The sequence below is a fragment of the Eumetopias jubatus genome, unplaced genomic scaffold, assembly GCF_037043125.1.
Source record: "Eumetopias jubatus isolate StellerSeaLion01/CBP00866 unplaced genomic scaffold, mEumJub1_p1.0 scaffold_5, whole genome shotgun sequence".
NCBI lineage: Eukaryota > Metazoa > Chordata > Mammalia > Carnivora > Otariidae > Eumetopias > Eumetopias jubatus.
This window is the reverse complement of record NW_028274811.1, coordinates 128,580,105-128,724,283: the sequence shown is the minus strand read 5'-3', so window position 1 is coordinate 128,724,283 and position 144,179 is coordinate 128,580,105. Positions and strand designations below refer to the sequence as shown.

Here is a 144,179-nt window from a genome sequence, read left to right as displayed (position 1 = left end):
TTTTTAAAGATTTGCATGTCTTCCCCTTCTAGTACTAGTGAGGTTGAATTTTTTACCATGTTGGTTAGCCAGTTAATTTTCTCTTATAAAGAATCTTCCATCAAAGGGGGGGAAAATGTCAGAACCAAGTGTATTAGCATATGCAGCATGAATTGGCTCCAGAAAGGAGGCTGCACAGAGATGGACAGCTCTGCACCAGTGAGAGGAGTCTGAGATGTCCTCTCTTGTCCCAGCAAACTACTAGGAGGTTCCACAGGCTCTCTGCTGTGAGGCTCCCAATGTCCACAAACAGCTAACCCTCCCTCCTTGGAGAGCAGTCATTCTACTCATCAGGATGAGCTTCCAAACACAAAGTCAACGGCCTTTCCAACTACAGGACGACTTTATTATTGAAGGAATAATAAAGGCTAGGCCTTCGTTAGGGTGAGGAAACCCTCAGAGGGACAACAGCAGGCCAGCAATGTCTTCCTGGGGCAGCATCAGTTCACAGGCCTGTGTGACACACGCCCATAGGGTAATGGACCTTCTGATACCTTGACAGGGAGGCAGGATGGCAGAAAAAAGGCTTTTCAGGAGAGGGAAGACAGGTACTGGAATAGCCAGCTCTGACCTGGGGAGAAGATGAAGTAGACGCTCAGTTTCCTATTATCCAAACTGACTGGAGTGCCCGCTAAGCACTGGAGGAAGGGCTTTCATTACTTTACTCATTCTGGTTCCTATTTCTTGATGCCTCTTAAAACCAGGAACTAGGGGCGCCTGGGTGGCTCAGTCGGCTAAGTGACTGCCTTCAGCTCAGGTCATGATCCTGGGGTCTTGCGATCGAGCCCCGGGTCCAGCTCCCTGCTCGGCGGAGAGCCTGCTTCTCCCTCTCCACCGCCCCCCAACCCCCCCCACCGCCTGCCACTCTGCCTACTTGTGCTCTCTGTCAAATAAATAAATAAAATTAAAAAAAAAAAAAAAAACCAAACCAAAAAAACCAGGCACTATACTTGGTACTGAGGATATAATGATGAAAAAAAAAAAAGGGTCCTTGATTCTCCAGAGTTGACAGGTTGCAGAAACAAACATTTCCAAATGGTGACACAGATAAAAATAAACTCACAATCATAGGAAGTGCTGTGAGGAGAGGCATGAGCACAAAGAAAGCTCTCACTGAGACCTGACCTAGTCTTGGGCAGGCTCCCTACTAAAGTAACACCTGAGCTAAGATCTGACAAGTAAGATGGAAACAACTACCCTTGTGCTGCTAAAAAGCAAAAGGAGCATCCCAGACAGGAGACCACACAGGCAAGGCCTATGGTAGGGGGTCAGTATGGTCAGAGGAAGGTAGAGGGGGGAGTCAGGCAGGAGTCAAACCATGAAAGGCCTTGTAGATACAGAGAATGGATGCTGGGGGACCAGAGTGGGTGGTGGAGACCATGTAGGCAGCACCACAGTGGTCCAGGTGAGAAACAAAGCACAACTTGCCCTGTATCTTCTCCACAGGGCAGAAAAGGGTAGGGGATTGTATGTACGGCTAGGGCCGTCCCAGGGATATGTGTTTGCGCTGAGTGCTCCCAGAACTAAAATCTTGCCAAAGCCCCATTTTCCCTGCTAACCACTAATTAAAAGCTTCCTTCCCATGGGCACCTGGGTAAAGCTGAGTCAGTTGGGCATCTGATTCTTAGTTTCAGCTCGGGTCATGATCCAATGGGTCCTGGGATCGAGCCCCACTTCAGGCTCCACACTCAGTGGAGTGTCTGCTCAAAGATTCTCTCCCCCTCACAGACTCACTCACACTTGTGCTCTCTCTGAAATAAATAAACCTTTAAAACCTTCCTCCCCACCTGCCTTTTCTACCAGGTATATTTTTGATGCTGACAACTAAATAAATACCAATGAATTTAATCAGTATGTGACAGGATTTTTTAAAAACAATTCTCGGGGGTGCCCGGGTGGCTCAGATGTTAAGCATCTGCCTTCGGCTCAGGTCATGGTCCCAGTGGACCTGGGATCGAGCCCCGCGTCGGGCTCCCTGCTCCGCGGGAAGCCTGCTTCTCCCTCTCCCCACTCCCCCTGCTTGTGTTCCCTCTCTCGCTGTGTCTCTCTCTAATAAATAAAATTTTTTAAAAAATAAAAACAATTATCGGAATGGGGACGCCTTCTATCAGCGTCAACATATTACAAACTATCACCTCCTAGGTGCAGGGGTTTCTAACCTCTTTCTGAGCAAGAGCTAGCTTTCCGTTTTCAAGCCCTGTGACTGGAAAGAGCGGGGAGGAGGAGAAGGGCAGGAATGGGGCCGTGACATTTGCTCTGCAGGTCCCTCCCCACTGTCATTCCGGGTTGTGCTGTCAGGAGAGCTAAGTTTATAAATGTTTGAGATTGGGGAGGCCTGGGTGGCTCCGTTGGTTAAGCACCTGCCTTTGGTTCAGGTCATGATCCCAGGGTCCTGGGATCAAGCCCTACATCGGGATCAAGCCCTGCATTGGGCTTCTTGCTCAATGGGGAGTCTGCTTCTCCCTCTCCCTCTGCCTGCCGCTCCCCCTGGCTTGTGCTCTGTCAAATAAATAAATAAAATCTCTTTTAAAAAGAAATATCGGTTAAGCATCTGCCTTCGGCTCAGGTCATGATCCCAGGGTCCTGGGATCGAGCCCCGTATCAGGCTCCCTGCTCAGCGGGGAGCCTGCTTCTCCCTCTCCCTCTGCCTGCCTCTCTGCCTACTTGTGCTCTCTGTATCTCTCTGCCAAATAAATACATTAAAAAAACTTAAAAAAAAAAAAAGAAATACAAATTTTATGAAATTGCTAGCAGGATATTGAAGAGTATGTTCCAAAATGAGAAGATTCAAGCTTCTAAAAAAGAATTATGCAGGGGTGCCTGGGTAGCGCAGTCAGTTAAGCATCCAACTCTTGGTTTTGGCTCAGGTCATGATCTCAGGGTTGTGAGATCAAGCCTTGCGTCAGGCTCAGCGCTCTGTGGGGAGTCTGCTTGAGATTCTCCCTTTCCCTCTGCTTCTCCTGCTTGTGCACGTGCGCACTCTCTCTCAAATAAATCTTTTTTAAAAAAGTATTATGCAGAGTCAGCCTTTAAAAATGTAGGTCAGGGGCGCCTGGGTGGCTCAGATGGTTAAGCATCTGCCTTTGGCTCAGGTCATGATCCCAGAGTCCTAGAATCAAGATCAAGCCCCACATCCGGCTCCCTGCTTGGCGAGGAACCTGCTTCTCCCTCTCCCTCTACTGTTCCCCCTGCTTGTGCTCTCTCACTCTCTGTCAAATAAATACATATTTTTTTAAATAAAATAAAAATAAAAAAATGTAGGTCAGATCACATCATGCCTCTGCCTTTTCCTCACTGCACGATAAATGCTGAAAGCCTCCTCCCCTTCACCATCCAAACACCTCCCTCTGCCCCGACCTCACCCCCTACTACTCTGTCCCTTGATGGCTCCTCACCAGCCCCTGGGCTCCTTGCTGTTCCCTCACAGAAGCCAGACAACACTCCACCTCAGGGTCTTTGCCTCTACCGTCCCCTGTGCCCGACCAACCCTCCCCACCAACACTTCCAGCACTCCCTAGCCCCTGTGATCTATTTTTCTCCATAGCACTTACTACCTTTTAATACTCTCTGATCACTCATTTATTCTATCATTGTTTTCCTCCCACTAGTGTGAAAGTTCCAGGACGGCAGGAATTTTTAGGCTCTTTGTTTACTGCTGTATCTCTAGTAGCCAGGACACTTCCTGGTGCACAGTGGCCACTCAAAGATTTTTTTTAAAGATTTACCCATTTATTTGAGAGAGAGAAAGAGTGTGCACACAGGGGGAAGGAGAGAGAGGGAGGGAGAGAGAGAAGCAGGCTCCCCACTGAGCAGAGACTGATGCGGGGCTCAATCCCACAACCCCAAGACCATGACCTGAGCCAAAACCAAGAGTCGCACGCCTAACCAACTGTGCCACCCAGGTGCCCTGCCAAAGATTTTTATTGAATAAATGAAGTGCTAAGTAAAAGGAAAGCAAATATACAATATAAATTCAAAAATGCCTCTAATAGTTTTACACTTAGACTCTACATACAATGGGAAAAAAAAGACACAAATTCACTTTTGAATGTTTTAAGGGACATCTTAAGGGTTTCTTAAGCACAGTACCAACATGGAAAACGTGGACCCCTCCTACGCTGCTGATGGGAGTGTAAATGGTACAGCCACTGGGGAAAACAGTCTGGCAGTTCCTCAGACAGTTAAACAGAGTTATCATATGACCCAGCAATTCTATCCTAGGAATACATACACACACACACACACACACACACACACACACACACACACCTAGGCATACACACACACACACACACACAGAGAACTGGAAACCTAAAACCTTGTAAACAAATGTTCATAGCAGCATTATTCATGATAGCCTATCAACTGATGAATGGATAAATAAAATGTGGTCTATCCATACCATGGAATATTATTCAGCAATAAAAAAGAATGGAATGCTGCTACATGCTACAACATGGATGAGCCTTGACAACATTATGCTAAGTGAAGAAGCCAAGCATAAAGACCACTTATTATCAGATTCCATTTATATGAAATCTTGAGACTAAGCAAACTATGGAGACAGAAAGTAGATTAGAGGTTGCCTAAGGCTGGGGGTGCTGAGGGCACATGGGGAGCAACTACTAAGCGGGGTATGAGGTTTCTTCTGAGGCTGATGAAAACATTCTAAAATTGACTGTGGTGATGGTTGCACAACCCTGTGAATAGATTTCAAAATACTGTGTACCTCAAATGTGTGAATTGTATGGCATGTGAATTCAATCTCAATAAAGCCATTAAAAAAAAAAAAAGCAGAGCACTGAATGCTTACCTTTCACCAACTTTATAGCCTTCATTGACACTCACTGCTTTGTACTTGACATTGCCTTTGGTCCGTTCCAATTCCCAACACCAGTCCTTAAGTGTGTCAAACATTACCGTATGGTTCTTGGGATCGGTGGCTAACAAAACAAATTTAAAAAGAAAGTCTTGTCATGAAGTACAGGTATTTTAATGACGTGAAAGTGGATCCGTAAGCCCCAATTTTGTTCATTAAGCCCATTTTTATCCAAGCACAGCAAGTTCACTGCTTAATCCTAACCTTGTTCCTTTTTTTTTGTCATTAACTCAAAATTATGATGAAGGGTCTGTCTTTTTATACTGGAGGAAAGGAGGTGTTCTTGTTCCACTCCTTGCAAAAGTAATTTATAGCTCCATTTTCAGTCATCTGACCATGAGATAATTTATATAACATGAAAGATCCTGTGAAACACTAGAAGACAGGCTTGGCACAAATGCTACAAATAATAAAATATTTTTAGCCCTACCAATATGTGCATAAGATGGCAAACTCATTTGAATAGCATGTCAGATCCCTGAATGTAAATCCTCCTTCAATTTGCAGATGCATTCATTGCCAACAAGAGGATTTTCCAGTGTGACATAGTTACTAACGGCCATCACCAGATCAGACAGCTGTGGTGAGGGTCAGGGCTTGCTAGTCAGGGACTGCACCATGGTCATGGAGACTTCTGTCCCTCACCCTGCATTAGGGGGAAATGTCCAGGAGCACTACGCTTGCAGCCCAGATGTGTCCTTGGTCCTCTCCTAAGCCACAAACCACTGGGTGACATGCACCAAAACAGTCTCAGCTATTTACACATATCAGTTCAAGCCCTTGTGCATTTCAAAAAAGAAACCCAAGCATTCTGGGGAAAACAGTGTTTGATAAAACTCCCCCATGCTATTTTATTAAAATAAAACCAGATCGTAGTACAAACGATAATAAGAATAATGACAAAAACAGTGGTTAAGCTTATATAGCACTTAGTATGTGCCAGGTACTGTTCTGAGCATACTATGTTTTATTAACTCCATCTTCACAATCCTACAGGGTAGGTAATATTAATTCCTCCATTTTACAGATGTGGCAGAGAAAGATCAAGAAACTTGCCTAAGGTCACAGAGCTAGGCAATGGCAGAACTGGAATCCAAGCCCAAGCAGCTGTAAAGGATTTCCATAAAGTAATAAACACCAAAAAAATTTCCCCATGGACACAAATAATAGTAAGATTCCTATTCAGAGTAGATAATTCTTTTAGCAACACAGATAAGTCCTTCCCTAAAATGCCACGTCACAGTATTCAGGACCTTTCAGCCAAAGCATATTTTGTGAATTATTAAGCCAGAAACTAACTGAAGATGTTCAGGCTGCAAAGCACCCACCTCTACAAACCCCTACTAAACGCAAAAGTTAACTGTTCAATTAGCATCCATCAGTTATAACATTTACTTCTCAAAAAATGGGGGTTGGAAAGAGGATTAAAAAAAAAAGATGGAAAATAGAATAGAAGATGCCACATTATCCTGGGCCTTGTGACACACACACAAAACAAAACAAAACAAAACACCACTAGGTGAAGAAACGGCGAGAGTCAATCAACGTAAGGGTTGGAACACAGATCAACATAGTCTTGGGGAGCCAAGAAACTATCCTATACTGAGTCTGGACCAAGAGTCAGGATATAAGGAAGAGACAGAATTCTTAAAAATAGAGTATGATTTTTCAAATGTAAACCCAGTAGATGTTTATATAAATTACAGTAATTCATAAATCAGTCATATTTTGTGTAGCTCATATTGCACCAAGCTGTTGTAAGCCAGTTACTCAGCACTTGAACGTGTAGCTACAGTGAAAGGATCTGTCATTCTAAGATGAACTTACTGAATTAAGGAACTAATTTTATGTTCAGTCTAACGCTAGAGCTAAGCATTATCTTAAGTTAGTGTAATTCTCTGAAATAATCCACCCTGAATAATACAGTTATACTTTCAATTAACCCTCACTTAATTGACTGTACCACACGTGCTATGGATTTAACAATTTATAATCTTAACAACACTTCAACCAAGGCTTTAACACTGCTGTTTTTATAATGAGAAAACACCTGCCCCCAAAATTTAGTGTCATCCCCAGGATCACACCGCTACTGAGCAGCTAGGCAAGGACTTGAACTCAAGTGGGACAGACTCCAAAACTCACAGCTTTTCTACTAAGTCACCATAGTCCCCAAAATGCAACCTGCTCTCTCAGATATCTACATCTCTGCACATGCTGATCCCGGCTGCCTAAAATACTCCTCTGTGCCCACCAGACACCCCCACATCCTCCACTATCGGCTCCAGCACAGCCTGTGCCCTGTGACAGCCTCCCCGCACCACCCGCAGTGTGACCAGCCCCTCCACCAAAGGACACAGCTCTCAGCTGTCTCTGCTTAGACTTGATGCTCATAAAGGACAGGGATTTAGTCCTACCCACTTCCATCCCCAAGTCCTGACCCACAGCAAGCGTTCAAAAATGTTGAACAAATGAGCAGTTCAACTCTACACTCCAGAAGGCCCCATGTATGCTGTTAAACTAACATGCCACTTCCCTAACGAAAAGCACATAGCACACAGGGTCACTCAACATCAACCTGATGTTAAGATTGACCGGCAGAGTGAGGAAACAGACCGAGGAGAGAGATGGAGAGAAGAAGACAGACATCTGTGGAAACACTGTACAATGCTAGCCATTATTAATAGCGAATTCAAATGACCAATGTTTCTTAGTTAAAAAACTGCTCCCTTTTTCAGTGAACTGAATGGAAGACATTTAGAATTTAAGTTATGTAAGCATATTTGCTTTCTGATGTGCTCTCTTATGTACAACTGTTGTTCCATTTCCCCAGAGGATGTTCTGGTTGTTTAAAGGCTTTCTAGAATGCAAGACATTCTCTAAAGTATTATGAAATGAAATCAAATACATTAAGGTGGAAAAAAAAAACCAAACAGGATTATTTTAAACTTGTCTGAATTTTCTCTACAGTCTCACATTCCCCGTTATAATACATTGATTTTATCTTTCGTAAGAAACAACCAAACCAATAATACCTCACAAAAAAAGCAAATAAAACTAAAAGATAAGTTAAAGCAATAAAGATCACAGGAAAAAAAAAATAGAAACTTTTTTTTTTAATGTTTTATTTATTTATTTGAGGGAGAGAGAGCGAGAGAGCAGGAACACAAGCAGGGGGAGCGGGGGTAGAGAGAAGCAGGCTTCCCGTTGAGCAGGGAGCCTGATGTGGGACCCAATCCCAGAACCCTGGGATCATGACCTGAGCCAAAGGCAGATGCTTAACAACTGAGCCACCCAGGCGCACCGAAACTTTTTTTTTTTAAGAAACGTGAATGACTTACCCAAGCAAGAGGCAATCAATTGCTAGGAAAGAGGAAAAAGAAACTCATGGATGGGTTTTTGCTTGCTAGTTTCAGGTAGGAATTTAAAGGGTCTGCCTACCTGCAAATTAGAACCTAGAAGACACTCACCTGTATTGTTTTGTGCAGCAGCTGCATAGGAAAACAGAAATAATCTTTTAAGCAGTTTCGGAGCCTGGGTATGATGAATTATGCCACTGACAATCTAGGAAAGAACCAAACAATGGGTATAGTCATACTTTTGGCAGATAAACACTTAGCTGTCTAGGTTTCCAGCATGCTAATAGGCTCCTATGGGCATCACGTAAACTCTGAGGTCTCTATGATATTACCTTTTGGAATAATGCCAAGTAAATAGAATGTTAACAGTTTTGTCAGGTCTACTAAGAGCTTTGAATTTCTAGGGAAAACTTTAAAGATTTTATTTATTTATTTATGTTTGTTTGTTTATTTGAGAGAGAGAGAGAGAGAAAAGGGAAAGGAGCGGAGAGGGAGGGGAAAGAATCCCAAACAGACTCTGTGCCAAGCACAGAGCCCAAGGCAGGGCTCGATCCCATGACCCTGAGACCATGACCTGAAACCAAGAGTTGGATGCCCAACTGACTGAGCACCCTGGCACCCCTGAATTTCTAGGGAAATTAAAAAAAAAATTTTTTTTTAATTTATCCATTCATTTGAGAGAGTGAGAGCACATGCGTGTGGGGTGGGGTAGGGAAAGGGAGAGAGAGTCTTAATCAGACTCAGTGTGGAGCCCAGTGTGGGGCTCGATTTCACAACCCTGAGATCATGACTTGAGCCAAAGTCAAGAGTCAGGTGCCCAACCACCCTGGCGCCCGATTTCTAGATAAATTTTTAAAACATAGTCTCATTTATCAAAAACAAGGTGCTACAAAAACTTAAGTGCCATGTTCAGATACTCTAAAAATCTGACACATCAGAGACATAGGGCTAATATCAGACAATAACCAAGACACTTAGCTATTCTGATCCACTTGTGGACTTTAAGACCTTCTCCTAGAAGATTAGAAAAAGAAATCAATCCATTGTGCTTTTTGTCTGAAGTTTCCAAACAAAAGTATGTTTGGACAGATAGCTAAAACCATCATTCAAAATGAAGTTTCTGGCTTCTCAGGTACTTTCCCTATATACACCACTCTTTTCCTGCTCAGAATAGATACCGGAGTCATGTTCATTATTCTAACTGAACTACCACACTCCCTGAAAGAAAACCAAGGAGTTACCCGTAACTGTGTATAACTCAACTGTAGCCAGAACGACAGGTGAGCCAGCCCCTCTCCACATTTCCCCTGATGGATTTACCAGGACAGTGGCAAGTTTGAGACCTTCAATACTTTAGTAACAGAGTCGCAGAAGTTACAGTGACAACTATAATCAGTTCTTCCAGTTACATATTTCTATTTGCTGCAGCAACCAGATTAAGTTTCCTTGGTGTCCAAAATCACAGGCCTCATTTGGTAACTCGGCTTTGCCCGTCTGCCCCATGTACCTCTTCCTCCTCCCACATACTTCTACAACTTCCCAGATATGAACTCCTCTGTTCCAGGACTTGGGGGTCTCTACTACTACTTTTTGGAAAGACTGTCAGAGGTGGGAGAAGAAGCTTGCCTCCTGCCCCTGGTTTATCACCTCCCACTCTTTCGAGGCTCCAGGAATAAAACAATCACGAACTCTAGGATTAAAGGTAGCATGTGCCAACATAATACGCAGGCATGCTTCACCAAATTCTCTCTCAATTCTAATCAAAGCATGTGATTATAAGCCAATTTCAACTTTATGGAGTGAAATGCACCCCCTCCACCTTCATGCAATATAAGCAAAAAGAGTTAGTGGTGATACATGATGGGAAAGAAAACCTACAAATACATGCAACTAGTTACCCTTTTGACTTCCTCTTCTTTTGTGTACCTCAGACCAAAGTGGAACACTCGCAGGTCTTTGCAGTGGATGATGAGTTTCTCAGGGTATTTCTTCAGTTGTCCAAAGAGAGGTTTCTTTTTCTCATCAAACACTACACATTGATGATGAAATCAAGAAGGGAAATCATGTTATAAGGCAAAAAGTTAATGCTGAGGAAACAGGTAGACTATTCACACCTCTCAAAAGTGAGAGGAAAGGTGCTGTCTTCGAAGTAACTGTCAGCAGGGGCCCCGGCTCTCTGACAATGGGCAGCGTTCTTCATTCCTCTGGACAAGCTCAAAATGGACTGACTCCAGAAGCTAAGATTACAAAAGATGGAAGGGGGTCACTAGGGATATGCTGTCAAGACAGTTGAGACCTGGCTTTATGGCCAGGGGCACCTCCTGACACTTCCCTCCCTGCCCCGGAATTTGAACCGCACAGCACCTACCGGTGTTGGGATCATCTTAAATGGCTACTGAATGATTTCTGAAAAAGCCCTTACTGCCAAAATATAGAACTGAAGCACAGAGAGGCTTGACCCTTAGCAGAAAAGACTCAGAGTACAGTGCAACAAACCTTTATCAGATTAGTCTTTAGAGTAAAACCTACACACCTCACACGGACAGTCACAAGTATGATCTAGCATATAATGGCACTGCAGAGTATTAGAAGAGGTTCCAAATTCAAGTGCAAGCTCCTCCAGCTAAGTGGCCCTGAATAAGCCACTTTACATCTCAATTTTCTAATCCATAAAACTGATTTAAACAAATATGTAAAGAAATTTTAGTAAACTGTGAAGGACCACAGAAATATTATCATTATCAACCATACTTCCAAAGGCTGGCAACACCCCAGAGGAAAAGATACTTACCTCCATAAATCTGATCAACACAGTGGAGTGTGATGTCATTTTCTCCTATAACCTTATTCTTAAATTGGGTTTCCTAAAAGATTCAAAAGGAAACAACTGTGACTCCTTTCTGTGCCCTATTAAACATTTACAGACAGAGCAAATCACCATTTTCCAATTGCACATTAGGAAAAACAGAGAGGGGGTGGGTGGAAGAAATGGGTGAAGGTGGTCAAAAGGGGCAAACTTCCAGTTATGATAAACAAATCATGGGATGTAACATAGAGCCTGGTGATTATAGTTAATACAACTGTATTATATATTTGAAAGTTGCTAAGAAAGATCTTCTCATAAGGAAAACAAATTTGTAACTATATAAGGTAAGAGATGTTAACTAAACTTATTCTAATAATCATTATGCAATAGACATGTATCAAATCATTACGTTATATTCCGTAAAATAATAGGATGTTATATGTTAATTATATCTCAATAAAACGGTGGAGAAAATTGAGTGTATACTCTAAAAAACAAACAGGGAAATGGAGCCGGCCACATTCTCTAGGAAAGGGATGATGAAGTGTGCGAGGAAAGCTGGTAAGCACTTTTTTTTTCCAAACCCAAGCACGACATGCCATTCCTGGGCTGCTCCCAGGCAAACTGGCCATGCCACAATCACTTGGAGAGGTTAGGATTTCTCTACACAAATGCAAACTGGTGAGTGACAGCTACAGGAAGGCACGTTTAGGAAGAAAACACTGTGAGTGCTGTCTGTATTCGGACGGGACAAGGAGCCAAGCCACTAGAGCAGACAGCAGAGCAGGAGACCACACTCCAAGGCAGCAGGGGCGGGCTGGGACCACTGAGTTTGCATCAACATACAGCACGTCCCCCGAGGACGTGGGCTGTCCTCTCCCTCACTCCACTTGCCTATTCTCCGTAAGCAGGGACGAGTCTTAAGAGGACACTGCGACTGGGGCACAGTAAACCCAAATTCAAGTGCTGCATTCAGCATCAGTTTCATTACCGAGCTCAATTCCTGAATTTGAGGGACAGCTCAGTATACAGAAAACATGGGGAACTAGTATATTTGGGGAGATGTGATTCCAGTGAGTGATATGTACTGTTCTAAAATACAGGAGAAATTAAGAACAAGTTGAAGGTGTCAACCTACAAAGTCAGATGCAAGCCAGCGTGACTTGACGCACTGGAGGGAAATTTAGAATGGTCCCACCACTGAAAAGAGATCCCAGAGGACAGAGAGCAATCTAGTGGTGAAGACTTCTGTCCTTTGTGTTTAATGTGTATTGGCAGGTAGGGGGCAGGGGTAGAGTCACTGAGGAGCTGGGAAAAAAGACAACAGGGCCACAAATGCACTGCTCCCCTCAAACTCCGCCAAATGCAGCTCATACATACATCATTATCCAGTGCCGATTCGTCATCACCCAAGAAAGCAATCTTAAAGTCTGTGCAGACAAGTTTCCCATAGATCCCACGCTGACAGGAATCTTCCTGGACATACTTCAGCACTGTGCTGGCTTCACAAAGCAGCTGTTCACCTGATCAAAACCAAAACAAGTCCTCCTGAGAGTCTTCAGGGAACATACAATATGCGACAGTAAAAGCTTCCCCAGCTCTCGTCATGGAAAAGACAAACGCACAACACGCTACAGCTCTTCAGAACCTACACTTTCAGCACAGCAGGGGCTGCAAACCTGAGGCACGAAGATGAAGCAGAGTGGGGACTGCTGGTAAGTGAAACCAAAATGGCTCAGATACACCTTCACATGGGGCACTTCCCCATCTTCTCGCTGTGAATGAGCAAAGTGTCCAATATGTGGAAATGATCTCAGCTACTTGCAAGCACAGACCTCAGTGTTCCTATTACTTGGGCCCAAGCAGGCGTTCCCCAGAAGTGATACCCTACATGGAATTAGCAAGGCTCTAGAACACAGAGCTCAGGCCCGCTTTGTGGGGAGAGTGGGCCATCATCTCACTCTGGACCTGAGAGAAAGCGGGGTGCCTCCCCAGCCACAGGGCTGGCAGGCAGCTTCCTCAGACACAGAGGTGCAGCATGACCACATGCATTCTGGCTCCACAGACAAGGATGGGAGGAAAAGGGAGGTCAGAGGTTTGTGGGAAAAAAAATGGTTTCCTCTCTTTCTTAGTTGAGGGTGTTTCCTCTCAGTGTGTCACCTTTCCTGCTCCATCTGCAGGCGCCCAGCCTGCTCGAGCAGCTGTATTTCCTGGAGATAGAAAGGACTTTACAGTCAAGATTAGGATTTTGGGATAGGTAAGCGTTCACTGCTCCCTAGAAACAGAGAAGCTTATGAGGGCTAGACGTCTGGGTGAGAGCAGAAAAAGGAGAAGGATATGGAAGATATAAAAAACCAAGTGCAAATATTTTGTAACAAAAAAGAAAAGGAATATTCTTCTCTTTCAATAGACAATCGTCTCCCCTTAGAATCTCCCTCTGGATATTTTCTTCAGTGTCTCTGAATGTACTTTTTGGCTCATAATTCACTTGGTCTAACTTTCAACATGAAAATAGAGTTTCAGACACTAAGACTATCAAGTGATGCATATTATGGTATATTTTTCCATCTCCCAAGGGGTTAATTACTAAGGAAATACAGGAAGATGGCTCAGTCACTAGGTCAGCCTCTAGAGGGACCACCGAGCTCGAAGAAAACAATGAATCGGGGCCTTGTTAGGGTTTAAAATAGTTCAGAAAAAATGCCTCAACTAGTTCAAGGTGGAAGATACGTGAACAAGGTTTCCTGAGCTTTCAACTCTTAGCGTGAAACACTTTTAACAGTGTCTCCCCAAGACCAGGCAAGCCGGGTTCAGGCAGTGGCCGTGCGCTGGCGACTAGACACCGGCACACAGCAGCTAATACAACATCCCGTGCGGCTCTGCAAGCCCAGCGTGCTGCACCATTGCTATCAGCTTGCATGTGCAGAGAGGGTCTCAAATCATGGGAAGTGGGAGCTGGAAAAAAATCAAGGTCTAGTCTGGGAAATAGAGGCGGCTCATCAAGAAGAGACCTCAGGTAATCCAGAGGATGAGAGAATGTGCTAACACTACACTAAAAATCAAAGTTCCAGGATCTATGACCCAAGGAAAGGAAGGACAATGTGGTATGTGGATTAAGATTTCGGCCATTATTAGTAAAAAACAAAACAAAACAAAACAAAACAAACAAACACACACCTCTGAAACTTAGAAATATTTTTAAGTTTTAGGATCCCAGTATTTACCAAATAAGGTGGATCAGTCAGAAACTTGTGCATATTCATATCCTCTCAATAAACATTAGTACCAGAATGAGGCCTCCATTGCTTTGGGGAAATATACCCAAAAATCTTATGAAAAAAAGCTATTGGGATTAGAAAAAAGAAAATGTTAGAAGAAGAACCGAATGCACAGCCCCCAGGACAGCCCCACCCGTGGAAGGGGATACAACCACCCCGTAGTTTCTGTCTCTGAATTCAGGAATGATTAAAGCTTAACTTCAGATATAGAGTCTCTCTTCCATCTCAAAATTATCCAACCAATTCAGACTCTCAGTGATGACCTCAGAGCAAAGCCGTGGCAACCCCAGGGTTAGTAAACCCCGACCTGTCTGGTCCTTACGCTCAGATGCATACGCAGAGACCACAGGTGAGGCCAGCCACCAACACCTGCCTGGGGAGGCAGAGACAGCTGTGCTAGTCCAGGGCAGTTGGTCCAGGGCAGCTAGACCTCAGCAGCATGAAGAGCGTGTGGAACGTAAGGCTCTGTGGGGGACCAGGACTTTCCTGAGTGGAGACCAGAATACTGGATGTATCCATGTATGGTGACCCAAAAAAGGCCTAATTTGCTTGTGAAGGAGGTGAATTTCCCAGGCTTATTTTCATCAGCTTGGGTGGAGGGGAAAACAAGAAAAATTCTTGGCAGATGCTGTAATATTCAGACCTAGGTATGTAGTGATTGAACTAAAGACCTTGATATTTTTGTCCAACTCATCCCTATTATATGCTCTCTGGGTGAAAACAAAGGAGTTTATATATAGCAGTACCAGGGATGACATAATTTATCACTGGCTTTGAGTTGCACATAAGGTCTGAAGCTAAACATGACCGTTACCTGGCAACAAGTGAAGAGTTACTTCCTTCTCTGTTACTTCTTTCTCATTTGTGTGAATTTCCTAAAAGAAAAGAACAAATGGTAATATTTTTCTTTGTTTAAAGGCTCAAAATGAATAACACAAAGTCATGCTTTCAGAATACACACTAAAACATCATATACTGTCAGGAGTTTTTTATTTGACAAGCTACTTTTTAAAAATGTATTTTTAACTAAAGACAGAAAATTCCAGCAAATTACTTCAGTGTACTAAATATCTAGAATCGACAACTATTACTTGCCCCCAGTGGAGTGGCAGGAATGGGCACACCCTATCTAAAAGAACAAATGTCACACAGAAAGTAAGGCAGCTCCAACAGAGTCAGAAAGAGAATGGGAGACATTCCACAGCATGACTCCCCTCTTCCTCCAGTGAGAACAAAGGATCAAAAACAAAAGATGATTATGTGTTCTTGAAAGAAAATGGACATATGTCAAGGGCTTGAAGAACAGGAAAATAGGAATGTGTCAAGTCAATACTGATCCATCTACTCTGTAGCATACCGAGTCGCGGTAAAGACAGATGGGAAAACATTCCAAATTACCTAAAACCCCAAGGCAGTGCAATGGGACACAATCACTTCTAATAAGGAATCAAGGCCAGGTTCTTTGTCACTGTTTCTCAATGAAAAGATCTTCAAATGCCTTCATGTTGGGTTCACTGTTTTTTGGGTATTTAAAGATAATTAGCAATCCTTAATGAATTAGTGGAACCCGGGAAAGGTCATAAATGGGTGTTAACATAACAAAAAGAGAGGCCCGGTGGGCCTCCTAAGGCAATCTATCATACCATCTATTAAGCAGTCTTGCCAAAATATCTATCCTCAATCAGCGTGGGTTTCTATATCAATCTACCAATGTATAAGAAACACTGGGACAGAGAAACATGTTAAATGACACCACGGGGATGCAGCCAGTCAAATCTTCACTGTGGAAAATTCTACACGACACAACCAGCTTTGTTAACAGATAGAATCAGAATTTGTTTTGTTTCGTTCTTTGGCATGAGGCTCTACGTGGTAGGAGTTTCCTGAAGTTGTGAATTCAGACTGAAATACTGAATACTGAAATCTTGAAGCTGAAGAAGAAAATCATAGCTGTTTCAGAAAACCCATTTTTTAAAAAAGATTTTTATTTCAGATAGAGTGAGCACAAGGAGGGGGAGGGGCAGAGGGACAAGCAGACTCCCCACTGAGTATGGAGGAACCCAAAGCAGGGGGCTCAATCCCAGGACCCTGAGATCATGACCAGAGTCAAAGTCAGGCACTTAACTGACTGAGCCACCCAGGCGCCCCTCAGAGAACCCATTTTGACCATGGTGTATTTTAGAGATGGTTACAGTTTACATCCCAAAAGATGCTGAAAATCCAGTGGTTCTGAAGAGGCAGTGCTTCTTAGACTTGGAGAGTGTCACATCATCTGGGGATCTTGTCATCTCTGCAGGTACTCACGCCTCACCACAAGAGTAAGGAAATCAGAGTGCTGGGGATCCAGCTGGGCCCTTGGTTTTGCAAAAAGCTCCCCCAGATGATTCTGATGCATTGCCCTATGTTGTGCATCTTGCATATAGAAATGCTATGAGTGTTTTGGTAATTTAGAAATTCTCTTGGAGCTTTCACTGTCTGCCATTGGCATAGAACTAAATTAAAGCACAATTATTTTTGACAGGTCTGCCATCTTTCTCCAAGGAGATAGCAAAACTATTCATTAAATTCAATCAGTTGTTAGAAAACTAGTGATCATCTTGACTAGTGCTTGGAATTCAGTTCAAACACTGCAGCCAGCTTGGAGAGGACTAGCCCTACTATTATGTGTGCAGAAGTAGCATCTTCTAATGATAATTTATACCGCTTAAAACTACATCAGTTCTTGAAATGGTTAGTGGAATTCTTTCTTTACATTCTATAAACAAAATAATCAAGAGACACCTTTTAGGATTCTGTCCTACCCAAAACTCCCTTTCCCCAGTCAACTGTTCTCTGCTCCCCCAAGTTCCTGGAGTGAACCACCACTTCACCATCAAATGCGTGGGAAAAGGACAGTGGTCCCTGAAGAGCTTATCGTTTTATGTCTCAAATTAATTTGGCTGAAGATCTAAAAGAAGTTAACCAAGCTGGCTACTTAAACTACAACTTTGTAAATTTGGTCACCACAAGTATGGTAAAGCAGAAAAAGCTGTTCTGCAGAGAACAAGAACCATGAAAAGGTAATGTGGAGACAAAAGCCCCCTCTTCCAGACAAATGACCATGGCTGGGACTCTCACGGTTTCCGAGGCTTTACTGAGGCCCAGCCACACCTTTGGCCCACAGTTCTGTGAATCACACCTGCATCCTTACAATAAATCCTCTTGTTCACCTACATTAGTTACAGTGGTTTCTGACTGTCACCAAGGGAATTACTGACTTAGGTCAATTGCATTAACAATACAGAAATCATAAACGACTAGAATCACATATTGCAACATGTCAATGTACAATATATCCAGGCCTTAGGATTAGGACCCATGTCATAGCTGCCACCTCACAGGTAAGACTGGCAGCAAAGAGTCAAAATGCCAGAACTAGCATCTACTGCCTCAGTGTGTGGGTTTTTAGATGGAGTGAGGATGTATGAAGCCTCCAAACCATAAAGCCTCGTACGAGTTTGCCATCATTCAGCCGATTAGCCTTGTCATTTCTAAACTAAGTCATATATGTATTTGCATATACATATACATTTATACACACACATAAATTGTAAGCAGAGGATGCTAGGCTTCTAAAGGTAACTGAGGTTTATTCATAGGAAGAAAGAAGAGATTTATAAGACACAAAGGTAATTTAAATGAATCCTACCAAGTTCTAGGTAAACAGGAGTCTGCAGTCCAGGGGGAGAAGAGACAACACAACACTCTTGGACAACCATAATACAACACGACGGACGATGAATAAAGGTATTGATGTGGGGCTCCAGGAGCACACAAGAGGGGGCCTAAGTCCCCAAAAGAGGGAGGAGAGGGGAGACTGTTCAAACAAGTGCTTCTTGTGCTTCTCCAACTGCCCTCAGTGCTTCTAGGCAAGTGGCTCCTAAGGAACGTGCAGGAGTTCAAGGGACGGTCAAGCAGAGAGAGGAGGTGCAAAGACACAGAAGCAAGTAATTCTGCAAGAGGTGAGAAAGATGGCAGGGTGAGTGGTGGGATTCAGCCATTTTAAGGAGTTTGGGCTTTAGTCCAAGGGTAGTGGGGAGCCCATGTAGGATTTTAAACAGGGCAGTGAATTAAGCACATAGCATTTACTATCTCTGAAGCAGGTCTTTCAGGAAAAAGCACAGGACTAAACCAGGAACTCTTTGTAGGGTTCTAGCCTACAAAGATATCAGAGGGATCTCAGGCAAGTGTCCTGGCCTCAGTGTACCCATCTAAAAGAATGGAATTAAGAGCCATACTACCTGCCTTGCGAGATAATGCGCAAGAGACCTGTGCAAGGTCAAAATCGTGACAGTGATGGGAGCCTGAGCATGTGTGTCCAGAAAGGAGGCAGGGTCCTTGATGGCTTTCCCTCACTGGAAACAGAAAGGAAAGCCTCCCCCACAGACCCACTCTCTCCATTCCAGAACACTGTCACAACAAGCAACTGAATTCTCAGAGGGATGAATATCAATCTACTGGAACATTTCCTGAAAGAAAAAGGGAAAAGGCTGGAGATCTTTTCCCACTCACCATCTTCTTTTTTTTTTTTTTTTTAAGATTTTATTTATTTATTTGACACACAGAGAGAGATAGCGAGAGAGAGAGAGAGAGAGGGAGAGAGCACAAGCAGGGGGAGCGGCATGCAGAGGGAGAAGCAGGCTTCCTGCATGAGCAGGGAGCCCAATGTGGGGCTTGATCCCAGGACCCTGGGATCATGACCTGAGCTGAAGGCAGCGGTTTAACCAACTGAGCCACCCAGGCACCCCCCACTCACCATCTTCTTTGTCAAATGCCCCAAAAGCTTAGTACACATTTTTCATTTTAAACATACTGACTCCTCTTCTTCCCTAGAATAATGTTAAATACATTTGGATGGTGGCAACAAATTGCTGACCAATAACTGATCTGAGAGAGAAAAGGGAAAACACACAAAGCAGCTAGCTAAGTCACTGAGAAGCCACGTATTTTATGAAGCGTGTGGGAATTTCAACATTGGAGAGGGATGACAGAAACACCACCGAGATTCCTCATGGGGCTCAACCTCCTAAGTTTCTGCTGCTACCCCTCAGACTGCCCTCAGTGCTCAGACTGCTAAAGTAGAGATCAGAATAACACAGTAAGATTACACTGCTGCTGAAAAGCCAGCATCCAAGAAAAATCATCAAATGCATGTGAGCCCCTGCCTCAAATGCCACTAAAGAATTATAACAAGACTTTATTCATCCACAACACAGGTAGTACAGCAACCTCATCTACTTTGAACGCTGTCGAAAATCACGAAGACTTGGGGCGCCTGGGTGGCTCAGTCTTTAAGCATCTGCCTTCGGCTCAGGTCATGATCCCAGGGTCCTGGGATCGAGCCCCTCATGGGGCTCCCTGCTCCGCGGGAAGCCTGCTTCTTCCTCTCCTGCTCCCCCTGCTTGTGTTCCCTCTCTCGCTGTGTCTCTGTCAAATAATAAAATCTTAAAAAAAAAAAAAAATCACAAAGACAAAAGGATTTCTGAGCAGTAAACACAGATGTGTCCAAGTTTGTGCACGGCAATCAAAGCCCTCCACAATCTGTCAGGCTCAGCTTTCACTTCAACTGCATGCTTTCACTATAATCATAATAACCAACTAACATTTACCAAGCTGTTATTATGTGCCAAGTAACGGCTCGTCGTTAGTATCTCATTAATCTGCACAACTACTCTAGCACTGGTATTACCTCCATTTTAAAGATGAAGAAACTGAGGTTTAAAGTGGTTCGGGAACTTTCCTTTTATAGGAAATAAGTCACTAACCCAGGGTACAGCCCAAGCCCTGACGAGCTCCAGAACTCAAATTCTTTGCTGCTAAGTATTAGTTCTAACAAACATGGTCTCTGGTTTCCTACTACAAAAGGGAAAATGGTTGTGATAGCCACTGCGTGTAGTAGGAAACCACTCTCCTATTACAAAACTGATTAGGACAAATTAAGAAAATTCCCTTAGGAGAACTGTACTTCACTATACAAGGATTTGCCACATCTAGGACAAAAGCATGTGAAAGCTAAAGTCAGCTAACACTCCTGAGAATCTGCTGAGAGGCTGAAAAGAAGCCTGGTTTTCATTCCACTAGTTCTCAAAAAGTAAATTCTCTAGTTTCTTACCAAGTTCACGTTTAAGGTGCTCATCTTCTCAAAAGTGTGACAGACCTAAGGCACCTCGGAAAGGCAGAAAATGGGCCCTGCCAGAAAGCTGTTGACTTTAAAAAGAATGGGGAGTGTGGAGGGTGATCCTACAATGAAGCTCTCATAGGCCAGAATGCTTACAAGTATCAAAATGCTTCACATCAACCCTTCACTGTTTACGAGGGCTCTGAGTCAAAAACTGAAGTTATTCTCAGTTTAATCTCACCCAGCCAGAAGGGCAAATTCCAAGAGCCAACGTCCCTAAAGGTTCCAAAACACAATCTCTTTCAACCACATTTGGCACCAAAGTGCTAAAAAGACACACCACAGACATTTTATTTCCTGAAAGTCGCCCTACTGCTCTCAAATGGACATTTAATACACTTGTTTTCTCCACTAAAACAGAAAATCTGAGAGGGGAAATGTATTTGCATCCACATACTCGGTGGGAATCTATGTGCATCTTAGGATGAAATCTACCTTTTTTTACAGCAGAAAGCTCTATTTTTAATACAGCATAATACTAATAAATTTTGTTTTCCCCCTTGTTTCTCCAAACTTCTCTCAGTGCATATGCTAACATCAGAAAAAATACAGATTTGGGGCAACAGTTCAAATCCAGCTCTGCTCTACAGACATGACCTTGGGCATGTCATTTCACCTGACTGAGCTTTTACTTGCTCCTATGTAAATGGAAACAATACTACCTAATATGAGGCTTGAAGAAAAATATATGCAAATGCCTGGCACACATGTTCAGTAAATGGGAGTTATCACTGTTGGCTGGAACAGTATCTGTGCTTCTTGATTTCCTTCATTCTCTCATCCTTTCCTCCGAGTAAACAAAGAATTCAAATATACTACGTAGTTACAATTATTCAAAATTGTCACACAAGTAAGAAAAATTTCTACTTCTCTCTCAGTCCCGTTTCCCACATTAAACTAAACTGAATCTACTCTCAGTTCTTTTCTGTGGATCAGAACTCCTGAAGTTAGCGACACCCAAGTTGGCCCTAATTCTGTAAGACAGAGTACACAGGAATATCTGAAGCAAAGGAAAAAGAAACGTCCTTTTTCTATTAAAAGGATTTGTGTTCTAGAAGCCCAAATGACTTAGATACGGTCATTTTGTGTCTTACCTTCTGCAACACAAAGTACTTTGAACCCATTATAAGACCAAGAGAGTAAACTAATGGCTTCCTTAAGAGAACACCACATCTGAGGAAGGGACTGCTCGGGCATGCTGTACAAAAAGTAAACCTTTCTCGATAGCTGATCCTATTGAAAGTAAACTACTGAAAGCTGGTAACAAATTGAGAATAAAAACCTATATAAGCACTTAAGCAGTAGAATTTAAGGAGCCACACTATAGGCAAACATCACTAATATCTAACCCTTCTCTGGTTAATACTTCAAAATAATTATAAATTATATACTACCCAATTCTTACAAAAAACTCAGAAAAAAGTAAGTACCATGATCACTACCATCAAATACTCATTCCCAAAACAGACAACAGTCCTAAGAAGAGAAATAGCCTAAGGGACTCCAATGAATCAGTGTATACAAAGAGAATCATTAACAAACCAAAAAACCAAAAGACCCTCCCAGGGCGCCTGGCTGGCTCAGTCAGAAGAGCATGCGACTTTTGATCTCAGGGTCATGGGTTCTAACCCCAAACTGGGTGTAAAGATTACTAAAAAAGAAAAAAATAAACTTAAAAACCCTCCCCTCAAAAAAACTTAATTTTTTCTTTTAATTTGGGAAGCTATCTATTTGGGTGGTGGGGAGGAATCAGGAAAGACAGAATGGAGTCTCATTAGCTATGTCCTATTGTTCCTTCACTCCTGTATTTTACAATAGCTTTTTTTTTTTAAGATTTTAGTTATTTGAGAGAAAGAGAGTGCACAAGCCGGGGGGGGGGGGGTGGTGGGAGGGTAGAGGGAAAGGGAGAAGCAGACTCCCCACTGAGCAGGGAGTCCGGACATGGGGCTTGATCCCAGGACCCCGGGATCATGACCTGAGCTAAAGGCAGATGTTTTTTTTAAGATTTTATTTATTTATTTGAGAGAGAGAGAAAGAGAGCACAAGCAGGGGGAGTTGGCAGAGGGAGAGGGAGAAACTGGCTCCCCACTGAGCAGGGAGCCTGACATGGGGCTCAATCCCAGGACCCTGGGATCATGACCTGAGCTGAAGGCAGACGCATAACCGACTGAACCACCCAAGCGCCCCCACAATAGCTTTTTGAACTACACAAAGAACTGACAAACATGGAGATAACATCTCAATGTGTCTGAGAAAGAGAAAAGATTTATAACATCCATTGCTTGTTGATTCTGGGAGAATGAACACAGTCAAATGGAGGAGAGGGGAAGCAGTTACCAACAAGGGTACAGGAGCACCCACGTCTGGATGTGCGGAGTCTGAACATGGATTTTTTTTTTTAAGATTTTATTTATTAGCGAGAGAGGAACAACATGAGGGGAGAGGGTCAGAGGGAGAAGCAGGCTCCCCGCCGAGCAGGGAGCCTGATGCGGGACTCGATCCCAGGACCCCGGGATCATGACCCGGGCCGAAGGCAGTCGCTCAACCACTGAGCCGCCCAGGCGCCCCGAACACGGATCTTAAAGTGGGTTACGGGACAGGATGAAATTCCCACAGGTACACCCTACTCCTGGCCATGCTGCAGCCCGAGTGTGTATAAGCTGCTGTCTTCATGGGAAAATTTATTGGATGAGTGATTAAAGGCTATCCGACTTGATCTTTACAACTGGATAAGTAAATACAATCTCTTCCCTATCAACACTACAAATTACTAAACCATGACTCAGGAGTCACTTGTGGACTGCAGAAATCACAAATGTCCACTCTGTAAATGTCAACGAGGGTACTTACAAGGACCAGCCCCTATTGAGGTTGAGAGGTGAATAACGATAAATATATTCTTTTGGCGAGCGAGGGACAGAGGGAGCAGAAGAGAGAGAGAATCTTAGGCAGGCTCCATGCGCAGGGCCCAATCTCAACCCTGAGATCATGACCTGAGACCGAAATCAAAAGCTTAGCTGACTGAGCCACCCAGGCAGGCACCAGTGATAAATTATTTCTTGAGTTGTATGTGTCAGGCATTGTTTAAAGGGTTTGATACTTATTAACTCATTTAATCCTTATAGCACACCTTTGAAGTGGGGTTATTATACCCACTGTTATCTCAATTTTGCAGATGAAGACACCCAGCTAGTACGTGTGGAGGTGAAAGTCAAACCCGGTAGCTGGCTTGGTCTGTCCTTAGAGGATGCCATACTGCCTCTTACATGGAACAGAGGAAAAACAGGACAAAATGGCCAGTCAATGTATCTGCTAGACCCACCTGAAACCAAGTCAAACCAAGAATCATAGAAAGTTCCCAGGGAAAACCTAAAAGGGTGTTGTAGACAGACAAGAGGAGGCTGAAGGGAAAAAAAACAAAAACCAAGAAACACCTGCTCCACAGGGGTAATGGCTGGCTGCACGGGGAAGAACTCGGGCTTCTTCAACACCAGCTGAGTTACCTTTTGTGACTTACTCCACTGGGTCCACTGAGGCAGAAGTCTCGGATTTGTCACCCCAACAAACCCTCGAGGGTTCAATGGGAATCTTCTGATTCACGACACTCCAGGCAAGGCTCCAACCACAATGAATATTGCTATGTACTGCCTGGACAACTCTGCGCTTCCCTTCAAGAGCATGTAGTCTAGAGGCCACCTAACAGTCTCCCTTGTCTCCCTTTACACCTCCTTCTCCGTCAGCCTCAATATCCAATCTACCACCAAACCACATCAGTATCACCTGTTCAGTGTTTCTAGAATCCATATTCCTCTCTTATCTCCACCACCAGCATCACCTCATTCAAGCTACCATTCTCCACCCGAAAGCAGCAGTGATCCTTTCAGCACACAGTTTGTTTGCATTATTGGCAGGATGAAGACGGTGCTTTGATGTGGCCTATGAGGCCCTGTGCAGCCTGGCCCTTACCTACTTGTCCACTCTGGTTTCTACCATTCTCTTCCTCAGTCTGCATGTTGGCCACACTGGCCTCCTTTCAGCCTCCCATACCTGCCAGGCTCCTTCCCATCCTGAGGTGTTTCCACAGGATGCTCCTTCTACAGAATGCTCCTCTCCTTCTTTGCCCTGCGAATTTTAAGTATCCTTCAGGTCTCAGAACGAGGGCCATTTCTGCTCCCGGGTTCTCACAGCCCCATGTATCTCTCTCCCTTCTAGCCCTTGTCATAGCTGCAATTTCACATTTGTTTATGTAATTATTTAAGTCTATCTCCCCGCCGATCTCAACTCTTTAAGGGCACATCTGTGCCTGTTTTTTTGCTCACCATATATCCCCAGAATCCAATACAGACCTTGCACATGGTACGTGTTCAAAAGATTTCCTTGACTAATTTAATTAGTAATGACTAAGTAGTGAGAGGTTTTAAAACCACTTGAGCAGGGACCAGAGAAACATATGGCTTAAGAGACAATATCCATCTAGGCTTGGGCCATTACTATGGATGGCATCACCAAATGCTCTAATCATATGGTAAAGTACTGGGGAAAGAGTGCATTCCATTCAAGACTGTCATGCATGTGGTATTAATCCAGAGAGACCAGAACCCATGAAGCCTGTCCAGTAAGAACTGCAGGAACGCAACAGCCGCGGACGGGGCTGGCGTCATCCCAGGACTCTAGAGCTGATTCAGCTCGCGTTTAGTGACAGCTGCCCACTGGTTTCGGAGAGGGGCCTGAACTTCCTCTTCACCCTGTACTCCTTCAGGCCCCTCTCCTTCAACCCAGCTGCCTGACCAGCCAGTGGTGCCAATCTTACTTCCAGAGCAATGAAACATGGGATAAAAGTCCTTACTGACCCCAATTAACGATCTTGGGTCAATGTGTAGGGAAAAAAAAGGTAGAAAAGTATGGTTCTTTAATAATCACACAAAACTGGTTCTCCTAGTTACACTGACCGACTTTTCCTGAACTCCGCAAGATTCCTGAGAACCAACTCCTTTGAAAATGATGCGAATTTTCAACAAATGTGGCAGTTAAAAACGGACAAATGCTTTGTGCAGCACCTCTTGCTACTCTGTCCAAGTGTGGACATGTTGTGCCATGATGGCACAGAGGAGCGCACAGACGGCCACCAGCACTCTCCGTGGTCCACATTTCCAAAACTAGGGTATCCCAGTGGCCTGGATTCAGTTAGAACAGTGTCCGAACGGAAATGGAGAACAGCTTGGCCACACCGCTAGGACGGGAGCTGGGGTTTTTGTCGTTGTTAATTCCTTATTTCATCATTTACCCCAATGCCTTTTTATTTGCTTTAATTTTAAGAGGATAAGGGCATGAATAACAAGTCTTCCAGTTTCCGCACGTTCCACCCTGCAGATCAAAAGGAGCTGCATCTGTTCCTGTTCCCACTGCAAATATCAACCATCCCCAGGACCGGCAGCTGCCCCTCCCCCGACGTTATCTACCCTCCTCCCCACTCCCCCCCCAACCCCGGCCCCGGCCAAGCCAGAAGCGCGCTCCTATGCAGGGGCAATTTATGCCAGACAAGATTGAGAACCGCCACCCATTCTTCAACAAGCTTATGGCCCTGAGGAGACACCAGGAGATACCAGAAGCCGTATCACACAGCTGGCCTGGCATTAACAAGGTGTCACTGTGATCTCTTCTCAGAACTAGATTTCTGAGGAGTGGCCCAAAGCACAGGGCTCCAGTGAGCATGAGGAGCGACACCCTTGAGTCCACGCTCAAGCTGTGTCTGGTTACTCAGAGTGGCAAGGTGAGCCATCTCATATACATACCAATCCATTTCAACAAACAGCTCCCCAACATCCTAAACACCAAATGCTGAGGATAAAAAGATAAATAAGAATTGACTTCTGCCCTAACTTCAGACAAATGAAAAGTAATAACTGGAATACTGGGCGAACAGTGCAATAAATTCCAGAAGCTGACAAAATAAAGACTGCGTCATCTCATGTAATCCTCACAACTCTGTTAACAGCTATCAGTGTTCTCATTTTACAGATGAGGAAAACAAGGCTGACCAAGGTTAAGTGAAGTGGGACTTGAGCCTCAGTCTGCCTGACCAGACTTGTATTCTTCACCACAATACAACCTGCCTCTGCCTGCTGACCACATCCATCTCCAGGACTCTGCCTCCCGCCCTTTCACATACTCTTTCACTGACCGAACTATCACTTCTCATGCTGTATTCCAGGACCACGAATCCAGGAGAGAACACACCGCCTTTGCCTTCCCGGAGCACACAGGAGTCGATCACAGTCCAAGCTGTAAGGAAGACGTGTGCGAGGTGCTGCGTTTGGAGAAGGACAGGCCACAGGCCTGAAGGGAACCCAGCAGGAACATCTAACAACATTCAGACAGGGTCAGAGAAGACTGCTACCCTCAGGAAGTGTCATTTATACTGAAACCTGGAAATTAGCAGAAATGAGTTCCAGGCCAAACAACCACTCTCTGGCGGCTTTTCCACAAGTCTCCTCTTCGGGCAGGGTCCTCGTCCCTCCTCACGAGACCTGTGTTCCCTGGTCGAGCTCTCCCACTCATGGCACGTCCAGCAATATAGAGGATGATCCCCAAATGGCTTGTCACTCCAGATCTCTATTCAGAGCTCCAGGCCTGGACACCCAAACAGCCTCCTGGCCACCTGCATTGGAATGTTCCTAACATCCTCCAAATTCACATTTCAAAATCAGCTCATCAATCCCCTGTTCCCCCACCAAACCTGTTCACCCTCCTCTGGGCTCTGACTTGATGGTCAGCCCCATCAGCAGACACCCAAGAGTCATTCTTCTTTTTTTTTTTTTAAGTTTTTATTTAAATTCCAGTTAGTTAACATGCAGTGTAATATTAGTTTCAGGTGTACAATACAGTGATTCAACACTTCCATACAACACCTAGTGTTCATCACAAGTGCCCTCCTTAATCCCCAATCACCCATTTCACCCGCCCACCTCCCTTTACCCAGGAGTCATTCTTAACTTACTCCCTGCCCCTCACAACCTGTCTGCTCAGCTTTATGAACAGCTCCAGAATCCGTCCACATCTGTCCATCCCCATTACCACTCTTACTTTTGGCCACCATCACCTCTCACCTTGCACACTGCCGTGACCACAGCCACACCGCCACCATCTAGCCCCCAATGCAGCCACTGGGCCCATCAATCCACTGTCCACACAGTTCAAGACCTCTGTGAAGCTCTGATCAACCCTCCCTCCTGTATCCAACAATCTTTTACCTTGCCTCCTCCCCAACCAGCGACAAACTGGGGGCTGAGGCCATACCTGTATGTATTTTTTTATTTTTATTTTTGTATTTAAATTCAATTAACATATAGTGTATTATTAGTTTCAGAGGTAGAATTCAGTGATTCATCAGTTGCATAACACCCAGTGCTCATTACATCACGTGCCCTCCTTAACGCCCATCACCCAGCTACCCCATCCCCTCAACCCACCTCACCTCCAGCAACCCTCAGTTTCCTATGATTAAGAGTCTCTTACGTTTTATCCCCCTCTCTGATCTGTCTTGTCTCATTTTTCCCTCCCTTCCCCTATGCTCCTCTGTTTTGTATTTTTTAGCTTCAAATAGTAAACTGTCAATAAAAGTCTACTGAAAGAATGCATACACAAAAACATAGAAAGAGACAAATAATTCTTGATACTGGTAATATTCCTAAGCATAGTTCTTGACAGATTTTTAAAAAACAGCTCTATTAAAAATTACTACCTAAGTACATGATTAGTGCCAAGTATTACTAAACTCTTATCACACATCTCACCAGCTTTGTGAAACACATTCTAGACCCATCAGTGGGGCAGGTGCATGTTCAAAGCCAGACTTTAAATCTGAAGCCCTGTCACTGAAGATAGAGACTCGAAGCTACATGAATCTACCCACAGTCCAGTTCTAGGGAGCTAGAAATCAAGACAGAATTTGTCTCCTGGAGCTGATTCTCAGGGCTCTTGGTTCCCTGGTCCTGGCCAGAGGGCTTCACTCCCTTTGGAGCCAGGCTGACGAGCAGGCTCATTCCCCTCTGAAAGCATGACCAGGTAACAGCTTTCCTGCTAACCACAGCTCGACTCCACTAACTATACACTGTCTTTGGCGTACAAACAACAATTACTCTGACAAGAAAACAGAAGCCAGGGAAGCAGACATTCAGTAAGAGGCGACCTGACAATCTCTGTCTGGACTCAAAGTAACAGACCATAGACTGAGCTGTTCCGGTATCTGGTCTTTGAGGACTCTGCTACTTACTCATCATGCAAATCAGTTCTCAGCCTTAATAAGTATTAATTGCATATGGCTAGTTGGGAACTCTCAAAAACATTTCAGACTAAGCATCTATTATCCATGGGGCGCCTGGGTGGCTCAGTCGGTTAAGTGTCTACCTTTGGCTTAGGTCATGATCCCAAGGTCCTGGAATCAAGCCTCACGTGGGACTCCCTGCTCAGCAGGGAGTCTGCTTCTCCCCCTGCTTGTGCTCTCTCATTTGTACTCTCTCTCTCAAATAAATAAAATCTTAAAAAAAAAAAAGCGCATCTATTATCCACAAAAATATAGGACTAACTTAAACACATAAATATATAATTTGCTGGAGATTTTCATACGTCCACTTTCATATGTCCTATGTAATTTATCTTGACAATGATCCTGTAAAGTATTCTCATCCCCACTTTACAGATAAGGCCAATGAAGCTCCAAGAGGTTAAATCATGTGCCTGGGCTCATATAGCTAAACATGCGATGAAGCCAGAACTTTTTCTCAGGAGTTCCAACACCTGAGAAAGTTTATGACAAAAGTTTAGTACTTTTGGTTTTTACTTTGTTTTTGTAAACGTTGTACTAAGACATAATTCAGGGGCACCTGGCTGGCTTAGTCAGGTAAAGCACTGGACTCCTGATCTCGGGTTGTGAGCTGAAGCCCCATGTTGGGCATAGAGCTTACTTAAAAACAAACAAACAAACAAACAAAAAACAGACAAATTCATACACCCTACAGGTCACCTATTTAAAGTGCACAATTCAGGGGCGCCTGGGTGGCTCAGTCGTTAAGCATCTACCTTCGGCTCAGGTCATGATCCCAGAGTCCTGGGATCGAGTCCCACATCGGGCTCCCTGCTCAGTGGGAAGTCTGCTTCTCCCTCTCCCACTCCCCCTGCTTGTATTCCCTCTCCCTGTCTCTGTCAAATAAATAAAATCTTTAAAAAAAGAAAGTGCACAATTCAATGGTGTTTAGTATATTGAGAGTTATACAACTATCACCACAATCAATTTTAGAATATTTTCATCATACCTAAAAGAAACATGGTACCCATTAGCAGGGTACCCGTTAGCATTCTCCCTGACACCAACCCTCCGATCCCACTCCTAGCCCTAGGTAACTACCAATCTTAAACTTTTTTCCTATTACAAAATAATACCATCAAGTATCCTTTCAACTGTAACACGTGTTCAGGACAGGGAAACAGGAAACAACCTCTAACAGTGCATCACCCTAACAGCTAAGGAATACTTACTCATGTGCCCATTCTAAATCCTTCCTTTTACATTTGGACTGTTTTCCCTTATCTCAGATTTTTTTAAAAAAGATTTTATTTATTTGACAGAGAAACAGCGAGAGAGGGAACACAAGCAGGGGGAGTGGGAGAGGGAAAAGCAAGCTTTCCGAGGAGCAGGGAGCCCGATGCGGGGCTCGATCCCAGGACCCTGGGATCATGACCTGAGCCGAAGGCAGACACTGAACGACTGAGCCACCCAGGCGCCCCGATTTTTTTTTTTAAAGGAAGAAAGTAACTGCTCACTAAGACTCAAATTGAATCCCTCACTCTGGTTTGACAGCTCATCATTTGTTGAATGGCAGTGAAAGTATTACTCATTCATGCTTCTTGACAAGAATCACTTTAACAGGGGCGCCTGGGTGGCTCAGTTGGTTGAGCGACTGCCTTCAGCTCGGGTCATGATCCTGGAGTCCCGGGATCGAGTCCCACATCGGGCTCCCTGCTCGGCGGGGAGTCTGCTTCTCCCTCTGACCCTCTTCCCTCTCATGCTCTCTATCTCTCATTCTCTCTAATAAATAAATAAAATCTTTAAAAAAAAAAAAGAATCACTTTAACAGATGACTATTGGGCATAAAGACCAACAGAGTCAGCAACCACACTAAAGGCCTACCACAGCTCTCCACCTCAGCCATCCAAATCACTCTCCAGAAGAAATAAAAAAGAGCCTCAGAATAATGCACCTACCAGCAAGCTTCTGAGGCCCCCTCCTGGGATGGCCACAATTCTCTCTGAATCCACCCTGACCTCCACTAGGCCACACTCAGCAGCACTACAGCCCTGCCCTCACGGAGCTTACAGTTCTGTTGGAGAAAGAAGACCCGTAGATGTGGAGCAATTATACATCAGTAGAGAATAGATGCTCAACTGTAGCAACCAAGAACCCAGAGCTATGGACAGTCCGTACGATGTACAAAAAGAGAGGGAGAATGCCAGTTAGGCAAGACCAGAGAGCACAGAGAGGCTAACATTGCTCCGGCCTTCTGAAGTGCTTCCTGGCCAGGTTCTTTTCCCACTAAACTCCTCTGCTCACTTTTCTTTCTCGACTTGGGTTTCCTCCATGACTTCATTTGTAACAGCAGTTCTCAACAGGGGATGAGGGAAGAGATCATAGTCACCAGAAAAAATGCAGATTCCTACAGCAGGTGCCCCCCCAGGCCCCTGCATCCTTCTCTGCCCCCTAAGACATATCTGAATCTCTAAAGCAGGACTTGGGACAGTATTTTTTAAAAAGTTCCTCAAAGAAACAGTGTTTAAAAAGAAAAGAATTTCCTTGTGCAAATTAGGGTTTTTTTTGTTTGTTTTTTTAAGATTTTATTTCTTTATTTGACAGAGAGAGAGCGAGAGAGGGAACACAAGCAGGGGGAGTGGGAGAGGGAGAAGCAGGCTTCCCGCCGAGCAGGGAGCCCGATGCGGGGCTCGATCCCAGGACCCTGGGATCATGACCTGAGCCGAAGGCAGATGCTTAACGACTGAGCCACCCAGGCGCCCCAGGTTGTTGTCGTTTTTTTTTAAAGATTTATTTATTTGAGGGGTGCCTGGGTGGCTCAGTTGGTTAAGCCTCTGCCTTCAGCTCAAGTCATGATCTTGGGGTCCTGGGATCAAGCCCCGCATCAGGCTCCCTGCTTGTTGGGGAGCCCTGCTTCTCCCTCTGCCTGCCACTCCCCGTGCTCTGTCAAATAAATAAAATCTTAAAAAAAAAGACAACAATCTTAGGAGCTAGATACTACTATTATTCTCTTAAAGCATCTGGATTGTTTGTTTGTTTTTAAAGATTTTATTCATTTATTTGACAGAGAGCACAAGAAGGCAGAGCTATTAAGCAGAGTCCCTCTGCTCTGCCTTCTTGTGCTCTCTGTCAAATAAATGAATAAAATCTTTTTATTCAAGGAGGGAGGGGGAGAGGGGGAGAGGGAAAGAGGGAGGGGGAGGGACAGGGAGAGGGAGACATTATTTTTATAGTTTATATTTAGTTTATATTTATAGTTTATATTTTTATAGTATAAAATACTAATATTTTTATATTTTATAAAATACTATTATTTTTATTGCCATTTCATAGATGAGGAAACCGAGGCTCAGAGAAGTTAAATACCCAGACCAAATCCATGCGGCAAGTATCCGAGCTCTAATTCCAAAGTCATGCTCTTAACAAGCACATTACATTGCAAGAGGGCAGCACTGGAATGTGTACGAGTGCTAGAGAGGCAGGTGGCAATTACAGGGCTGGCCGAATCTCATCATTTTCAGCGAACTGATGGGACTAACAGCAGCTGCAAAAACACATGGTGTTGCCTTCTGTGCACCACCCCCACCCCCCCACTGCTATATAAATACTAGGTCAGCTGAATAGCTGGCGAAGAGCTAAAAACTTCGGAGCAGGAGCTTCTCTGTGGCCTTGGAGCAGCAGGAACCAGGGGCAAATGAGAAGGCGCCTGCAGCCTCGCAAAGGGCCAGACTGACTTAATGGTAAAGCAGCAACCACAGAAAGCAGAAAACAATCCTGCACATCCTAGCAGCACCCCTTGGATTCTACTTTTCAGGACTTAGCTTCCTTGCACCGCCCCCCCCCCACCAACGCCTTATATAAGGTATGAAACAGATGCTCCGACCACCTGGTCCCAACATGCCCATGCGCCTTTTGAGCTGTCTCTGTTGCCTGCCCACTACATCATCCCCCGCCTCCCCACACTAGCACCCACTCTTAACACGGCCCTTTCCAAGTCCTAAACAGCCTTCAAATGAGGCCAGATGCTGCCGTGGGCCCTCCGTGCACTCCGCCTTCCTAACCAGGCAGCACCCATCTGCCGACGTGCTCTCTAACAGGATGTGAGCCTCCTGCATGCACAGACTGTTTTTTCACATTCCTAATTCTAATGCAGAGCAAATGGTAGGTCCACGATCAAGAATTCTCCCAATTCAAGTTACTATTAATAATAACAGCATCCAGCAGTTGTTGGGGACCCACTATGTGTCAGGTTCTGAGCTGGGCAGACAGGGTTATTTCTTCTCAAGTGCAAAATAAGCCTGCAGGGAACATGGTCATCCAATGTTACAGCTGAGGAAAATAACTCTATGAGAGGTAAAATCACCCTGGAAGTAGATCTCTAGAGATTAAAGCAAAACAGGAATTCAATTTTATGTCTAAAGAAAAGGTAGGAACGCAGTGAGATTTTTCATTCCAAAACTGGGCTCACTCCCTTTAAGGTATTCTCAGGAATTTTAGAACTCTCTTAACAAGAAAAGCAAAAAGCCCAGCAGCTCAGGACCAACGTCTGAAATTGGGGGTGGCAATCCATCATTGGGAAAGGTAGACTGGGGTGCCTGGCTGGCTCAGTTGGTAGAGCATGCGACTCTTGAGCTGTGGGGTGTGAGTTGGAGCCCTACGTTGGGTGTAGAGATTACTTAAAAATAAAATTCTAAAAAAAGGGGGTGGGGAGGTAGACTTCAAAATATTTCACAACCGTGGCTAGGGCTTCCATACACAAGTCCTGCTCTTCTTGTGGCTGAAGCCCCTCCCTTCCCCAAAAGCAAACAACTGAGGGCTAAGATGCCACCTCCAAAAGGCTGCCCCCCAAGTCATGTCTACAGGGAAAGATGAAGGACAGGGGCACAGGAGGGAAAAGTTATGATATTATTTTAGGAAAAGTATTTACATATGAAATTGAAACAGCATGGTCTTGCAAGTGCCTTTGAAATAAACAGTTATTACTCCCAGAAGTAATTTGGTTTTACTTACTCATATCTTAAGTCAATCACTGAACAGATATGATAAAATGGACAAAATCTGGCCTATGATAGAGTCATTAGAAATGAGGGACGATGGGGGCACCTAACGGGTTCAGTCAACAGAACATGCAACTCTTGATCTCAGGGTTGTGTGTTGAAGCCCCATGTTGGGGGCAGAGGTTACTTAAAAGAAAAAAAAAAAAAAAGGAAATGAGGGAAGAGGGAAAAGGGGTCCACAGAATGAAACTAGCAAAAGGTCAAAGGCCAAATGTTAACAATGAAAAAAGTCAACTAGTAAGTGTTCTCATTAGGTAGGAATTTTAAATATAATCTTATCATTCTCAAATGTATAAAGGAACAAAGAAAAAAGGAAAAGAAACTTTTAGAGATACTGAAAAATACTCTAAGAAAGAGTTGCCACACAGTGAGCTTTCCTGGCAGGGTACCATGGCAACAACCACAACAACCAAATACTCCACTTTTGTTAATACCTTAGCTGGGAAAGATTTCTGTATTCTAAGATTAATGATTAAGCATTTTCTGAAACCATCCAAGTGGCCCTGACCCACAACTGCTGGATAATAACAACAGTAGCCCACATCTACTGAAGCCTAACCATGTGCCAAGGACTTTGCTGAGGATCTGCATAATCACATTTAATATGCATACATGTTCACATCTACCTATCAGATATAACTATTCTCATTTTCCAGGAAGAAATACAACCAAGGCTTAAAGGACTGGCCTCACTCACAGCCATAACCGGCGGTTGTTTGCTCTCTCTAGAGCTGTGCCGCTGGAGGCACGCAGAGGGGACTAAGGGAAGGAGGCGGCCCTGTGGTCCTTCCAGCTCTTGAGCAGCTTCACTCCACTCCAGAGTCCCTGTCCATTTTTACCTCCCCCCTTCATCCTCCCAAAGCAATAGAAGATTAGAGGTTATAAGAATTATTCCAGTTCGGGGCGCCTGGGTGGCTCAGTCGTTAAGCGTCTGCCTTCGGCTCAGGTCATGGTCCCAGTGGACCTGGGATCGAGCCCCACGTCGGGCTCCCTGCTCCGCGGGAAGTCTGCTTCTCCCTCTCCCACTCCCCCTGCTTGTGTTCCCTCTCTGTTTCTCTCTCTGTCAAATAAATAAAATCTTAAAAAAAAAAAAGAATTATTCCAGTTCAATCCTACCTCCCAACCTATCTCAAGAGCTTTATTTTAAATGATTCATTAAACTGCAAACCCACTGTTCTTGCTGACTCCCAAAAACACATCAGAAGTCACAAGTGTAACTTATGAGACACTAAGCGTGGTTTCCTGGGGAAAAACAACTCAGACTGCATGCTCTACTGGGACAGGTCGGCAGTACTACCTTCAAATACATCTTTACACATATTATGCTTGCAACCATATGAGATACAGACACAGACAAAGCAAGAACATCCTAAACAATGGACCTAACTGCTTAGGTTGAGGTAGCATAATTGACGGTAATTTTATTTTTCTAACTTCTGATGTTTGTAACTTTGCTATGTCGTCTTTAATACTGTCTTTTTTTTTTTTTAAGATTTTATTATTTGACAGAGAGAGACACAGTGAGAGAGGGAACACAAGCAGGGGGAGTGGGAGAGGGAGGAGGAGGCTTCCCGCCGAGCAGGGAGCCCGATGTGGGGCTCGATCCCAGGACCCTGGGATCATGACCTGGGATCATGACCTGAGCCGAAGGCAGACACTTAACGACTGAGCCACCCAGGCGCCCCTAATATTGTCTTTATCATAAAAATAAGTATACATCTTTTAAGGTGATTAAAAAGAAGCTTTGGGGGCACCTGGGTGGCACAGCCAGGTGGGTGTGCAACTCTTGGTTTCTGCTTGGGTTGTGATCTCGGGGTTGTGGGATCCAGCCCCGCATCGGGGTCCATACTCAGCAGGGAGTCTGCCTGGGTTTCTCTCTCCCTCTGCTCCTCCCTGCCTACGCAGGCACCCGCACACGCGCGCGCTCTGTCTCTAAAATAAATAAATGTTAAAAAAAAAAAAAAAAAAGCTTTGGTTGGGGTACCTGGGTGGCTCAGTTGGTTAAGCAACCGACTGGATGTGGCTCAGGTCGTGATCTCAGGGTCGTGAGATCAAGCCGCATCAGGCATGGAGCCTGCTTGGGATTCTCTCTCCCTCTGCCCCCCCGCCCCAAATAAAGAAAATTAAAAATAAAAATTTTTTTAAAAAGCTTTAGCCTCTGAAAATCCAATTCTCACTAAAGAACACTATTATACAGTGTGGAAGTATTCCAAGAACATCAAACATCCTGTTGAAGACGTTCAGAGAAAAATCTAGAACTTTAAATTTCTAAGTATGGATTATCCTCAGCCTAAGATTTTGATGGCAGCCCTGGTTTTCACATCAGAGAGGGAAGTAGGGTGCATAAGAGCATCGGGTTCTAAGACAGAGGGTGTTGTATGGCAGCTGTTTGATCAGGCTGCAGGAAGTGTCTCGATATTGCCTCATGACATCTTCTGATGCTCCATCTGCAGAAGTTTGAGTGGTATTGGAGAGGATCCAGGGAGATGCCACAGGAAGCACATGCAGGAGAGAAAAAGCGGAAGCTTTGGAGAGATCATCAGGCTAAAGCCACAGCTAAGAAAGTGATCATTTTAGGAAGAACTTTTGATGTCCTTTCATCACTGTCAATGACCTCTAAGCTCCAGGAGAAAATTCTGCCATCAAAAAATTAGTTTGGAATGGAAAAAAGTTAGAGGCTTTAAAAAAGAAAAGTGATGGATCTAGAGTCTGCCTTTAAAGGTATTTTTTATTGCTAGGACTGAGCAAGGATGTCTGTTTTAGGATAAGCCAATGTCTTCTAGTCATGGATCCATCTAAGTCATCAAAGTTAGTAATCCAACAAAGGAGTGTTCCACCAAAAAATAATCTCAATCATTTCATCTGCTTTGTAGCCCCAACATCTAGAATAGTGCCTTGTACTAGCAGGTGCTAAGTAAGTATCTGCTGAATGAATTACCTGTATCTCCAAGGGGCCCCCGTATCCGCTCACAGTCACCTGGTAGAGAAGCTAACAAAAGCCAAGAAGGAAACTGCTACTAGAGACCACGAATGAGAAAGCACTTTAGTGCGTGAACATCAGTCATGACTACATGCATGTTTCACTAACAACATTACCTGCATTCATAAATGTAAGGACGGAAGAACAGCCCTGGAGTGAGACTGCCCAAGTTTAAATCCTGGCACCACCTCTTGTTGGCTGTGACCCTGAGCAAGGTACTAACTTCACTGGGTCTCTCCACATCTAAACACACAAAAGGAAGTAATAGTATCCACTGCATACGATAGTTGAAAGGATGAAATGAGATAAGTACAGTTCCTGGGACACAGAAGTAATAATTACTAATAAATACTAGTAATTATTCACTGTATTATTTTGATATATACCCCAGCTTTTATCTCTTGGGAAAACAGAAGATCATAGATCAGTTCACTTCTCTCCATGAAAAGACAGGGCCTTAAATCAAGATTAGGCAATCAAATGCATTCCTTTCCCTGAGGGATAAATGAAAAGAAAAAATTGGCTCTTTAAATCTGGATTTTTTTTTTACCCTTCCTCAATCTTCGTTTCTTTTCTTGCTTTTTCTTCCCACATCTACATAAAAACCTTTCCTAAGCTCCTGTGGACCTAGCTTAGCCACAGGCACTGCTATCTCCAGGAGACAGTTCTTATCTCTGGACTGCAATACTTCTGTGGCGCTGGTTAGGACATTTAACCTTGCAGGGCCTCGTTTCCATATCTGTATTACAGAGGAAGAGTACAGTGGTGGAGTAGATTATCTTTAAATTCTCTCCCAAATCTAAAAATCTACAAACAGGGGGCGCCTGCCTGGCTCAGTTGGTAGAGCATGCAACTCTTGATCTCGAGCTTAAGCCCCATGTTGGGTACACCCAACATTTATTATAAATAAACTTAAAAAAAAAAAATCACGGAGCACCTGGGTGGCTCAGCCGGTTAAGCGCCTAACTCTTGATTTCAGCTTGGGTCGTGACCTCAGGGTCATGAGATCAAGCCGTGGGTCGGGCTCCACACTGCGGTGTGCGGTCCTCTTGAGATTCTCTCTCCCTCTGCCCATCCCCCACCCTCTCTCACGCGTGCTCTCTTTCTCAAAATAAATCCTTAAAAAAAAAAAGTCACACTTTCTTTGATTTTTTGTGCTACCTAACATCTCCCCGTCACAGTGTTTCTGTTGTGGAAAATGGGTCTAATTTAAAATGACATCACAGGTTAACAACAGACATGGAAAGCCATTTACAATATAGATTTCTGGTGAAAAAGCAGATTACAAATAATATGATCAGCAATATTAAACCCATTTTAGAAAAAACATAGGCATACACCTACACACATATCTGGCAGGGTACACTCTGAGTTGCTTATAATTTTTCTTTAAAAAATTCTCTGCGAGGCGCCTGGGTGGCTCAGTCAGTTAAGTGGTTGCCTTCGGCTCAGGTCATGATCCCAGGGTCCTGGGATCAAGCCCCGTGTCGGGCTCCCTGCTCGGCGGGGAGCCTGCTTCTCCCTCTCCCTCTCCCTGCCTCTCTGCCTACCTGTGCTCTTTATCTCTCTGTCAAATAAACAAAATATTTAAAAAAATAAAATAAAATAAAAAATTCTTTGCAAATCTATATTTTCTCATTTTTCTATAATGAACACTTACAGCTTCTGAAATAATAACTCAATCAGGTGTTTTACTTAGCAAGAAAAATGGATCTGGCTTCCAAACTATAACCAAATGCCTCCTTGAAGGGAAGCTAGGCACCCAGCGGTTCCCTTGCACAGAGGCACAAGGTCCTTTGCATTGTTTGTCTGGGACTAACCTGGGGTGGTGACGCTGAGATGTTTCTAGGTACCAGCCATCTGGTACCACCAAGAATGACCCAGCTCTCTCCCTCCCATTCACCTCAATTTCCAGAGCCACTGGCTTCCCCCTTACAAGCTCCACTGATTTGTAACCCTCTGGGCAGAGTTCACAAAACATGACCAAAGGTCCTAAACTACGGTTCAGGATTTTAACATTCACATTCAATGACAGAATCAACGACAGATGTCAATCCTCTCTAATCACAAGAAAAAAATAAGCCATCATATTTAAAAGCATCATCTTCAACTACTTTAGCCAGTAAAGCGCTACTGTTTTTAACACAAAGTGCTGACTCTTGACAGACTCTGGCATACTGAAGAAAGCCACTGTTGAGTCTTCCAAGATCTGATCAGCCGACAACAGCTTCATCACCAGGTACAGGTATCACCACATCATAAGGCGTGAGGATTGTTCTGGCAGCTCAGTGACCTACCAGCAGAAAGGTGCCTGGGAAACCTGTGATTTCCCAGCTAACAAAAGCAAAGCACATAAAGAGAAATGAGAGGAAGACATACACCAAATGCAGTAAAGATGAAAGCAATATAAAGGAAAGGAGCAGAAACAGAATGGCAGTCCAGAAAAGTATTCTGAGGGACTTCTCCTCCTGAGTGAGCCAAGAGGTTACCAGACACAGTATTCTCAGAGGTATATAAGCTACACCTCAAAGCTGCTCACATCAATTTCCAATAATATGAGATCTAGCAAAAGCTATGCGTTGAAAAACAAATTGCTTTCTCACCGGCTCAAAGCCTTATCTTTTAAAAACTGTAAGCAATTTAGGTCAGAGCCCTTCCCTCCGTTCAAAATATTTTGAGACAGATTACAACAAAGAAACATAGTGTCTACACAGCACTATTTCACTGCAAGAAAACAAAACTGCCAACTATAAGGATCTGAAAAATGTGACCATTTTGGGACTGAACCACTCCCCTTCCCTAATTATCCCTCAAAGGAAATATATCAGGCACTGTGGGCAAAGAGAGAAAACATGTCTAATTACAACATGTGCGCTTGGTGGATGAAAAATCTGAACATTCTTGAACTGTGGCCACATTTCAGAAGATTTTCCATTTGTAGTTTAATCTCACTGAAGAGGAAAGGTTAAAGATCAGTTGTGTTTCAGCAAGGACTCAAAAAGACACAAAGAGAAACCGACATTACTTACCCACGATACAAGGGAAGCCTGTTGAAAATTCAAGATGACCCTGACTCCTTATCAAGGATCTAAGGAGGAAGTGGTTTTTATTTTCAAATTAGGACTAAAAATAAGCCCCATTTCAAGAGTACTCTCCACTAGAGAAAACACAAATTTGAAGATGCGTATATAAAGGCTTCAGGCGTCAGGTGGTGGTACAGAAGCGGTCCCTGATCAAGACCTCTCATCCCACAGCCCACCTGGCCTTTGCTTTGCAGGGGTGGGAAAGACAGCTGAAGACAATGAGTTTGATAGTGCTCCTGCACATTGCTGCTTAAAGTACCGGGAAGAGGGGCAGGAAAAACCTTCAGGAATCCAAAATAAGAATGCATTTCATTAAGTATCTGGGTTGGGAATTATTGCTCAAGAAGTCCTCAGGATGGCCTACAAGCTATGACCTCTCTAACCTGGTTTCCTCTGACTCTCCCCCTCACCTCCTAGGCTTCTTCAGGGCTGACTTCCCTGATGCGCCTCCAACACTCCAGACTTCCCTCTACCAGCACTACTCTTCCCTCAGACCCCAAACACCCTTCAGGTCTGCTCAAATGCCACTGTGGCAAGGAGGAAAATGGTGCCCTTCCTTTTCCCCTGATACTTATCACCTTCTAATATAACCATGTAATTTACTTATATTTATTTTACTTATTGCTCACTCCATTCTCCCTCAAATATGCGCCAGGGGAGCAGGGATCTTTGTTTTGTTCACCATGTATATATCCCAAGAGTTCAGAACAGTGTAGGAGCTCAAAAAAATATTTTATGAATGAATGAACTTGACAGTAAAACTCCAGGGGGAAGGCAAGAGGGGGTGAAATGAAAGGGGGAAGAAATGACAGGGGAACTCTCACGGGAGAGAGCTGCACTGCTTGCTGATGGGAGGCGGGAGGCGGTGCACGGTATCCCGCCCCCGGCATCAAACAGCAGGCGAGCTCAGAAGACTCCACTGAGAAATGCCAGGGGCAGGGCAGACCCACCCAGGCGGCGGGCTCTGGGCAGCTCCCCACGGGGGCCCCGAGCGCGCAGCCCTTCCCCTCCCGCGGTGCCCAGGACCCCAGCTCCACGCCAAGGTAGTCAGGGGCGGCCCGGGCCGCAGCACCTTCCCGGCTCGGGCCCCTTCACCTAGTCGCCGGCGACCGGGCCCGGCGCTCGGGCACCTGCCTGCCCTCGCCGGAGGTCCCCACCTCAGCCCGCGCGAGATCCCAGCGCGCCCCCGAGGGCCTCACCCCGCCCGGCTCCCCTCCCGCACACGCACAGGAAGCGCCCGCGGCCCTCCCGGCAGCGGGAAGGGGGCTCCCGGCGCCCCTCGCCCCGGCAGCTCCAGCCCGACGCCCCGCCCGCGCGGCGCCCCCTCACCTCAGGGCGCACGTACGACACGAAGGAGGGCTTGGGCGCCTTGGTGCCGCCGCCACCGCCGACTACCCCTTTCCCCAGCATACCGCCGCCCTAGGAAGCAGCGACGCGCGGGAGCAGAGGCGTCCGCTCGGGATCGGCAGCGGCGGCGGCCACCAGCACTGGCGGCTGGGGCTCCGCCCATCCCCGGGGCCGCGGCGGCCGCGGCGACGCCCGCATCCGGCTCCGCCGCTGACACCGCTCGCCCCACCCACTCCGCGCGCGGGCCCTGGGAGTCGGGAGCCCGCGGCCGAGACCACGCCCCCTCCGCTCGCGGCAGGCGGGTCCGACGGGCGGGATTCCCCTCCGGAGATAGGCTCCACTCCGGCAAAGCTCGCCTCATCCGTCCTCTGATTGGGCAGATGGCGCTGCCGGCCTAACCCCACGCCAAGCTACTTCTTGAATGAACCTGGAGAGATGTTTCCCCTGACCAATCCAAAGAGCGTTCTTTCCGGACTCCCCGGCGATTGGATAGCAAGAATGTCGGTGTCGTCCAACGATCCTACGGTCACTAAGTTGTGAGCACTGGTGCATTGCGGTGGTTCTCTTCCCCTTGCTGTTTTGGTGTAAAACTTTCCAAAAGTGTGGTTGTATCGAAATCCTCCGTCTGAGTTCCAGATTGACGTCCAGGTTTGTTACTTTTAAAATGTAGGCAAAGATGAGACAAATCATTGTTAACAGGCACTTAGGAATAGGTTTGAATGACCTTTAAAAGGCCTATCGACCTCATTTTTCCACTTTTTTTTTTTGTTTCTTTGTGTTAGAATAGTAAAAGCCCTTATGAGACTTATTTTATCCACTTTCCTAGGTTACCGATAAAATCCTCATTTTTAGTGAAAATTGCAAAGGAAATTCATTTTAATTTCACATTGGCTGCCAGGCATTGTGTTAGACACAAGTGAATAAGACAGGACCCCGCTCTCAAGAAAGTGAGTCTAGTGTAAAAAAACGAATAAATATTTGCAGTTGATTTTTTTGGTGTCAGGCACCAATGTTTTTTACCTTCTTCATCTCCATGACCATCCCTCCCCAAAGCCAAATAAACACAAAATCGAAGTGAAAATGAACGTGCTTACTTTTGCAAACATAGTTTCAGGACAAGTCCTGTAGCCGCATTTCCAGTTAGACGGCCCTCATCAAGCCTCTCAGTAATGGCAGCCCTGGAGCCACAGTTAAGTAGCATTATCCTGGTTTTCAGGTGAGACAATAGATGCAAGTAATTTGGGGGGGGTCTCACAACTATTCACTGACAGAGCTGGGATTCCAAGCTAGGTTTGTCTGATTCCAAAGCCCCAGTTCTTAACTTGTGATTATGCAAATTAGGAGAGAGCACAATTGAAAGCCATAAATTCTGTTTGAGAAGGCCAAGTCAGGCTTCATAAATAAAGACACTCCTTAGGGAGGTGTTGAGGAATGAAGTTATTTGTTCAGACTAAAATATCCGTTTCTTTTACAGCAGTTTTTACTTTCAAAGTGAAGTGACCGGGCAAATTTTTACTTTCTTACTTTTCAGAGGACTTTGAATTTCCATGGTCTTCCACCATAGTATGTTAGCTGGGGTACTTATGGCCAGGGTTGGCTTCTTGAACATGCAACTAGTGCAGTCATGCAGGGCGGGCACTTAGAAGTGTTTGGGGTTTAATGCTCAGCAGTTGCAACCTTGAAATTCTTAATCATTTTATCTTGAATTTATGTTTTTTAAGTGAAGTTTCATGGGCCGATGGAACAAGCCCAGGGGTCTTGAAGCCTTATTTCCTACACAGTCCCACCTCCCATCCACTCTCCACTTCTTCCCTGGTGCTCACTCCCCTAGCACCTTGCCCTGCCCCCAGCCAATACCATGACTGCTGCCCACCTCTGCTGGGGCAGCAAGCTCATTGCTAGGAAGGAGTGAGAAGGGAATCCCGCATTCCACCATCGCCATCCACCTCTCACCCCCATGGGTGCCTGGACACCGACTGGGAGATGATTAGGGTCAGACACAGCCCCCACCCCACCACTTCCTGTGTTTCTGGGTGAGGTAAACAACCATCCTTGCTCGAGACCGGAAGGACCATGGCATGGCTACTGGTGGGAACCTCTTGCCCATCCCCATGCAGATACCAAATGTGGCCAGGCACAGCAGTTCTAACCCCTTGGGGATCGCCCATACACTGTGGGTGGGAATGGTAGTTGACTTCCCTGCCCCTGGCCAGGACCCCACATTTCCATTTTGCACTGATCTCTGCAAATTATGTAGCTGGCCCTGCCTATGCCCTTTGTTATCTCTGTGTCTTTGAGCAAGGTACTCTGTCTCTCAGTGCCTCTGTTTCTATGTAGGATGATGGCAACGGCAGTGATAATTATCTCCCGGTGGTTGGGGATTGTTCTGAAACCCAAAGATGATCCAGGTGATGCCCAGTAAGCAACAAGAACTAAATCGGTAACAGCTGTCTTGGTACAATCCTACCAAGCGGGACATAATTTAGCCTTCCCCGCCTCGCCCTGCACCGTAGAAAGAGAAGCAAAGTGACTTCTCCCAATAACCAGCTGTGGGACTTTGACCAAAAATTTTTGGTTTTTGCTTGTTTGTTCTTGTTTTTAATTTCTAGTCCAATCCTGGGACTAGAAATAACAGCTTTCATTTTTAATCGACTGCACCGGATTTCCCTGTCTTCCAGCCATCCTGCATTATAGTTACTTTATCCTGCTCTTCAACATCATTTATGGTCAAATCGGTCCGCAGTGTGATAATTCTGGACACTTGACACAACCACTGCATTCATACACCCTCAGGAAACTATAGCCAGCAAGCGAGGAAAGATTTTAGAGAGTGAAAGGCTGGCTGCTTCCAGGAGCAGTTTAGACTCAATGATGAAAACCCACACTTTTTGTTTTTTTTAAGTAGGATCTACGCCCAGTGTGGGGTTCGAACTCATGACCCTGAAATCAAGAGTCACGTGCTCCACTGACTGAGCCAGCCAGGTGCCTCATAAAAATAATACTTAAAGAAGCAGTAAGGGAATGAGGACAGAGAATAAACTAACATCTGTTTCCATCTTGCTCTTAAGGTTTTCCAGCTATCAGCATATTTTTACTTAATCTTTAGGGTGTGGGTCAGATCTCCTTGGGAGAGCCTCTCCCAACTGATTGAAAAATTCCTGTCAGGCTGAGGTCAAATAATTCTCCATCTATTAATAAACGCAGATGGAAGTCCTTAGACCTTGAAATATTTTAATTTACACACAGTAGTTTAAAGTCAGTCTTTTCGGGCGCCTGGGTGGCTCAGTTGGTTAAGCGACTGCCTTCGGCTCAGGTCATGATCCTGGAGTCCCGGGATGGAGTCCCGCATCGGGCTCCCTGCTCAGCGGGGAGTCTGCTTCTCCCTCTGACCCTCCCCCCTCTCACCCTCCCCCCTCTCACGTGCGCTCTCTCTCATTCTCTCTCTCAAATAAATAAATAAAATCTTTAAAAAAAAATAAAATAAAATAAAGTCAGTCTTTTCTCCTAATGCTGCCCTAAGCTTTCTTGGAGAATTATAAATAGGAACAAATCTTAGCTCACATAGAAACAAGGGCCAGGGGGCGCCTGGGTGGCTCAGTCGTAAAGCGTCTGCCTTTGGCTCAGGTCATGATCCCAGGGTCCTGGGATCGAGCTCCACATCAGGCTTTCTGCTCGGCGGGAAGCCTGCTTCTCCCTCTCCCACTCCCCCTGCTTGTGTTCCCTCTCTCTCTGTCAAATAAATAAATAAAATCTTAAAAAAAAAAAAAAAGAAACAAGGGCCAGACCAAAGGCAGAGCTTCCCCCAGACAAGTGAAACCTACAGCATACTCCAAAATAGGGGAAAATGTTTTCCTCTGGTGGAGGGTCAAGCCTAGCAGCATTCGCATTTCTCCTCCTTGGAGTCACTTGAAGCAGCCTATCTGTGGGTGTTAATTCATCTTTATCTGGTGTGGGCGCATAGTAGGAACTCAATCAGTATTTGCACCTAAGTGAGTGAAATGTTATCAGATGAAAAGCAGCCTAGGCAGCAATTGATTATTAGGTGGGGGAAGCAAGAGTTCAAATATATATCTTATGTCTTCTGTTGTATTACATATATATAATTTTCAAGGACTAAGATGCACATGTTATTTAATGGCCACTTGCCCACTTCAATTTTAGCAAATGGTCTGGATCCAAAGATTTACCCTCTTCTTTCACTGCAAATAGAAAATTCCTTAGCCTCTTGCTGCAGCCAGGGCTCTTTCAACCTTCCTCTGAGGATGGTGAGTAATAGATCTGAGGCATTTGGATCGTTCTCAATCTTGTAGCGCTACAATATGAGGGCCTGCTGGGGAGACTCAAATTGTAAACAAAGATGTTCTGGTAATTTCCCCCCCCAAAACATGCAAGTTAAGATGATCACGTGGTGGGGGGCTTGATGAGCCTACTCTATGATCTGTATTCTCATCAAAACGCAAGTTAATGGCCTGATTGGTTTTTTCATTAAGTAAAGATTTACTCACGGCTCACTTTGATTTGTGTCCCAGCCTCTCCCAATAAGACTCAGTCTTGATCTCAAGGTCATGGGATCCCACTCCTAGCATTGGGGTCCAAGCACCTGGCTCCAACAATTAATAGGTGTGTGACTTTTAATTAAGCATTTATCTTCTTAGGTCTCAATTTTTTCACCAATATAATGAGGGTCATGGAGGAGCCTGGCTGGCTCAGTCAGGAGAGCATGCGACTCTTGATCTTGGGGTCATGAATTGAGCCCCCACACTGGGTCAGAGATTACTAAATAAACTTGAGGGTTATGAGGATTATAAAGGCATCTACCTCATAGGATTGCTGTAAGGATTAAATAAGTTAATGAATATACAGTGTTTAGAGTGTTGTTACATAAGGTGTGAGAACCATAGGATATTCAGTGATCAAAGCAAGGGGCAGAACAGTAGGCAGAGTAGGCTACCATTAGTATAAAAAAGTAGAAATAAAGACTGCATATACCGGGGCGCCCGGGTGGCTCAGTCGTTAAGTGGCTGCCCTCGGCTCAGGTCATGATCCCAGGGTCCTGGGATCGAGCTCCGCATCGGGCTCCTTGCTCAGCGGGGAGCCTGCTTCTCCCTCTCCCTCTGCCTGCTGCTCCCCCTGCTTGTGCGTGTGCTCTCTCTCTCTGTCTGTGTCAAATAAATAAAAATCTTAAAAAAACAAAGAAAACTAAAAAAAAAAAGACTGCATATACCTAGGTCCTTATATTTGCATGGAACACCTTTGGATAGATATAAAGGGGACTATGACATTAACTGCTTTCAGAGGGGGAACTTGATGTTTGGAAGAAAGATTGAAAGAAGAGTTTTCACTGCATACTCTTTTTTTAAAAATATTTATTTATTTATTTATTTATTTATTTATTTATTTATTTATTTTAGAGAGACAGCATGAGCAGGGGGAGGAGCATAGGGAGAGGGGGAATCCTCAAGCATACTCCACGTAAGCGTGGAGCCCAACGTGGGGCTCAATTCCAAGACCCTGAGATCATGACCTGAGCCGAAATCAAGAGATGGCCCTTAACCAACTGAGCCACCCAGTCACCCCTCACTGTATTTTCTTTTATACCTCTGGATTTTAAACCATCAGAATTATTACCTAGCTCAACAACAAATTAATTTAAAATTGCACACAAACTCACATACAGAATTATCTCCTATAGTTTTTTTAAATTGGGGTGAAAGTCCCATGACACAAAATTCGCCATTTTAAAGTGAACAATTAAAATACACTTAATTTATTTTATTTTTTATTTTTTATTTTTATAAGATTTTATTTATTTATTTGAGAGAGAGAGAATGAGAGACAGAGAGCACAAGAGGGAAGAGGGTCAGAGGGAGAAGCAGACTCCCCGCCGAGCAGGGAGCCTGATGTGGGACTCGATCCAGGGACTCCAGGATCATGACCTGAGCCGAAGGCAGTCGCTTAACCAACTGAGCCACCCAGGTGCCCTAAAATACATTTAATTTAAAAGCAAGAGCCTTTTACAAGACATTGTCATTTTCTGTGTCTGCCTGTCTTGGCATTAGTTCCCAAATCCATCCATCAAGGCCTACCCCCAATGTCACCACCCCTGTGACATCTTCCTTGGAGACTGTTGGAGCCAGTCTAGAGCTCTTCTGAATCCCTAAGCATCCAGTATCTGTATACTGCATTGGCCCATAAGCTGGAATCACTGCAAAAGGGCCTCCTCACCTTTGTCTTCTCTCCTAGAGCTAACCTGGGAGCTTCTCCCAGTCAGAGGAGGCCCTCCTGCACATCTTGGCATTTCCTACAATGCTATCCTTGGTGCTTTGAACAGAGTATCAGATTGATGGAAAGCCTTCAGAACCTGCCTGAACCCTGGAGGCCTCTGGGACAAGGAAACTGTGCCCTCTACAGGACTATCTAGGAAGTGCTAAGCAAGGAAGGCATCGGTCTCCCCCACTGTCCAAAAGTTCCTGTTACACCACTCCACTTTAAGAAAGACCCCCATTAGTACCTGTTTTTGCTAATGAAAGAAAAAAGAAATCTGAAGACGATTTTTGCTTTTAACAAAATGGTAATTGCTTCTTTGCTTATGCCATTTCGGCTTAGAATAGGCTTCACAGGAATGCTTTACTTTCCGACAGCTGGGGAAACTTGTATTCACAGCACAGGCGGGGGTGGTCCCTCAGCTCCGGCATGGGATCAAGGAAAATGAAAAAGGAGGAGGAGGCTGGGCCCATTCCCTCTCTGTCCTCCTTCACCAGGCCTCCTGTGGGCACACTGGGTCCACAAGCAGACAGCACGCAGTGGAAAGTATGCTTGCGTCAGGGGCTGGGCCACCCCTAGAGGCTGTAGCTACTGCCACACGCGGAGAGAAATTCAGTTTGAGGAGTGGGGGTGGGGGTGTCACCAGGCCCAGAGAAGTAAAAGGCCTTGCCTGAGATCGCACTGATCCGTGCCACCCTGCCACTTAACTTCTGTAACACAGTCTTCTTCCTGAACATGAATTCTAAGCCAGAGGGGTCTAACACAGGCAACTTAATCTGGTTATTTCTAAGCTTTATCTTTGTCACTTCAAGTCTTCTAAGTCAGTCACAGTCCATTTCAGAGCTCCCTTCTGTGTCTTCCCCCACTCTCTGGGCTGCATTAAAGGACGCACAGAGCCCCATCGGGGCCTGGCATGGGACAGGGTGGGTTGACCCATCTCCCTGACTCAGGCCCATTGCATGTCCTGTGTGTTCCCGGGCAGGGAAGGTGCCTGGTTCCGAGGGTGCAGACTTGGGCCTGCAGTCACTCGGTCCTGCCCCCCCTCCCCCGTTGTAGCTGGCTGATGTGGCGATTCCTTAGAGAGGCAGCTCAGTCCTCCGCCCTGGGGTGGTTTGTGCCCTACCTGTGAACGGGTGTGCCCATTTCCTCTGTGAGGCAGCCTCCCGGCAGCACCTTGGCTGTCTTTCCTAATTACGTTCTGGGTCTCCCTTGGGAGCCACCGAATACTCTGGATCATTTGCAAACCCCTTGGGAGACACAGAAGAGTCAAGGGGCTTTTGCATGGTCTCTAGCGCCTGGAAAGTCCACACCACAATTTCAACTCCTGTGTGCCTGGAGGCAGTGGAGGGGGGATTGTGGGCAGGGCCACTCCGAAAGTCCCCTATGGGGGTACCAGACTCAGGCCAGCCCTTCCCTTCTCTCGGTTTCCCTGAGTGAGGGGGTAACTCTGGGGCAGGGGAAGTGCAGGGACACTACCTGCTTCTCACTCTACCTGCTTCTCACTCTGCCCTTTCCCCAGCTCAGCGCCCTGGGCAGGGGGCGTGTGTGTGTGTGTGTGTGTGTGTGTGTGTGTGTGTGTGTGTCTGGAGTAGCCAGAAAAAACCTGTTATTTTGTTTGGCTCTCCATTTCAAATTTCTCTTGACTCATTCCAGGATGATAGAAGTCAAGATCTGACATCTGATTCACAGATGATCTTCAGGAAAGGGGAATGAAAAAAACTCATTGATATCTCAAATTATTAAGAGTGACACGACTTCTTGCTTTATATGTTGTCCAACTCTGTGGAGGCTGTGTATCACAAAATGAAAATAAGGTAGTATTCCTCCTGGAATTTTAACTGAGATCAGAGCCTTACGTTTAGATCTTAGAATTTCTGGTACTCCAGAGCTGGTTGGGAAAAATCGAGGGACCCGATATCCAGGCTGTTTATGCTCTAATTTGAAGGAAGATGACACTGAGAGAATCTTCTCTTCCTTCCCAGTTTTGTTCAGGGCTGCATCTGGTTTGAAAATCTGGAAGAAGGGTGGGAGGGCAGCACCTCTTCTCCACAGAGGAGGGCCACTGGTGTTTGGAGCCGAATCATCTTAGAGGGAAGAAGAAAGCTGTTGCTGTCATAGGGGCCAGGAGAACCTTCTCAAATTAAAACAGGCTGCGCATGCCGCCCTGCTGGGATAGTTGATCTTTGTTGAAAGTGCAGTCAAGACTGTTTTGAGCTTGGCTGACCCCTTCCCGCTCCCTGGAAACCTGAAAGGCTTATTGTTCAGGTAGTTGTAAAAGAACACAGAGGTTGCGAAAGGCCCGCTCTTTTATGTCTGAAGAAGTTATCTGTCCCAAGGTGAAAATGTAATCAAAAGTTTTTCTTAAAAATCCCTTTTGTCCAAAGGCAAGGATTGGAAATGACTGAGCTGCTAAGAAACATCTCAGTATTTTTACAGAGTCACTTTTCTGCTTGAGCTCTATTAATGGTTAGCCATGCCCCCCCACCCCCCCACCCCCGCCCAGAACACTGGAGTCTATTCACCATTCATTCACCTGGTCTCTGGAACAGATTCTGAGGGCAGCCAAGTAAAGCACCAAGCAAGGCAATCTCAGGCTTTGCAAACATCTTACGCAGGTTTAAGGAATCTGAAAAGAAGTTTTGTGGCTCCACTGAAACGGGGGGGGGGGAGCAGAAGGAGGGAGGGGAGTCAGTTCATTCTCCCCCTTCAGGTGAGACAACATCAACTGAAGAGAAAATACTAAGAGGAACTTAATCTGAAACCACGCAACATTAGAGAAGCAACTGATTCATTCTTTCCCCTTTTCATTTTCCTTTTTTCCTTTTTTTCTTTTTTAAGTAATCTCTACACCCAACATGGGGCTCGAGCTCACAACCCTGAGATCAAGAGTCGCTGGCGCCACCGCCTGAGCCAGCCAGGCGGCCCTGGATTTGTTTTTAGAAAGAAGTTTCTCTGCTTTACTTTTCTCCTGGTCTCCTCGTGTGCCAGGGCAGCACCGTCCCCATCCCCGAAGGAAAGGCTCTGTCCCTCGTGGTGGAAAAAGGAGCCTCCCACACCGGCCCGTGAGGATGACCTCAGAGAGAGCAGGACCGGCACCATGGGGAGAAGCCAGAGCCAGGGCTTTGCCCTGCGTTCACACTGCTGGTTCCAGGACAGGCAGTGGTGGGAGATTAGGCTGGAAGGGCAGGCTGGAGCTACAGTTTAGAGGCCCCTGAATGTCAGGCTAAGGATTTTGCGATTTATCCTTAGGTATGTGGAAGTATGGAAGACTTTTCACACCATTTTTTTCTTTTTAAGGAATTATTATGGGGGTGCCTGGGCGGCCCAGTCGGTTAAGCGTCTCATCTGCCTCCGGCGCGGGTCATGATCCCAGGGTCTGGGAATGAGCCTCGCGTCCATCAGGCTCCCTGCTCGACGGGGATCCTGCTCCTCCCTCTGCCTGCTCTGCCCACTGCTCCCCCTGCTTGTGCGTGCGCTCTCTCTCTCTGACAGGTAAATAGAATCCTAAAAAAAGAGAGAGAATTGTCCACTCACGTACATTGCTCATTTACACTTTCAAACAAAGAAATTTATCTTATAATTTATTACCAAAGTTTTCCATGTTCATTGTCAAGTCATCTGCATCTGTTGAAGTCATTGAGGATCTCATAACATGGAGATAAGCAATGCTAATAGTTTGGAGTTAGAACTTCTGTATGTGTGTGTACATATGTAGATGTATGTACTGCAAAAGTGGACTCTTACACAGATACTGGTTTTACATAGATGATTTGTGAACATCCCAGCATACCAGCAAATACCTAGCTAAATCATTCTATGTAATGATCCACTACGTGGATGTTCCATTTGTTCAGTTCCTGACCATTTAGGTAATATAATAAAAATCTTTATGTCTGTGTCCAGTTCTTTTCTTAGTGGAATCAGCCCAGTTATTTGTCTCTAAATTTTATTCCGGGATACAGGAATTTTATATTTTTGTAGTAAAATTCATATGTTGATTGATTTTCATATATTGAACCAGATACTCCCAAGATAAACTCCCCTTCGTTGTGGTATATTATTCTTTTTGAAAAAATATTTATTTATTAGAGAGAGAGAGAGAGAGAGAGCGCGCGCGCGCGCACACAAGTGGGGGAGGGGCAGAGGGAGAAGCAGACTTACCACTGAGCAGGGAGCCAGATGCGGGGCTCCATCCCAGGACCCTGGGATCATGACCCGAGTGGAAGGCAGATGCTTAACCCACTGAGCCACCCAGATGCCCTCTTTTTTTTTTTTAAGATTTTTTATTTTTATTTTTTGAGAGATGAGAGAGAGAGAGAGAGAGAGTGTGTGTGCCCGTGCACACATGAGCAGGGGGAGGGGCAGAGAGAGTGGGAAAAGCAGGTTCCCTGCTGAGCAAGGAGCCCCATGTGGGGCTGGATCCAAGGACCCTGGGGTCATGACCTGAGCTGAAGACAGACACGCTAAACCCACTGAACCAACCAGGCGCCCCGTGGTATATCATTCTTACTTTTTTTTTTTTTTAAGTAGGCTCCACGCCCAGCATGGAGCCCAGCATGGGGCTTGAACTCACGACCCTGAGATCAAGACCCGAGCTGAGGTCAAGAGCAAGGTGTTTAACCGACTGAGCCACCCAGGAGTCCCTACATTATTCTTTATATATATTGCTGGATATGATTTGATAAATCTCTCAAGGGTACTTCACTTTAACTTCATCAGGTACATTGGTCTGAGCTTTGTTTTTCTTTCTTTTTTAAAAAAATAAGTTCTGTATCCAATGTGGGTCTTGAACTCATGACCCTGAGATCAAGAGTCATACATCTACCAACTGAGCCAGACAGCCTGAGTTTTCTTTGAGCTGTTTTTATTTGGTTTTGATATCATGGTAATGTTGGCCTCATAAAATAAGTTGAGGTTGAGCCCCAGAAAAAAATTATGAAGTTATTCATAAATAACTTTATGAAGCCACTTACCCTAGCTCCTCCAACTCCCCAGTCTGGCCAGTGTGTTCCAGTTACTCAGGACTCCCCTTTTCAATCCTCTGGCCAGAAATCTGGGGCTTTAGTTACTACTACCTACTACACACTTCTATGGTTGTACTCACGTCTATGGCTAAGCAGTGAGTTTACCTCTGGAAGGTGGAAATACGGCAAATTGTTGACTTTGATGATACTTCAGTTCTTGTCTTCTCCAGTCTTCCTGGCACTAATTATGTTTTAGAGTCCCCAAACTGCTGTTCTGTGTATTTTATCCAGACTTTATATTCAGAGGGAGAGACAGGGCAGAGGGTGCTTACTTCATTTTACTGGGACCTTGGACTCATAAATTTGGTTTCAACTAATAATTTAGTTGTAGCTGCCTTCCCACTTTACCATATACTAAGCCCTCTCCTTTTCATCTTTTTTTGTTGTATACTAAATTTCAGGAAAAAAAAATTTAAGAACTCATACAATTAAGAATTTTACCATCTACAAAATCTTTTTTCCCTTTGAGCCCATCTTTGTTTCTCTTCAACTCCCACAGCCTTCTATCTCTTTAAGTCCAACCAAAGAACAGACAGGAAGACAGGCTGCTCCAATGTTACTATGAGATTTTCGGTCTCTGCTTTAAAATGAAGGGTTCCTTTATGGCTGTAGTTTGCTTAAATTTCAGGTCTCCTTCCTGACATTTCTCTTGAAACAATCAATGAAGGAAGTGCATTGAGTATTTATGACGGTCCTTTAGATTTTATTTTGTAAAGTAATCTCTATACCCAGCATGGGGCTCAAACTCACAACCCTGAGATCAAGAGTCGCATGCTCCAACTGAGTCATCCAGACGTCCCTATGACTGTCCTTTATATTAAGTGTGGGGGACATCAAGTATCCTAGTGTATGAGAGAAACATATGATTATGGAATTGAAGAATTTTGGAGAGTCCATAGGTAAAATGGCTGGGGTCTCTGATGTCATAAAATCAAATGCACACTGGCCAGCCTGGTAGGTAAAACAGGGAATGGTAGAGGCTGTGATAAACTTTCCAGAAAACATTTTGTCTTAAATTTATCCTCTGGAAGGAATGGCTATTAATCTCAGCTTTAGCTAGTTTTTTTTTTTTTCCAGCTGTACATAATTGTTAGCACGCAAGAATACATGCCCCCTGTCATCAGATCTTCCAGTTTTTCAAGAGAAGTCAAGTTGGGGGGCGCCTGGGTGGCTCAGTTGTTAAGCATCTGCCTTCGGCTCAGGTCATGATCCCGGGGTCCTGGGATCGAGCCCCGCATCGGGCTCCCTGCTCAGCGGGAAGCCTGCTTCTCCCTCTCCCACTCCCCCTGCTTGTGTTCCCTCTCTCGCTGTGTCTCTCCGTCAAATAAATAAATAAAATCCTAAAAAAAAAAAAAAAATAGAGAAGTCAAGCTGGGATTTTCTGTGAAATCTTTAATACTGGTTGTTTTTAACAATGTTTGGGCCACATAAGACACAGCTATATCCTGGATCTGGTACCTAAGATATGACTTCTGGCTCAGGTAAAGGTTGAAATGCAGAGCAAAGAAGATGGAATTCCCTCTTTTTCTAGAATTATTATTTAACCATTGACCTTTGAAAAAGATGTAGCTTTGTAAGTTCCTTAGAATGAAGAGGGGAAAGTGGGCCTTTGGAGTAGACCAAAATTGGGTTACTTAAAAATTATTTGTACACCATGCCATAAGGATTAAAATTCTACAGAAAGAGGCTTGGCTGCAGGACACATCAATGGGAGGTTAGGGTTAGGGTTAATTGCTCGGCTTTGAAGTTAACATAACTCTCTAAGTATGTAGCTTTCTGATGATCCGACCCAATTCAAGAGATTATATCATTCGAATGATCCTTTATTACAGAAAGGACAAGTTACTTAAGCTCAAACCCTAGTTTGCTCATGTGTAATACTGAACATCTAGCAATGTTGTGAGAATGAAATAATATATACTGTTCAGCACAGTGATGTGGAGTTGCTTGAAGGTATTTTGAGTAGCAGTGACATAAACAGATGTGTTAGGAGGAATAATCTGGGGGTTGTTGGCTGAGAGACTGGAGGCAGAAAGAAAAAAAAGCAAGATTGGAGTTTAGATAAAGGCAGGATTTGGAGATAATTTTAACAAAGGGAATATCTAGAACTTGGAAGATGGATGAGATCATCAAAAGCATTAAAATGCTAATGACAGAACCATGGGTGCTACCTAGAAGCAGCACACAGAAGGAATGTTCGGAGAGGCAGGAGGGAAAAAAAATAACCAAAAACACAACAACCCAGGAATTTCAGTGCCATGGAAAACAAGGGAAACGTTAACACATTATATAGCAAAACCAGCATCCATTTTGTCAAAATCTTCTTTATGCCTGCATTTTGGCTGCCATGAAATAATGATCAACTTTGAAGCAACTGGCTATGTGACTTCTATTCAAATGACCTTTACCAGGTACATGGACTAACAATGTAAAGGCATAACTCTTTTTATTGTGCTTTGCTTTACTGCCCTTCACAGATGCTGCATTTTTTTGAAATTTATGGTTTGTGGCAACTCTGCACCAAGCAGGTCTGTCAGTATCGTTTTCCTGACAGCACTTGCTCACTCGGTATCTCTAAATCACACTTTGGTAATTCACAAAATATTTCACACTAGCTCATTATTATAATTATTATGGCAATCTGTCATCAGTGATTATGACTCTGAAAGCTCAGATAATGGTTAGCATTTTTTAGCTTTAAAAAATTTTAAGTTTTAAAATTTATTTTTAAAGACTTATTTTTTAAAGGTATGTACATTGTTTTTAAAAAAGACATAGTGGTGGGGTGCCTGGATGGCTAAGTCGGTTAGGTGTCTGCCTTCGGCTCAGGTCATGATCCCGGGGTCCCGGGATCCAGCCCCAGGATCAAGCCCTGCATCGGGCCCCCTGCTCAGTGGAGAGCCTGACTCTCCCCCTGCCCCCGCACCCTGTTTGTGCTCTCTCTCTCAAATAAATAAAATCTTAAAAAAAAAAAAACTAATGGTATTGTACACCTAATAGATGAACGTAACTTTTTATATATGGGGAAACCACTTTATTGTGACATTTGCCGTACTATGGTGGTCTGGAACTGAAATTCCAAATACCGCCGAGGTATGCCTGGTAATCACACCTTCAACTTGGAAAAGATCTGATTATTTTATATACTTCCATACCTAATGCCAGGACCTTTAACCAAAATCTTAAACAGGTGGTTATAATTTTGAACATGAGCAACAACTTTACAAATGACCTCTATTTTACTGTTGCAGTTAACATTTTCAAAAAAGCTATTTCTTTAGGGCGCCTGGGTGGCTCAGTCGGTTAAGCGACTGCCTTCGGCTCAGGTCATGATCCTGGAGTCCCGGGATCGAGTCCCGCATCGAGCTCTCTTCTCCCTCTGACTCTCTTCCGTCTCGTGCTCTCTATCTCTCATTCTCTCAAATAAATAAATAAAATCTTTAAAAAAAAAAAAGCTATTTCTTTGATTTTTTTTTCTATAGTCTCTCCTGCTCTGTGGTTCCAGTTACACAGCTTTGTTTCAAATTTACTACCTCAAAGTATCACTTAAAATAAGAATGCCCAGATGGGAACCTGGCTGGCTCAGTCAGTAGAACATGACTCTTGATCTCAGGGTTGAGTTCAAGCCCCACAAAGGGCATAAGGCTTATTAAAAAAAAAAAAAAAAAAAGAGGCCAGAACTGAACACTATGGCTCTAGATATGGACCAATGCCAAGGATATGTAGCTGTCATTTTAGGTATCATATGAAGGACAGAGGTAGCTCCCTCTGGGTTAAGTTTCAATGCCTGCTCACTAAAACTAGTTGTGATTGGTAATGTAGGTTTGAACTTCCCCCCAAACCCCTACCCTATGCACTAACATTTTTAAACATTTTTCATTTCTAAATTATCTGAATACCCAATGTGGGACTCAAACTCAAAACCCTGAGATTAAGAGTCACAGGCCAGGTGCCCCAGGTCTTTTTATCTACACTATAAAGCACACTAAATTGCACTGAAATGCAGCACACTCATTTTGAACAGCTCATAGCAAAGCTCGAGGTAAATTACAACACCCTGGAATTCTTCTCATCAGGAACCTGTCATACTGCATTATGCTGTATTTCTTTAACATAGGGCTCCACTGATCCAAGCCCTAGGTATGTGCTGTTTTCCCTATTTCTGAACTCATTTTAAGAGTGATTAAGCTAATGGAGATCAACTTGTCTTTTCATAGTTTGATTCAACAGATTATAAAGAAGCATTCACATTGTTACTTAACTGATTAAATAGTCCTTTCCAAGCATAAGACCCTATTTTTCTAATACCAGGTATTGGAACTATATTAAGAGAAGGTGAATATAGTAGCTTTGTATTTAATGTACCAGTTTAGGTATTTCTCAAAAATATTATTCAAGCTTTAAGTTGGTTACTGATTTCTTTTTTTAAATAATTTTTTGTTATGTTAATCACCATACATTAGTTTTTGATGTAGTGTTCCATGATTGTTTGTGCATAGCACCCAGTGCTCCACGCAAAATGTGCCCTCTTTAATACCCATCACCAGGCTAACCCATCCCCCCACCCCCCTCCCCTCTAGAACGCTGTTTGTTTTTCAGAGTCCATTGTCTCTCATGGTTGGTTGATTTCTACTTTCACATTTTATTTTACAGCTACTATTATCACACTAAACAAGATAAAGGAAGACTAAAATTACCTAGACTACAGTTAATCAGTAAAATTGCTTAGGGGATGGGGATATTGATTTGCTAAATATCCCAATTAACTTATGCTATACATATTGTGTGGCTGCTAATAAAATACCTTCAATACTAGATTTAAAATATAGCCTGGCTGGCTAAGCCAGTAGAGAATGAGACTTTTGATCTCAGGGTCATGAGTTCAAGCCCCAGGCTGGGGATAGAGCTTACTTAAGAAATATATACACAAATAATCGTTTTTGGACTTATAGAGTACATGATGGTCACTGCTATAAAGCATGTTTATTTAAACATGTTCAATGTACCACTTGCAACAGAACCACCTATACTTAAAAAAAATCTAATTTGGAATGTTTCTACAGTGCTTGTTAAAACTGCAATTTCCCAAGGCACCTGGGTGGCTCGGTTAAGTGTCTGACTCTTGGTCTTGGCTCCGGCAAAATCTCAGGGTCATGGTTTCAAGCCCCAAGTCGAGCTCCATGCTCAGCAGAGTCTGCTAGAGATTCTCTCTCCCTCTGTCCCCCTCCCCCGCTCACCCTCTAATAACTTCTAAAAAAAAAAAAATACAATTTCCCTATGTGTACTGATATGCAACAATCTCCAGGACTCCAAGATACTAAATGAAAGGCAGGTACAGAATATACACAGTATGCAGCCATTTGTAAAAGAGCAAAAGGGTGCACATATTCATGCCATGTGCACAGGCCATGTGTGGAAGGGTATACAATGGATTAATACTGACCCCCTCTGGGAAGGGGTGACGTAAGAGGCAGAAGACATTTTATGCCATGTACTTTACACCTTTTAAATTTTAAACATGTATGAACCATCCAAACAACATTCTTAGGCTTATTCTGGCCCTCCTCAAGTTTTGGAATTAGGGCTTAAAAATCTTAATTTTTATAATGTTCCCCAGACAACTTTCAAGGAACAAATTTGAGACCAATGCTATGAACATTATCTTTCTAGGATACTATAAAACTTGCCCTTTATTGGGAAAATCTTCAAAAATTAGATAGCTCTGTCAAATTCAGTATAAAAAGTAGTGGATCCATTAAAGCAACTGTTTATAACTTCAATTCATACACTGACAGCATAATAGCATGACCATGCAAGACAAAAAATTTTTTTAAGGAAAAAATTATTTAAAATACTGACTTTAAAAAACCAGAGATCTTTTGCTGTGCTGTTCATGCAATTCTGCATTTTTAATTCTAACTTATCCAAAGAAACAGAAGAAAAAATAGTGGTGAAGAAAAAGAAAATTCTAGTTTGGAGTGCATTGTGTAATTGGGGGTAAGAGGAATCAATTTATTTGGGGGTTATCATTGAATTATCCTAACATAAGAACAGGAAAAGTCAGCCTGAGATGCAGAGAATAACTGATAATTAGTTGCCAAAACAACTGGTTCAAGAATGTATTAGCAGGACGATGCCCAGAACTTTTTTTTTTTAAAGGTTTTATTTTTGAGAGAGGGAGGGAGAGCTCACGAGCGTGCGAGCACACAAGCAGGGGGAGGGGCAAAGGGAGAAGCAGACTCTCCGCTGAGCAGGGAGTCCGACCCAGGGCTCAATCCCAGGACCCTGGGATCAAGACCTGAGCCAAAGGCAGATGCTTAACTGACTGAGCCACCCAGGCACCCTCTCCCCAATACTTCTTTTAACTAGAGTTTATAGTTTTCTTTAAAAATTGTCAAAGCAGGGGCTCCTTGGTGGCGCAGTCGGTTAAGCGTCTGACTTTTGATTTGGCTCAGGCTGTGATCTCAGGATTGTGGGATTGAGCCCTAAATCAGGCTCCACACTGAGTGCCGCCTGTTGGAGATTCTCTCCCTCTCCCTCAGCCCCTTCCCCCTGGCTTGCTCTCTAAAATAATCTTTTAAAAAGATGTCAAAGCAGAAGATACTAATGAATCCAAGTTATTTCATTTTTTTTAAAGATTTTATTTATTGAGATACAGAGAGACAGAGAGAGAAAGAGAGACAGAGAGAGAGGCAGGCTCCCCACAGAGCAGGAAGCCCGATGTGGGACTTGATCCCAGGGCCCCGGGATCATGACCTGAGCCAAAGGCAGACGCTTAACCGACTGAGCCACCCAGGCACCCCAAGTTATTTCATTCAAGATGGTTAACATGGGTCTATCCATAACAATGAAAATAATTAAGTCATGCAAAAAATTGGTACTGAGACAATTATTTTCATAAAAAATTTAAATGGCACCAACTGTTTATCTGGATGAAGACACCCAAAACAAATGCAAAATTTTGAAACAGACTGAAATCATGTTTAGAACATAATTCTAAGATGAAGGGAGCAGCCTGGAAAAGTGCTGAGCATGAATTTTGAAACCTGACTCAATTTTAATCCTGTCACATAAGTTGATTTGTGATCTTGTTAGTTAGCCACTCCGGGCTTCAATTTTCTCATCTGAAAAATAAGAAATATAGCAATGTCACTTATTGTTTAAGATGGGAAAACATGAAATGACCTAGCATGTCATTGGTGTATAATGTTAAGTTCTTGCCTTCTCTTAAGATAACAGTGAGGAACCAAATTCGAAAATTTTACTGGGTAAAACTCACTATTCAAAAGAGTAAAATGAGACCCAGAAACATTTAAAAAAACAAACAACGGGGAGTAGGGGTGAAAAAGGCTTGTCCGTGTTACAGAGATAGTATGTGACAAGCTTGGGAGAAATGCCCAAGTTTCCTTTTCTAGTTCTCCAGTGGTTGTCTCCTATAGTTTCCTGGTCTTCTAAGGGTCCAGGGAAAGATTCAAATTCCAGAAAGACACTGAGCCAATATACTATTTTGAATTATAAATTTTTCTGGAAATTATGTGCTCAGGCAACAAGTAGTTGTCAGGAATAACGAGATATATGTACCCAATAAAACCTGAATGTGGTTTTACTTAAGCATAAGTCATTTAAAAGCAAAAGTAGTTTATGAGTCAACTCTAACATATAATACATTTAAAGTCATTATGTGAATTTAAGTTTTTATTTGTGTATTTCACTGTAGTGCTGTGACAACAAAATGACATCTGTGTACCAGAGCATACATACATCAACAGTAAGATGTAACTTCTCATTACACCACTGCTAGAATATTTAGCTTTTTGTAGAACACATAAGCATGTAAGATGGCCACACCAAATAATTTTCTGTTTTTTTTTTCCTTAGATAACCTTAATTTTTTATCAGTAATACTTTATCAACCTCACTGTTAAGAGAACTGTAAATTATCTGGGTGATGGGGTATGAGGGCAGCGGGGAGGAATCATTCAACTGTGTTATACTGTAACAGTTTGCTAGAGTAATCTCACACACACCAATAAGGAACTGTCATCATAATTAAGGGCTAGTTACTGTTGTTAGTTGCACAATGATAAAGTTCTTTTGAAAATATTGGTTAGCCCACTTATATATGAAAAATGCCCTTTCCACTTATGCAGAAGAAAAAAATATTCAGAAAGTTATTTTTTGGCCTTGCTATGTCAAAAAGTCAACTGTACAAAGGTCTACGTGTCAAACCTAAAATTATAATTTTAAAAGTCTATTAAAAACAAAAATGTCATGCATTTTTATTATCAATTATGCAGAGGCTTTAAAACTGTTGCAAGACCATATAGTATATATTAGCTTTTATACTGCTAATGCACAACTAACAGCAAACTTGATTAGATTAACAGAAATCTGTCTTAATTACACCTTTATATATCACACTAGAGACAAATGCCACAAGATCTGCAGAAACATTCAGTTCTGAGCACTTAAATGGCAGGATAACTTTTTGTGTTGTAATCCATCACATACAGAATAACAAAACAAAAGGAAAAAATTCTGCAGTTTCACGTTACAAAAAAACGTACTGCTGTAAAATATTAAGAAGGGGTAAAGGATATCATCTATTAACACAAAGTAACAACTAGTGTCAAAGAGCAACAAAACTCCTAAATAAAAATATCAAAATACACATAGCAACTGAAGCACAAATACTGCATTAAATACAGTAAAGATTTAATAAGACTAGTTAATAAAAGACACAAAAATAGGGGGAGCTAGGGCAACCAGTAAATAAAACCAAAATAATGGGGAAAACATCTGAAGCATTGTTTTTCCCCTAGTTGGAGCACAATTTTTTTTTTTGGGTGTCTTTCCATTCATATAATACCTAACACTGTACATTAAGATATTAATGTCACAGAAAAACTTGGTTCTTCCATGAAATTCTTTAAATTCTTGATAAATTTTTCAAAGTAGACATTATTATGAATGAAAAACAACCAACAAATGGGCACCTGTTGTTTTTAACACTGCAGATTTACAGGAACTTTTTAAAAGTTATCATAATCTTTTTTGTCTTTTTTCCCCTCAGCTTCAAATCCATCAACTCCATCGCTATCCCTTCTTCGTTTCCTGTTGTTGTGGATGTTAAAACGTTGGCTCATTTGGGGTAATGGATCCATGCCTAAAACTTTGTGTATCTGGCGGAATGCAAGGAGTCTCAATGCAAACTGCAACAAAAAGAGCCGGAATTCAAAGTTAATTTTAAGAACCAAAATATTAATTATTAACTAGGCTTATATCTCCATATATCAATATAAAAAGTATATATTTAAATAAACACCTTGAATAATATTAAGTTTCACAACCAAAATACTCCATATGTTCTAGTGTTTTTATTTTCAGGTTTTCCTGTACGCATGCTGTTTTGCTTTTTAAAAAATAAATTAAGAGGCACCTGGGTGGCTCAGTCAGTTAAGGGTCTGACTCGTGGTTTCGGCTCAGGTCATGATCTCAGGGTCATGACATCAAGTCCCAAGTCAGGCTCCGTGCTGGGCATGGAGCCTGCTTAAGATTCTCTCTCCCCTTTTCCCTCTCTGTCCAGTTCATATGCACTTGCATTCTCTCTCTCTCAAAAAAGAAATAGATCTTTAAAAAAAATTCAATATTATGTTCATTTTTAAAAAAATCTTGAAATTGAAACAATACGTAGCAAAAGGAATGTAAATCTCACTGAGTAAATCCCTCTTTGGTATCTACTCGTATTTTCCCATTTTTTTCTGTGGATGCCCATGTGTATAGGCTGCACATATACATACACGCACACACACTTCCCCAGGTTTACAAAAAAGGGTCACATTTCTTCAACTTGTTACTTCATGAACCAAAATCAAAATTTTCACTACATGGTTATATATGCGCAGAAATGTGTTAGGCATCACCGTCACAAGATTTCATAAGACATAATCTATTCCTCGTATTTCTGGGACTATATACCTCTTAAATTAATTCAATTGAGATGTAGTCAATTTTCACTATATGGTTATAACCTTCAATGTAAATGTTTAGGATTATTTTTTTTGAGATTAACATATCCTAAGAGTCACCCTTTTAAAGTGTACAATTCAGTGTTTTTTAATATACTTACAAAGTTAAAGTTGTTCAACCATAACCACTCTAATTTCAGAACATTTTCACACACCTCCACCCCCACAACCCCCATGACCCAATGTTAGTCATTCTTCAACCCCTCCACCCTTAGGTCATGATAAACACTAATCTACTTTTCTATTTCTACAAGATTTACACACTGTGGATATTTCATATAACATATGGCTTTCTGTGTCTGGCTTCTTTCTCTTAAAGTGGCTGCTATTGAGACTGTTTTTTAAAAAAAGATTTTATTTATTTGAGAGAGAGAAATAGAGCACAAGGCGGGGTGGAGATGGAGAAGCAGGGAGCCTGATGCAGGGCTCAATCCTAGGGCCCGGGGATCATGATCTGAGCTGAAGGCAGAGAGTTAACCGACTGAGCCACTCAGGTGCCCCTATTTTTTTCTTTTTTTGAGAGAGCGCAAGTGTGTGTGCCGGGGAGGGGGGGGTGGTGAGGAAGAGAGCGAATCTTAAGCAGGCTCCATGCCCATTGTGGAGCCCAACATGGGGCTCAATCTCACGACCCTGAGAGGAAATCAAGAGTTGGACACTTAAGCAACTGAGGCACCTGGGTGCCCCGAGACTATTTTTTAATGCCTAATTATTTTCTTCAGCTGAGATTTAGTTTGTTACAATTATCTCTGTGAGAATTTACTATTCTAGAACTTTCCTTGATGACATGATTCCAATTCCTTCGAACTCTGCCTCATATATTGGCTTTTGAAATCCTCATTCTCCAAATCATCTGTGTTAAGGACTTGATATAGCATTCTATTTAGTCTGTAATTCCAGATTTTCACCAGTACTGGGTGCTTCTCTACTTCATTTAAGCTATAAGGCTGTTAACTTTCTGAAGTGAGAACTAGGAATATTTACCATAATAGAATACTAATTCTTTATTTTGAGATTTAGAAAAGATAAACAGAATAATTCTTTCTTCTGTATTCATGGAAAATATCCAAAGATATCTGGTATATAATAATGAATACTAATACATTTCTACCCCAGGGATATTGCTGCTAATCATCAGCGTATTTGAATACTAGGAGTTTCTAAATGAAGGAATACTCCAGTAAGTAAAACTAAGCATCTGAGGCTAGAGTGAGCATCCTATAACCTCTTGTTCTGCATGTGACTTGTTATGTATTTCTAACATTTAATAAGAGAGAATTCTGCCACATAATTGGCAATTATTTGGCAGCAAACAAAATTTGAGGGTTTATACTGGAATAATTCTCAAAGACAACTTGGAATTTTAAAATAAGATCAAAGAAGACTTGAGGTTTACTTTACAATTCCTTTAGAGGAGGGAGGGTTAACACCTATGGGAAGGGATCTGAATAAATGACCAAGGCTGTATCTGGCAGAAGCAACTTGAAAAGATCACTAAAGAGTAAGACTACAGAAATACACAAAAATAAAGATAAGCATTATGGGGGGAAAAAAAGAGAGGAATAGATCTAGATAGAGACAAAGGAAGGAAGAAAATTATTAACATGGGTGCTACAGGTCACCAAGAAATAAAAAGATCAACGTGGGTACAATTCATAGAGCTTATTCAGATTTTACCAGTTATATATGCACTCCTCTGTCTTTAGCTTTAATGTAATTTTGTCATATGTGTAGCCTTGCATAGCCACATCACAATCAAGATATTAAACTATACCATCACCATAAGACTCCCTGTATAGCCACCATTAACAATCCATCCCTAACTCCTAGGAACCACTACTGTTCTCCATCTCTGTTATTTCATGAATATTAGATAAATGGAATAACGCAGTTAACTCCTTCACTTTCTTCTTCTTTGGTGAGAGAGCACAAGCAGGGGAAAGGCAGGCAGAGGGAGAAGCAGGCTCCCCGTTGAGCAAGGAGCTGGATGCGGAACTCGATCCCAGGACTTTGGGATCATGACCTGAGCCGAAGGCAGCCGCTTAACCAGCTGAGCCACCCAGGCATCCCATAACTCCTTCACTTTTTTAAAAAAAATTTTTATTAACTCCTTCACTTTTAACAAGGACATTTGTCACTACCACCTAAAGCCAGACCACTTTCATCAAAATGACGTTAAAAAAAAAAAATGCCTTTCAAATGTGAATTCTATTAGTTTTTGAATGCCCTGCTCCTAATCCTAAATCTCCTTTCCCTTAAAATTTATAAATAATTCCTCCTTTAAGCACCAAGGAAGAAAGCAAGCCACTTAGGGTAACTATCTTCATCCCCCCAAAATAAACCCAAAGAAATACAAACAAAACATGTCCAATACACATTAATTAGTAATCACATAAGTTATCCCTTAATATACTTATGACATAACAATTTAATCTTGACATCTTACAATTCCAAATTATAGTTGCCAGAAGAGATAACAAATCAAGAACTTAAGTCCAATAACTTAATGTCTTAGAGTGAATTATTACTTTCATTGCTAGTTGCCTTTTCTCCCCTTAGTACATTTTTGGAATAAAAAAAGAGCTATAGTAGTTTTAGACTGTTTTTTTTTTTTCATTAGGTTCACATTTCTTTTCCATAAATCTTTTTCCAATAAAATTATTAACTGATTATGATGATAATGCTAACATTTATTAAAATCCTTCCATATACCAGATACTGTTAATACAGTTAAACACATTAACTCATTTAATCCTCCCAATAATCCTGCTTGAAACAGGATACTACTTTTATCCTTGTTTTATAGAGGAGAGCACAGCTGGTATTCAAATCCAGGGAGTCTTGACTCTAAAGTCCACTTTTTCCCCCTTAAAGATTTTATTTATTTGAGAGGGAGAACGCACACGCAAGCTCTCACGGGGGGAGGGGGGACACAGAGGGAGAGAAACTCAAGCAGACTCCCCCGCGGAGTACAGAGCCTGACACAGGGCTGGATCCCACAGCCCATGAGGTCATGACCTGTGCTGAAATCACTAGTCTGACACTTAACTGACTGAGCCACCCAGGTGCCCTGAACCCACACTTTTAATTAACTACATTAGACAGCCTTTCCAGTGGCAGGAGAGACTAAATTATAACAATAATTACCATAAATCACACAGCATATCACTTCTTCTTCTTTTTTTTTTTTAAAGATTTTATTTATTTGACTGAGAGAGACAGCGAGAGAGGGAACACAAGCAGGTGGAGTGGGAGAGGGAGAAGCAGGCTTCCCGCGGAGCAGGGAGCCCGATGCAGGGCTCGATCCCAGGACTCTGGGATGATGACCTGAGCCGAAGGCAGACACTTAACAACTGAGCCACCCAGGCGCCCCAGCATATCACTTCTTACAACCAGAGTACATAAACAGTTTCCATACATCATGACATGTAACTTAATACCCAGATTTAAGAAGGCACTGAAAATACAGCTGTATTTTTATATAATACACTTACTTAAGACATACACATTACAGTTAAAGTAATACAATTTAAGATTATATTAGTGAAATCTAGTTTAACTTATATCCCCTCCAAGGGCTTGCTTACTAAAGAAGAACAGAAATAAATACTATGCAGTGACTTCTTTTAAAGGACAATTCTAAAAAACCAAAACTTGAAGGGTAGTGACCCAACAACAAAGCTCTGGGATTAGGAACACACTGGTACCTGTGCACTGGATGTGATGTCTTCACGCTGTTGGTCAGTCATTGTTGCCAAGGTATCAAATGGATCCTTCTCACAAGGATCCAGAAGTCCAGGACTACCTATAAGCAATCAATATATGGAGAAAAAGGCATTAGCATTATCCATTTGTAAAAGAAAGAGTTCTTATTTAATTATCAAACAAACATTAAGAACAAAGCAAAACCTACCTTTAAGAATAATCCCTGAAGAAATGCACTCAAAAACTCTTCTCAGTGCATCTCCAGGGCTCTGAGGACTAGAAGCACTACTGATTGCTTTCTCTACTAGTAACTCCATAGCCTAAAAGTAAAAACATAAAAAATGTGTTTAACAGCTTATAGACCAAAAGAATCACTCATTTTCAAATACCAGAATGACAAATTACTCATGAAGTGGTCATTAAAAATTTTTAAAGACCAAAAATGTTACACAGAACAGATTATGAAATCAGAATATGAATCACATATAAAAACAATCAAAATGAAATAAAACAATGAAAACAAAACTCATGAGACAATATATAACTTACATTTTAAAAAGATATTGTAATTTATGTTTAATGAAGAAAAATGTAAAATAGATTAGTAAGGTTTTTTGATTTTTAGTTTTAATTATTGCCGGTTTTTCCTATTAAAATGACAGTCCCTAAAATTTTTACCCCAAATATTTTATGTATTTATTTGAGAGAGAGCATGCACGAGTGGGGAGAGGGAAAAGCAGACTCCCTGCTGAGCGGGAGCCCAACTCAGGGCTTGATCCCAGGAACCAGGGATCATGACCTGAGCCAAAGGCAGACACCCAACTAACTGAGCCACCCAGGCACCTCAGTCCTTAAAATTCTTTACATATTTAGGGCTCACATGTTTATTCTTTAAACCCACAGTTAGAGGTGCCTGGATGGCTCAGTGGGTTAAGCATCTGCCTTTGGCTCAGGGCATGATCTCAGGGTCCTAGGACTAAGCCCAGCATCGCATAGGGCTCTCTGCTCAGCGGGGAGTCTGCTTATCCCTTTCACTCTCCCTCTGTGTTCTCTCAAAAATACCCCTACAGTTAGAGCAGGTCAATATCCCAAGTAAAGAAGACTTCTTTCTTTACAAACAACGTATATTATCTAAATTTTCACTTAATGCACAAATGAACTTCTATTACCCCTAAGGAAAATATAAATTATGCTTTCACTGCAAATTACATTAGAGAGACTCAAAATCTAAACCAATCAATAGAAGACAAAAGTAAAAGTATACACTTGGAAAGCAGACATACAGGAAGTGTTCTGAACAGTCTATTAGAAAAATTTGCTTTCATTTAGACTTTAAAACTTGAGATATAATTCACATAAGAACCATTCTTTTAAAGTGTACAATTCAGTGGTTTTTAGTGTACTTACAAAGTTGTTCAACCATAATCACTATCTAATTCCAGAGTATTTTCACCACCCCCAAAGAAAACTCCACACCCCTAGCAATCATTCCCCATCCTCCCTTTCCTCCAACCCCTGGCAACTACTAAACCACTTTCTATCTCTACAGATTTGCCTACTCTGGGCATTTTTTACAAATGGAACTATATAAAACGTGCCTTTTTGCATTTGGCTTCCTTCATTCAGCATAATGTTTAAGGTTCACCCATGTCATAGCCTTTACTGAAATTTTAAATATAACATTCAAAGAAACTGAATAGATCGGAACTACAATAAAGTCCTTAAAAGATAATGAAGCTGAAAATACCTTAGTGAGAACCCACTTTTGGTTGTGTGCATAAGAAGCTTATGAATGTAATCTGAGGTAAAAACCATATCCACCTATTCACCCCAAGGTCATCTCGCAGATCTTTTAAATAGGAATAACTCTAAATTAAAGTTTGGACATGTGGAGACTGCATTTCCAAACAAATTAGGAATAAATTATGAGAGAGATGGAAATTTAAAGAGACAGTATACATTAACAGCTACAAAAATGATAGCTGAGCAGCATGAGATTGAAAACAAAAATGAAAGGGCGCCTGGGTGGCTTAGTTGGTTAAGCGACTGCCTTCAGCTCAGGTCATGATCCTGGAGTCCCTGGATCGAGTCCCTGGATCGAGTCCCGTATCGGGCTCCCTGCTGAGCAGGGAGTCTGCTTCTCCCTCTGACCCTCCCCCCTCTCATGTGGCCTCTCTTTCAAATGAATGAATAAATATTAAAAAAAAAAAACAAAAATGAAAAAATGTACATCACAATGAAAAAAATTAAGGTAGTTCAGTTTATTCAGTAGAAGAATGCAGGGAGATGTTCAAGACTTTTATTTAAAAAAGGATTTTCATTTAAAAATTTTTAGTATTTTAAGGAATCAGCTTCAGTTACTCAGATAATTCAATTAATGTATAATGAATATCTCTCTTTTTAGACAAACCAACTATTATTTTAAGATGTCTAACAGACTGTGAAATCCTTAAGGGTAAGATCAACGTCATTTATTTTGAGCTCCTGTGCCTAGTGTAATGGCCAACATATAGAAAATACTTAATATGCTTAGGAAACAAAATACTTTTGAAAATACTACTACTCATAAGAGAAATTAAGGGTAATAATTATCAAAATTATTGATGCTATGCTTAAAATACAAAGCTGAGTCATAAAATATGCAACTTTCATAAATATAGTTGACCCTTGAATAAGGGGTTTGATCTGTATGGATCTACTTACATGTGGATTTTTTTCAATAAATATATCAGAAAATTTTTTGGACATCTGTGAGAGTTTGAAAAGACAGATGAACCACATAGCCTTGAAATATCAAAAGAATTTAAGAAAAAGATAAAACTATAAGAATACAGGATATAGGGGTGCCTGGGTGGCTCAGTTAGTTAAGCATCCAAAACTTGATTTCGGTTCAGGTCATGATCTCAGGGTTGTGAAATCGAGCCCATGCTGGGCTCTGCACTAGGTGTGGAGCCTGCTTAAGATTCTCTCTCCCTCTGCCCAACCCTCCCTACTCTTAGGAAAAAAAAAAAAAAAGAATACAGGATTTAATACATATAACATACAAAGTGTATTAACTGACTGTGTTATTGGTAAGGCTTCCAGTAAAGAGCAGGCTATTAGTAGTTAAAATTTTGGGGAGTCAAAAGTTATACACGAATTCTGAACTGTGTGGGAATTGGTGTCTCTAACCCCTTCATTGTTCAAGGGTCAATTGTAACTCAAACTTTTAGTACTTTTAGAGAATGCTAAGAGAAAATTAAGTATTAAATAATCAGCTATAATCATCTTGTATGTCAAGATACAGGATGTGTTCCAAGTAATTCAAAGCTTTAACAAAATCTGCTTACTAACTGATCTTAAGAAATGAGAACTTATTTTTTTTTTAAAAGATTTTATTTGACAGAGCAATAGAGTACAAGCAGGGGGAGCAGCAGAAGGAGAGGGAGAAGCAGGCTCCCTCCTGAGTCACCCACGTGCTCTAAAAAATGAGAATTTATGATTTATACTTGCATATAAAGGTAGAAACTAAAAACCAAGAAAGAAAGAAATTTATGGAAAACCAAAGTCAGTGTATCAACACCCACAATAAAACTAAGTTCACTATCTGCCTTCTAAGATCATTTGCTATGAAGTGAGCAATTTAAAAATACTGATTTTCTACAGAACATAGTTGTTTGCCAAGCAGATGTCTGTAAGTTAGGATAGCAACAAAAGTAGAATGCACGTGGTTTATAAGCTCTGAAGTGTATGCAAAGTAAAAGAACAACATCAAAGATGAACACAATCGAAATCAGAGAAACAATTTTAGACTGTACTATAAAGGATCTTGGTAGCTTAAGTTATTTAGAGAGAAAAGCTCTCTATATTATTTGAAATCTAGGATTGTAATATTTGCTTTAAAAACCACTCATGGGTCCCCCGGTGTGAAATTCCAGATTTCCCTGGGTCTTCTGGTAGGAGCCACAATCAACTGTGCTGATAACATGGGAACCAAAAATCTGTGTATCCCCTATGAAGGGGACCAAGGGATGACTGAACAGACTTTCTGCCGCTAGTGTAGGTAAGACGGTGATGGCTACAGTGAAGAAAGACAAACCAGAGCTCAGAAAGAAGGTACATGGGGCAGTGGTAATTCAATAATGAAGGTCATACAGGAGAAAAGATGGTGTATATCTCTATTTGAAGATAATGCAGGGGTCTTAGTAAACAATAAAGGCAAAATGAAAGGTTCTGCTGTCACAGGACCCGCTGCAAAAGGGTGTGCAGACTTGTGGCCCAGGATTTCATTCAGTGCTGGCAGGATTGCATGATTCTTTGGTGCATTTGTTAAAAAAAAAAAAAAAAAAATTACTTGTGCCCTCCCTACCCCACCACTCATGAAGCCTGTTTTTCCTTCTCACCTCTAGTAGTAGTAAAAATGCTTACTATGTGGCAAGCAACATGTTAAGCACTTTAAATGCATGATTTCATTTAATTCTCATAACTGGATGCTATTATACCCTAATTTTAAAGATTGGGGGGGTGGGGGCAACAACTTAAACAGTTTGTCCAAGGTTATACAGCTAGAACGTAAAAATTAGGCTGGGATTTGAACCCAGGTCTGATTTAAAATCTATTTTTATTTTTTAAAAAAACACAACTGTATTTCAATAAATATCCCTTATTGATGGGTGATCCAGACTGATAACTAGTTACCTTGCATATTAGTTTTTTTTTTTAAGATTTTACTTTTTTTTTTAAAGATTTTATTTATTTATTCGAGAGAAGAGAGAATGAGAGAGAGCACAAGAGGGGAGAGGGTCAGAGGGAGAAGCAGACTCCCCGCCGAGCAGGGAGCCCGATGAGGGACTCGATCCCGGGACTCCAGGACCATGACCTGAGCCGAAGGCAGTCGCCCAACCAACTGAGCCACCCAGGCGCCCCTAAGATTTTATTTTTAAGTAATCTCTATACCCAACGTGCGGCTCAAACTCACTACTTGAGATCAAGAGTCGCATGCTCCATTGACTGAGTCAGCCAGGCGCCCCACTGACTAAAAATACACCTTAAGAGATTGTGGTAACAAAAATACTTTCATTTGGTGGCAGTGTAAACAGGTAAAACCTTTTTTATCATACAACTGACAAATTCAAAAATTTACAATAGGGTTATTATACTTAATGAAAGCACAAAAAGGGGCACCTGGGTGGCTCAGTCAGTTAAGCATCTGCCTTTGGCTAGGGTCATGATCCCAGGGTCCTGTGACTGAGCCCTGCGTCAGGCTCCTGGCTCAACGGGGAGTCTGCTTCTCCTTCTCCCTCTGCCCCTCCCCCCACTCCTGGCTCACTCGCAGGCCCTCTTTCTCCAATGAATAAATAAATAAATAAACAAATGAATAAACAAATAAATAAATCTTTAAAAAATGAATGCACAAAAGATATCTAACACTAGAAAGTTTGGTTAAATAATAAAAAATAATAGTAATTATCCCCTTCATTATAGCTAATACTGAGCGCTTACTATATATTAAGCATTAACCAATTTAAATCATCACAATCACCTTTTGAGGATAGATATGACTATTATTCCTATTTTACAGATGAAGATGTTTATATTAATCAAATAGGGATTTTAGGAATACCATTACAATAAGCAACTGTACACACAAAAACCATTTCTACATTCCAGCTGATATAGGTTAATATTGATACATGCATGACAGACTTCCATTCCTAAGTCCATGTGTAGGATGTTCTATTTTTATATTATATTTATGCATAGCACCTTATTTCATACTCAAAACTTCTTGGTAAAAACTGTCACGTCTTGTGGAAAAAAGATTTTTACAGCTTTTGGTGATTCAGGAGTGCATGAACTTTTAAGTAGATGTTTTTTGTTGGGGGTAACTAAGTGTTGCACATATATTATTTTTAAGCTTAAGTGAATGAGAGGATACACTTCAAATATAATTTGTGGATTCTTTTGCAAGCTAAGACAATGGTTAGTTCTTTGCCCTGAACGTCAGTGTCCTATCATTTAAAAACTTCACTGGTTCTTTTTTTTTTTTTAAAGATTTTATTTTATTTATTTGAGAGAGAGAGAGTGAGAGAGAGCACAAGACGGGGTAGGGTCAGAGGGAGAAGCAGGCTCTCCGCCAAGCAGGGAGCCCGATGTGGGACTTGATCCCAGCACTCCAGGATCATGACCTGGGCCGAAGGCAGTCGCTTAACCAACTGAGCCGCCACCCAAGTGCCCTGAAACTTCACTGGTTCTAAAAGTAACGGACAGGGGGCACCTGGCTGGCTCAGTCAATAGAGCATGAGACTCTTGATCTCAGGAGTCTTGAGTTCGAGCCCCATGCTGGGTAAAGAGATTACTACCAAAAAAGAGAAAAAAAAAGTGACAGGAACTCTGTTACTACAAGCTACCATCATTAAAATCTAAATTACTTATATTCTTAAAAACAAAAACAAAAAAATGAAATATGTAGAAAGAGATACTGAATTACATATTTCAACAGCTATTTGTGCACAAAGTAGAATTATGGCAGTTCTCTCAGCCTCCTCTTTGAGAACTGTCCTTTTATATTTGACAGATCATTCTTTTTTAAAAAAGCAAGGTAAAATTCATGTAATATAAAATTAAGTACTTTAAAGTGAATAATTCAGTGGCATTTAGTACATTCACTATGCTGTACAACGACCACCTCTTATCTAATTGAAAATATTGACATAATTCCAGAATAAAACCCCTTAACCCATTAAGTAGTTTCTTCCATTCCCTCTTTTCCTCAAGTCTCTGGCAACCCACCAATTAGCATTCTGTCTGTATGAATTTATTATGGATATTTCACACAAATGCAATCATATAATGTGACCTTTGTGTTTGGCTTCCTTCACTTAATGTAATGTTTTGGAGGTTCGGCCATGTTGTTACAGATCATTCTTTTTTGTGAAATATTCCTTACCCTACTCTATACTGTTCAGAAATAAAACATATAATAAACATCAAAAAATTAAGTATATACCCTTTATAAATTATAGCAGGTATACCATTCCAAAGGAGGTTTAGATACTATGTAGCAATTCTGATGTTAGACCAATTTGACAAGAACTCTACCTGTATTTTCTTTACTTCATTACCATGGGTTCAGGACAAAAGAACTAATTTGAGGGCAGAGTGCCATTTTCAGTACTCACTGCAGTGGTGAAGGAAAGCCTAAAAGTAGGCACCATTACTTATTTACTCAAAGTAAATAATGTGAATGCTAAATAAAACTGAAAATAATAAAGATCATAAGAATTTCACATTTCTTTTATGAAAATCAAGAAACTTTACTCTTAGGCGGCTGGATGGCTCAGTTGGTTATGCATCTGCCTTTGGTTCAGGTCATGATCCTGGAGTTCCGGGATCCTGCCCTGCATCAGGCTTCCTGCTCAGTGGGGAGTCTGCTTCTCTCTCCCCCCCACCCCCTGCTCATTCTCTCACATAAATAAATAAGTAAATAAAATCCTTAAAACACAAATGTTATCTCTGCATAAGGTGATAGTATAAAGCCTAATTTCATGATTTCTTGCCCCAACACATAATTAATAATAGTTACAACACACCCAAGCAAAAATTTAACAGTTTCAACCAAAAACAGAGGAAAAGGTCAGTGAAAGAATCTTCCCAAGGAATTGAGTGCCTTAGGCAACTCTCTCCATGGAGCTCCTAACTTGGTTCTCTAGAGGGAAGATGGGGGTAGGGCTGGCAGTTGAGTGAAAAAAATCCAAAAAATTTCATCAATTACTTCCCAACTAAGAGAGGTAGATAGAACAAGTCATACTGAAGGCAGCGGCAGAAAAAGAAATTTTCCTAAATGTAAAAACCCCTTCTACCATCCCCCTCCAGAGAAAGGAAAAGAATAGAATTCACTATCCTGAAGACTCTTGCAGAAGGGAAGAAGAGAAGAACAAAAGAATCCTAATTATCCATATCTAAATATGTCTAAACAGACATTTGGCTAATATGTAGGTAAAAGAAAAGTAAAAAAGATCTGCCAAAGAAGGAAGTGGTAGGGAAAATGTATTACCAAGGATGGCTGTGAATTCTCAACAGAAGTGTCCCAAAGTGGTTTCCCATATTCAAAACACTCTGTTGGCTCAGGGAAATGGAAGTTGTTCCTAAAAGGGGATGGTGAACGGGGGGGAGGGGGGGGAAGCGAGAGAGAGCAGATTCTACATAGGCAAAGGCTCTAGATGCCCACCCTGGGTTTGAAAACCAAAGTGTGAAGGTGTGCCAATGGGATCTACCTCACAGAGTAGCATAGCACATTCAATCAATACATAATGGAGAGCACTGCTTATGTCTGCAACAAGGCTTGATGCAGCAAATCCATACATCTTTTGTTTAATCCTCAAAGCAGAGCTCACAGGGGAAGAAAAAGGAGAGCTATTTTAAAAAAGCATGGATGGGGCACCTGGGTGGCTCAGTCGTTAACCATCTGCCTTCAGCTCAGGTCATGATCCCAGGGTCCTGGGATTGAGCCCTGCGTCGGGCTCCCTGCTCAGTGGGAAGCCTGCTTCTCCCTCTCCCACTCCCCGTTTGTGTTCCCTGTGTTCCCTCTCTCGCTGTGTCTCTGTCAAATAAATAAAATCTTAAAAAAAAAAAAAGTAAAAAATAAAAAAATAAGCATTGGACAGGTTCAAAGACAATTCTTGTTTGAATGTCAGAGCACACAAAAAGATGATTTTGTAATGGAACTGACAACTAGTAAGATGAAAAAACAAAAAGAAACCAGGGAAGATATCTATTTGGGTGGAACATACCATGAAAAATAGAGATGAAAAATCAATTCTCTATGGACTTTGAGTGATAATGATGTGTGATCTATGTTCACTGCTTGTAACAAATGTACCTTTCTAGGGAGGAATGTTGATGGAGAGGATGTGCATGTGTGAGAGTAGAAGATCCAAAAACTGCTCTAAAAAAAAAATAATGTCTATTTAAAAAATAAATTAAAAAACATGCTCTGGAAGGATCTTAGTTTAAGCTAATAAAGGTATAATCAATCCGCTAATATTCTGAGTTATAAGAGAACTTGATGAGCAAAATACCAATAAATTAAAAACTCAAAGTTGAGATGAAAAGGAAGATTACAGCTAACAAAGCATACTGAAATATAAAAACATTATTGGGGAATAAATGAATTATAAATAGCAAAGAAGACTAGGACATAGCTGAAAATCAAGTTACTACCAAAGAGATAATCACAGGAGACACAAGAGGAAAGAAGACAAGATTTCAAACAATTACAGTGGCGCCATGGTGGCGCAGTCCATTAAGTGGCCAACTCTTGGTTTTTGCTTAGGTCGTGATATCAGGGTTGTGAGATAAAGATTCTCTTTCCCTCTCCCCCATGCACATACTCTCTCTCTAATAAATAAATCTTAAAAAAAAAAAATAAAACAGTAACGAAGATAAAAGATATGCATGACAAAAGGAATCCAACATAAGGATAATGGTGTCCCGGGCGCCTGGGTGGCTCAGTTGGTTAAGCGACTGCCTTCGGCTCAGGTCATGATCCTGGAGTCCCAGGATCGAGTCCCACATCGGGCTCCCTGCTCAGTAGGGAGTCTGCTTCTCCCTCTGAATCTATCCCTTCTCATGTGCTCTCTCTCCCTAAAATAAATAAAAATCTTTAAAAAAAAAAAAAGGATAATGGTGTCCCTAAAATACAGAATCCTATTAATCAGACATAATGGAAGATTGTTTTCTCCCCTAACTGAAAGAAAAATCAAATCTGCAGGACAAAGGACAACGATTTCAATAAAATGCTGATATTAAACAACAGATTCCAAGACATATTTGGTTAAAGTTAACGATATACAAAGATAAAGATTCTTTCAACGGCCTGTAAAAAAAAGCCAGGGCCAAAAAACTAGGCGAAACTTAGACTTACCAATACACAACGCTGGAAGATAGTAAAGTGAAACTAAAAATGGAGAGGGGGAAAAACTGTGACCTAACAATGTATTTCTCATTAAAGTAATGGCAATTGGCAGAGCTTCTCAAACATGACAGAATTTCAAAACACCTTTTGATAAAAATTATGATGATAAAATACAATCAGGAAATGAAAAGGAAAAGCCCCAGTACAAGACCAGTGGTTTGCACTGAACCATTTAAATATAGAACATTAAACAGAGAATATGAATACAAAGGTAAATGTAGTTATTTTTAACACTTTTAAGGTTTAAAAAGCATTAAGTGTGTAAATGGCTGTTTTCTAAGTGCAATCAGCAAATATTAAGAAACAGGTTTAAATATATTTTTTAAAAAATGGAACAAACGAAAGAATTACATAACAAGAAACCCAAAGGACTGGGGAAGGGGAGGAAATATAAGTAAAAATTTTCTCAGCTTTTATGGGTGAGAGTTGACAGATACTATATAAAACTGTTGATAGATGAATGAGAACATCATATAAAACTAGAAGGGCAACAACTAACTGTCACAAGGAAAAAACATTCACACACAAACAAGGAAAGAATAAGAATTATGATAAAGCACAGAAGAAAACAAAGGAAACAAATAAACTCATACCAGGCAAATGCTCATGACAAGAAAGCCAGAGTTTCAATATTAATCAATGAACAAGGCTTATTAACTCATGACAGAAAGTGTTAAACAAGGGATCCTTTATAATGGCAAAGGTTCAAATTCACAATGATGATGTAACTGTATTAAGTGTTTACATCCAAAATTATCACTGCAACAAAATAAAGCACAAACTATAGGAAATAGAACAGAAATGAAAACATAACAGAAATAACAGATTTAAATTTACTTTTATCAATCCATGGATGGATGAAGTAGACAAAAAATATGTAAGGAAAAAATACAGAAGAAATGAACAAAATGATAAAGCTGAACTAAGAGGTGTATGTGAGAACACCTCTTTAAAGGTGACCACAGGAAAAAAAAAAGTGCCCATAGATCATAAAAACGGTACATATTAGACTACAAAGAGAAACTTTAAATTCCAAAAATTGTAAACAGAATACATTTATCAGATTATAATGCTATAAAAACTAGAAATTATTTACAGAAACAAATGCAACCCGTTTTTAATCACACAATTTAAAAATTCCCTCAAGGGGGCACCTGGGTGGCTCAGTCAGTTAAGCGTCTGATTTAGGATTTTAGCTCAGGTCATGATGTCAGGCTCATGGGATAGAGCCCTGCACTGGGCTCTGTGCTCAGCAGGGAGTCTCCTTCTGATTCTCTCTCTCCCACCATCACTCCCCCCGTGCGCATGCACTCTCTCTCCAAAATAAACAAATAAATCCTACAAAAAACAGAAAACAAACCAAGAGTGTACTTGTCTTGATGAGCACTGGGGGATGTACGGAATTGTTAAATCACTATATTGTACGCCTGAAACTAATATTACACTGCGTGTTAATAACTGTACTGGAAATAAAGAGTGAATGAAACAAGTATCCAACTCAAGAAGTTTGTTAGAGAACAATAAACTCAAGGAAAACAGAAAATTAGAGATGAAATTAGGATTAAATAGGAAAATGGTAGATCTGACAGATAAATCCAAGGAGTTGATTCTTTGGGGAAAGGAAAAAATAATATGAAAAAGTAAGCCTCTGCCTAAAGAAGACAATACTAGGAGCATTTTTAAATGTCAAAATACAGACATTCTGGTGTGTTTTGATTGTTTTTTGAAGCTGAAGGAAGCAGAAAGTAGAAATGATGTATAGTGCCTATATTTTTATACATTAAAAAAATTGAAGTTAGATAATGCTTAACGCATTTTTATATTAAAATATATTAAGAATTTAGTGTATTTTGGGCGCCGGGGTGGCTCAGTCGGTTAGGCGACTGCCTTCGGCTCAGGTCAGGATCCCAGGGTCCTGGGATCGAGCCCCACATTGGGCTCCCTGCTCCGCGGGAAACCTGCTTCTCCCTCTCCCACTCCCCCGCTTGTGTTCCCTCTCTCGCTGTCAAATAAATAAATAAAATCTTTAAAAAAAAAAAAAAGAAAAAGAATTTAGTGTATTCTGACCACATACAAATAATGAAACACCCATTTGTCATTTTGCTCCTATATAGCAACTACTACTGCTGGATAGTCTAATCAATCAAACTAAGAATTAAAAACAAACAAAATAATAATGAAGATGCTGCAAGTACTTAAAAAACCCTGAGGGGGCAACCTGGGCCGCTCAGTTGGTTAAGCCGCTGGCTCTTGGTTTCGGCTCAGGTCATCTCAGGGTCGTGGGATCAAGCCCCACACTGCGGTGGGGTGGCAGGAGGAGTTTGCTTCAGATTCAGATTCTCCCTCTCTCTCCCCATCCCCTGGCTCACGTGCACGCGCTTTCTAAAATAAATAAATCTTAACACCCCACCCCACCCCACCCAAAAACCTAAAAAGAAAAACAACAAAGAACCCCAAACAAAAAAACAAAAACAAAAAACTCCCAAGATCCCAAGAGCAAAATTCTATCCTATAAAAATTTGAGTATCTAGCTGAATTGGTCAATTTTTCTAGGATAACAGAAATTGACAAAATTAAAGCAGGAGAGAGAAAAGTAAGACTAATTAATCACAACAGAAAAAACTGAAAAAATGCTACCCCCTCTATTAAGAGAGATTGGGAAATAATGTCATCAAATGACAGTAGTAGTTTGATCCTACCAAAAGCGTTTCAGAATTTAAATAAAGAACAAAAGCTTTCAAATTGTTTTTAGAGATTTAGCGCATTCTTGATTCTGAATCTGAAACAGGACAAAAATAAAACTATAAAACTTTCTTTTATGTCACCAAGAAAATTCCTAAATAGACTATCAGCAAACAGACTATAGTTCATTAATATTATTCTCATATATGAGAATCACTCCTGGAATGCAAAGATAGCTCAGTATGAGGAAATCTATTTGTATAATGAACAATATTGAACAGGTTGAAAGGAAAAAACTATACATTCAGGACAATAAACCTTGAAAGATTATCTGGTAAAGTTCAATTTCCATTCCTGATTCATTTTTTTTAACCTTAAAAAAATTTTTTTAAATGTAAGCTCCACACCCAATTTAAGGCTTGAACTCAGAACCCTGAGATCAAGAGTCATATGCTCTACCGACTGAGCCAGCCAGGTGCCCCTCTATTTCTGATTCTAAATTACTTAGCAAACTAGGAAAAGAATGATAATTCTAACCTGACAAAGAAGTATCTCAAATAAGAGGCTAACCATCATGCTTAGTATGCTGTACACCCTAGAAGCATTTTTTTTTTTTGCCTAGAAGTATTTTCAATACAATTAGGAACATAGAATGCGTGTAAAGTATATTATTTCTTTTATTTCCTATTTATTCTAGAAGTATCAGTTAAATTAGAAAAAAGAAGGCAAAATACCATTTATAGGTATGATTCTAAGATTAGAAAACCCAAGAGAATCATATGAAAAAAATTATTACAAATAAAGGAATGCAGTCAGGTGGTAGGGGTTGCAAAATTAATATCCAAAGTTAATAGCTTCTGTATACACAAACAATAATCAGAAAATAGATGTGAAGGGGGGAAAAAGCCTCTAAAAGATAAAATACCTAGGTACAAACAACCAAAACCAAAACTTAACATGCACAGAACATATTCAAATCTAAGCAGGTACATAAAATTAACTTCAGTAAACAGGACGTCACATACTCTCAGCTAAGAAGAGTCAGTATAAAAGTGATGATAATTCTCCAAATGAATCTATTAATTCAATGCAGTACTACTTAAAAAAAATCACAAGAACTTTGGAGAAACTGAACAAAGTTGTAGTCAAGTTCATCTGGAAAAACAAACATAAGAAAAGCCAAAAAATTCTTCTGTGCAAGATGGTGTTTAAAAGGGGCAAAGAACGAGGCAAGAATGTGATGACGAGGACAATCAGAATTTTAAAATTCTGAAGCTTCAATCATTAAGAGTTTAGTACTACAGAAGAAAACAGACTGAAGATTCAAAGACAACTGCCGAGATGGACCCACAGAAAAGGAACTTTGGTCTAGGACAGGGTTTTTCGACCTCAGTGCTGTTTTTTTTTTTTTAAAGATTTTATTTATTTGACAGAAAGAGACACAGAGAGAGGGAACACAAGCAGGGGGAGTGGGAGAGGGAGAAGCAGGCTTCCCGCTGAGCAGGGAGCCCGAGAGGGGCTCAATCCCAGCACCCTGGGATCATGACCTGAGCCGAAGGCAGACGCTTAACCACCCAGGTGCCTCCTCAGTGCTATTGATAACCAGTTTTGATAACCAAAAGTGTCTCCAGACATTGCCAAATGTCTCCTGGGGGACAAAACTGCCCCTGGTTGAGAACCACAGGTTTATGATAATGGTGGCATTTCAAACTGGGGGTTGGGAGAACAGATATCATTGTTAAATAAATTATTCAATGGTACTAGAATAATTGGCAATTGGTCTGAAAAAACATTTAGCTAAATCCATTTATGATTTAAATTTTTTAAATTTATTTTTAATTATACAAATAATGTATATATATTTTGCCCTGGTAAAAACTAAACATTACAGATCTTTATCATAATCATCCCTTTCTCCTACTCCTCAGAGACAACCTATTATATATATATATTTTTTGACAATCCCCATTATAAGTTGGAATACATTCTTCTCAAAGCTTTTGTTATGTATTAAATATATATATATACCCTTGTAGAAAAAGAAATTTGATGGGGAAAAAAAGCTTTAGAAGAAAGCACGTGTGAACTAATTTATAATCTAAAATACAAGAGGATTTTTATGAGTAGAATACAAAACACAGAAGTCATCAAAGATTAACGGATTAAAATTTACAAAAATTTTAAAAAATCTGATATAGTAAAAATGATAATATAGCTAAAAAGCAGATGAGAAGCTGGAGGGGCGCCTGGGTAGCTCAGCTGGTTAAGCAACTGCCTTTGGCTCAGGTCATGATCCCAGGGTCCTGGGATGGAGCCCCGTATTGGGCTCCCTGCTCGGCGGGAAGCCTGCTTCTCCCTCTCCAAACCCCCTGCTTGTGTTCCCTGTCAATTAAATAAATAAATAAAATCTAAAAAAAAAAAAAAAAAAAGGCAGATGAAAAGCTGGAAAACATAATTTTTGCTACAGATGAGGACTAATTTCTTATAATAAAAATATTTAATATAATTAAGAAAATGTTGAGTAACAAAGGAACTGCTGGTTAAGAGAAAAATAATTCTAAATGCCAGCAATCACTCAAATAAGAAATATAAGAGACGGGACACCATTTTATATTTATTATGTATGTGATGATATCCCAGAGTTAGTGAGGGTGTGAAAGAAATGATCAATCCGGGGCGCCTGGGTGGCTCAGTCGTTAAGCATCTGCCTTCGGCTCAGGTCATGATCCCAGGGTTCTGGGATCGAGCCCTGCATCCGGCTCCCTGCTCAGCGGGAAGCCTGCTTCTCCCTCTCCCACTCCCCCTGCTTGTGTTTCCTCTCTCGCTGTTGCTGTCAAATAAATAAAATCATAAAAAAAAAAAACCCAAAACTGATCAATCCAACAGTTTCTGGATGTTTTCAACAATTCAACTTTCTTGATAAATATTTGGCACATGTTCTTTGACCTTGGAATTCTGGCCCTAGCAATTTATTACGTGAATTATAATACAAAAGCTTGACAATAACTTAATGGCAAAACACCGCAAACAACCAAAATGTCCATCAAATGGATACTAGTTAAATAAAGTATGGCATATCCGCAGAAAGGGCATACCATGTAGTTAATGCAAAGAATAAGGTGGATTTGACTATGCCCTTCTCAAAGAGCTCCAAGATGTATTTTTTTTTAACGGTTTTATTTATTTATTTGACAGGGAGAAAGAGACAGCGAGAGCAGGAACACAAGCAGGGGGAGTGGGAGAGGGAGAAGCAGGCCTCCCGCCGAGCAAAAAGCCCGAGACAGGGCTCAATCCCAGGACCCTGTATCATGACCCAAGCTGAAGGCAGACGCCCAATCATCTGAGCCACCCAGGCGCCCCCAAGATGTATTTTGTTAAGAAAATGCAAATAATGTAAATAACACGAACACGCCTGTGTTTAGAAAAAAATTAAAGAACTAAAGTAACCTGGCTATTCACTTCTCACTAACCCAACTCTGAAATCAATAGGTTCAATGATATTTTTGAAGAAACCCCTCCTCTATCTGAATCCTTGCTACTCAGGAACCAAGAGGGCTCAAACATCAAAGGGATACTTTGTACATAAAAATAAGAATATATATGATGGATATACATGCGCTTCTTTCCTGGAAGTAATCACAACAAACTGTTAAAGATAATGTGCCATTAAATAATGAGAAGACTCTCACTTTTTGGTGCCTTTCTGCATTATTTGAATTTCCTAACTTCACACATTTCTTTTTCTTCTTCACATTTTATTTCACAATCTCTATTTCTGAATTTTTTTTTTTAAAGATTTTATTATTTATTTGAGAGAGAGAGAGAGCACATGAGAGGGGAGAGGGTCGGAGGGAGAAGTAGACTCGGACTCGATCGCAGGACTCCAGGATCATGAACTGAGCCGAAGGCAGTCACTTAACCAAATGAGCCACCCGGGTACCCCTCTATTTCTGAATTCTTAAATTTTTAAACTTTTACACATTTTTTAAAAAAAGATTTTATTTATTTGAGAGACAGCACGCACGTGCACAAGCACAAGCTGGGGGGAGGAGCAGAGGGACAAGCACACTCCTTGCTCAGCTGGGAGCTCAATGCAGGACTCCTTCCCAGGATCCTGAGATCATAACCTGAGCCCAAATCAGACGTTTAACTGAGTGAGCCACCCAGGTGCCCCTACACATTATTTAAAAAAAAAAAACAACAACTGTCAACAGAACCCTGCATAAGGAGATTAATAGCTTATTTTTGGTCTTTGTACCTTGATGTAAGTAAAGGTCAACTAACAATTGTTATCTTAAAAAAGAAACATCATGAGAAGAGCAAAAAAAAAAAGGACAATACAAAAAGAAACATCAAGTGCAATTCTTTAAATAGTAAAATCATAGAAAAATTTTCACTCTTATAAAAAAATTAAAAAAAAAACAAATTTTCACTCTGTGACCCCCAGGATTTCTCACTAGAAGAGGAAAGAAACATTTAGGAAATGAAAAAAAGTTGACAATTAAATGTAAGAGGAGATTATAAAAAACTGCAGAAGTATTTTCTCAATATTTATTTTTCACACCATAAAGTTACATACTACTCACCCAGCTTGGAAAATCAGACCACGTTGGAACTCGTTGACAGAGGTCCCGGAGAATACGTATGATAATCACGCAGGACTGCAGACCATTAGCTCTAGCCTTGAGAGCAACACAAAAACCCAGGTGAATTAATCTTGGAAATATTGAAAATATCCCTTGATGAAAAAAAGTTAAAATACCACTGTTCAATGGAAGCTCAGATAAAAATAAAACAAAAATAACCACACTTAAAATTGGATTCAATGAGCTGCCATTTACAGCAGTATTTTATGCCAGGGTTAGTATTTAAAAGCTGGTATTTTAGGTCAAAGTAAACAGATTATACAAGAATAATATTTCTTGATCCCCTGTGAACCTTGACCTGTGTTCATTTAAAACAGTAAACTTAAAAAAAAAAATCTGCCTACATTAGAAATAAAAGAAAAAGTAAAGAGCTAAAAGGTTTGTCTAGGGACTGAAAGGTTAAGGAAATCTGTTTGGTTTCCCTTCTGTGCCTTTGCATGACTGCAAAGTCACTAAACCAAACAGCTGCTTCCTCACCTTTCACTCCCTACACTTATTAACTTAGAGAAAGAGGGGGAAAAAATCTTAAAACTATACACAAAGCTTTAAACACATATTCCATTATTTAAAGCAAAAGTTAATCTGCAGCCTTATGGAATATAATATATATACACAAACATGTGATGTTCCTAAACAAGTAAACTTTAAATATAGCCACTAAAAATAAAAAAAAAAACCCAAACTACAAAACACCCCCAAACCTAGGGTTATTGTCAAATTAATAGTAACTGCAATATGCAGATCTTCATACCCAGCTTTCTATGTTAACATATTTTCTGAGATTTAATTTAAAGTAGTATTGCTTGGGCAATCTTTTGAAATGTTTAAACACAGTTAAACATGTTGTACTGAACTACTCTCTCATAAGGCTACAAGAAAAAAGTAAAATGATGTTCCGAACCTGGAACCACTTAGCGTGGCGTAGAGCAGCCAGAGCGTCAAGGCATTTTTGCCTGTCCAAGACGTCCGGTGGGTCTTTCACCATACCCGAGGTTACATCTAAAATGGATTGAATTGGCAAAATGCAGTGAGGAATGGGTGTTTGACCAGGTGAGCAAGACACTTCCTTAAAGTAGCATCAGTGTCACATGAGCCATTTGCGAGTTTACCAGCACTTTAACGTACCCAGAGTTATTTTCAGCAAATTTATATAATCCAATGTGAAAATCAAAAGGAGAATTTAAACTCTGAAGAAATAGAATAAGTGATTTCTGCAAATAATCAACCCTACCCACCAAAATAAAATCAAAAGGAAGGATTACTGGACACAGCGCACCAGCACAAAGACAAGACAAGAGGGAACACAAAAATCCACCTTAATAAATGAGAGTTCATGATAAACTATTAAGTTCGTTCAGTATTCTAAATGGTCAGAGGTTATTCTGGGGCTCATACAGCAAAGAGCTAGTAATAAATATGGAATGATCAATACAGTAATAATCATGGAAAAAAACAAAGCCTAAAATAGGCATTTCTAAGAGGTCAATGCTTTTCTCTTCTACAAGGAAATTTTAGCTTTAAGGGAATATGAAATGCTCTTTTAAAAAGTTCCCATGGGGCGCTGGGTGGCTCAGTCGTTAAGCATCTGCCTTCGGCTCAGGTCATGATCTCAGGGTCCTGGGATCGAGCCCCGCACCGGGCTCCCTGCTCCGTGGGAACCTGTTTCTCCCTCTCCCACTCCCCCTGCTTGTGTTCCCTCTCTCGCTGTGTCTCTCTCTGTCAAATAAATAAAATCTTAAAAAAAAAAAAAATTCCAAAGAATAATTGGAGAGAAATAATGGGTATAGTGGAAAAGGGCAATAGGAACTAGCATGGTTAAATAGGATAAGTATAGAAAAAGAAGAGATGCAGTAAGAACTCTTTGATGATAAATAATATGTATGGTCTAAAATTATAACAATGGATTTTAAATCAGAGTATTATATTAAAACATACAGGAGCTATCTAAAAAACTTGAGAAAATCTGAACCTAAACTAGGACAAGAAGTTAATTTTACATTCATGATAGAGGGCCAGCTATATGTTCATGTGAACATATCTGGTAAAGTGTGTATAAAAATAACAGCATATTTGCTAATCAAACTATTCAAAATAGCAACTAAGTCAATCTAATTTGTAGCTCTTAATGATTTTAATAGTAGAAATATTTTCTAAATACAGCATAATTACACACTAGGTGAGTAATCTATTGAATTTAACAGTCTTCTGGCAAAAGTGTACCAAAATTATGGGCTATTTAAGATATAATTTAATAAATCATTGAGGGTACCAAATGAATATGAGGGACAAAAGAAATATATGATAAAAGAAGTTAAAGATGATTTTAAGAGTATTACTGCCACTTTAGGCAAGTTATTTAATTGTATATATTTTGTATGGGCATTCAGTTATCTTAAAAGACAGCTGTCCTTATTTTGAGTAGGTAACACATAAAGAAACATATTCTAAAAATGATGAAATCTATCCACTGGGCTTTCTAGTCTTAGTTCTTGCTCTTCAAATAATCAGATGATCCAAATTTTTCAAGAAGACATGTTAAAAGGGCGATTTATAGATAATCAAAGAACATTGTGCAGCATTCTGAGAATTAAAACTGAAAGAAGAATGTGGGTACTAAAAAGAAACTAAAAGATTAAAAATCACACAAAATATTAGTGATTTTTAAAAAATAGTGGACAATCTCAAAACCTGCAAGACCTACTACTAAAATCAGAAACATACTGACCATAAGAGATGGGGCTCTTCTGAGATAAGGAAAAGGAATACAGGAAAGTACAGCTAACTAAGGAAATAAGAAAGAAAGAAATGAAACAAAAAACCATTCTTCAAAGCAGGATTACAGAACTGCTGAAGGACCCTCTTTCTATGTCCCTTATTTACATTACCTGCTAAAGCTAGAATGCAAATAGGTGACAATGTGCAATCTCTTTCTAAAAAAGTTTCTGAATTTCTAATGTTATTTTCACGATGTTATAATTTCCTTCGATATGTAAGAACATTTTTCTTTTTGCACACAAGCATTTATAACTTTGAAAATTTTAATTAATGATACAATTTCAAAGATGTCAAGACACCTATTGCAATTTAAAAACAAATTAAGAGCTGTAAGTAGAAAGTTTGTTAAATTTAGAGTGTGGATTTTTGCACCCATTTTATATTTCAAGTGGATTAACCCCTTAGGTATATTGTGCTAAAAACAAAAAAATCATACTTGTTGCCTAATACCCAGTTAACAAAACAAAAATCATTTAATTTATTAAAAAAAAAGCTAATTCTTACCCTACATAAATGTAATTTCATAAATTTTAAGGGGTTAATCACCAGTTAGAAGACATGCTGTGTCCACACTATTTTATGATTAAAAGTTAATGGGAATATATTAATTTAAATTAACATGGTTATGTAAAATATATAATCCACCCACAACCATTTAAAAACTAGTGTGAACACTGCTCAATTCTAGAATACACAAAGACAAAACAAACAAAACAGCCACACAAAGGACAATAAATGCCAGACTCTGCATCCAAAATCCCTCCTTAATCAAATGGCAGGTGTGACACTGAGCTTTTGAAAACCTTGGTCAAAAATCCTTCCGATGTCTTGGCAGCAACCCCTGACAGGAATCAATCCCCTCTGCTAGAAGGCTTTGGACCGGGCCTGATAAGCTACAGGTGGAAAAAAACACACACATACTTGACTTGCTGCAGAAAAGACTCTGTAGCAAGGGTTAGAGCATTACCAACATTTCAAGCTTCAAGTCAATTAACTGTTAACTTAGTGTTTAACTGTCAAACACAGTACCATAAAATAGATCTGTCGTGTGTTTAACAGTTATTTGGGCAATTTAATAATTTCTTTTAAATAATTGAAAAATAATTTTTGGTATTAAACAGGACCATCTTTATTAAAGAGCTACCACACTGCGCAAGTCCCAAGTCTCAAGATTTGTAATTGCTCTTCCGGCAAAGCCTTCCTTACCCCCTGTACTAACTCCCCAAAGCAAGCTATAGGCTTTAAGTCATTTTAAGACACAGAGCATTGGGAGCTGCAGTGAGAGAGAATACATACCGTTATTCTGCAGCAAGAAAGAAGCAATCTTCATAATGAAGCTAAAGACATAGTTTACTGCAGTTATCTGCAGCAAGGAACACTATCAATGTTTCTACATTTTTTGCACATCCAACTTTTCAGCTCAGTGTCTTGAAGTAAAATCTTCCAATTTTGGACTGATCACTTCTCTCACCAGAGTATTTATGAAATCCAGAACAGTAATTCTAACTCAAGTCTGGGTCAGACAAAAATATAATTTTGTTTCCTTTAGAAGGGATAGGTTATCAAAGACTACTACAAGTGCGATATGAACTTTAGACTTTTGCAATGTAACAAAATAAAACTCGATAATGCACAAATTTAACTAAGGCTAAATAGAATTGGATAAAATGTGCTCTGAATTAGTTCAATTAAATGGTTATATGAGTATAATTTCATCCTAAGTATAACAACTTTTATTTATATATTAGAAGATTTCTTTTTCAAATCCTAAGGGTCATATGTTGCATATGAATTGACCAGATTGACTCAGGAACTGTTTTTCCAGCAATATCCACAGTCAGACTTTGAGTGGAAACTCGTGTTCATATAAAAGATCCTTTACACAAAACCCGTTCATTTTTAAGATGCAAAGCTTATACAACATACAAGTCCTGATATGGTGATTATGTGAAGTATGCAAGATTAAACATGCCTCCCAATGACCACATTTTAAATAAAGTGTTGTCTTCCTGGGTCGTGGAAAGCCCAGTGCCTTAAAAAAAAAAAAATTGCTTTACTGTAGAAAACAAATTTAAAGGGACAGTAACTAAGAGTCTACTGATGCTATTTTAGACAATTTTAATATTCAATATACAGTATTCTTTTTTCCTCTATCTGTATCACAAAGAAATATTAGTGTAGACTATATAACTCCATACTCAACAAGTTAAGATGTACAAAAACAACATGAAAGGAAACAAAGTAAATTTTATCTGACCCATAAAACAACAGAACCAACATAAGGCAGACACTGACCATGCTTTTTGGCTTAAAAGCTTTTGAAGCTTTGAAAATGTTACAGAACAGTCCCTAAAGCAACATTGCTGGCACCAGCAGGATTTCAGCTTCTACAATTGTAAAGTAAGTTTTTTAAAAACCCTGTACTGTACTATAACTTACTAATTACACCTACACCATTTATTTTTCAATATCTCTAGTATAATAATATTGGGTTCAAATGCCCAAATCTACGTGCATTAGGATGCTCTGCGTTCATGAAAACTCTCCAAACAAAAGAGCAACCTCAGAGAACTAGAAATATTTACCTCAGGACAAGCCAAATCCATGATTACACATATAACAATGCCTCTTAAAATGGAAGTGTTACAAGTATATAACCAATTTTATTTGAAACTCTCTTGTCTTTTTTTAAAGACAAGAACAAAAACTTCTTAACAGAAGTTAAATTTGTGGCCCCTTACTACCAACATTTAATTTTTTTCATGTGTCCACTACGTCAGCAAGAATAATTTTGAACTTTTTTTTTCCAGAAATCTGAGGTTAGCAAGAAAAGAAAAAAATCAAGAAAGTCAATAATACCATGAGTGTTTTATATAAAAGTACACTACTAAAAAGAGCATTTACTTTCTGGGAAATGATCTTAAGCAAAACTGGTTGCTACATAAGTCAAATCTAACAAATTCATATGTAATGCCAGCATGTTGCCTTCTAGGGCTTAATGCCATCTTAAAGAGTAGGTAAATGAAAAAAAAGTTAATAGAAAAGTAGAATGTTTAATGGCTTTCCAACCTCCTTCCCTCATGTTCTCTTCTCTAATAATTGGAGATGTCAGGGTGATAGTGACTTGCATTTTGGGTTCCACACATGAATTCAAAATTATTGCCGCTTCAGACATAGCACATTTTATATCATACTTCTCAGGACTTATAACCTAAGTAATGAAGAGTACAAAAAAATTAGTTGGACATTTACATTATCAGACAAAGCAGTTTCATTATGGCTCTTTCATTTTCTCACTACCTCAAACATTTAATTAATTTATTTTTAAGTAATCTTTACACCCAACATGGGGCTCAAACTTATAACCCGAAGATCAAGAGTCACGTGCTCTATCGAGGAAACCAGCCAGGCGCCCCTACTTCAATCATTTTATAAGGAGTAGATAATATACTACTCTCCAAGAAAAGTCTTAACAATAATGCAAATATCATTAATCTCTTACCATACTTTCCGTTTAGAATTCTTTGTTGAGCTAATATTTATCATTATTTGTATCAGAGGGATTATTTGTATATGTCCCTATTAGATTACAAATTCTTGGATAAAAGAAACACTGCTGTATTTACTACTGTACCTTCCAAATAGCATCCGGGTAGTTAAGTTCTCATACATTTGCAGAATCTGAATGAAACTAAATAGATTCTTGAATTCAACCATTCCCACTGTACACTGTGAAATCAACAGATCTATATTTCATAATCAGGGAGCAAAAAGTCTTGATTAACATCCAGAAAAACCAGGATTCACTACAATTTGATAAAAGATAATAAGCCCCAGTTTCTATGAATGAATGAAGACTTTACACAGAAATTACATTGAGTGTTTATAGTATATACATATAGTATGTAAGTTCAAATTCCAGCTGTTACTTTACTAGTGCCATGAAGATGGGCAAATTATTTAACTCTCCTATCCTGTTTCTGTAAAATGGGGACAGAAATCTTTACCTAACCTATAGAACTAAATGAATTAACTATATAAGGCCCTTAAAACAGTGCCTGGTTGGCTCAGTCAGTTAAGCGTCTGACTTTGGCTCAGGTCATGATCTGGGGGTCCTGGGATTGAGCCTCACATTGGGGGCTTGTGCTCAGCGGGGAGTCTGCTTGAGATTCTCTCTCTCCCAACCCTCTGCCCCTCCCCCAGCTCGTGTGCGCTCTCTCAAATAAAATCTTAAAAAAGAAAAAAAAACCCAACAAACAAACAAAAAACAGTGCCTGGTACCTACTATGTACTATACAAATGTCAACTATAATAATGATGAAGAATTAATTCTACCTTTTTTTATTCCCTTGTATAGTTAAGTACAATCTTGATCTGGAAACGGTATTTTATTTTTAGTCTAACTGCTTGATTATTTCCTTAGGATATATTTCCCGCTTTGTAGTTTTACTAAGTATCACAATTAAGATCAAGATATTTCTAGCAAATTATGTAATTCTCTCAAGGTCCTCAAACCTTTCCTCTCTCCCCCACCACACCCCATTGCCTTAGCCACCTCCACAGAGGAATAAGAAGCAGACACACAATGCCAATTCTGCTGGCTCCTAGTACTTAAAAGACTCATCCACAATAAGAAACTTCATTTCTGGAACAATGGTAACATAAAGCAAACAAGTGTCAGAGTTGTCAGAGCTTAAGTTCAACACTGTGCTTCACTATCCCTTTTGTTACCAGTTGCTCTGCTGTGGTCAGGTACTATTTATTCTGACTCATTGCTGTAGAATACACATTACCAATGAAACGTCAATCCTTGGATTTAGAATACCTAATTAAACTGCAAGGTTTTAAGATAAATTATATACATTAAATTATTCAAGGAGTATTTTTTTTTAAAGATTTTATTTAGAGAGAGAGAAAGGGAGGGAGCATGAACAGGCGAGTGAGTGTGTGTGTGTGGGGGGCGGGTAAGGCAGAAGGAGAGGGAGAGTCTTAAACAGACTCTGTGCTGAGAGCCAAGCCCAACATGGGGCTCGATCTCATGACCCGAACCAAAACCAAGAGCTGGACATTTAAATGATTGCACCACCCAGGCATCCCATGGAATATTTACTTTAAACCTCAATCTGGGATTCTGACAAATTAATGTATAAAATTTTTTAGAATTCAAACTTAAAAAGTTTGCTTTTGTAAGACCAAAAGGGGATATTCTACTAATTGTGCATTGCCATGATTTGCTGGACAGAGAATTCCTATCATTATAAACAAAGAAAAACAAAACAAAAATCACAACAAAACCAGGGAAATTCAAATTGGAAAGACTATTTCTTACTATATTTTATTAAAAACATGTATTCAACCAAATAGGCAAGAGGTTCACAGATTTTAAAAATTTAAACTTGCTACACAGGGGCTTTAACAAAAAAGAAAGAAAGAAAGAAAGAAAAGAAAGAAAGAAAGAAAGAAAAGAAAGAAAGAAAGAAAAGAAAGAAAAGAAAAGAAAGAAAAAGAAAAGAAAGAAAAGAAAGAAAAGAAAGAAAAGAAAGAAAAGAAAGAAAAGAAAGAAAGAAAGAAAGAAAGAAAGAAAGACAAACCACATTCTGTCAACTGCCTTCTCTCTTATGCTTCAAATCTTGGGGAAAAAAACAGGATGAGGACATGTGCTACAATTTTACATTTTTAAATAAATTAGCAAGATGGCTTCATGTCAAATACAAGCACTATAAAACCTAAAAAGACAAAGTAGAAAATAGTCCTACCGATTTGCACAACGAAGCAAAAAAAAACTCAACATGGAAAGTCAAGCCAAAAATTTAAAGGCTGGCTTAGGTTTAGGCTGAAAGCACAGTTAGTCCTGCCAAAAACTTCTGAACCAGACAAGGGGTAAAAATGAACATTTCCATGATACTTACAGCAAGCTGTTTGGGTAGATTTTCTGCAATACGGCTTAATAATGTCTTTGAAGGTTTCTCGGAGCACAGCAAAACAAGGTTGACATTTCTATCTCCTCGGAGAAGTAATCCTTTTGCCAATACTCCCACTCGCAAAACTCCTTTTAAAGCTCTGCAGTGAAATCAAATTATATTATGACATTTCTCTTCTCAACCAGAGCCATGATACTCTCTAAATATATAATAGTAAATTAAATAATTTTTATACTATTAAAAGTTTAATCAACTACAGTTTAAAAATATTTAGTACTTTTTAGAAGTATCCTTCATTTAGATAAGAAATATGGATAAATAAATCAAGAACTAAGTTCTCACAGGGACAATTTCAAAGAATATTAACATTTCTGTGTCTCACTTTACAAATCAGAGTAAGAGTCACAGTTGTTCTTTTTTTTTTTTAAATCTCATGACCCTGAGACTCAGACCTGAGCTAAGATCAAGAGTTGGATACTTAACTGACTGAGCCACCCAGGCGCCCCAAGAGTCATGTTTAATATAAAAATATTTCCAAATGGTAAAAGGAAAATGAGAAGTTATAGATTACAATGCAAAACTTGATATGAAAGATGTTTCTAGGGGTGCCTGAGCGGCTCAGTTGGTTAAGTGTCCAACTCTTGATCTCAGGGTCATGAGCTCAAGCCCTGTGTTGGGCTCCACACTGGGCCTGGGAGCCTATGTTAAAAAAAAAAAAAAGATGTTACCAAAGCTTAAGCTTCTTCATTCTTTATGGTCAATAAATTAAGGAAACAAGCTGCTAAAACAAGGACTGAACAGGGACAGATACAACAAATAAAAACTGAAGAGCAGCTGAATGCAAATATGAAGGCTGCTTTGAAAAAGGACTCAAAATAGTTTTATATAAATTAAGATAAAATCAGTAAAATCACAAGGTTGGAGATTATAAGGAACTGTGTATTTCTCATTTTAGCAAACAGCAGCTAAATACATTAAATATCTACTCAAATAAGGTAAGACATGTACACTCACACCAGAGTTTTTAGTCTTTGTTAACTTTTTATTTCAAGTATAAGAAGTCCATGGAAGGAAAAACAAAAATAAGCAAAGTAAGTAACTCTGAAAACACACCTGTCTTTACCTCCCTCCTTCTTATCATCTCCCTCTTTGCTCTTGCTCTTCTCATGTTCAGACAAACTGTCCGAAACAAGTTTTAAAGCACGTTCAGTGATAGAAACAATTTTCTGAACTGCCTGTAATTCCTCTTCAGTTGGATAAATGGTTGCATGTTTTGTCATTACATAACGATCATCAGATGAGTCAGGACGACGTAAAGGCTAGAGGAAAAAAGTTACTTAATTTAAAAGCAATGGTTCCTGGGCAAAAGTAAAGTTGTTTTTCAACTATACATATGTTTCTCATACCTTTTTAGTAAGAAAGTCAACTATGCAAAATGTCCATTTAAAATTATCTTCCCTTTTTCTACTTCAGTAAAAACAAAACTGCAAACTTTGGAAAGTTATACTGTCAAGAGTTGGAAGCTTGTATATGTATGCATATCTCTGCCTGAACACCGTATCTAATAAAGTTATGAAAATACTTTTTACTCAACTTTAAAGATCAGTGATTGTAAAACTTTTTTTGGCTTTGATAAAACAGGTCTTATAAATGCTTGTTCTGTGTAAAGACAAATGAGAAAGCGAATGAGTTAAAGAGGAGGTATTTGCTATTTTCTCCTAAATGCTCTCTGGAAAACAGAACAAAAATCCTCTAGTTTTGTAGTCTGAACTTCTATGAGATGTTCCTCGTAAGTTGGTGTCTCTTCTTCTACACAGCTTCTCTGAAACACAAACTCTTAAGATGTGTACCTTTCCTATAGTTTTGATGTTCAGGTTGAACCATTACATACCTCTTATCCTGCATTGAATTCAGAAGCAGTAGCAGGTTTTAGAAAGTTGGGATTTGAAGAAGGAAGAAAGATTCTCAACAACAGGTAATGGGAAGATAATTTTGAAGGCAAACCAGCTGCCTTCAAAATTGGTTGTTCTTGAAAATGTCAAGAAAAACCAAGGAGAGAAAATCTCTAATGTTAAAGAACACTTGACAGAACAAAAGCTCTGCTCCTGTTTAGCTTTTACTGAAAGAAAGAAAAATTCATGGAAACTCTATGAAGTCCTTACAAAGACATGAGTTAGGAAGTTATAGTAAAAGGAGGGAAAATTCTAAATCGATGAAAAACTTACATTGAGATTATGAGACTATTAAATCTAAGAATCAGCCCCCCAAACTGTTATCTTCTAATGCGGAACCAGTCTTACACTTTCACCCCCCCTATGTAAACTAAGTGGACACTCACTGCAGGCCCCTGTGGCTGGGGAGGCATGCCTGGTCGGACGCCCAGAAGGCCTAATGGGCCTGGGGGACCATGAGGATAGCCTCCATCAGGCATTCGGCGGCGATCATCCCAATGATGCTGTTCTTCCTCCATTCTTCTCCAGTACATGTCCTCTTCATAACGTCTGAAAATAGAGAATCACATTACAAGCCTTTAAGGAAAAATACAACCCAAGAAGTTACATCAATAATAACAAAAAAATGCAATTAAAAAATTGTCCCAAATCAGCTTGGCTAACACCTTTCTTTTTCCCTACTGTATCTAATATCCTTTATTTGTTTTCATCTACAAGTAAATGGATGCAAATATGAGTGAAGAGAGGTGAGAAAACAAAGAGAAAAGCAACACAAAATTTCATGGCCTGATGTCAAAGCCAAAGGAACAAACATCAGAAACCTCAGAATTCCTTTCAATCTCTCCCTCTTTAAGATAAAGATTGTAAACTTAAATGCCTACCTAGAGTGGCCAGACCAATAACATGTGTGAATGAAAGACATCATGAAGCACACATTCAGGAATTTTCTTTCTGTCTCCAAAGAAATGTGTTCCCTATTTTCTCCTTAGAGAGAATCTCTGAAGACTACTTTTAATTTCCCCATTTAGGACACAGGCATACACAAATTTGTCTACTATGAGGAAGAACAACAGTGCAAGACAGTGATAAATGGCAACTTACTTTCTGTCTCATTTTTGGGGGCATATTAAGGCTGGAGAGGACTATGGTCAAGTAGAAAGCACATGTTAACTAACTAGAATTTAAATAAAAATTTGAAGAAAAAATAAAAAGAAAGTACATGTTCTGGCTAGAGAGAACAGCTGCTACTCAGCCCCAATTAATTACTGCCATAAGGGAATACAGGTTTGCAATCCCAAGATCATCAGGATTTTAATGTTTTTCAAAATCTTTAATGTTGGTTCAGATTAAAAATACCATGTTTATCAAATAAAACATCCATGGGGTGACCTTGGACTGTGGGGAGCTATTGTATAACCTCTGCTTTAACAGTAATTTTCAGAATCTAATTTCTCTTTTACTACCTCACTCTCACTTCTGTCTTTACTTTTAGCTTCAAACTAGGATACCGATAACTCCCAAGGGAAATCATGTCTCTAAATTTTACTTATTTTTTTAAAATTTTTTATTTATTTATTTTGAGAGAGAGAATGAAAGAGAGAGAGAGCATGAGAGGGGGGAGGGTCAGAGGGAGAAGCAGACTCCCTGCTGAGCAGGGAGCCCGATGGGAAATCATGTCTCTAAAGCAAACTTTGATAGTAATAAAGTTTACTAGAGAAATGTGTTTAATATAAAAGAAAGCGTAGTTCTCCAAAAACAGAAACAAAACCAAAAAACCCAAGTATGCTTCTCAAGTAGCTCTATAGAAACTACTAATTTCCTCAGGCTGGGAATAAGCGGTGCTTTTTCTCGGTCATCCAACTTAGAAGTAGTATAGAAACATACTTTTCTGTTATTTAGGCCTTGAGAGAAAATGAGTAACAACAGGTTGAAGGCTCTGGAAAACTACATTCATTCCAGTTTTGAGTAATTTATTGTTATTACTGAACACAAACGCTTAAGTTATATAAGGGCAGGGATTTTTTCCATTGTTTACCAATTCATACGCAGTGCCTAACACACTACATGCAATTTCCTAGCACATCATAGGTGCTTAATAAATACTTGATATATCAGCAAGAGAGAAAAGTTCCATAATCTAAGTACAGACAGTTTCAAATGCATTACAAAGGCAGATTATTCATGAAAATTGGGACTGATATAAACATATAAAAAAAATAAAAATCAATACATAACAGCAGAAACTATCTGAAGATAACACATTAATAATAGGTTAATAGCTACAATATAGTGTCTGCACAAAACAACAGGTAAGTAAAAAAAAAATAAAAAATGAATAGGCAATTTACTACAGAAGAAATGTAAATGGTCAAACATGAAATAAAATTAAATTTGTGAAATAAAAAGTGGTTGACAAGGATGTGGAGAAAAAGGAACCCTTGTATGCTGTTCGTGGGAATGTAAACTGATGCAGCCAATGTGGAAAACATTAAAAATAGAAATACCTTATGATCCAATAATTCAACGACTGTGTAACTACCCAAAGAAACTGAAAACACTAATTTGAGAAGATACATGCACCCCCATGTTTACTGCAGCATTATTTACAATAGCCAAGATATGGAAGCAACCTAACTGGCCATTAATACACAAACAGATAAGGAAGATGTGGATGGACACATAGGAATATTATGCAGCCATAAAAAAGGATGCGATCGTGCCATTTGCAACAACATGGATGGACCTAGAAGGTATTATGTTAAGTGAAGTCAGTCAGACTGAGAAAGACAAATATATGATTTCACTGATATGTGGAATCTAATAAAACAAATGAATAAAAAAAAAGCAAAATCAGACCTATAAATATAGAGAACTAACGTTTGCTACAGGGAAGGGGTGTGAGGGGGTGGGCAAAATGGGTGAAGAGGAGTGGAAGATACAGGCTTCTAGTTATGAAATGAGTAAGTCACAGGAATAAAAAGCACAGCATAAGGAACATAGTCAATGATCTTGTTAACAGTGTTGTCTGGGAACAGATGGTAGCTACACGTGTAATCACAGCATAAAGTATAAACTTATTCAATCAGTATGTTGTACACCTAAAGCTAATGTAGTATTGTGTGTCAACTATATTCAAAAGACGTTTTTGAAAATTTGCCAGTAATATAATTACAATTCAAACTAAACTGAAACAAATTTGAAAGATTTCCCCTTCCTACCCCCAAATTTCAAATTTGAAAACAAAAACCAACCAAAAAAGGATTTCGTTATTTCTCTCATTGGCAGGGACTTTTACTGTTACAGCAGCAATTTTCAAAGTGTGTCCCAAGGACTCCAGATGGTCTCTGAGGCCCTGTCAGGGGATCCATGTCTTAATATTAAGACATCATTTACCTCTTCCATTCTCATTCTCTTTTGAACGTACAGTGGAGTTATCCAGAGGCAAAATGTGGTATCACAACAAATTGAACACAGAAGCACATAGGAGAATCATGATGCCCTCTCTTAAGCAAGACATTAAAGAGATTTGCAAAATTGTAAAACAGTATCATTCTATTTTGGTGAAGAAATAGTTATTTTAGAGTTAATTTTCACTACGTTATATTAAATACATGCAATATAATATAGTCAATGTTTATATTTTAAACAAATATAGTTAAAATGTCATTTTAAAATGAATTCATAAATATTAAACTTCTCGGTTTTAATTTTTAATACAGCGAAATCTTGACAACTATAACCCACATTAAGCAACAGCTCTTTGGAGTCTTCAATAATTACTGAGTATAGAGTCCTGAGACCAAAATATCTGAAAACCACTGAAGTTACAGTATTCAGTATAGGCAGAAGTACGGGTCTCCTTCAAACATATTAGCAACTAATCATGATTTATGCAATAATACAGCCTCAAGGATGGTCAATGTAATAATTATGTTACAGAAACACTGGAAACAACCTAACTAACAGTATGGGACAAGTTATAAAGAAAATTATACACCTATAAGACAATACTATGCTGTCATGAAAAATAAAAAAAATCCTAGCTTAATTTTTAAGTTGACATGTAAATGAAAAAAGTGAATTATAAAATGTGAACAGGGGGGCGCCTGGGTGGCTCAGTTGGTTAAGCGACTGCCTTCGGCTCAGGTCATGATCCCGGAGTCCTGGGATCGAGTCCCGCATCGGGCTCCCTGCTCAGCGGGGAGTCTGCTTCTCCCTCTGACCCTCTTCCTTCTCGTGCTATCTCTCATTCTCTCTCTCTCTCAAATAAATAAATAAAATCTTAAAAAAAAAAAAAAATAAAATGTGAACAGGGGCACCCGGGTGGCTCAGTCGGTTAAGCGTCTGCCTTCGGCTCAGATCATGATCCCAGGTCCTGGGACTGAACCCCTCATTCCTGCTTCTCCCTTTCCCACTCCCCTTGCTTGTGCTCTGTCAAATAAATAAAAAATCTTAAAAAAAAAAAAAAGCATACATTATGCTTCTGTTATTTTTTGGAAAAAAAATTTTTTTTTTAAGATTTTATTTATTTGACAGAGAGAGACACAGCGAGAGAGGGAACACAAGCAGGGGGAGTGGGAGAGGGAGAAGCAGGCTTCCCGCTGAGCAGGGAGCCCAAAGCGGGGCTCGATCCCAGGACCCTGGGACCATGACCTGAGCCGAAGGCAGACGCTTAACGACTGAGCCACCCAGGCGCCCCTATTTTTTGAAATTTTATATATATATATATTTTAAAGAGTTTATTCATTTGACAGAGAGTACGTGCACACAACAGGGGGAGTAGGAGAGGGAGAAGCAGGCTCCCCACTGAGCAGGGTGGGGGCTCAATCCCAGGACTCTGTGATCATGACCTGAGCTGAAGGCAGATGCTTAACCACCTGAGCCACCCAGGTGCCCCTGAAATTATACTTTGAAACTTGCACACAAATACTCCTAGCAGCAGTATTCATGACAGCGCAAAAGTGGAAACAACACAAATGTCCATCAACTGATAAATGAACGTTACATATTCATATGATGGAATACTATTCAGCCATGAAACAAATTACTGATACATGCTAAAACATGCATGAACCTTGAAAACATTATGTTAAGTGAAAGTAGGCAGGGGCGTCTGGGTGGCTCCGTCATTGGGTGTCTGCCTTCGGCTCAGGTCGTGGTCCCAGGGTCCTGGGATCGAGCCCCGCATTGGGCCCCCTGCTCTGCGGGAAGCCTGCTTCTTCCTCTCCCACTCCCCCTGCTTGTGTTCCCTCTCTTGCTGTGTCTCTCTGTCAAATGAATAAAATCTTAAAAAAAAAAAAAAAAAAAAGGAGGCAGACAAAAAAGACCATGCATTGTATGATTCCATTTATGTGAAATCTCCAGAATAAGTCTAAAGATTTATTCAAGAGAGAGAGAAAGAGCACACAGAGGGACAGGGAGAAGCAGATTCCCTGCTGAGCAAGCAGCCCAATGTAGGGGTCCTGGAATCCCAGGATCCTGGAATCATGACCTGAATGGAAGGCAGATGCTTAACCAACTGAGCAACGCAGGTGCCCCCAGAATAAGTCTATAGACAGAAAGTATATTGTATATTATACAGAAAGGGGTAGATGTAGGGATTGGCGGGAAAACAGGAGTGACTGCCAATGGGTTTGTGGTTTCTTTTGGGGGTGACAAAAATAGTTCTAAAATTGACTGTGGTGATGGCTGTATAACTCTGTATTACTTAAAAACCATTGAACTGTACCATTTAGTTTTCTCAAGTAACCTCTACACACAATGTGGGGCTTGAACTCATGACCCTGAAATCAAGAGTCACATGCTCTACCAACTGAGCCAGCCGAGTGCCCCTCAATTTTATCATTTAAGGATATGTTGGGGCGCCTGGGTGGCTCAGTCAGTTAAGCACCTAACTCTTGTTTTGGGCTCAGGTCATGATCTCAGGGTTGTGAGATCAAGCCCCACATTGGGCTCTGCACTGGGCACGGAGCCTACTTAAGACTCTCTCTCCCCTCTATGCCTCTCCTCCATGCGCGCGCGCTCTCAAAAAAAAAAAAAAATGTCAGTTGTATCAATAAAACCAAACATTAACATATCTCTAGAAGATATGTTTTCTTTCTCCTTCCCTATAACCTCTAAAGCTTCTATAATAGACATTTCTTTTATAAAATGCACACATTATTGTCTAGAATCTACCAAATCTTATACTCAGGATATTTTTATCATGTAACAAAATGTTCTATTTTGTTTTAAACTGAGGCATTTATTTAGAATATTAAACTATTCTGGGGCACCTGGCTGGCTCAATTAGTAGAGCAGGTGACTCCTGATCTTGGGTTTTTGAGTTCAAGTCCCACACTGGGTATAGTAGTTTAATCAAAAAAAAAAAAAATCTATATATAATTCAACTATTTCTTCATATATTTAATATATATAAGATACCACTTACCACATAATTCCTAATACCAAGGCCACAGTCAAATACTAGAATAGCCAATATCTTAATTTTAATGCATTTCTTTCCTATACCTATGATCTTCCTGAAAAGTGAAAATTAAAGTACACTAAATAAATCTAGATTGCTTTGAATAGGAGTCATACTCAGAATAGCTAAGTTTTTTAGAAAGGCTGAACCACTTTCTATCATGCTACTAAAAGTTAAAGATATTACCTCATTTCCATTCTCCAGCGTTCTTCTTCTTCTCGTCTTCGCCAATACTCTTCTTTCTGCATTTGCTTCCTCATTTTCTCTTCTTGAATCTTTCTGGCTCGAATACTGGGCTTTACTTCAACTTGCAAATCTGGATTTACTTTTTTCTGTTAATGCAGACACTTAAAAAATTAGCAGGCCCTGTAACAATCTACACGTATTATTAATCATACAATCCCCCATATTCTTTCATCATAGAGGCTTTCAGTTGCAAATTTATTTTAAGGGTAAAATCAGTAAAATAAGTTGTATTAGAGGAAAGATTTGGAATACATTAATAAACATTCTTCTTCCCCTCCCATTCCCCCAAATTCTTAACTAAGTTTACAATGACATACTTAGTATGTAAAAAGTACGTAACTTAGTGCTAACCAATAGAAGAAATCCTTAGTGAACTAATGGATATTTAATTTTCCTTTACTTGTTTGTAAGTAGAAGATTCTAAATGTCAGACTGTGAGGGTTAAAAAACAGACTATTTTAATTTTTTACCACCTCTTTGTTTAGAAGGGAACACATGAATCTAGTGCATTAGTCTAATTAAAAACTTTAAATAAATAAATGATTTGGATTTAACATTTGAAGTGTTTTCAATGAATTCCTTATCTTAAAATTCATTTTAGTGGGAATTCTACCAAGACAAGAAGGTAAATAAATGGAGACCTATTACTTCTTTCAAAATACTTTATGTGAAGCAATTATCTATATATACATGATTACTTGATCCAAGCAATGTTACAGTCACTAAAAATGATGAAATATGGTTATACTGTTCTTAGCCAAATACAACAAACTAATCAATAAAAACCAAACATCTGAATCCAAGTGAGACATGACATGCTAATGTTAGAATGGAGTTCATGAACTGTGTTACATTTAGATGTTGTGTTTTCTATGTAGAATGTTCCAAGCTGTGTTAAAGACAGCTGAAAAATTTTTAAAGCAGGGGAGGGGCAGAGGGCAAGAGGCTCTTAAGGAGGCTCCACATCTGACATGGGGCTTGATCCTACAACTCTGAGATCATGACATGAGCTAAAATCAAGAGTCAAACATTTAACTGACTGAACTGCCCTGACAGTTGAAATTTTACTCACTTTATATTGAAGTCTGTGTCTTCGCCCTTTTAAGTGCATCTCCTTAGCATTGGGATCATTAAAACTGCACTCGCATAATTTACAATGGAATCGAATTACTTTTCCCTCATCATTTCGTACCTTGACATGGGAAAAAAGAATTCAAGAATCATAACAAAATATTATAGTTGAAGATTTCATTCACAAACCCTCACAGATTCTGTGATGAATAAATGTAAACAATTAATATTGAAGTGGAGGGAAAATGAGAGACAATATCTGTAATTTTTTAAAAGGATAATCTAGAGAATCAAAACGTGTTAATTTTCTTAACTGCACCATGCAAGATGCGTACCTGCATGTATTTGCATTTGATATTAACTTTATTTTCAATACCTTTATTTATGTGTAAACATTTCAATTTAAATGCAATTGGATAATAGTTCTCTAATAAATAGTGAATACCTGCTACTGGCTAGGTACTGCTCTTGGAGATGGAAATAAGAGTATTAAAGACATTATTATGGTATACAAGTTTCTACAAAACTCAAGATTTTATACATGTAACTTTATGGAAAATCAATGTCAATTTTTTTCTAAAAGCACAACCAGTAAGGAAGAGAAGTACAGGGTTATTAACATGTCTATAATGGATACTAGGTTCAAATTATTTGTGAAAGCTTTAACGATTGGCTCTGAATGCCAATTCTCTTAAGTTTTGGCTTACTTAATTAACCAATACCATTAAAGATTAAGGTATCCTGGCCGTGTACATTTCTTTAGATAACCAAATGTTTACTCTCTTAAGATCTGTAATTTTTAAATTGTGAACTGCTTATAAACAGTATAAACCAGTTTTCTATCTGGTAAACAAAGACAACATAATATGTAATTTTTCTTGATGGGAGAAAAAAAATGAAGAGATAATTACCAAAAATCTACTATATGCTAGGTACTGTTCTAGGTACTTTATTTAATCTTCACAACTTTGGAAATATCCAAGTTTTACAGATGAGGACACTGAAGCTCAGAGAACTTATGTTCTATAACACAGTGAAAAGTATATAGTGCTACACCACTCTATGTTGGGCTTTTTGCTAATAGCAAATATTTATCAGGCCCCTCATTCCTCAATTTACTGAGTTTACCTATAAAACAGGAAGATTTCTAATCAGCTTGAGAAATCAAATAAACATGATCTGATATATCAGCAACTTTAATTTTACACACGAAACTACATGATTGTTCAGAAATATTGGCCCTCTCTGTCATTATTTTGTGGCTCACAATTTTTTTTTTTTACTCTTTATATGCAGGATACTTTAAGGATACAAGAATGTCTACCAAATAGAAAGTTACCTTATATCACAATGATGGTGTTGGTAAGGAAAAAGTTAAAAAAAAAAGTTAAAAAAATTATGTCACTTAGGCAAGCCTAAAGAGCATGCTTTTTAAAAAAAAATTTATTTATTTGAAGGGGGGGGAGAGGGAGAGAATCTTCAAGTGGACTCCTTGCTAAGTGTGGAGCTCACCACAGGGCTTGATCTCACGACCGCTGAGATCATGACCTGAGCCAAAACCAAGAGTCAGTCACTCAACCGACTGAGCCACCCAGGCGCTCCAAGGACATGCTTTTTAAAAACCTTTAACAAAGATACCTATGATATTCCTTTATAAGTAACCTAAATCTAGTTTTACGCATAAAGCATCTGTGCAGAGGGAGAGACTCTTAAGCAGGCTTCATGCCTGGCACAGAGACCGACATGGGGCTCAATCTCACAACCATGAGATCATGACCTGAGCTCAAACCAAGAGTCGGACGCTTAACTAACTGAGCCACCCAGGCACCCCCAATGTGACACACTTCTTTCCTGTACTAATCTCACAGTGATGGTATTCTCAAATCAATACCTCCTCCACATAATCATGGCCCACTGGCTGCACATCACTCTGCAAAGCAGCAAGAGATGCAGGTGTGACTGGTTCTGACACGGTGTCTGGCTTTACTTCTGGAATCTGTACAGAGGTGACAGGAGTGCTTTTAACACATTCGGTTCCTTTTAAGTCTTCTGTTTTATTTCCTGTTGACTGCAGCTTATTCCCACCTAGAAAAGCATAAAAGAATTATAGTAATTTTCATTTTCTTTTTGTAAATGTATAATCTGATACAACAAAAATTTCAGATGAAGTTCTTATTTTTTCACCATTAGTCCAACTCCTGCTTGACATACATCAGAATTTTGAATAACACATCAACCATTTGGCTTTTACCCTGTTAATGAAATACATATCTGGATTTTTCCCTTCTCCAACACCCAGTGATCCTTTCCGTCCCCATCATGACTCTCATAACAGCTAATACCTAAAAGTCAATAGCAAGTACCTAAAAAGGAAGGGTCTAAGCCCAATTCCTGTTTGTATCCCTAATTCCCTCCCAAGGAACTGGGCAATGTCCTAAGTCCTGGTAATATCAGAGTAAGATAGTGTAGCTGCTTTTGAGGTGCCAATAATTTAAGGGAAGACACACATAATTATAATACAATGTGGTAAGTGCTACAATAAACAGGAACACAGTGTGGTGGGAATTTTTCTTTTTTAAAGTAAAAAAAAAAAAAGGGGAGCCTCTACCTTCTAACATGATCCAGTTAGCAAAGGCTTCACTAAGGGTGTGTCACTTGAGCTGGGCTTTGAAAGAAGAGTTAAGTATGAATTCGGCCCAGTAGAAAGAAGAGAATGATGTCTAAACAGAATACCATACACAATAACATGAAGTTTAAAAGACTATGGTAAATTCAAGGAGACCTCAGCATCAATACTATGTAGGCAGACGTGATGACACATTCAGACTATGAAGGCCTTGGATGGCATAACTAAGGAATATAGTTTTTTCCTACATGCAAGGAGAAGGCCACTGAAAATTTTTAAGCAGGAGACTAATACAATTTGACACAAAAATGACTTTGATAAGCCTTGGAGAGACTGAATGTGGTTAAGAGACAAAGCTCTGAGGAAGAGACTTTGAAGGCCTAAAAACAAGGCAGTAGATATGAAGAAAAATAGGCATTTTTTTTTTCTGTAGAAATACTGTAGTGACAGAAACAAAAGGACTATGTACACAACCGAAGGAGACAATAAACAAGTAGAAATAATGTCAATAAAATTTTCCATGTGGAAAAAAAAAAAGCAGCAATTTGACGAGATTATTTCATGACACTCTTGTGACAGAATGAGACACTGGTTGGCCATAGAGAGCCATACAGAAAATAACTAGGTAATTCCTACAATACAGCTCTAAAAGGTGGGAGTTTTGCGTTTGCCCAAGAAATTTTAAAGTTACTGCACACTGGAATGAATGAGACCACTTGTGAATACTAGGTGAGGTGAGTGAGATGAGAACCAGACTCAAAAGAATCTTAGTAGCACCACCATTTAATGAACATGAAGGCAGGAGAACCTATAGAGACCCTGGAGAATGGGGTGGGTAGATGTATAAGAGAGACTTTAAGCTTTAAGGTACAGCAGTCAACTGTGTCAAATGTTAGAGAGGTCACCAGAGTGAGACTGAAAACTGGTCACTGGATTTGGCAATTAGATCTTTGGTGACTTCTGAAAGCAGCTTCAGAAGAGTAGGGTGGAAACACTGGAACAGACTGAGGACTGGATAAGAAGTATAAAGTAGAGAAAGAATTAGGCTGCAGCTTGAGAGGATTACGGTAATAAGAAAATGCCTGTTCTTTTATTTTTTTTAAAGATTATGGAAGACACAGGCAAACCTGTATGACCAAAAGGAAGACGGAAGAAGCCATTAGAAGATGGAGGACTGATTAAAATTTCAAGAGAAAAAAACATATGTGATCGAATAAGGTCTCAGAGAAGAAGGGAGATGGGTACAAGAGCATAAAACAGAAGGATTAGTCCTGGAATGGAGGAGAAACATCACTTTGACAATTAGGAGGAACACAGAATTTTAGTACTTGCCAACAAAGTTTATTTTGGGTGTAGATGTTTTCTTGGCAGCCATATTTGTAGGCACTGCTGATACTTTAGTGTTAGATGTACTATTAAGAGACGAGTTTCCTGTAGTTGTAAGACCTTTCACTGAAGAAGTTGCAATTGATGAAGTATTCACAGTACAATTGCTTGCTGCAATGCTTGAGGGAGAGGCAGTCGGTTTTGAAGCAGACACAGCTGTTGAAGAAGTAGCTTGGCTAACAACATTTGGTTCTGTTGAAGGAATGGGTTTACCAAGTTTTGTGTGTAATTTAACCACCTACAAAATAAAAGCACATTTGTGAGGAAACCCAAAAAGCACTGATTTTTAACTTTTTCTAAAAAGTTTATTTTTTTTTTTAGAAATCAAAGAAACGGGTATTTATCATTTTAAATAAAAACCTTAAAGTATATTTATACATATACATTCTCCGCTTTAAACAACATAAACTAAACAAAATCCAGCCCTTTTTTGATGACTCTTTGATGACCCTTGGTTGCTCTGAGCTGGCATAAAAGACTTTATAAAATGAAAATCTGAGCTATATTTTTCTTTGTTATATTTTTGTTTATATATTTGTATACACAAAACTCACTAGTTTCAAAACAATCTCTGTGAAGATTTTGATACATACTCCATTTACCACAAGGTGAGGAAACCAAGGCAAAGAAAGATGAAATCAACTTGGCCACCTACATACCAACCTATACTTAAGCATGACAAGAGGAAAATAATCATACAACAAATTTCCAATTGGAAGAATAAATGATTTAGTTTAATTCAAAGAAAAAAGTCTCCAATCTTTCCCTCTTTAAGCAATGACTATTTGATGTTACCTTTATGTATATTAGCATATAAACAAGGCCTATAATCCACTCAAAGTTCTCAAGTTTTAAAGCCACCTATATTTAAACCCTCCATTGAAAAAGTAAAAGGAAACAGAGTAAGACATAAGGGTGTGTGGGAAAAAACACCTACTTTCTGATGCTTAGCACCACGAATGTGGGCAGCATATGCATCTGCTCCTGTACAAGACACATCGCAGAGCTCACAACGTAGCTGATTTTGAGTCCCACGAGTAGAGTTGTTGCTGCTGCTGGTATTTTGTGAGGCTTTCAATGCGGCTTCTTTTTTTTTATGTTTCTGTCCTTCTAAATGTTCTTTATAAGTCTGTTTCAAACAAAAAGGATAAATGTTGCTTTGCTAATTTTCTATCTGTATCATTTGAAATTATTCAATTCTCAAATCTCTAGTACTCATTTAATAATGAGCACTAAACAACTACAAAAGCAACTGAACAAGAGCATGTAGGATTCCCTATATACGTGATATATCTGTGGTTCTCTGTATTTTGCTTACCAAGAATACATTTATCTAACACTCTGATTTACAAAGGACTTTCATACATAGCTATATTAACAATATAAGGTAACCACTTCCGGTTTTAAGAATTTGCATCTTTTACTGCTTATGTGTAACAATGGACAGAATGACCATTCCACAAATTATTTAACTGTAGAACTAAGATGAAGGAGGGAATGTATCTATATCATGAAAAAAAAAGTTACTGAATGGTAACAAGACATTTTAAGAAGAGGTATATTTATTTATAAAACTAACTTTTCTAACTCAGAATGTGTTTTCATAAGAACCCATGCCATCCTGAAACAAAAGCTTATTTAAAATATGTAACAGTCAAAATTACATGTACTTGCAAGGAAAAACATTATTATTATAATACTAGCCAACAAAATAGTGAAACTGTATATTAAAAACTGTCTGGGGGTGCCTGAGTGGCTCAGTCGGTTAAGTGTCTGCCTTTGGCTCAGGTCATCATCCCAGGGTCCTGGGACGGAGCCCCATGTCAGGCTCTCGGCTCAGCGGGGAGGGTGCTTTTCCCTCTCCCTCTGCTTGCTGCTCCTCCTGCTTGTGTGCTGTCAAATAAATAAATAAAATCCTTTAAAAAAAAAAAACCCAACAAAAACTGTCTGGAATCAGATGATTAAAGAAGGCAGATTTATTAAAATGAGGAGTTAATAAGGACTGCTGTCTCTTTTTTCTTGAGTGGGGTCAAATAGTTCCTCTTTCATGTTTAAAAAAAAATTTTTTTTTTTAAAGATTTTATTTGACAGAGAGAGACACAGCGAGAGAGGGAACACAAGTTTTTAAGACAGATGTATTATTAGCATAAAACTGTATATTCATCACAGAATTTAAGAGCTGGATGGAACTTTAGAGATCACCTAAAACAATGATTTTCTAATTTTTAAACAAGATAATCCTTTCTCCAAATGAAATCATATGCAGTAGTAGGGAAAATTGCTCTGTTTTTGAAACAAATGAGGGAGACCTAAGACCCAGTCATCTGATTCTCCTCTCATTATCTGCAGTGGCCTGAAGTGGCTCCATGAAGCAGTCTGAGACACAATTATTTAGGGCAAGTCCTTAGTAAGTGAGGAAACAAAAGCCCAAAGAAGTGAAGGTCTCCAACTTGTCCAAAGCCAAACAGTGGCAGAACCAGGACTGGGACCATGGCCCCTTAAACGTGAATCTTAATCTCTCTCCTCCCTCCTTTGTCCACACCTAGATTCTAACTTAAAAAGTCAATGATGCTTTTCTCAAAGGCTCATTAGCCCCTTAAGGCACTGCCTCTGACTTGCAGAAGTATCCCTGGCCTATTCTTTCATAAAAATCTAGACACTCCAAACCAATGGTCAGCCTTATATATATCATTCTAAATGCTACTTTTCACCAATGATCTTAGACCCATGTTCTAGCATTTTATATGGGTAACAGATACTCAACACATCTTTTGGGTCTACATTTGCCACTCATAGCATCATCCCCTCTCAGTAGCCATCGCAGAGTAGGATATACTTCTTCCATGTTTAATCCTGGGTCCCTGCCAACATTCCCTACCTGCTCCGTGTCCCCTGACCATGTAATCACAATGAAACTATTTCCTATCACACTCAAATAGGGAGAAAGAAGGTTTTATGTAACTAGTCACATATATTAAATATTCCACAATCATTCCCTAATTTGTGTAACTCAGGGAATGCTGGTAATTGAAAATAATCTAAAAAATCAGTATTTAAAAAGTAGATAGAACTAATCTAATAAATTAAGAATGTACATAAGTGGGGCAGAGACAGTATTAACAAAGAAACTACTACAGAGTCAAAGACTGTCCCTTCCCAATAATATGCCTTTTATCTGCCAAACTGCTTGTCAATTCTTATATAAAAAGACACTCTTAAGGGGCGCCTGGGTGGCTCAGTCGTTAAGCGTCTGCCTTCAGCTCAGGTCATGATCCCAGGGTCCTGGGATCGAGCCCCACATCAGGTTTCCTGCTCCGTGGGAAGCCTGCTTCTCCCTCTCCCACTCCCCCTGCTTGTGTTCCCTCTCTCACTGCGTCTCTGTCAAATAAATAAAATCTAAAAAAAAAAAAAAAAAAAAGACACTTTTAAAAAAATTAACAATGTCAGGATAAGGGTTAAACACATTAGACTTTATAAACACTCATGCCTAAATCATACATTTTAAGGTGTAACAATCAGGAGAAAAAACAAAACCTGGGGGAAAAGGGGGATAAATATTTTACATGCTCCATTAGTTGATATTTTTGAAAAAGACACTTCCCCACATCTTTCTTGTTCCCAAAGTTTCTATTCCCTCACAAAGGAAATTACACAGAAAGAACATTCTACAAAGCATATGCAAAAATTAGCCTTATTAGAAATGTTATCCTGCAAACTACAGACTGTTAAAAGAACTTATTTTAAGGATTTTTAATATTCCGGAAAGACAATTTTCTTCTGCTATTTAAATGCTCCAAAAAATAACATATTTGACAAAGTCCTCTCATCTTTAATTCAAGTATGTAAAACTGAATGATCTCTATGGTCATCCTTTCTCAACTGTAAAATTCTATTCATATACTCATGGACCTCTAAGAACAGCTAAGGAAATCAATACCAACTGTGTAAGGGGCAAAGTATCTTTCATGAAAAAAGTATAATTTACCCATTTTTCATTAACATAATCATTTAAAAAAATTTTTTTAATAGAATTCTTATGTCTCAATACAAATACCTCTTAAAAAAAGACTGTTTAACAAAATATGTATGTGTTAGCTAAAAGCTAACAGGAAGAAAATGTAAGCCTTCTCTGTTTAACTGTTAGAATATCAACCATACTTGACTATCAAAAATAACTTGAAGGCGTGTGGTAAAACATACAACATAAGTACCTGTGGTCCAGCACAGCTGATCTTACAAACATCACAATAGTGAATCTGGGGCGGTTTGGGAGGCTGTTTTGGTTTCAGTTGTTTATTTTGGAATGGTGCTTTTTTAGTAAAGGTGGTCCCTGTCCAGGCAGCTGTCGCAGCGGCAGCTGCCGCCGCCGCCGCCGCCTGCTTCTGCTGCTGCTGCTGCTGCTGGTAGTAGGAGGATGCAGCTGAATACACTGCTGCTTCATAACCTGAATACGACGTACCTTACAAATCAAATCAAACAAAGAGTACGTTATATAATTACCAAAGGCCAGGTTAAATGCTATGAATTTAAATTCAATAAATTCTGCTAGTAAAGGTAGGTTTAAATGTGCATATTTACAAATAATGAGTATCTCACAAAACCTGGAAAAATCTTATTTACCCTCTCTTTTTATATAAGTCAATCAACAAGTTTTTAACTCCACACATGCCAGGTGTTATAAAGGCATAAAAGAGTCTTAAGATTTGGTCCTTGACTTCGAGAAACTTATAGTTCAGTTGGTGGGATACGACAGTGATAAACGTACGCGGTTACAGAATCTGTTAATATTTCCCCAAAAGAATTCTTCTGCACACAATTTGGGAAGGGTTGAATTGGAAGAAGCGTCTGAACTAGGATATTAGATAGGAAAAAAAGAAACTCATGAAAGTATATGCTTGATGCCTGAGAGGATAGAAGATTTAAAAGAACAGAAAAACACACCAAGACTTTGAGTTCTAGTGATTGATTGGGGGTTGTGCAACTGATCAAAGCAAGGAGCCGACAGAAGCTGGTTTGGAGAAGCAAGGTGAAGAAACCTTAGCAGACGTCTGTGATATGGAGCTGGAGTTCAGATGAATACATAGGACAACAGATAAAAAATTTTGGAAATAAGGACCAAATACATTGGTTCTCATTCTCCAAAAGAAAAAGAGCACCGTATCCAAAAAAAAAAAGAAAAAGAGCACTGTATTTTCTGGTTGAATGCATGGATTGATTCTATCCATTTCCATTGTTCAAAGTCTCTAATGATAAAGCACACCAAGCTAGTTACTGACATAGACATAACATATACATGTTGCTTATGTTCAGTGATCTATAGATTTAAAAATCTATAGAAGTTTTAAATTTGACAAAGTTGTGGGTTTTATTCATAAGCCTACCTCAAAACTGGAAAATTTCTCTCCTTTCTAAACTAAGATCTCTGGAAATTTGGTGGACTCCCTATTGATCACACTGCAAAACTTCTTTTTTTTCAAGTGGAATTAAGTGGGCCAAGAGTCACGTAAGGCTCAGGCAAAATATTCCTAGTTGCCAGGATGGCACATAAGAACTACTTAAGGAAAACTGAACCTCTCTCAAATGCAGACTGCTATATTGAAAAGAAAAGACTTATGACCCACTAGCTCTGAGGCATCTACACACATAGGAAAGAAAACAGGAACTGGGACAGGTGAGGATTTAAGATGCATGGTAAATGAGAATCACAGGCACCTGAAACTGGAAATATCCAGAAAACAGTGCAATCAAGTGATCTGCATGAAAAGCCTTCCTATGGCGCCTGGGTGGCTCAGTCGGTTAAGCAACTGCCTTCAGCTCAGGTCATGATCCTGGAGTCCCGGGATCGAGTCCCACGTCGGGCTCCCTGCTCAGCTTCTGCTTCTCCCTCTGCTTCTCCCTCTGACCCTCTTCCCTCCCTCTCGTGCTCTCTGGCTCTCATTCTCTCTCTCTCTCAAATAAATAAATAAAATCTTTAAAAAAAAAAAAAAAGAAAAGCCTTCCTAGACTTTTATGTCAGGCTATTAAATCATATAAATGCTTATAAAGATAGAAAGTATGGTAAGAGAAGAAAACATCTAAAAGTAAAAATAGGAAGAAGCAGGTAGGCATATCAATAATAAGCATATGATCAGATAAAAAACAATTAGAAAACAACTCATATAACTCATCAAAGGAAAAACTACAGATCAATAAACTCTTCTGGTCAGTCTTACCAATGTCATGTTACTTAAAAATGTGACAGAGGACCAAATACCTTCAAAGTGATAGGCAGAAATATGTAGTTTAAATTTCACTTTTAAAACACCATAAATTGTCTAGTTAAAACTAACAAAGCTATTTTTAAATTATAACTGGCTAGGACCATGATTTTTATATGAAATTTTTTAAGTAGACATTTTCCAAATGACTAGCTATTGTGTACAGAAACTGCAAAATGCCACTTAAATGTAACCTCATGAATTAATGTATCAAGAAAATAAAAAGTAGCATAAGGGCAATAGCATCCTACAATGCTGGATGACCAGGACTTTTAGTTTAGCTTTTTTTTTTTTTTTAAACTGAGAATCCATAGTATGAGGGGCAATGTTCCAGACACAGTGAAGTCTCAAAACAGACCTATTAGGCAAATATTATTACCCTTACTTGACAGATGAGAAAACTGAGGCTAAGAGATCGTGAGATGCTTTAAACACTGAGTTATTTAAACCACATAAATCACTAGGCTAGGCTTAATATTTACAAAATAATCTCCTTCATTTGCACACCTGTAGTCTGAAACTAATAAAAGGGGAGCTTAACTATAGCTTACTACTTAATCTCCTATGACTACTAGCAAACAAATGTACATTTCTTGTAAAAGCACTATGGGTAAACAAATATAAGGTTGCATCTCTAAGTAAAAGCCCAATTTTTTAGGGCTAAAACAGTTTCACTTAAAAAATACTTTTATTAGGAGCGCCTGGGTGACTCAGGGGTTAAGCATCCGACTTTTGATTTAGGCTCAGGTCATGATCTCAGGGTTGTGGGACTGAGCCCCATGTTGGGCTATGCCCTGGGCGTGGAGCCTGCTTGGGATTCTGCCTCTCCCTCACCCTCTCCCCCTCCTAGAAAAAAAAAAATTATTAAAAATGCTTATCAATTAGTAAGTTATGTATTAAGTTAAAATGTAATTTTTAAACGTACAATATCAGAAACAAAATGGTATATACCATTTCAGTAATAATTCAGCATGTTACAAGCCACCATTCAGCAGGTACCAAGATTCCAGAACTAAGTTTAATGAGATGAAAAATATAGCTAACCTAAATTGTAGCTGATATAAAATTGCACATACAGAACTCAGGAGTCCTAACAATGATCTCTTTGGATGGCAATTTCATACTGTGTATCACATTTTTTTTTTAAAGAGCATACCCTTTGACATAATGGGAATTTCTCGGAATTTATCTTAGGGAAACAACTTGCAAATACACGAATCTTTTCATACAAGGATTATTTTACCCACTGTTGTTTCCAGTTTTTCCCTAATATGAAATCTAGCATCCCAAGAAAGAAACTTTAAAATCTATATAGTACAACCATACAATAAAATATTATGCAGCCATTGAAAACTATGTATTTCTAAGCACAGATTCTGATTTCTAAATACCATATTAAAAACCACAGCTCCTTTGTGAAATGGCTGATTGTGAGTCTTGGGCATGAAATGCTTGAAGTGTATCAGTAATATCTTACTGTGGAAGGAAAAAAGGAAAAAGTGCTCAAAGAATAATGATGCCAAGTCCAAACAGCTCAGGAGCCAGTTTGAAAAGGATCTCATTGGCCAAATTTGGGAAAACGTGCCTCAAAAAGAAAAATGAGAGTAATGGATTATACTACACTAAACAAAAGAGAATGAGTCTATAGTAATACTAAAAAAGAAGAGGAGAGGGGATGCTTCCTTAGAGAAGAGTGCTAAGAATCAATGTAAAAAGATTTTATATCCATCATCGTAGAACTTGATTCAGTTAAGAGACTTTCAAAGGATCTAACACCATAGAGTGAAAAGTGGTTGGGTAACAGGCCCATAGATTACCTGGTTAATTACAAAGGGGAAAAGGTATCCTTAAAATGGAGAGATCTGGTAGTCACCACTTCAACCAGTGATTATACTTGGCATCATCAATAAGGAATTTATAGCATTACTTATCTGCTCCTGATGTGATGAAATGCAAAAAGTTCACTTCGGTAGTTTTACTGACTAGAAAACTGCCAAAATCTAAGCATAATGAAAGCAGGTAAATCCAGATTGTGGTATTTTACAGGACAAGTGGCCTGAACTCTTAAAAAATGTCAAGGTCAGGAGAGACAAGATAAAAATAGGAGATTATTCTACAGTAAAGGAAACTGAAACTAACAAAATATGACAACCAAGTACAATCCACGAGCCTTGATTAGACCCTGAATTTAAAACAAAGCACAAACACACCAAACAGAAAGCTCAGCCATAGAAAACACTTGTGGACAACTGAAGAAATTAGATAATATCCATGTTCAATTCCTTTTAATGATATTTGCATGTGGTTATGTAAGAGAATGCCCTTATTCTTAGGAAATACAGGCTGAAGAATTCTAGGCAAAGCACCAGGTCATCTGCAACTTATAAATATAATGCTGACCCATTTGAAATGTTTTAAGAGATAAAGCAAATATGGTAAAATACTAATAATTGGTAAATCTAGGTAAATGGTATATAGACTTTACACTATTTTTTCAAATTTCCTGCAGAATTAAAATTTTCTAAAATAAAAAGTTGGGGAAAAACACAAATCAAAAGAATGATGTATCTTATACTCAGTGACATGAAAGAACATTCACAATGAGAAAAAAAGCGATTAACAAAATAGTATGCACTGGACAAATTCACTTTTATAACAAAATGTATATACTGCGTATGTATATTCCCATGAAGAAAACTAGAGAAAGACATGCACCAAAATGTTAATGGCATTTAGTATCTAGGGGTACATGTCCAGTGATTTAATATTTTCTTTTTTATCTATAGTTTCTAGTTTTAAATATAACAGTAAATAAACTCACATAATATAACAGTAAATAAAAATAATTAACAGTATATAAATATACTCACATAATATAACAGTAAATAAAAATAATTAACTTCATCCTGTGTAAGATATATTCAAGTAATGGAGACAATGGAAGAGAGACAGAAAAGAGAGGGAGGAGGAGAACATATAAGACAGAAGCAGTAACAGGGAAGGATACTATCGTACTCCTTATTTTGTTGAATGTGGACATTAAAAAAAAATGTGTCCAGTCAGAGCTCACTGAAATAATCCCATTTATAGTTATAACGGATTAATCAGATACAAATAAAAATTAATCAGAGATAAAGAGGGGCACAAAAGTTGTATCTGGGCAATCCTGAATGACAGATCTGGGAATAACCTCTCCTCACTCCCAATTCATTTCTGCTTGGTTGTCACAGTTAACTTATAAATTTGCTCCTTTTGGGCACCCTTTTGGCCCACAAGATAAAGACAGACATCATAACAGAGCCTGCAAGGCTTTTCACGCTGACATTTCCAGCCTTATCTCCTGATATTTACCCCATATATTCTGTATTCCAGCCACAACAAACTTGTTCCTAAATACTCCACATCTGCCTAATTCACCACCATATCCCCAGCACCCAGCATAAGCATTTGTCATAGGATAAGAAATAAAAATATCTGAAAAACAGGGCGCCTGGGTGGCTGAGTCCTTTAAGCATCTGACTCTTGACTTGGGCTCTGTGCTGGGTGTGGGGTCTGCTTAAGATTCTCTCTCCCTCTCCCTCTGCCCCTCCTCCCCTGCTTAAGCATGTGCCCGCGTACTCTCTCTCAAAACAAACTCTGAAAAACAACAAAAGAAATTTTTAATTCAGTAGTTAGGGTTTTAACACCCAAACTGCGATAATTATCAAGAACTAAAATTGCCCATATTGCCTTAAATCATCCATAGAATAAGACAAGGTATTGAGAAATAAAATGCAGAACCAACCATATAGTAGTACAAGGTTACATGTCTACAAAAAAGCAACATGTGATTTTAATCACTGAAATAATGCAAAGTACCTTAGCTAGAAATTAGCAAAAGCAGTGGACATAGCGAGATTTTAATGAACATATTTCTCTTAATATAATGATTTAAGGAAATATATAATTTCCGTAATAAGATAATAAAATAGATATATGATTATTTCAGGAAAATAGAGCTACTCTGTCCTTCCAAGACACTTATGTTATATAACAACCTTATGGATATTTACAAAGGCTACCCAATTATTTTCAAGATTACTTATTCCTGATAATAAAGAAATAGTTCCCTGGTGGCTGAAATAAACAATACTATTTGTCAGTGGTAGTCCCTGAATGTTAACCTTAAGTTTTCAAATTCATTTGGAAAAGTCAGAAAAAAAAATAACCTTGTAAAATACTAGGTGTTATTTTCTCTAACTGCAATGCGAGGCCCAGGACTCATGCATAACTGCCTTTCAAATGCCCAAAGAGCATTTTACATTGTTAGTATCTCCTGGCTTAAAAAAACAAAAACCCTAAAAACACAACTTAGAGTATGGTCCATTTGTCACATGAGACACATAGAGCAACACCTATTTAATTCAATTCTTGCTACTGGGAGTAAGATCATGCCACAGAATATCAAGATAGTTTCTAATAAGTTTGATTTGTTTACTCATTTAAACAGTTTATCCATCTTACCAGAATAAGTGACTGCTGTGGTACTGTAAGTAGCACTCTGGGTATAGGATGGCACCACAGTAGCTGCAGCTGCTACTGGCTGTACGGTGGAAGATACAGGATAAATGGAGAAAGTAGTGGTAGCTGGACTTGGTGTGGCTGGTTTTATGGCTGTCACTTGTCGAGTTTGCTGGGCTTGTGTATACTGAGTTGCACCTTGGCTATAACCCGCTTTGGGGGCTAAAAGGGCAAAGAGATTTCAGAAAATTATAAAGGTGAACCTCAACAGTTATTGTACCAATATTCTTGAAAATTAGAAAAAGTGTAAATATCAACTGTAAATTTAATGCTAGCAATTTCTTCTTGGCAAAAGGGTTGAAATTCTTATTACCAACTAAATAAAATATAACATCTACATAAAATTCATTTACCATCCCTTCCCAGATGCTTTCTATGTATTTCCAGAATGGCATTTTGTCCAAATTTACAACTAACTGAAATAGCAGTACTACTTAAAACAGGTACTAATAAAGTTTTTAGAAAAGGCATGTGTGTATTTAGGAGAGTCAGTCTAACTTGAGGGTTATGCTTAATATTGTGAACAGAATAAAGAGCCTCAAATACGATTTCAATTCACGGTAAAAATTTCAATGTTTAATTATATCGAACTTGTTCATATACCATTCATATTTTAATTTATCTATAGTGAACTTCAGTCTAATTCCAACTCACAAGGTGCCACTGACTTAATTCTTCAAATATGAACAGCTTGAGTGCAACTGTTTTTTTAAATGGCTACCATTCATGTTTCTGTTAAACTTTCTGCTGCCTTTAATCATATCCAAAATAGACGTACGCTTTAAGAATCTTACGAACCTTATTAAGCCCTAAATTAATAATTAATCTTATTAATGATCACTAAAGCATACAAATGTAATTCCTGATAAAGGCCCAGTTATCAGGGGGCTGAACTCACTTTATGCTTAGTTAAGGCACCTTAAATAAACAGCACTTAAAAGTTTATAAAATGGTTATCTACATGTAGTATAAAACTTGATCCACACAACACACACGAGGACATTTTACAAAAGGAAACTAATGTCCGAAGAGCTCCATGGCTTACAAGGCACATAGTCAATGTCAGAGCTAAGACTAAATCAAGACTCTTCTGACTCTTTAACATAATCTAACTTTGATAATTAACCAGGAAGTTCACTACAGATCAGTGTACCCACATATTCTTAGAGAAGAAACTATAAGAAAAGTTGGTCATTACAATTCAAAATATTTTTATACCACTTTTAAGGGACTCACAGAAATCTTAGAACTAAAAGTACCGTAGAGAGGTTTGGGTCAACTACCTCATTTACAAATAACAGAGATGAAAAGAGGTAAAACTCACTCAACCACATTAGTGGTAAGGCCAGTACGAGAGCCAGTCCTACTCCTTCCTAATCCAAGGCTCTACCCACACTCTTACGGTCCTTCAAAAGTAACTAAAATAAAGGAACTGTCTACTTTTCTGAACTCAGAAAGCTTTGTTTAAAAGTTTTCAGCTGAATCTCTATCAAAAAATCTACAAGTGGTGCCTGTGTGGCTCAGTCAGTTAAGCATCTGATTCTTGACTGAGATTCTTTCCCTCTGTCCCTCCCCCTGCTCACACTCTTTAAAATAAATAAATCTTGGGGTGCCTGGGTGGTTCAGTGGGTTAAGCATCTGCCTTTGGGTTGGGTCATGATCCCAGAGTCCTCGGATGGAGGTCCACATCGGGCTCCCTACTCAGGGGCGAGCCTGCTTCTTCATCTTCCTGTGACTCCCCCTGCTTGTGCATGGGCAAGTGTGCGCACTGTCAAATAAATAAAATCTTTAAAAAAATAAAATAAGGGGCGCCTGGGTGGCTCAGTTGGTTAAGCGACTGCCTTCGGCTCAGGACATGATCCTGGAGTCCTGGGATCGAGTCCGCATCAGGCTCCCTGCTCGGCAGGGAGTCTGCTTCTCCCTCTGACCCTCCCCCCTCTCATGTGCTCTCTCTATTTAATTTTCTCTCTCTCTCAACAAATAAATAAAATCGAGTCTCGCATTGGGATCCCTGCTTAGTGGAGAGCCCGCTTCTCCCTCTTACCCTCCCCCCTCTCATGTGCTCTCTTTCTCAAATAAAATCTTTAAAATAAAATAAAATAATCTTAAAAAAAAAAAGAAAGACTAAATATGTGGGCTTTCTTGAAAACAAAGTATTTCCTGTATTTGAACCATTACATTTACTGTAGTATCAGAGGCTGGAAACAGAACCAACTGTCATTACTGATCAGAGAAAGATGCATTAAAAATACAGGCCCACCAAGGGTTTCCACTGGTTACACAAAGGCTATCAGCAGTATGTTCTGGGCATTTCTGGCGAAGATAAGGATGTGGCCAGAAGTTATCAGCACAACTCCTAGAAATCAAATACATTTCAGGGAGAGAAGGGCATGATTACAGTTTGCCCCCATAGCCCTCTCACTCTTTGGTACTCAAAGGTATGCAGCAGCAGAAGAGAAGGACATGGCTAGAATCTGCTTCTTGAGATAACAGAACACAATAGCTTAGGTGGACTCAAAAGGGTATCTTCATTAAGCACATTGAATAATGTATTTCAGTAGTTTTCAATGAAACTGTGTATGCCAATAAAACCCACCTGTCTGATAGTAGGTTTCAGCAACAGAAGGCTGAGGCTGGGCAGCAGCTGCTACAGCAGCAGCAGTTGCCGTTGGCTGTTGGTAGTACTGCTTACTATCATATGCTACAGCAGGAGCAGTGGATCTTACATATGAGTACGAGTCCTAAAGAAAGGGAATGAAAGAAAATCTTGCTGTAAGTGGCAGGAAAAATCCCTAACTCTATTATATAAAAGTGTAATAAAGGAAAAAAAACTAACTATTGACCTAGGTATAACAGTCAAATTCAAAACAAAGGGCATTCAATTCTGGACTTTGAAAATAAGGTTAAAGCCATTTCAAGCAGCATGTTTAATTTTACATCAGGAAAAAAAAACCACTGACACATTTTAAAATAATGCTTATCTTTAAAATTCTATTAAGAAAGGGGCACCTGGGTGGCTCCGTAGGTTAAGTAGCAGTCTTGATTTAGGCTCAGGTCATGATCTCAGGGTCCTGGGATCAAATCTGGTGTTGTGCTCTGGGGTAGGGGGGTGGTTCTGCTTGAGGATTCACTCTCCCTTCCCCCTGCTCGCTCCCTCACTCTCTCTCTCACACTCAAATAAATAAATCTTAAAAAAAAAAATCTATTAAGAAATTCATAGAAGTTTTGCTTTAAAAATGGATCTCATAGTAAAGACCACTTGCGTGTCTTAAACTTTGCCACTACTCCAGCTTTCTTTTCATTCTTTTTTATTTACCACTATTATTTACAACTTATTTTTTTTAAATAGGCTCCATGCCCAGCACTGAGCCCAACGCAGGGCCTGAACTCATGACCGTGAGATCAAGACCTGAGCTGAGATCAAGACCTAAGTTGAGATCAATAGGGACGCTTAACTGACTGAGTCACCCAGGTGCCCCTGTTTACCACTATCGTTAACATAATGAATAGAAGCTTCCGGGTGGAGGAGAGGAAAGGGGAACACAGGTTCTAGGGAGAAGGAACACTATATATAAATCTCCAAGGCAGTGAAGATCAAGGTGAGCTGGGTGAATTCTGGCACTAAACAAAGTGAGGAGGGATGGGAAGGTATGCAGGTGGAAAGGCTCAAGAAGTAGGCAGGGCCCAGAAAATGATGGGCTTCATACACCTTATTAAAAACAATGAAAATTTATTACATTTCATCTCTGGACATAATGAAAATAATCACACATAGCAAAAGGGGCTCTGAGTTTAGTAACTTGCAAATATCTTTTTATTAAAGATTAATTTACTTATTTTAGAGAGAGCACAGGGGGCCGTGGCAAAGGAGAGGGAGAGAGAATCTCAAGCAGACTCCCCACTGAGAGCAGAGTCCACTGTGGGGCTCATCCCATGTCCCCAAGATCACAACCCAAGCTGAAATCAAGAGTTAGACCCAACCAACTAAGCCACCCAGGTGCCCCGTAATTTGACAAATATTAAGAAAAAATACTAACATTATAATTTATATGTCAATTCATTACTTAGCAAAATAAATTCATATACTTTAGAAAGAACATAGAAAAACTAGGCAAAGTTCAGAAGACCCTAAAGCAAACAAACAGAAAGCAGGTTATTAAAGGATTAGAACCAGGGGAGCCTAGGTGGCTCCGTCGGCTAAGTGTCAGACTCTTGATTTCGGCTCAGATCATGATCTCAGGGTCACGAGACTGAGCCCTGCGTCAGGGTCTGCACTCAGAAGGGAGTCTGCTAGAGATTCTCTCCCTCCCTCTCCCCCAGTTCCTGCATGCTCTCTCTCAAACAAATAAATCTTAAAAGAAAAATAAAGGATTAGAACCAAATTTAAATAAGTAGTAATTTAGTACCATAATAAACATAGTACTATAAAAGGGAATTAGAGCTTCATGTCTCAAATAAGACTGAACCAAAAGCAACTACAGGATATAAGAGCAGCACCAATTTCTGTTACATACTAAGAAAGAATACTTTGAGGGGAAGAATGTACAGGCAAGAGAATTTCTGCTCTTGTTAAGTACTAAGAAGACACTATGTAATTGTTTGGCCCATATAGTTTAGGCTCATGGTTCTCAAAATAGGAGACAGAGGAACACTGCCATAGTACAAACAAGGAGCATCTTCCCCATGTCTTCATTTTTCTGAAAACCTTGGTTGAATATTTAACCAGCAATTAATGTAAGATATTTTTAATTAAAGCAGACATAGATATAAAATTGACTGGAATGGACTCAGGGGAATTATTTCTAAAAACTCACTGCAAGGGAACTTAATGCTTGGACTATGCCCCTAAATTACCTAAGAATACACATTCATTTCTATCATCAGAGTTGTATTTTGGAAGACCCAAGTATGATAAGCACTGGCTTGGACATTATATCATACACTGGGGTCACTGAAGCCTGTGTGTTAAGACTACTGAAACTAGTAGTTTTCTTACCTGGTAGTTCTGTGTAGTAGCTGGGGGTGGTGGTGGTGGTGCTTCTTGTTGTCTCTGGGTATAACCATAGTCAGTTGCTGTATGTGCAGTGGGGTAGCCTCCATAAGCAGCAGCTGTTGCAGCAGCTGCAACAGCTACTGGAGCAGGCCTGGCAACTGCAACTGTGGCGGCCGCTGGTGCATAGGCAGCAGTAACTGTGTGAGCAGCTACTGGAGCCTGATGGACAGTGTAGCTAGCAACTGTAGTTGGATGAGAGTAGGCTACACCCGAAGCTGGCTGCTGGCTATATTGTGGAGTAGAAGAATAAACATAATACAATTTAATTTTAAAATCTAAGAGTTTAACAAAATAAAAAGCACATTTTCAAGAAATTTAATCATGGACTACAAAACACCAAGTATTTGAACTCAATAAGCCTAGTCAATACCGTATTTGTTACTGTTGTATAATTTTTATTCCTTAATCTCAATGCATTAGACAGTCACACATACTATGCTTAAGATCATGGACCATATCACAAAGCAGGGACTTGTCGACAAACTGGGATAAAATGCAGTATTAGGAAGAAAGGAAAACTTGATGAAACTAGGAATTTAAAAAATTATTTGTTGCTTGTAGAGTTCTTTATTATGTTCTACAGTTAAAAAAAAAATCTCTACAAAGAAATCATGTTAAAAATACTACATTCTAACTCCAACTGTAGAAAACATTTAAAGTAGAAAACTATTACCCAGTTGACTTAAATACTTGTGATACTCTAGGGCAGTAGTTCTCAACTGGGGGAGATTTTGCCCTCCAGGAACATCTGGCCATGTCTGGAGATATTTTTGATGGTCAAACTGCAGAGGAGGTGGTGGTGATGTGTGCTACTGGCACCTAGTGGGTAGAAGCCAGTGATGCTGTTACATATCCTACAATGCACAGGACAGCTACCCACAACAAAGAATTATCCAAAGAATGTTAACAGTGCTGAGGTTGAGAAATCTTGCTCTAGGGCACAAAACCTACAATGGACTCTCTATTATTTTAGATAAATTACTCAAGTTACAGGCAGCGTTTCATTATACACATTTATTTTTCTCTCAAAAAGGTAGCACATGTTGCAAAAGGAGACCTAAGCCAGATACTTTGCAATCATAACCATTTAAAACTCAAAGAGGCAAAAACATTTTCCAAAACTGTAAATCAAATAAAATTTCCAGCTAAAGTTCTCAGAGTGATGTTTAACTTTTTAAAAATTTTAACTTTTAAATTGAGAGTCTATGTCACATAAAACCAAGGCTTACAGATGTTAAGCACATCAAAGTGTATTTGTTGGTCTAGGTTCTCTAGAACACTCACAATTACACTTGCTAAAGCTTAATTACCAAGGCAGAAATGCCTTCTAAAAAAAGGAGAGCCCCAACAGTTATTCAGCTGACAGGTTTTACATGACCGTTAAGTCTTAATATGAGCCAACAGTTAAGAATAGCTAAGAAAAAAATACCTAACATAAGCTGAAGCTGCTCTATTAAGTGTCTGATTCATGGGTTATAGTACAGTATATTCTTCACTGGTGTGCACACTACCATACAAATATGGCATAGAATTAGAATTTGGGGCCATCACATTTTAACTGTATTAGGGAAAACACTGATAATTATAATGTATTCAAAGGGAATCAATATGAAGCTTATAAGTATGGCTATTATTTCACATAAAAAATGGAGGACCTGGGAACATTCAGTCTAGAAGAGGTGACTGGGGAAGATAGGAGAGCTGCCTTCTAATAGAAGAGACTTACTCCATGCTGCTCCAGAGAACAGAACTAGAACCAATGGATGGAAGGGTGGCAGATTTCAGCCCAATATGAAAAAGAAAAAAAAACAAAAACTTAGAACAAAGTCCAAAGAAACTCTTATAATTTATATTCGGATGAGGTTTTCCACATTTTGATATTAAAAGTAGCTAATATTTTCTACATATATGACAATTAAAAGACAGGAAAAGGGAAATTTAAATTGTAATAGTGGAAAAATTGGTTTGGGATTGACACTTTCTATGGATAATTCCATATCCTTAAGAAAAAATGCCAATAACATTATTATTTCTTCAAAATTCCTAGAACTGAAAAAGAATTATATTTAAAATATAAATACACCAGTTCTGTGAAGCTTGTATTTAACATTTACTGATAAAATTTCACACATTCAGACTACACTGCATAAAAAGGGTTTGGTTATGTAAAAATTCAGATAATCTTGGATTCCTATACAGTTTCCATTCATCCCACTGCTCTTTATTGAATATCTGTTCACACTTCCTGGTCTCCAAAACTTGTCCTATAGGACAAAAAACAAAGTGGGAATAGAATAGGAATGTCAAGTCAACTAGGCAAGCAATTTGATTTATACTGCCTCTGATCCTTAAAGGTCCATTGACTAAAAAAGGGATGATGATATGCTCTGGTTTAAGCCTATTGTCCCCCCATAATTATTAACAGTATGCTCCCACACCGATGTGTCTCAGTTTGAACAATAAATCTTATAATCTCCCTTCCCAGGAACCATATAACAAGATGTCAGTACATTTAGCAATTATCATATACTCCATGCCTAGGGCTGCCTAACCTAACTCTGATCTGTATAGTCAGATCTGCTCAGATATGTGGCTGGAACCATATCCTCTACCAAAAGCATCATGAAGAATAATGATTTAGTTCCAATTCCCACGGGTTAAGGGCTAGGGCAGTGGTCTGCTGTTCAGAATAAAGATTTTCTAGTTTGTCATCTTAAACCCATCTGGGAAATTCTCTTTCAATCTGAAATATCCTTAGAAAATTGCCTTCTATGTGATGTATCTGACCAGCCTGGGTTATACCAATTCAATTAAATATCTAGTGGCTAAGTCTAAAAAAGTAAGTAAATTTTTAAAAATTCAGGTCCTATCAAGTTCAAATTAGTTTAAGCAAAATTAATCTTAGGTTGAAATATTTTAAACCAAGGTTTTGCCTAGTTTGTAGTGTTAGAATAAAAGGTATTAAATTATATCCCTACATAAAACTTAAGACTTAATGGTCACTAGATGATTTTTAAAATAAAATAGGATAAGTAAATAAAAACCCAAATCTTGTGCGATAAAAACATATTTGTGAAATATGCAAAAACTTTCATTTTCATCCAGCAGAAAAGAAGCTTCTATTTAGATAATATCCTTTGTGAATAAATCTAATAAATCAGTTTTAAACCAGGACAAACTAAATAATAAATCATAAAACAAACATAAAAATATGGGATGAACAAGATTAAGAAATACTTGAAGAATCATACACAAAATGGAAGGGTATTTCTCTTGGGGGGAGAAAAAGGCAGAGAAAGTATTTAGGGAATTATTTATATTAAAAAGTAATTACACTTTTACATTCTTGGACTTCACCTGGAGGTTAATGGCCAGCTCTCTCCTTGCTTACCAGAAAGTGAAACCAGCCAGAGTCCTTACCAAAATAGACAGCCGACCAAAATCACCAAAGAAAGCCTACTATAAACTGCAAAAGAAACAGGAATAATCCTGCAGGAAATGGATATCTCAATGTAACAAACAAGAATTTTCACAAACTCTAATTTGTATCCATGAAATAAGAACTTAACACCAGTTAGAAGATAAAGTTAAGGGATATAGGCAAGATCAGGATATAAAAACTATAAAAGAGAAGATAAATCTAGGAAGTCCAATATCCAACTAGAAGGAATTCTGAAAAGAAAAAAGCAAATAAAAGAAATTAAGAAAGAATATTTCCCACTCTGGAAGGGAGGCACATATTTTCAAATTTAAAGGGCCTACAGAGGGGTGCCTGAGTGGCTCAGTTCATTAAGCATTTGCCTTCAGCTCAGGTCATGATCCCAGGGTCCTGGGATAGAGCTCTGCCATCAGGCTCCCTGCTCAGTAGGGAGCCTGCTTCACCTCCCTCTGCCGCTTCCCCTGCATGTGCTCTCTCCCTCTCTCTCTCAAATAAATGAATAAATTCTTTAAAAAAAGGGCCTACAGAGTACAAAGCAGAATGAAAGAACAAAACCTCGAGACATACAGCATTTCACAACATCTCAAAGTTAAAAAAGTATATATATATATTTTTTTCAAAGTCTCCAGAGAGGAAAAACAAGTCACCTGCATACAACTACACGAAAACCAGACTTTTACTGATAACACTAGTGCTAGAATACAGTAGACTAATGTCTTAAAAAATTCGAGGGAAAATGGTTATTAATACAGAGTTCTGTACCCAGCTAAACCATTAAGACAGAATAAAGGTGGTTGTTGGTTTTTTCTTTTTTTTTTTTTTTGACATTCAAGAACTGAGAGTTTATCTCCTATATACCTTTTCTTTGGAAGTGACATGAAGATGTACTTTAACAAAAAATAAACCAAGAAAGAAATCATGGGATCCTATAAATAGTGGATCCAAACCCAGGAGGGAGATGAGAGCCCAGGTCACCAGCTGTGCAGCAGGCCCAAAGAGGCAGCAAGCTTGGACTCGAAGTAAAAAAAAAAAAAGGACAGAAGCCTCCAGGAGAGAGATGTCCAGGAAAATAAAGGATTGGACAACAGACAGTAGACTAGGAACCTGAAAAAATATTAAGATACAATCAAGGCACCAAAAAGATTTTTGGGAAAAAAAGGCAATGAAAGACTTCAGCAAATAGGGCATTGCTCAAGAAAGGCATGATCCTGGTAAAAGACACCACAGTTAAGCAATTAGTAGGGTGTAAAAAAAAAAAAACACCAAACATCCATTTGAACTTGAACTGAGGAAGATTCTTCTATTAAGTGGTACAGGGTTGTAAAAATGGAAGACATTAGGAATGATAATCATAGACCACCACCACTTGGATTCACAGTTAAGTCCTATTTACAGTCCTATTAGTAAGTTTCTGCCTTAAAAGTTTTAGAATCAACCTAAATTACAGAAGATAAACTATGATTACAGAATATAATGTAAATGTTAATCACAAGTAGAACTAGAGCTAAGTTGGGGGATGGGGTGGGGAAAGAGGGAAAGTAAAGCACCAGAGTTTCAAGATTCTTTTCCTAATATAGAGAGTACCGAGATACAGACTACCTTTGTTGGAAATGGAGTGTCTGAAAGTAAGAGAAATAGCCCTATCATTGAACTTCGAAGGAGAAATAAGAGGCATGAGAGGGTATGAACTAAATCTTAACTGTGATTGTAGGCAATAAAAATATAATGCATAAAAAGTCAATAAATTAAGACACAGAGAGGGGTGCCTGGGTGGCTCAGTTGTTAAGCATCTGCCTTCGGCTCAGGTCATGATCCCAGGGTCCTGGGATCGAGCCCCGCATCGGGCTCCCTGCTTGGCAGGAAGCCTGCTTCTCCCTCTCCCACTCTCACTGCTTGTGTTCCCTCTCTCACTATCTCTCTCTCTGTCAAATAAATAAATAAAATCTTAAAAAAATAAAAAGACACAGAGAAGCACATTATTTAATGATAGGGAGTTAGAAATAAAACCAGAACGTATTAAAGGTGGGAGTCGCTACAAAGTGGAATTGGGGAGAAGGGATTAGGAAAATAAGGGAATGCTGTTTTCATTAAAAGCCCTTCTAGGGGTGCCTGAATGGCTCAGTCAGTTAAGCGTCTGACTCTTGGTTTTGGCGCAGGTCATGATCTCATAAGGGTTGTGAGACTGAGCTCTGCATCAGGCTTCACACTCGGTGCGGACGGAGTCTGCTTGAGATTCTCTCCCTCTCCTCCCCCACTACACGTGCATGCGTGCTCTTTCTCTCTTAAAATCTAAAAAGAATCCCTTCTATTTTTAATTACATTATGTATTATTCTGGGAGGAGCATAAAACATAATTTTCAAACTGGCAAGTTGAATGACCAACAACCACAAATTTAAATTACTCCTGTCTAGGTATTCCAACTCAATTCTAACTTCTACATTTCTGGTCTCGACCCTAACCTATACCCAACTCCAAGCCCATTTTTAGTGCTTTCAAATTCCATTAATATGACCTGGATTTACATTATACTAAAGTTATAGTCACTACCAGCATTAAAACAACTATGCATACCAATGGCTTGTCCATATAAGTGGCATCTGGTAACAGGGAAAACATTCCTATACCTCTTTTAATTTCTATACAGCAGTGATTTTCAAAATATGATCCAAGGACTGTTAGGATCCAGGAGGTTATCCCTTTTTCAATTACAGATTGCCTTCATATAATTTAATCCAAACAATTTATTGCAACAGACTGAATGCAGAAGCAGATGGAGAACCAACCATTTTAATTAAGATATTAAAAAGATTTATAAAAATCTTTGTAAAGATATAAAACAATGCCTCTTGTCTCCCTATTATTGGAGGACAGGAATAGTTATTTTTTTATAGTTCCATAAAGAAATTTGGGGTTAACATGTAGTAGTCTTTTTATTTTAAAATGATTTAATAAATGTTTTTAAAATTCTATGACAGTAAATATTAATATAATCAACATAAACAAAAGCTCTTTGGGTCTTCAATAATTATAACTGCTTTAGGGGTCTCAAAACCATAAGCTTCAAGAGCTACCATTTTATGATATAGAGCATTAACTTTGATTCATCATTCATTTCCCTGCTCTTTACACCTTTAAACAAAAACATTTTCTTCTATTCTGTAACAGTGAAACAGTTCTCAGGGAAAATGAGCAGTGCACATGGTCAGAGCCCCAGGTCTGTTGCCTACAACTGCAATATCCCTATCCAGGGCTCAAAATCTCCCACTTTACCTAGTGTGCTGTGCACAAATATCATTTTCTGTGACAGCAGACAAGAAAGGTATTAGGAAGCAATGGCCTAGAACTCTGGGACTCCCACAAGAAACCAGCACAGAAGGTGAACTAGAAAAAAGTCCATTTTCCCTTGTAAGGGAAAACTGTAGAAGAAACTTTCCTAGCTCAGCCTTGGCTCTGGGTAAAGGGGAGAGAAGTCTCCCTTAATAATTTTTTTTTTCTTTTTTGAGTGAGAGAGCAGTGTGTGGGCATGGGGTGGAGGGGTGGGGCAGAGAGAGAGGGAGAGAGGGAGAGAATCCTAAGCAGGCTCCATGGGGGGTTCCACCTCATGACCCTGAGATCATGACCTGAACCAAAGGTTCAGGAGCTTACCGACTGAACCCCCCAAGCACCCCTCCCCTGACAATTCTTTATGACAAGCCAGTCTTCCCCTAGGTTTGGGTTCTGGAATTCACCTTATCTAAGAAAACTCGAAGCTAAGTAGTTAGTTTAATATATCCCTGAGATGATAGTGCTTTCAGATGCCATAAAACGTATTTTCCTCTCTAAATGCTACAATGTTCTAACAAACAGGAGAGCTCAATAAAAACATCACAACAAATACCATAAGAAAAGTTACTAAAAGCAGGAGTTTGCAGAATAAAAAATTTGAAAAGACTGTAAGTATTAGAATTATTGACTATAAAATATAAAATAAGTATACTTAAAAAGGTAAAAGAGTGACGCCTGGGTGGCTCAGTCCACTAAGCGCCTGACTCTTAATCTTAGCTCAGTTTTTTTTTTAAGATTTTACTTATTTGAGAGAGAGAGAGAGAGGAAGGGGCAGAGGCAGAGGATCTCAAGCAGACTCCTCAGCATGGAGCCCATGCGGGGCTCAATCTCATGACTGAGCCAAAACCAATAGTTGGACGCTTAACTGACTGAGCCACCCAGGTACCCTCAGCTCAGGTCTTGATCTCGGGGTTTTGAGTTCAACCCTGCATTGGGCTCTGCACTGGGTGTGGAGCCTACTTAAAAAAAAAAAAAAAAAAGGAAAGGTAAAAGATTAGACTATCAGAACTAAGACCAAGGACCAAGAAGTTGATAAAAAAAACCACCAGATGAATTTTTATTTTTAAAAGAACAGACCTCACAAAAAATGAAATACAGTATATAAAAATTATAATCAGAAACTTAGAAAGGCATTACATAACTGATTAGACATGGCTGACAAAAAAATGAGTGAACTCGAAAGTATCTCCACAATTCCTCATTATGCACACAGAGACAAAGAGATGAAAATTATTAGAGGTTAAAAGATGAGGATAGAATAAAAAGTGCTAAGTTACATCTAAGTAGAGTTGCAAATGGAGAAAAAGAATAGAGGAAACACATCTAAAAAAAAAGTCTGAGATTTCCCAAAATTAATGAAAGATTAATTTGAAAGCCCCAACAAAGACAAAGAGAAGCACTGCGGGGGGAAAAAAAAAGTGCCTACAGAGACTAAGTGAGGACTTCTCAAAATAAGGAAGTGAGATTAAAACAAATCAAAAACTATTACTAGTAGACCCATATTAAAGGACATTCTTAAAGATTTCCTTTAGGAAGAATGAAAATGATCTCAGAATGAATAAATGTCATGTTAAAAAAGTGGTAAATATGAAGGTAAACTTAATCACTGACTATATAAAATAACGGTATTCAAAAATGACTGGTTGTGGGGTTAAAATCTGAAATACTGTACATAACAGCACAAAAATCAGGAGAGGACTGATTAAAGTTAAAGCATTTTAAGTCCTCACATTGTTTAGGAAAGTAAAGATAATGATTAACTTTAGAATACGTGAAATATTCATGCTAAATTTCTAGAGAAGCTACTATAAAACAGAAGCAGAATCTTCATTCTGACCTTATAAAAAGAATGAGAAAAAGTCTTGATCAAGAAAATGTAGACTGCTTCTGTCACTCACATTATTGGATGTGTTTTTTCTCCCCTGGAAAACATACTCTCTGTGTGTGTGCATTATTTTCAATTTTGGATAAAATGGCAAAGTAACTGATAGGCAAACACTTTTTTCCTTTTCATGGCATACAAAATACAATTTGATCTTTTCATTAGTCCAAACTGAAATGTTCAACATTGTTGGACTTTTCTATTTTCCAGGTCAAATTATGGCATCTTGTGTATCTACCAAATTACGGACAGATTTTCTTTAAATTACATTTAATATTTCATAGTGTTCACAAAGATGCAAAATTAAACTTCCTCACAGAATCACCCCAAAGACAAACCATCTTTATTCTGTACACTTGATATTATGTATCATGCTCCCATTACCTTTACAATACTATTAAAATAATTGTATCATAGAATTTTAGAAGAAAATAACCAATCCTACAACTTTTACTAACACGTTACATTAGTAGACTACTACTGGGGCAGGGAGTGGTTAAATGTAGTATGAAAACTGTTTTCTTGGGATCTGTAACTCACAGTATACCAAGAAAGAGCCATTACCATTTACACCTGGGTCCACTGGACCTTTTGCACTTTTGTATTTTTGAAGTCATTTGACAAATTATTTGCACAAGTATAAGGGATAATAATAAAAAAAAATTATCAGAATTCTTAAAAGCAGCAACAGACCCAAATTTTTATTCCATATGCTCCTGGTTTTAAAACAAACCATGTTCTCTGAACAGAACTGCTAATCAACTTTTATGCATGAACCTGGAACATTTCTATCTCATAAATGCTGATTGCAGATTTCAAATATATCTCTAATGAGTTCTACCTTATCATTACTTCTGGTTCTTCTTTTTGCACTTGAACTGTCAAAACACAATGCTTACAAAATTTTTAAAAACATTTGATGGATTGGGGCGGCTGGGTGGCTCAGTGGTTAAGCGTCTGCCTTCCAGCTCAGGTCATGATCCCAGAGTCCTGGGATCAAGCCTGCATCAGGCTCTCTGCTCAGCTTCTCTCTCTCCCTCTCCCTCTCCCCGCTTGTGTGCTCTTGTGTGCACTCTCTCTCTGTCAAATAAATAGGAAAAAAAAAAACCACACAAAAAACATCTGATGGTTTTAAGAGACAGTCATCTTCTTTGCTCCATAATTGCAAAACATTTTCAATTTTAAGTTTGGAATGGTCAATATAATCAATCTTTTCCTTTCTACACCATCGATTTCCTCCCAATTATCTTTGAATACATACCTGCCTTCAGCATCTGTCCACTAATGAATTATATGAAGTAAATTTTGGTGCACAAGCATCACAAAAGAGGAAAGAATGCTGCCAGATATACTTTGAGCAAATTGAGATGTTCAAGATCTTGTCATGGAGTATTATTACATAATGAAGTCATTCCTATTGATTGAGTGGATAAACACACCACATTTACTTTCTTATCCTTTGAAAAACTTTATCTTTCACTCACTGATTCCTCAGTTAAAAAAAAAAATTCAGTTAGGACACTGTATCTGAAGATTTTTAGTCTGAGATTTTGCTTTTACAATCAATTTCACTACCATCATTAGTCTAGAGCAATGCTGTTATTTACATTGTTTTTTATCTAATAATTGTCAAACATCTTCCCGTGTTTTCTTCTTTACCAATATGGACAGAGTATGGACAATTTGGAATCCTCAACTTTGCTGAAGGAAAAAACTAAAAGCTAATTATAAAGGCAGTGTCTCTACTTTTTTTCATACCATCTTCAAAGATGCAAAAACTGGGCGACTGGGTGGCTTAGTTGGTTAAGCATCTGCCTTCAGCTCAGGTCATGATCCTGGAGTCCCAGGATTGAGCCTAGCACCAGGCTTCCCGCTTGGTGGGGAGTCTGCTTCTCCCTCTGCCGCTCAACCTGCTCGTGCTCTCTCTCTCGAATAAATAAAATCTTAAAAAAAAAAAAAAAAAAGATGCAAAAATTTGGGCAATGCAATATCTTCCAATTATCTCACTATTATACCACCCTTCTAGGTGATTCCAACATTCCTCCATTTTCCTATTGTATTAGTCTTTTTTTTCTTTTTTAAAGATTTTATTTGACAGGGAGAGAGACAGCGAGAGAAGGAATACAAGCTAGGGGGAATGGGAGAGGGAGAAGAAGCAGGCTTCCCACCAAGCAGGGAGCCCGACGCGGGGCTCAATCCCAGGACCCTGGGATCATGACCTGAGCCGAAGGCAGATGCTTAACGAAGACAGATGCTTAACGACTGAGCCACCCAGGCGCCTGTATCAGTCTTTTTTAGAGTGGCTGGCAGTAAGCGACAAGAGGAAATAATTCCTAGGAAGATGAAATAGCAAAATGTTTCAAGATAGGAAAAAATAAAATCCCTATGGTAAATTTTAGACTTATAAAAAGGATCCAATGGATCCATATAGTAATTGCAAGATAAAATGAATTTTATTCCACTTTTAAAACTAAGCAGATTTTCTTTGGAAGACCTCTGAGGAAGAAAAAGTCATGAAATGTCAATCCTTTTAACTATTTGTAAATAAAAGTACTCAAAAAAAAAAAAAAAACCCAGAAAACAAAAAAAATCACACACCAAAAAACTCACAAGCGTTTGGGTACAATAAAAGCTGATAAATACCATAAGTTGATTAAACCAAAGTGCCCTATAACTTTCTGAACTCAAGAAAAATTTCTCCAGGAAAGACAGGAACACTCACACTAAGTGAGATGAAAAACAAAACTAAAAATGGCCTCCTGACACTTAAGGTCAGTTTTTATTGTCAAATGTTTTACAACCTTACTAGGAGTATTTTCAGAAGTATTTTGATTTCATAAATGTGGATAAGGAATTATAAATGTGTAAAATAAGATCCTGAAATTCTTAAAGCTAGGATAACCAGACATTCTGAAAGTAATGGACAGCCAGTGAATATTTTAAGCGGAAGAGTGTTGTGCTGAATTTACATTTTATGATGAGCATTCTGTTTATAGTAAAAAAAAATGGTTTGGGGTGGGTAGGAGTGAGAGAAGCTACAAAGCCATCTTCACAAATCACAGCATTCTTTGCCCTCAACTATATGATTATTGTTTAAAAGGCTTTTGTAGGTGGTGCCTGGGTGGCTCAGTCGTTGAGCGTCTGCCTTCAGCTCGGGTCATGATCCCGGGGTCCTGGGATCGAGCCTCACATCGGGCTCCCTGCTCGGCGGGAAGTCTGCTTCTCCCTCTCCCACTCCCCCTGCTTGTGTTTCCTCTCTCACTGTGTCTCTGTCAAATAAATAAACAAAATCTTAAAAAAAAAAAAAAAGGCTTTTGTAGGGGCGCCTGGGTGGCTCAGTCGTTAAGCATCTGTCTGCCTTCGGCTCAGGTCATGATCCCAGGGTCCTGGGATCGAGCCCCACACTGGGCTCCCTGCTGGGCAGGAAGCCTGCTTCTCCCTCTCCAACTCCCCCAGCTTGTGTTCCCTCTCTCACTGTGTCTGTCAAATAAATAAATAAAATCTTAAAAAAAAAATAAAAGGCTTTTGTATTATTTTTCCTATCAAAAAAGTAAGCCCCCACCTGGGTGGCTCAGTCTGTTAAGCGTCTGCCTTTGGCTCAGGTTATGATCCCAGGGAGGGAGCCCCATGTCAGGTTTCCTGATCATCAGGGAGCCTGCTTTCTTCCTCTCCCACTGCTGCTCCCCCTGCTTATGCTCTTTCCAATAAATAAAATCTTAAAAAATAAAATAAAATGCTTTAAAAAATAAAATGATCTTCTCTCAATTTTCAGAGTGAAAGACCATGAAGCGTACCTCAAACTCCATAGTCAGAATCCTCCAATTCCCCATTTTAGTATTTCATTAAAATTCAGGTATGATCATTATCATGGCATGGTTATTTGCAGGTATATCTGTCCCCACTCCCATCTCACAGAAGCGTAAACTCCTGAGTGTAGGGACTGCACATATTGTAGATGCTCATTAAATACCATGTGTTACTCCCTAAAAGTGTATTTTATCATACATATTTATATGAGAAGACTTATATTAAAACAAAAAGCCCAATGTAATCTTTATTTCACAAATTTGTCCTCTACAAGCATGAATTAAAGAGCTGTACTGCACACAGCTTTCACACAACACTCAGAAATGCTATACTCCAAACAGTGACCCTAATTATGAGGGAAGAGTGCCAAGGACAATTTATGACTGAGCACAGTAGGTGCACTCCATACCTTTAATCATGTATCTAAGTAATTCTAACATACTCTGTCAATTACTACTACACTTACAAGCCCAAGGCTTTGTCTTCCGGCTAACCTGATGGTGTACTTCTGAAAAATAATTTGGCTGGTTTTACAAATATCTCTATTTAAACAGCTATACATTATAATCCAACCGCTCATAAGCATAATTCTATCTCTGGAATCTCTCTTCCAAGATTTTATTTATTTATCTGACAGAGACAGACACAGAAAGAGGGAACACAAGCAGGGGGAATGGCAGAGGGAGAAGCAGGCCTCCCAGGGAGCCCGATGTGGGGCTCGATCCCAGGACCCTGGGATCATGACCTGAGCCTATGGCAGATGCTTAACAACTGAGACACCCAGGCGCCCCTGGGATCTCTATTTTAATCCAGTGATCTATTTGTCTATCCCTGTACAATACCACATGCTCCTGTTGAACAAAGTTTGGGTATGTGATAACACAAGACCTTCCTTGTCGTATCTTACAAGTCTTTTGGACAAGTCTTACTTTTGGACAAATACTATCTTCATTACCAACATTAGAATCTCTTATGATCCAGTTATCCCAAAAAAACCTGTTGCGATTTTTATTGGAATTACATTAAATCTACAGATTACTTAGAAAATTGATAACTTGATGGTATTGATTTTTTTCACTCCACAAACCCAGCCCATCCTCATTTATTTATGTCTTCTTTTATGGGCTTTATATCCTAATGTATTTTTTTCTTAAGCGTTCTGCATATCTCATTAGTTTTATTTCTACTTAATAGGTTTTGTGGCTATATAAAAACAAGATTTAATTTGAAATTTTATTAACTCAGTATTGCTGAAACAGTAATGTTAGCAATTTTTGCAGGATCTTAGATCCAGAAAATTTGCTGAATGCTTATTATTTCTCTTATTTTTGTCTGCTGCTTGCAAATAAAAAACTTCCTTCCTTCCCCATTAAACTGACATGGAAATTGAGACCTATCAATTGATATTCAAGTACCTACTTTTAAAACATTTTACCTTGAGATTAGAAAGTTCTCTATATAAAGTATATGAAAGACATCAACTAAGGAATTCCTTTAAAATCCTTACAGTATTATTCAAATACCTATACTTTATAGAAAACTAACATTGGTAAAATGCCTCCTGAAAAATCAGGTACTAGGGAAGAAGGTTTTATATATAATCTTTACCTGAAGGAAGGTTAATCAAGGGAAGTCTCAGAAAAATGAAATGATTTGGCCAAGTGACTGATCAAATAGAGCTGGGATTCAAATCTAACAAGCTCCAAATCTATGCTCTTCCCCTGACAGTATATTGTAAAGCCGTTTACAAAAGCATAAACATTACACCTTAAACATTCTATATGAGAATATTTTGGCTCACAACTACTCTTAAGGCTATTAATAACATAGACAGGAAATATCATCAATGTAACAGCAGCAATCCTTTTAGAACATTTTCATTATTTCAAACTCATTCATGCAATATGAATCCCAAGATCTGATTCAACAATGAAAGCTGATATAACTGGCAGTTGCAGAACTTCTTTTTTGTAGAGCCAGTAAATTTCCATCACCATGATTGGTTTCAACAACCTGTTCACCTGGTTTTTCACCTTCTCAGTTAGTGATTACTCCTTTTCTACCTTACTAGTGTTACTCTTAATTCTTTCCTCAAGACATAGTTTTAACACTACATTCCAAATAAGTAAAAAAGGAAGAGAAGGAGAAAAAAGGAAAATTCACCAGCTAATCATCCTACCCAAGTCATTTATTTCAGTGAAGTGAAGAGATAATTATCCTTTAGGAACAGACATACTAAAGATATCTCAAGAATCAGTGGATGAGATGCCTTCCTAGCAGATGCTTAAACTAATGTCCGGCAAACGGCCACGATCCACTTAAAATATTTACCATTTAACAATACTTGCTAAGACTCTAAGAATATGGGGGTAATTATTTTGCATCTTTATACAATCTCTACCCTAAAGCCTTTGAATTCAATAAATACTAGATATAAGAAGGGTTAAAAAAAAATTTGCCAAATGATTTTTTCAAATAGCTAACTTTATTGAAGTTATTCAATGATACACTAAGTTATATATAGGACAAAGAAAATTAGTTTAATTAAGCACAATCTAAAGATTTAGGTTATCCAGGTAACAGACAAGAAGCTTGATTAGATAGATGACAAGAAATTGATATGTCCAAGGCTTTTCTAAGCAACAATTAAAGGGAAACTGGCTGTTTAAAACTCAAAAAAATGTTTATGTCCTATTAACAGTGGAATATAATGGATTACTTTATATTACATATACATATATTTGTGTATGCCACAAATTCCTTTCTACAAGTAAATACCTATGAGAACTTCTGTATCACCTCCAATGAAGGAGTGAAAAAAAAATGATTTTGAGCCTATGAAACTATCAGAAAGCTTTTTTTCTACTGAGGATTATCTTTCCCCACATTCTCTGCTACCCCACGTTGAAATACTTTTTCCCAAGTTTACAAAATTAGATTTATCCGTAAGCCTATCTTCTCAAACAAAAAAGGTAACTCTAACTAAAGTAGGTTACCTACCCAACCAAGTCCCCTTTCTGCTGCGAAGCCATCCTATTTTTTCACTATACTTGAGATCTGCTCCGTCCTGTGCCCCACAAATTAATTCTACCACAAAAACACACACATAAACACATACAAATACTTTAAAAATATTTTGATTTCCTCATTTCCAAGGGGAAAAAGCACATGAAAGGTCAGAAAGTGAAAAGATTGCATTTGCTAGAGTGGTAAATGGGCATAGTAGGTTTATTTACTTGACTTAAAAATATACAAAAAGGAAGAAAAATATTCAGTAGCTGATGGAACATGCAGCACAAAGACTAAGTAAATGCTTATCACAAAAATATTTAATATGCATTATACAAATGAAAAACTTAGTTTATCTAGAGGTTAGCAGTTAGAAGTAGCAGAATTTATAGCTTTACATAGCTATAACCAAGAAAACTAAGAACCAGAATGCAATGAAGATTTAGGTTAGTTTCAGTTATCTGTATTCAACGACAGGTGTAGCAACCACTCTTATCAATCCACTTGTAAATGCTTAAAATTTCCCCAAGTTTGCATCCTTTAAATTAAACAAAACCCACAAACAACAGCAACAAAAAACTTGCAAAGTAAGCCTTGGTCTTCCTAAAAGTTACATTATAGAGATTTCTAGACAGAAGAAAAATAAGCATCATCACAGCATTCTTTGCATATCCTTTTATTATTGCTACTTATCTTCCTTGAGCCAAAGTATTAGCATTATTAGTCCTGATTTCTTCCCATTAAAAGCAAATAACTTTCCATGTACTGTATCTATACAAAAGGACAGAGCATATTAACGATTTTGCTATACATACCTATGCATAAATAAGTATAGTCCAAAGACTAGTCTTTCCTCATTAGACATACACATAAACAAGCAATTTAGGAATTTGGATGACTGTTACAGTTTACTGAAACTTGAGGAGATTCAAAGCCAAAGAAGAAATTAGATACAGAAATTCTGTACTAGTTTTCTATACTAGAATAAATTACATACATGCAACTATTTTGTCAAAAAAATTAAGTATCTTTAAGTTGGCATTTCCTCCCCCATTTTTGTCTGTAGAAATGCACTAGAAAAAATACTTCAAAACTGCCAAAGAACCCACTATATTTTAAGTAAAAAATCCTAAAATTTATCACTCTGCCCACAGTAACAACAAAAAATACTGTGTGAAACAAGTCACATTTTTAATGGTTAAATACAGCTTTGTCTAGAACACATAGTACTTGGTAGCACAGGATTTATAGCACAGATGCTGATTAGCTATCTTGTTTCCCAGAAAAAGAAAATGGCTTGATTTTTTTTCTCTCCCCACAAAAATTACTGGCTCTAAAAGGTTTTATCAAAGTAACTGCCACTTTGTTAGTTTAATTATCATGACTTATAAACAAAGAATTTAATATCTGAAAAGCCCCAAGATTCTGCCCCAATAATTTGTCATCTCAGTCCTTTTTCTGGAATATGTCTCAAGATAAAACATGTAAAAAATGCCACATGCATTCAAGACATTTAAAACAATTATAAAAATTTAATACCAATTTTGTAAATATATTGCACACACATTTTAACAGCTCTTAAAATCAATGGGGTCTTAAGCATTGTATATCTTAATTGGCAGCAATTTTTTTTAATGATACATAAAATAACGTCACTCTTTACAAATAAATGGCATCTCAGAAATCCATGAAATACGGCAACTTTCTCAGAATTACAGGTTTTTACCCAAGAAGATAGCCCAATACCTCATTTTACAGATGAGGAAAATGAAAGCCCAAATAAGTATGTCCCCAACGTCATAAAAACAAGAGCAAAAACGACAGGGAAGCCAGGTCTTCTGATTCCCAGTGATGATGCCCTTTCCATTACACAACCCAACGCTTGAAGTTAATGAGATGAAAAAATTACCTGGGTTTAACCAAATAGTTAACACACAGATACCTAATATAATCTCCCTCTCTATAAAAAGCTTGTCACTTAGGAACCCTGTAGGTTTATGCTCTGAATCTGAAGAGAATGTCTCTGACTCAAAAGCAACAACGACCACAAAAAAAAAAAAAAAATCTAACGTGTTTTTCTCTTTTGATAAGATGTATAATGAGCTACAAATTAGAGCTTCCCTTAACGTGGAGATTTCATAGGATGCATCACAGTAAATCAGTATAATCTCACTTGCACCTCCCCCCACCCCCACGCCCCAGGAGAAAGACCCGCCAAGGGGAATTATTACCGCCCCCATCACCCCCAGCCTAAACTCCATGGTTAGAACAAGGCCGAGGATTCATTTATCAGTACTAGAAACTTCGCACATCTTTTCCAGTCTACAAACTACAAATTCACAGGTGGTTGGTATGTTTACATCTCTCCCCGAAGGAAAAACTAAAGGAACCCAATGAATGTAGTGACACCCGCAGTTTGTTTCGCAGGACTCGAGCGGAGGGGCAGGAGGAGCCGAAGGAGAAGTACCCGAGAAAACGACACGTTATCTGGGCTCTGGGGGCCGCAGCACCGGGCGGAGACGGGCGCACGGGAGGCGTCGCGGAAGAGGCCGGGGGGCAGCGCGCTCCGGCACTCCCCTTCGCCCACCCTCTCCATTCCCCAAGTGGGAGGGCGATTAGAGGTGGGGACTGGACAGGCGGGGCGGAGACTGGGGGGAGATCCGAGCCTCGGCCGCGGCTCCCTCCCTCAGCCGGCCGGGCGGGGGTGGCGGCTGGGCTCCGAGGCCGCGGGAGGCCATTTTGGCTGCGGGGCCGCCGAAAGCCCGGGCGGCCCTCCACGTCCCAACACCGCGGCCGTCCCTCGCTCCCGCCCCCAGCGGGGGCCGCTGCCTGCCGCGGGGCCGGGCCGGGCCGGGCGGGGCGGGAGAGGCCGCGGGGCCCGGCCCGCCTCGGGCCGAGGCTCGGGGCCGCCGGGCGGGGGCCGGCGCGGGGGCGTCGTGTCGACGGGATCCGGGCGGAAGAGCGAGCACGGGGAAAGAAGGGAGAGGGCGGGGAGCCGTTACCTATACTGGGCCGCAGCCGCCGCCGCCGCCGCCCCGCTGTGGGTGAATCCAAAGTAGTTGCCGGTCGCCATTTTGGCATCTTCCCCCAGCCGGCTGGGCACTGCGGCGGGCATGGAGAGTCGGGTCCCATGGCGGGAGGAGAGGTGCGATGGGGCAGAGACGCCGAGGGAGGGAAAGGGAGAGAGAGAGGAGCTGTGAGAAGTCGCCCTCGCCGGGCCCGGACCGGGGCCGCGGCCGCGCCGCCTCCCCCCTCCCGCCTCGCACTCCCTCACTCACTCGCACGCCCCGGTGGCGGCCGCCGCCTCCTCCCCGGAGCCAGCCCCAACCCCCGCGCCTCCCCGCGGCCCCGCGTCGGGGAAGGGGCCGGGCAGGGACCTCGGCGGGGTACATTATACTCACCATAGGTGAAAGAAACTACAGGGCATATGGGAATCATGGGCTCGGGCTGCTGCTGCTGAACTCTGAACTCTCACCCACTGCCTCCCTCCTCTGCCCCGCTCCTCCTCAGCGGAGAACAGACCGCCGCCTCCCGTCGCACTGCGCAGGCGCCCCCCGCGCTCGGCACCCTGGGAGCTGTAGTCCCGGCCGCCTTCGCGGCTCCGGCTGGCGCGTGCCGGGCCTCGGCCGAGGCGGGTCTGGACGCCTTCAACGTGGTAGTGACAAGGAGCCACAACAGGGGCTATAGAGGAGAGTGCCAGGAGCGCCTCGCCCTGCTTGGGGGGATCAGGGAGAATGACCAGAGAGAGTGACGTCTGTTAGCCTTCTCTTACTTTTCACTCTCTCATTTTTGCGTGGTGCAATGTTCTCTACCTTTCAGTCCTTCTCGCTCGTGCACTTTTAAATTAGAATATGAGCTGGACTAATTTGCATGCTTCCTTATTTGCCTCATTCCTGCTTCTTGTTTCTAGTCTCATAATTGGGGAGGGAAAGACAGGGGAAGAGAGAAAAAGAATGCTAGTCTGTTGGGCTGGAAGCACACCCCCAAACACCCCTCCCCAACACCCTCTCCCCCACCTGCACCCACTCCTCGAGTCCTTCAACGTGTGTTGAGCAACCCCCCACCCCCACCCCCTGGCAGTGTCAGGCTAGGTCCTGGAGATACATCAGCGAAGAAAATGAAGTCCCTTGCACACATGGAATTTACCTTCTGGGGAGGGAGAAGGAGGGTGTCAGGTAATGACCAAATAGTATAGGAGCTGGTGATTGCAGCTTTAAGAGTAAAGCCTAGGAAAGATAGGAGCGAGGTGCTGTTTTATGTAGAGTGTGGATACAGCAATCACCTGAGCTGAGACTTAAAGGAAGTGAGGGAATAGCCTGGTCGATACCTGGAGGAAGGACAGCAAATCGAGGGTCCTAAAGCCAGAGTGCTCAAGAGCAGCAAGGAAGTTAGTTGTGGCTGGAGTTGAGTGGTAAGGAGATAGGATCTTCAGAAAGGTCCCTGGTAAGGAGGCCAGATCTTTCATGGTAAGGACGCAAGAATACTCTCCCTCATGCAAGCATTTCTTTCTTCCCTCTGCTTTCTTGCTCTTCTCTCTTTACTTTCCCAGTTCATTTCCAACCACTCTCTTTCCTCTTACAGTCCAGTCCCTCTTCTTGTTGACTGCTTCCTTCCACCTTACCTCCCATCAATGCATAAGTGCTCCATTTCACCTCCTCCTCATCTCCATGCCCATGCCCCCATACCCTCTGCTACTGGCCTCTCCTCAATGTTTATTTACTTATTTATTTAAAAAAAATAATCTAACCATTTTTTTAAAAAAGTTTATTTAAGTAATCTCTCCATCCAATGTGGGGCTTGAACCCATGACCCCAAGATCAAGAACCACATGCTCCTCCAACTGAGCCAGCCAGGTGCCCCTCCTAATATTTAACATGAGCATTAAAAAGAAATGCAAAGGGGGGTGCCTGGGTGGCTCAGTCGGTTGGGCAACTGCCTTCGGCTTGGGTCATGATCCTGGAGTCCCGGGATCGGGTCCCACATCGGGCTCCCTGCTCAGCGGGGAGTCTGCTTCTCCCTCTGACCCTCTTCCCTCTCGTGCTCTCTGTCTCTCATTCTCTCTCTCTCAAATAAATAAATAAAATCTAAAAAAAAAAAAAGAAATGCAAAGGGTGAATCAGAACTCACTCATGAAGTTTAGGGCTTTATCCCACCTTCTTATGCCACAGCAGAAACAATACCTCAATTCTTACTTGTGCCAACCTGGCTCCCCCACACCTCCTACAAAGGTACGAGTTCTAAGAACCTGTCTGATTTATCCTCTTACTCATTTCAAAAAAGAGAAAGTGTAGAACATTGGGGGGAAAAATCAATGTCATTGTTTTTGACAATACTGATGGGTTTTTTGTTTTTTTTTTGTTGTTTTTTAAGATTTTATTTATTTATTTGACAGAGAGAGACACAGCAAGAGAGGGAACACAAGCAGGGGGAGTGGGAGAGGGAGAAGCAGGCTTCCCGCGGAGCGGGGCTCGATCCCAGGACCCTGGGATCATGACGTGAGCCGAAGGCAGACACTTAAAAACTGAGCCACCCAGGGGCCCCAGTACTGATGTTTCTCTAGGCAAACGTTATTTGCAGTCCAAGTGTGTTGCTAGGAAAAAGTATCTCCTACACATAGGCTATTAGAACCACATTTTAAAGGTAATTTGTCTTGAACTTCATGGAGCAATAAAGCTTTTAAAGCACTGACTGTAACTGCTTTGATAAACTTGTACTATTAGCTACTAGGCTACTTGAATAAAACTGGAGGAGAAAAGACAGGTGTTAATCACCTGCCTAAGAAGATTATTTTTAGGCCAGTTTCATGCTTGGCTGCTTGGCAGGCCTTTAGAGAATGGAAGAGGGCTGCCGGCACACCTCAGTGAGCAAGCAGGTAACTAGAAAGAGGAAGGTGTGCCTCTTCTCTTTGGTAACTGTTCCTAGAGTTCAGAGTAGGTGTGGCAGTAGTGAAAATTGTTTACAACAGTGTACTCTTCAAAGAGGGAATCTGTAGGAAGGGCCCAACTTACCTTTGGCATAGGTTTATTTAAGGAAGGAGTTTGGGGTGGGCTTGGAATTAAGAAGCCTTGGGTCCTTTTCCTGGGTATTTAGTAGTGGAATGGCCTGAATGCATTATCTAATCTTTCTCAACCTGTATGACAAGAATTATAATAACATCTCCCTCACAGGACTATGGTGGGGGTTAAATGAGGTAGCATTTCTATAAAACAATGCCAAGCACAGGGTATTTATGTAAAAAGAACTAGGCGAATCCTTTCAAAATCCACCTTCTAGTAAGTGAATGCACTGTGCAAGTCACTCACCTAAAACCAAAAAGTAGGTGGCTCTGCCCTAGGAGGCTTTATGTCCCAGAGTGTACCCAGTCTAGCCAACATGGTAATATGTAGTCCTCTAGACCAAAAACAGGTGGGAGACTTGACTGGAGGAAGCCAATTACAACATCCGTTATCCTTCATGTCCAGAAATGGTTGGCATTGGAATACAAAAAATTACACTTAGCAGTCATTCTCCACACTTCAGCTAGAGTGATGGGTTCAAAATGCAAGTCTGATGAAACTCTTCTGTGCTTCCTCTCACTCTTAGGACAAAGCAAAAGTCACATGGCTTACAGAGTCCTGTGCAGTCAGGCCTACCAGCCTTTTCCAGCATCTTCCTCCTTCTAACCTTCATTCCAGCCACCTTGGCCTCTTATTTACCATGCTCCCTCCCACCACAGGGCTTTGCAAGTTCTGCCTGACTAGAATGTTCTTCCTTCCT

The 144,179-nt window shown here is 40.1% G+C and overlaps 2 protein-coding genes and 1 pseudogene across 5 annotated transcripts in view; 1 reads left to right on the top strand and 2 right to left on the bottom strand.

Annotated features, from left to right (window-relative positions):
* MTMR12 (myotubularin related protein 12) overlaps positions 1–41,509 on the bottom strand; it is a 68,423-nt gene extending 26,914 nt beyond the window's left edge. The window contains exons 1-7 of one of the 2 annotated variants that reach the window (XM_028097954.2): positions 41,330–41,509; positions 15,176–15,236; positions 12,464–12,606; positions 11,069–11,141; positions 10,176–10,306; positions 8,389–8,482; positions 4,853–4,982 (exon numbers count right to left, since the gene is read on the bottom strand). In XM_028097954.2, the coding sequence (XP_027953755.1) occupies positions 4,853–4,982; positions 8,389–8,482; positions 10,176–10,306; positions 11,069–11,141; positions 12,464–12,606; positions 15,176–15,236; positions 41,330–41,410 (713 nt within the window). In that variant the 5' untranslated portion in view covers positions 41,411–41,509. The remainder of the gene's footprint in view (positions 1–4,852; positions 4,983–8,388; positions 8,483–10,175; positions 10,307–11,068; positions 11,142–12,463; positions 12,607–15,175; positions 15,237–41,329) is intronic. The other variant, XM_088023528.1, reaches the window with a different exon arrangement.
* An 18,803-nt stretch (positions 41,510–60,312) lies between these two features.
* Positions 60,313–140,944, bottom strand: ZFR (zinc finger RNA binding protein). 3 transcript variants are annotated; one of them, XM_028097956.1, is made up of 21 exons: positions 140,825–140,944; positions 140,426–140,525; positions 123,688–123,711; positions 121,905–122,187; positions 119,505–119,649; positions 116,852–117,070; positions 110,303–110,550; positions 107,029–107,220; positions 106,038–106,329; positions 103,971–104,164; positions 102,081–102,200; positions 100,949–101,094; positions 94,683–94,845; positions 93,458–93,663; positions 92,333–92,483; positions 89,493–89,634; positions 84,550–84,647; positions 83,589–83,684; positions 66,574–66,685; positions 66,368–66,465; positions 60,313–61,847 (listed from the first exon to the last, which is right to left on the bottom strand). In XM_028097956.1, exons 1-21 carry the CDS (start codon positions 140,859–140,861, stop codon positions 61,668–61,670), a joined length of 3,246 nt encoding a protein of 1,081 aa, XP_027953757.1. In that variant the 5' UTR covers positions 140,862–140,944; the 3' UTR covers positions 60,313–61,667. The 3 variants fall into 3 exon arrangements, with proteins under 3 accessions (XP_027953757.1, XP_027953758.1, XP_027953759.1); XM_028097957.1 differs by lacking the exon at positions 123,688–123,711; XM_028097958.1 differs by lacking the exons at positions 60,313–61,847; positions 66,368–66,465; positions 66,574–66,685; positions 84,550–84,647 and having other exon boundaries at positions 83,605–83,684.
* LOC114204723 (large ribosomal subunit protein uL14 pseudogene) lies at positions 69,653–70,657 on the top strand (annotated as a pseudogene).
* Positions 140,945–144,179: the final 3,235 nt, after the last annotated feature.

Bases quoted from the DNA above. Each gene is read 5' to 3' on its own strand.
- ZFR (XM_028097956.1), bottom strand. From the start codon at position 140,861: ATGATTCCCATATGCCCTGTAGTTTCTTTCACCTATG. The intron at 123,712-140,425 runs GTAACGGCTCCC...CATTGGTTCTAG, and splicing joins GCGGCTGCGGCCCAGTATAG to TTCTGTTCTCTGGAGCAGCA. The intron at 92,484-93,457 runs GTGTGTTTTCAG...ATTTCACTGCAG, and splicing joins AAGGAGGGAGGTAAAGACAG to AGCTTTAAAAGGAGTTTTGC.